General features: G+C 48.4%; 3 protein-coding genes across 4 annotated transcripts; 1 reads left to right on the top strand and 2 right to left on the bottom strand.

Annotated features, from left to right (window-relative positions):
• Positions 1-60853: 60853 nt before the first annotated feature.
• C11H11orf96 (chromosome 11 C11orf96 homolog) lies at positions 60854-62204 on the top strand. Its single transcript, XM_083163913.1, has one exon. The coding sequence runs from the start codon at positions 61288-61290 to the stop codon at positions 61663-61665; it is 378 nt and encodes a 125-aa protein (XP_083020039.1). The 5' UTR covers positions 60854-61287; the 3' UTR covers positions 61666-62204.
• A 24626-nt stretch (positions 62205-86830) lies between these two features.
• LOC146045112 (uncharacterized protein C11orf96 homolog) lies at positions 86831-87169 on the bottom strand. Its single transcript, XM_083163789.1, has one exon. The coding sequence runs from the start codon at positions 87167-87169 to the stop codon at positions 86831-86833; it is 339 nt and encodes a 112-aa protein (XP_083019915.1).
• Positions 87170-96370: 9201 nt separating this feature from the next.
• On the bottom strand, positions 96371-121984 carry ALKBH3 (alkB homolog 3, alpha-ketoglutarate dependent dioxygenase). Of its 2 annotated transcripts, none has more exons than XM_083163907.1 (10): positions 121879-121984; positions 117805-118023; positions 116507-116601; positions 116084-116118; positions 115672-115719; positions 114361-114464; positions 113995-114083; positions 112627-112836; positions 97749-97847; positions 96371-96628 (listed from the first exon to the last, which is right to left on the bottom strand). In XM_083163907.1, the coding sequence occupies exons 2-10, from the start codon at positions 117875-117877 to the stop codon at positions 96548-96550; spliced, it is 834 nt and encodes a 277-aa protein (XP_083020033.1). In that variant the 5' UTR covers positions 117878-118023; positions 121879-121984; the 3' UTR covers positions 96371-96547. The 2 variants fall into 2 exon arrangements, with proteins under 2 accessions (XP_083020033.1, XP_083020034.1); XM_083163908.1 differs by having other exon boundaries at positions 121885-121948.
• Between the last annotated feature and the right edge of the window lie 22195 nt (positions 121985-144179).

Below are 144179 nucleotides of genomic sequence, written 5' to 3'. Positions count from 1 at the left end.
AGTGTTTAGACCGCAGAGACGTCATTAACTGTGTCCGGAAGAGGCAACTGATAGTCTGGGTGTCTTTGATAGGGAACATCCTATCTTTGACACGCACTGTATCAGGAAATGCCAATCTCAATTAGGATGTCATCCAGTATTTGACCCGCATTAATCTGGGTACTCATTATACATATAACCCATATTGAGTACACAATATGACCCTCAATGGGGTACAAGCGTCTGACGGGGCTGGGTACCACGGCCGGGGTCATACACAATGCTGCTACAGGTGCTGCTGGGTACAGCCTAGGCTATACAGGGTGCCCCCGGGGCTGGCAGTGACAGACTGGTCATTGCTTTGTCTCCGGTGTCAGGGAGATGTAGCCGAACTGAGCGGGTGCGTGTCAATATGTGAGAGACCCAGCAGCTGCCTACTCCACCGTCTCTCTCCCCCAATCTCTCTCCATGCTCTGTATTAGTCCTGGCAATAGCTCCCGCAGGCCTCCAGCGCCTCCGCGGAGTCTGTGGAGCTATTGTTACGCCAATGTGCACAGGTGTAATCATAACTGTCATGTTTCTCAGACCACTTAGCTGTGCACAGATACAGTCATTAATAACAGTCACATTGCCCAGCCCTCCTAGCTGGTGCACAGGTGTAGTCATTACTAACTAGAGATGAGTGCCGGGGCCAAATATTTGGATTTGGAATAGTCGCCGGGATATGGATTTGGCTTTGTTAAATAGCGGTGAAAGGGGTACTTGTTTCCTAGCACGGCCACAATCTTGTCCATCGTGTACCTTAAAGTTAAGGTACACGATGGACGCGATGGACCCGATTTCCTTTGAAATCAGGTCCATTTTGCCGACAAAGGCAAAATCGGGACCATCACGTCGGTCGCGTGCATTAACATGGCCCGCGACGCGACCGACGCGATGGACGCGATTTTGCCATAGGCTTCAATGTTAAAATATTTTTAACATTGAAATCGGGAGCATCGCGTCAGTCTTGTGCCATTATAATGCCACAAGATGAGATGGACTTGATTAAGTCCATTTTACATAGCAAACAATGTGAAATGGGCCAATATGACCCATTTCACATTGTATATGGCCCCGTCATCGTTAAAAAGTTAAGCAACCCCATTGTGTGCGTCACCCCACGATTGACGCCAACCCGAAGCGTGGCGAGCGCAGCGAGCCCGCGAGGGGCGGCGGTGCGCATCCTCCGACCTTTTCATACCCCTACTATCCACGTCGGCGTGGAGTTGAGAATATAAAGTGTGGCGAGCGCAGCGAGCCCCGCAAGGGGATGCGTATACCTGTGAAGTTATACGCGTCCCCTCGCGGGGCACGCTGCGCTCGCCACGCTTCGGGCTCGGTGGCTCGCTGCGCTCGCCACACTTTATATTCTCAACTCCACGCCGACGTGGATAGTAGGGGAATGAAAAGGTCGGAGGACGCGTACCGCCACCCCTCGCGGGCTCGCTGCGCTCGCCACTCTTCGGGTTGGCGTCAATCGTGGGGTGCCGTTGAGGGGGTAAAATTTGGGGTCTGGGAACTACTGTACATTGAATCCAATGTAAAATAGGGTCCATGGGGCCCTATTCACATTTGATTTAATGTAAAAATCGGGTCGATCGCGTCGGTCGCATCGCATGCGATTTGGTCGCATGCGATGCAACCGACGCGATTTTTCTGACCCGATCACCCCGATACAAATCGGTGTGGCCGTGCTAGGAAACAAGTACAGTGAAAGGCTTTGGATTTGGATTTTTTCTAAAAATGGTCAAAAACGCCCTGTAACATTTCCCATACCACCTATCTGGAGCACAGGTGTAATCATTACTAACTGTAACATTTACCATACCACCTAGCTGGTGCACAGGTGTAATCATTACTAACTGTCAAATTTCCCAGACCACCTAGCCGGTGCACAGGTGTAATCATTACTAACTGTCACGTTTCTCAGTCCACCTAGCTGATGCACAGGTGCAGTCATTACTAACTGTGACATTTTGAAACAGGTTGCATGTATTTCTACTACAGATCCACAGTTGGTCTGGAAAACATGGACTGCTGGTCGATCTCGAGGACCGATTTGGCCACCCCTTGGTGTAAAGCATCCTGGACCCTCTGGGTGACTGTGCACACTGCAGGCTGCTTACTTGGAGTGGACATTTTCGATGAGGGCAGGCATAATTAGACCACTGACCAGGCAGTGGTTGCAATATCCCCAGAAATCTCCAGCACCAGGAAACCATCGCAAGATCTGCAACCTGGGAATCAGCCCCATTGTATTTGAAAGAGAATAACGCAGGGAAATTAAAGGTTTCAGGGTATATAAATTGTTCCATTTGTTATGTTTTCTGTAATCTGGCTGCATAAGAAAAACATTTAGAAGTTGGATGGAAATAAGAATATTAATTTCAATGAATCTCCTGATGTCTTGGAATAAGTCTTATTTCCAGTATCTCTGCGTCCTTGGACCCAGAGCTGGCATGGATTTTGCGGTCGAAACAGTTGACGTGATCTTCCAGTGTTTCACTCACAGACCTGCGGAATAGGAGAGTCTCAGTTCTTATCCCAGTTAATACTTTATTTGGCCTAACAATGAAACCAGGCATTGGGCCAGATGCACTAAGCTTCAAAAGTAATAAAATGGAGAGTGATAAACAGCCAACCAATCAGCTCCTAACTGCCATGTCACAGGCTGGGTTTGAAAAATGTCAGGCAGGAGCTGATTGGCTGGATATTTATCACTCTCCATTTTATCACTTTTGAAGCTTAGTGCATCTGGTCCATTGTCTTTATTAATAGGCTTTTTGTCATACGGGAGCCACAGGGGGGCATCTTACTGACAAGTGGCAATAGGCTTAGTAATGGGAGTAGCTGATCAATGTCTGGGTCCATTCAGCGCCATAGAAACATGGCAAACTATAGAATGTGACCGGAGAACAGAACTATTCGGACTATCTAGTCTGCCCCCTTTGTAACCATATTGTCACCCTTAAACCCTATTTAAACACTCCCATTACACTCAATGAGATACCACACTGATTTGCCTTGCCAGCACCTCCATAGGCAGTAGCGCACACTCAGGTTCATCCATGTTTTTTTAACAAACTCAACTAGCTAGGAGTGAGAGACGGCCTCTCAGAGACATATGGCAGCGTCAATACTTTTTAAATGCTCATCAGGATAATAGAACATACAGACACGGCTCTGCAGACACCCATTTAGGAGGATTGATACATCTCCCCCAGCAGGGCCAGATTTAGGAGTCAGGCCGTCCCTAGGCACAATATTTGTGTGCACCCCTTGAATCCGGAGGAAGGGAGGACCCAGAGGCTTAGGATAGCTACTGTCCCCGCCTCCAGACCGCAAATATGATTAATGTGCATAGCCGGGTGGGCAGTGGCGGACAGCAGTGAGTGGCAAGTGCCGCCGCCGTAGGCATGGATCATGTCAGAAGTGGCGCTGCGTGCCACTCGCAGCTCGGCCATCCGATGCTGCTGCCAGAGGTCAGTCACCACTCTGCCTGGCTGGCTGCCGCCCATAATATGTGCCACCCTTATGGGGCCCATACATCAGCAATCACAATTTATGGATTTCCAGATACAGGGATTTTTTGGCCAGATAAATGGATTTTACAATCTATCTGACTTTGCCCACATATTACAGATTTATTTCAGTGATCGGCAGATTTTTCCATCTAAAGATTGCATCTTCATATCTGGAAATTGCCCAATCGATTGCTGTTCATAATGTAAATAGATGAAGAAGACGAATTGGGAACGCCCACACATATAAAAAAGATCTGCAGATAATACCAGATTATTAAACATGTTTAAAAACCTGATTAAGCAATCGATTGGCGATTTTGATTGGGATTGCCAAAAGGGGGAGCCCACACATCTAAAATTAATTGTGGCAATCATCTCCATATCTGAAAATTGTCACAATTAATTGCTGATCGGGCCCTTAATTGTAATTATATTGGCTTTGGGCTACTAACTGGCCCTAATTCAGATCAGCATCAGACTGTCAGCTGATTGGGGGCAGCAATGGCCTCCATTTCTTAAAACAGAGGCATTTCCCGGCATTGCGGCGGAGACGTGGCGCTCCTCTCCTGCATTACCATAGTAGCGCTATCGCTGATGTTTCTATGTAAGCAGCAACAATAGCAACTCCAACCCCACCTGAACGCGCTGGGCCCTTAAAAGTTACGCATGCATGGCAGGAAACACTGTGTCCTAGGTTCAGTGAAGACGTAACTAACGACACATGTTCTCACCAGGAGAGATAATACAGGTGACGTGGGTCAGGGGGTTTGTATTATACCCCGGGCCCCGAAGCCTCCACTCTGAGTCACGGATTTGTTTATTCCCAGGCTCTCAGAGTGGGCTACGATTAGCACAGCAAACTCTCAGCCAGGAAAATAAGTTAGGAAACACAAAGTGATAAAAGATGTGCTTCCATGGCAACCTCCCTGCAAAACAGCAGGCGATACAAGTGCCTCTCTATCCAAATATTTCCAGGAGGGTTTCCATGTGATCTAACCAAGGGCGCAAGCCAGGCGGACGACAAGGCAGTGAGGAAATGCAGGATGCACCACAGAGCTGCCATCAGTGTAGCATGATACAATCCTTGGGTTCTCATTACTGCAAAAACATTTCAACGTTCAGTTGTACATATTAATATTGGCAGCTATGTGTTTCCCATACCAGAATTGCTTTCTCCAATAGGAATCCTCTACACTCCTCAGTCTCATATCCTGTTCTTATTCCTGCTCCTTATTGGCTGCACCAGGTCATGTGACCACAAGGTTCACCTTTTGCCAAAACTATGACCTTATACTTCCAGGAGTGCATCCTCACTGTTACTGCAGCATAACATTGCACTAGGGGCATCATTGGGGCAGGAGTCCCTTCATACCTCAGTGAATTCTTTCATTTCTGGTGACATTTTAGGCAGAACTCACTAGGACCATGGTTGTCTGGAACCGGATTACCGGTAGAGGCAGAGGATGACAGGGAGAGGCAGGGGGAGGCAGAGGATGACAGGGAGAGGCAGTAGGAGACAGAGGGTGACAGGGAGAGGCAGTGGGAGACAGAGGGTGACAGGGGGAGGCAGAGGGTGAAATGGAGAGGCTGGGGGAGGCAGAGGGTTGCAGTGAGAGGCAGAGTGTGACAGGGGGAGGCAGAGGGTTACAGTGAGAGGCAGAGGGTGACAGGGGGAGGCAGAGGGTTACAGTGAGAGGCATAGGGTGACAGGGGGAGGCAGAGGGTTACAGTGAGAGGCAGAGGGTGACAGGGGGAGGCAGAGGGTTACAGTGAGAGGCATAGGGTGACAGGGGGAGACAGAAGGTGACAGGGAGAGGCAGGGCATGGCAGGGGGATACGGATTGTGACATGGAACTCCAGTGGATAACAGGAAGAGGGTGACAGGGGCAAAAGTCGGCCCCCTAGTCCTCAAGTGCCTGGTGCAATGGGAGTTCGCCTCTGGCACATACTCCTTCAAGAGCACAGGAAAATCAGTGGCAGAAATTCCCCTCATTGAGAGTTCAGACGTCCGGATGTATCAGGCAGCTGAGTGGAAAATCATTTCCAGCGAGATAAAAGCACAGGACAGCTGGTTGCATAACGCCGGGATCTGGCAGCCACAAGGTCACCTAAAGAAGATGACTTCAAATTTCTGTAATCAGCCACTTTATGCTCTTAGCACTGATAAATAAACATTTCATCCCCGGAGGGATTTGGCACTGGGGACCCCTCAGCCTGAGGGGTCCCCAGTGCCACCACTTTGCCCACATCCCCCTGCAGAATCTACTGACCCTCTCTGCCCCAACGCTGCTCATACAAGACCTTATATGGCAATTGAGAATGACAGAGTGGCAATGCATTTGGCGAGCAATACCGGAACCTTACGGTCGGGTCTTGGGTATCTCTGTGGCAGCAAATGGCATAATAGCAGGAGAGGGTATAACAACAGTTTCAGACATTGTGGGTGACATTTAATAGGATACAAAAATTAGATTTTTTTACAATTTTTTTTGCCAAAAATGGCCAAAATCGCACTTTTTCCCGAATTAGCATATTTAATGAAATGTGAAAAACGGCAAAAACTGCGATTTTGCCGTGAAATCGCACTTTCTGAAAGTGCTATTTATAGTCGCGCCGGAACTCGCATCCGGATGTTTTCCTATTGAAAAGTATACAATTCACATATTTAATGAGATGCAAATTTTGGAAAATGTTACTTAAATCGCCAAACATTTGCGAATTGGCCAGAACCCTGCACAAATCATTGAGATCTGTGCATGGTCCTGTGTTAAAAAATGTGCTAAAGTGTTTATTTATTGTTTTAAAATGGCGTGGGGTCCTCCCTCCTGAGCATAACCAGCCCCGGACTCTTGGACCGGTCCTGGTCCCAAAAATACGGGGGACAAATGATGTGGGGGTCCCCCGTATTTTGAAACCAGCACCGGGCTCCAACAGCCCGCGGTGTCATGCCACAGCCGGGGGACACTTTTTATATAAGGTCCCCTGGCCGAACCATGAGCACGGTGGCTGGTCAGCCTTGGACGGGGTACCTGGAGGAGTGGGGACCCCCCCATTAAAGGGGACCCCCCAGGCTTCAACTGTCCAGGGCTGAAGCCTGGGGCTGTCACCGGTGTCCCGCCCCTCCCCCGTACAGCGTGAATTCCAGCATTTGTAGTTGCGGGGAAGGGGGTTGCCTGGGCTCTGAGAAAATTGCGGGAGACTTGCCCACCATCCCGGGGGGCCAGGAGGGGGACCCAATTTTCGTGACTCCCGGCCATTCCGGGAGGGTAGGCAAGCCTGGTATAACTTTATTTCACACGCATACACACACCTCACTTTTACACCAATATACTTACCAATCCAAGATCTAGCGCTGGTCTCCCTTCTGCAGAGCTGACTCACCCCGAACTGACAGCGGGGTGAGCCGGCTTTCTTCGGCGCAACTATCACCTTCTGTAGCGCTGTCCCAGCGCTATAGAGGCTGATAGCGTCTTGGACTTGTGCGTCTCCATGGAGACGCATAGCTCAGCCAATCAGGGTAAGACCTGGGCTACGCACAGACTGCACACACTGGGGAATCATTCCATGGTAAGCGGCTGTTATATGGGAGTGTCAGGTAATACGCAGGAATGGCCAGGTGTATGAGAGGAAGTCATGTGACATCAGCTCCGCCCCCGATCAACCTGATTCTATCACAACCGCTGAGTAAGTCCTGGTCTGCGCACAGACTGCACACACTGGGCGGTATTCAATGAGCCTGATTCGCCATGTTTTTATGGCGAATTTGTGCTGTTTGGCGAATTTTTGACAAAAACGGTGAATCACCCTATTCAATGACCACATGGCGAATACATTTGAAGGTTTTTTTCGCCATGATTCACCGAGTAGCAATCGCTATCTTTTTATGGAGAAGTGGAATGTGAACTTTTAAAATAAAGTGTTTTGTTTTTTACATTTGGTGTCAAAAAATCAGGAATTTTATTCTAAAGAGGGGCATGCTATTTTTATTCATGTGCTGTAAGCACATGAATATATATTTAATTTAAAAAAAATATATATATATATATATATATATTTTTTTTTTTTTACACAGCAGCCAGCAGGGGGCGCCGGAGCCGAGCCGCTCATTACATATTCATATATTCACTGCACCCGATCGTTACGATCGGGTATAGTGAATATACGGTCCCCTGCTGGCACCCCCGGGGGGCAGCCTGTGCTGCCTGGCACCCGGGGAGCCCACCTCCCCCCACAAACGTTCTGGGGCAGGCAGAGAGACTTCCATCTCTCTGCCTGCCACCGTCCTCAGGCTCCCTGCGGCATTCGCCGCAGGAGCTCATATTCACCAGTCAGGGGCAGCGAACCCCTGACACGTTGAATACCGGAGCCGGCGAGGCTCCGGAACGTGGCGAATGTGCAGCGAATACTAAAAAGGATTCGCTGCACCTCGCAGGTATTCTCATTGAATACCGCCCACTGTGGAATCCTTACATGGGGAGCGGGCGGCTGTTGTCTGGGAGTGTCAGATAATATGCAGGCGTGGTCAGGTGTATGAGGGGAAGTCATGTGACATCAGCTCCGCCCCCGATCAGACTGATTCTATCACAGCCGCTGAGTCCTGGTCTGCGCACAGACTGTGCGCACACTGGGGAATCATTGGTGAAGAAGACTGTGCACAGGCCTCCTCTCTGAATGTGTGGGGGCATTAGACTTGTTTCCTGGGCATACTGAAGTCAGTGGCTCCGTACTTGGCTTCTGCGTCACTGGTTTCAGCGACATGAATTTCCCAGTCACTCAGATGACCAATATTCCCGCAGATGATCCGATGCTGTATCCTCATAGACAGCAGCGGACCAGAGAGGCTGTCTTGTGTAGGTAGCATATCGCACACATACGCAGCGGCCATTATTAGCCCCATCTCCGAATCACGCCCAGACTCTCCTGTACTCTCACCAGAAGCTGAAAACAAACAAATCTAATAAATGTTTATTTATCCAGCTCAAAATATCAAAAACTAAAATTAGAATTTATTCCTCATGTTATGATACCGGGAGCATGAAATATGTAACATTTTTTATAGTATCTGTAATGACAGAAGCTCCCGGGAATATCTCTCTGTGACTTCTGGAGATCTGCTTTTGTTTTCCTTGTAAATATTCAGAGTTGAATTTGGTCCCGAGAAAAAGTCTAAGACAACAAATAAAGCAGCGGGTTGTAATTTTAGACCGGATCTGTGGGAAAGACAAATAATTAAGGGAATGTCTCTAAATATAATACTGATGCACGGTGCCAGCAGGACACGGCTGTCTGCGAACACGTAGCAGCATGACAGGGATTATATCCTGTCTTCCTGAATTTATGACAGCAAAGGATCCCCCGGAGGAGCGTTATAAGGGGGACCAGTTCTTGTAGAGTCCCCAAACTTGGAAAACAGAGATGGTATTGTGCTATTTTTCATGCTAATTTGGCCTCATGGGGACCTGATTTGAGTGTAAAGCGAATATTTTATTTGACCCAGAACAAGGACTCTACAGTAACAGCTTATATCCCAGTTATAAATGCACCTGAATGAGAGCAGCAGCCTCATGTGCAGTGTCTGCTTTTGATGGGCGCAGTTTCAAATGGGTTCTGTGTTCCGCTTTTTTTGTGGTTCTACATTGGAGGATGCGGGGCCCAACAAAGCCACATCTTGTGAGGAGGAGGGCCATGCAGTGGCCATGCACTGTGGCCACTTCATATTGTGCAATACAGTTTATTAATAGTCAGCCACCTACAGCCCGCAGGCCACCTACCAATCTACTTACCTTTTCCCCATTGCTCCCAGTCACAGATACTGGACGAAGGGTCCACCCTTTTAAAATATACAAGTGAAGGTTTTGCCAATAGTAACCAATCATATTCTACAAGGGTTCGGTTCAAGAGGCAATTGCCCACTGCCACCCACCCTTGAGTCTGCCATTGCTCCAGCCAGCCCCAGAGCCATGCTCTCTGGTGCGGTCTGTCAGACTCAAACCTGTAATGTCACAGGAGCTGGTACCACTTTCACACCCAGGGTCGGTCTATGGCTTCTCGGCACCCTAGTTAAAACTTCAACCTGCCACCCCCTCCCCCCAAACCCCACACTGCCCCCGAAACCCAAGCCCCTCAAGTGAAAGTGTGGAAGTGGCATCTTAGAAGTTTCACAGCTGCCACCTGCATTAAATACAACAAGGATGTCTTCCTCACAGATATCCTTCATTTTGTGATAGGTCCCCAGATCCCTAGTGACCTCATTACCTCCAGGGAGGCTCATGCCCTATCCCAAGATGGACACCAAGATGGGAGACAGAAGTATCCTGTCTAGCCCCTATGAGAAACCTAATTAATTACTGTTGTAGAGCTCTTCCAGCATCCCTGAACCAATACCCATTTGTAGCTTATCATTACCGCCTGGTGAACTATACGAAACCCAGCTCCTCTCCCACACCAGTGTACATGTAACAGTGAGTACGGGGAGAGCGATTTTGCCATCAGAAGCCGGCAGATTTACTACCGGCTATAGCAATGTTATTAATGGTGTTATCCCTTTGTTGTCTAGGGTGAAGTGAGCAAAAGGGAAGTAACAGCGCCCCCTGCAGGCATATAATCTAAGAGATTCTGAGATCTGTATGGCTGAACAGCATAACACAACCATACACACCGGTGGATTATATATATATATATATATATATATATATATATATATATATAAACACAGCGGGGTCCGGCACAGCCTCCTGTGGTGTGCGTGCTTGGGTGCCTCCAGCAAGGGGGTAGATACAACGAAATGGAAGTGGCACTCCAAAGGCTTCAAATCACGAGTTTAATAAGCAATCACAGCAACGTTTCAATGCCAGCTAGGGCATTATCTTCAAGGCTAACAGCTACAATACATAGACATACCTTATATACATGAAAAGGACTCCGCTTTGCCGCGAACGGGACCACGCACCCGAGCGGCGGCGCAGGAGAGGTGACGTCATTCCGCCGGCGCCTCGCCTAGCGTCAGCGGGGAGCGTCACTAAGCAACCCTGTAAACAAAAACAAAAAGAAAAAAACACATTTAAAATTACATAGAACGCAATCAAAACATAGCAAAAATCAACATAGCATGGGCACAAACGTACATATGTCTAGGTCCGCCCAAATAGGTAGCAATCTATGGTGAAAAAGTGATGCCAACGTGGCCACAGTTATACCAAAATAATAACCACGAACAAACAACGGGCATCTAAGCAAGAGGGCATAACTACCATACTTGCTGAGTAGCCAAATCTATATGGCTAAGACGGGGCAGAACAAAAGGGTGCAAAGAGAATAACACAAGAAAAATACGCATGAATGGGAAATATTAGGTGGACAGTATGCTTATTCCCGAATGTTCATTAAGACCATTTGGGGTCACGGTGCCCAACCTGAGTATCCACCTGGCCTCACATTAAAGTAGGCTCTGCGCCCTATTACCACCCCTCAATGACCCAGGCACATGATCGATCATGCGATATTTAAGTTGGGACATAGTGTGGGAAGTGGTGGACCAATGGCGGGCTACAGGTTGTTCACTTTTTTTAGTTAACAAGGCATTTTTGATAGCTGACCTGTGGGCTGTCATACGCTCCTTAAAGGTGCGCTCGGTTTTACCGACATATGACAGCCCACAGGGACAGACAATCTGATACACAACGAAACGGGTGTTGCATGTAAGGGTATGATTGATATACATGGTTTTCCCAGTCTGAGGGTGTGGAAAAGTGTTACCTGTAATTAAGAACCGACAGGTAATGCATGTGCAGCGGATGTTGCCTTTGTGAGCAATTTTTATGCTAGGGCCAATGAGGATATTAGTTTTCACCAATGTATCTTTAAGATTTCTAGGTCTTTTGTAACATGCCATGAGGTCAGTAGATTGTAGGCCCAAGTCAGGGTCAGATTTGACCATGTGCCATAGCTTTTTGGAGGTGGAATTAATCGTAGGGCTACTAGTGTTGAAAGTAGTTACCCAGGGCATACGGTTACCCAATTCTTTTGCTGTTATTTTGGGCATCAATAAATCTTTTCTGTCAAGGGCGTCAACTTTTTTACGGGCTGCTTCTAAGACCAAAGAGGGGTATCCCCTATCTTGAAATTTACCGATCATTTTATCCATCTGTTCATTAGCTATACTTGGGTTGGAATTAATGCGCTTAGTCCGCAGTAATTGGGAGTAAGGTAACCCCTGAACCGAGGCTTTAGGGTGACAACTTGAGTAATGAAGAAGGTTGTTTCTGTCGGTAATTTTAGAAAAGAGGCTGGTGGATATCTGGCCAGCATCGCATCTTATCTCAACATCTAAGAAAGTAACACATTCCCTGCTATGCATAAATGTGAATTTAACAGGGCTAAGTGTCGAGTTATGAAGTTCGATGTGCCTGATGAGGTCCTCTGGGGGGCCCCTCCAAAAAATCAGCAGATCATCTATATAGCGGGTATAGAATGTAATTCTCCCCGCTATATGATGATCACTAAAAAACACTTTTTCCTCTACATCAAACATGAATATGTTTGCATATGAGGGAGCTACCGCCGCCCCCATAGCACATCCGGTTAGTTGGAGGAAAAATGATCCATTGTAGATGAAAAAGTTTTTAGTCAAAATGAGCTCAAGGAGCTGTAAAACTAAATCCACACTAGGGCCACTATACATAGGGTGGTTAGTTATGTAGTCCCTAACCGCGGCCATCCCCACATCGTGGGGAATGACCGTGTAGAGACTACACACATCCACCGTAAAAAGACTGATATCACCATCTATGGACCCAAGAGATTGTAGTTTGCAAAGAAGGGACGTGGTATCTAACAAATACCTGGGGTGGGCACGTATACAGGGCTGCAACACACTATCCACAAGAATGGAAGAGGGCTGGAACAGGGATTCCCGGGCTGCGATAATGGGGCGGCCAGGGGGGTCCACTAGTGTCTTGTGTATTTTAGGGGTAGTGTACATAAGTGGTACCAATGGATAGGCAGGGATTAAAGCATCTTTCACCTGCTGGGTAATTATTTTCTTGTCAACTGCTAACTGAAGGACTGCAATTAACTCTGTTTTAAAGGTACTAGACGGGTCAGACGCCAATTTTTTATAGGTAAGTTCATCATTAAGGTGCTCCATGACCTGCGCGTGGTATTTGTCACGGTCTTGCAGGACAAGGGCACCCCCCTTGTCTGCTGGACGGAAGATCAATTTGTCATTTTTGGACAAGTCCTGCAATGCTGACCGTTCGGCTTTGGAGAGGTTGTCCCTGGTGGGTATCTTCTTGGGGATTTCAACTTTAATTTCATTGTTCAGCAACCGCATATATGTTCTGATGGTGGGGTTAAAGGACTGGGGATCGAAATTAGACTTAGGTAGAATCTTCTTCAGTTGGGGGGGTATAGTACCCCAACCACTATGTTCGACCTGTGCACATGATGTCACGTCCCTAGGCTTGGAGAAATAGTCCTTCAGTCTTAGTTGGCGTGCAAGGCGGTGCTGCTCAATATGCCAGGTGTCCTTATCAAAATGTGAGGTAGGGGCGAATGAGAGACCTCGACGATTCAGCTGGGGTAAGGGGGTAGGAGGACAGGTTTATAACTAGTTCCTGCCCCTCCCTGCTGGTGGTTTTCTTCCAGCGTTTTTTCCTTTCGGCCTGGCCCCCTCTGCGGGTATATGGGCGCCACCTCCTTGAGGGCTGCGCCGATTGCGAACCCCTAAAGGGTGAGGCAGGCTGACTGATGAAGGTTCCCCCCCTACACATTCTCCTTCACTGTTTGACGAATTAAATTCAGTAGAGGACCCCTGGTACCTCTCTTGTCCACGCTTGTACCTTCGGAAAAATGTTTTTTTAGGCCCACTTGCTTGTTGTGGGGCTGTCCACTGATAAACCAGATTTAGTTCATAGTCTGTGTCGACTTTGATTTTCTTTTCCCTCTTAAATTTAATCAGATTCCTTTTGTAAGCTTGCAATTGCTCATTCAGCTTTGCATACCAGTCGGTAGTGGTGTCTTCGCATGATCGATCATGTGCCTGGGTCATTGAGGGGTGGTAATAGGGCGCAGAGCCTACTTAAATGTGAGGCCAGGTGGATACTCAGGTTGGGCACCGTGACCCCAAATGGTCTTAATGAACATTCGGGAATAAGCATACTGTCCACCTAATATTTCCCATTCATGCGTATTTTTCTTGTGTTATTCTCTTTGCACCCTTTTGTTCTGCCCCGTCTTAGCCATATAGATTTGGCTACTCAGCAAGTATGGTAGTTATGCCCTCTTGCTTAGATGCCCGTTGTTTGTTCGTGGTTATTATTTTGGTATAACTGTGGCCACGTTGGCATCACTTTTTCACCATAGATTGCTACCTATTTGGGCGGACCTAGACATATGTACGTTTGTGCCCATGCTATGTTGATTTTTGCTATGTTTTGATTGCGTTCTATGTAATTTTAAATGTGTTTTTTTCTTTTTGTTTTTGTTTACAGGGTTGCTTAGTGACGCTCCCCGCTGACGCTAGGCGAGGCGCCGGCGGAATGACGTCACCTCTCCTGCGCCGCCGCTCGGGTGCGTGGTCCCGTTCGCGGCAAAGCGGAGTCCTTTTCATGTATATAAGGTATGTCTATGTATTGTAGCTGTTAGCCTTGAAGATAATGCCCTAGCTGGCATTGAAACGTTGCTGTGATTGCTTATTAAACTCGTGATTTGAAGCCTTTGGAGTGCCACTTCCATTTCGTTGTATCTACCCCCTTGCTGGAGGCACCCAAGCACGCACACCACAGGAGGCTGTGCCGGACCCCGCTGTGTTTGTATTATTGGAGGAAAACGGACTCGCATCTGTATCCCCCTGTCCAGGCACCCCCAGAACTAAGACTTTGTGTCACTGATAAGGACTGCGTTTGCCACCCGTGGATAACGGGTTGGCGTTGTGAGTGCTCCCCGCTCACTTTTAACCACTTGTGGACCGTTTGGGTCCTGGTCGACACAGACAGTGTCAACATAGCATGTCACAGGCGGCATCAGAACAGTCGGCGGTGGGCTATTGTCCTACTATATACCCAGTGGGGTCGGCTCATAGCTACACTCCTGAGGACGCTGAGGCCATCCGATATAGCAGCTTACTGGATGATTTATCAGAGGCTGCGTCTCTGGAAGAGCTTTACAGGGATCTGTTAAAGCTAAAGAAACGCAAGATAGACTACTATTATCACGGCCTGTCCCTCAGTGAGTACTATAGGGCCAAAAAAATCCCTAGGGGTCTTCGTATGAAAAATGGCCCTACAATTGGCAAGCATGACCCTACTTTCTGTAGGAAGTGGGTTTCCATTATGAACAAATGTTCATACGACTTGATGCTTCTAATTATTGAATATTCCACACAAGAAGTCAAGTTGGCCAAAAATAAAATCATTGATTTTGAAGCTAGCCATAAAACTAGCTTGAGTGAAGACACCACTACCGACTGGTATGCAAAGCTGAATGAGCAATTGCAAGCTTACAAAAGGAATCTGATTAAATTTAAGAGGGAAAAGAAAATCAAAGTCGACACAGACTATGAACTAAATCTGGTTTATCAGTGGACAGCCCCACAACAAGCAAGTGGGCCTAAAAAAACATTTTTCCGAAGGTACAAGCGTGGACAAGAGAGGTACCAGGGGTCCTCTACTGAATTTAATTCGTCAAACAGTGAAGGAGAATGTGTAGGGGGGGAACCTTCATCAGTCAGCCTGCCTCACCCTTTAGGGGTTCGCAATCGGCGCAGCCCTCAAGGAGGTGGCGCCCATATACCCGCAGAGGGGGCCAGGCCGAAAGGAAAAAACGCTGGAAGAAAACCACCAGCAGGGAGGGGCAGGAACTAGTTATAAACCTGTCCTCCTACCCCCTTACCCCAGCTGAATCGAGCCTCTTATCTAGAGGTCTCTCATTCGCCCCTACCTCACATTTTGATAAGGACACCTGGCATATTGAGCAGCACCGCCTTGCACGCCAACTAAGACTGAAGGACTATTTCTCCAAGCCTAGGGACGTGACATCATGTGCACAGGTCGAACATAGTGGTTGGGGTACTATACCCCCCCAACTGAAGAAGATTCTACCTAAGTCTAATTTCGATCCCCAGTCCTTTAACCCCACCATCAGAACATATATGTGGTTGCTGAACAATGAAATTAAAGTTGAAATCCCCAAGAAGATACCCACCAGGGACAACCTCTCCAAAGCCGAACGGTCAGCATTGCAGGACTTGTCCAAAAATGACAAATTGATCTTCCGTCCAGCAGACAAGGGGGGTGCCCTTGTCCTGCAAGACCGTGACAAATACCACGCGCAGGTCATGGAGCACCTTAATGATAAACTTACCTATAAAAAATTGGCGTCTGACCCGTCTAGTACCTTTAAAACAGAGTTAATTGCAGTCCTTCAGTTAGCAGTTGACAAGAAAATAATTACCCAGCAGGTGAAAGATGCTTTAATCCCTGCCTATCCATTGGTACCACTTATGTACACTACCCCTAAAATACACAAGACACTAGTGGACCCCCCCGGCCGCCCCATTATCGCAGCCCGGGAATCCCTGTTCCAGCCCTCTTCCATTCTTGTGGATAGTGTGTTGCAGCCCTGTATACGTGCCCACCCCAGGTATTTGTTAGATACCACGTCCCTTCTTTGCAAACTACAATCTCTTGGGTTCATAGATGGTGATATCAGTCTTTTTACGGTGGATGTGTGTAGTCTCTACACGGTCATTCCCCACGATGTGGGGATGGCCGCGGTTAGGGACTACATAACTAACCACCCTATGTATAGTGGCCCTAGTGTGGATTTAGTTTTACAGCTCCTTGAGCTCATTTTGACTAAAAACTTTTTCATCTACAATGGATCATTTTTCCTCCAACTAACCGGATGTGCTATGGGGGCGGCGGTAGCTCCCTCATATGCAAACATATTCATGTTTGATGTAGAGGAAAAAGTGTTTTTTAGTGATCATCATATAGCGGGGAGAATTACATTCTATACCCGCTATATAGATGATCTGCTGATTTTTTGGAGGGGCCCCCCAGAGGACTTCATCAGGCACATCGAACTTCATAACTCGACACTTAGCCCTGTTAAATTCACATTTATGCATAGCAGGGAATGTGTTACTTTCTTAGATGTTGAGATAAGATGCGATGCTGGCCAGATATCCACCAGCCTCTTTTCTAAAATTACCGACAGAAACAACCTTCTTCATTACTCAAGTTGTCACCCTAAAGCCTCGGTTCAGGGGTTACCTTACTCCCAATTACTGCGGACTAAGCGCATTAATTCCAACCCAAGTATAGCTAATGAACAGATGGATAAAATGATCGGTAAATTTCAAGATAGGGGATACCCCACTTTGGTCTTAGAAGCAGCCCGTAAAAAAGTTGACGCCCTTGACAGAAAAGATTTATTGATGCCCAAAATAACAGCAAAAGAATTGGGTAACCGTATGCCCTGGGTAACTACTTTCAACACTAGTAGCCCTACGATTAATTCCACCTCCAAAAAGCTATGGCACATGGTCAAATCTGACCCTGACTTGGGCCTACAATCTACTGACCTCATGGCATGTTACAAAAGACCTAGAAATCTTAAAGATACATTGGTGAAAACTAATATCCTCATTGGCCCTAGCATAAAAATTGCTCACAAAGGCAACATCCGCTGCACATGCATTACCTGTCGGTTCTTAATTACAGGTAACACTTTTCCACACCCTCAGACTGGGAAAACCATGTATATCAATCATACCCTTACATGCAACACCCGTTTCGTTGTGTATCAGATTGTCTGTCCCTGTGGGCTGTCATATGTCGGTAAAACCGAGCGCACCTTTAAGGAGCGTATGACAGCCCACAGGTCAGCTATCAAAAATGCCTTGTTAACTAAAAAAAGTGAACAACCTGTAGCCCGCCATTGGTCCACCACTTCCCACACTATGTCCCAACTTAAATATCGCATGATCGATCATGTGCCTGGGTCATTGAGGGGTGGTAATAGGGCGCAGAGCCTACTTAAATGTGAGGCCAGGTGGATACTCAGGTTGGGCACCGTGACCCCAAATGGTCTTAATGAACATTCGGGAATAAGCATACTGTCCACCTAATATTTCCCATTCATGCGTATTTTTCTTGTGTTATTCTCTTTGCACCCTTTTGTTCTGCCCCGTCTTAGCCATATAGATTTGGCTACTCAGCAAGTATGGTAGTTATGCCCTCTTGCTTAGATGCCCGTTGTTTGTTCGTGGTTATTATTTTGGTATAACTGTGGCCACGTTGGCATCACTTTTTCACCATAGATTGCTACCTATTTGGGCGGACCTAGACATATGTACGTTTGTGCCCATGCTATGTTGATTTTTGCTATGTTTTGATTGCGTTCTATGTAATTTTAAATGTGTTTTTTTCTTTTTGTTTTTGTTTACAGGGTTGCTTAGTGACGCTCCCCGCTGACGCTAGGCGAGGCGCCGGCGGAATGACGTCACCTCTCCTGCGCCGCCGCTCGGGTGCGTGGTCCCGTTCGCGGCAAAGCGGAGTCCTTTTCATGTATATAAGGTATGTCTATGTATTGTAGCTGTTAGCCTTGAAGATAATGCCCTAGCTGGCATTGAAACGTTGCTGTGATTGCTTATTAAACTCGTGATTTGAAACCTTTGGAGTGCCACTTCCATTTCGTTGTATATATATATATATATAGGAAGAAAGTCCTGACAAAATGCTCCAGAGCACGCAGAACAACCGGCACCAGTCAAAGGATAAGATTTTCAAAGTGATATCATTTAATGAATAATAAATCCAGGCTCAGTACAGTGAGTTAATCATGAACACCCATCAGGCAGATACAAAAGGCAATACTTTACACGTCTCCTCGACGGCCGTTTCGGCGCACACAGCGCCTTCATCAAGAGGGGTCATCAAGACACTGAGCCAGAGACCTAGAATTTAAAAGGTGTACAGAGCCATACTCACCTGCGCAGCGTCAGCTCAATCACAGGGATCCGGCGCTCACATTCTCACACCCACACGCGCGTCACCGCAGTCAGCACCTGCCGCACGTATGGACAGGAAGTCCAAACGGCGGTGTGGAACTAAAGTGCAGCGTCCGCCGCAGGGGGGAAGACAATGTGGTTCCTAGTCCCAGGAAATGAGCCGGGTCGCAGGTTGTTGCTATGGAGAACTGACGCCAGTATATCTATAGCATGTAGGCAGCGGCGTGCCACAGTAAACACAGGAAATATATGTACATAAAAAATAGTGGGCAAGAAAAATATGCAAAAAAGTGGCAGAACGATAAATCAATTATTAGATGACATAAAACACACTAAATAGAATATTTTGAGGACATCGGAAGTGGTAAACACTATTAATACAGAATATTATTATTTAATAAAGGGAGAAAAAGAAAACTCTTCATTTAAGCCAACCGGACTCATAGAGTTGAGCTCATAGATCCAGTAGCATTCTTTTTTCATAAGAATGCCATGTCTGTCACCACCTCGCCTCAACGGTGGCACGTGTTCGATGGGCATGAACGCGAAATCATTGATAGAGTGTCCCATTTCGACAAAATGCCTGGCTACCGGAGGGGTGCTTGCATCAATCTTCAGATAAGCTTTCTTAATTGAGGACCTGTGTACTCCAATTCTCTCCTTTAACATTCTCATTGTTTTGCCGACGTACAATTTGTTGCACGGGCACTGAATAAGGTACACAACGTACTTTGTGTCACAGTCCATAGCATGCCTTAGATTGTATCTGTTGCCTGATAATGGGTGTGTAAAAACATTGGTTTTAATTATGTGTCGGCAGTTGACACATCCAGTACACTTCTGCGAACCAACTGGCCTGGATAGCCAACTTCTTTGATCGACTTTGGGGCTAATGTCCGAATAGGTCAACTGTTGTTTCAGGTTTTGGCTTCTTTTGAAGCAGAACATAGGAGGGCTTTGACATACCTTCCCCATAATTGGGTCTGTGCGCAAAATGTGCCAATGCTGCAAAAAGGCTTCTTTTATGGCCTTAGACGCTGTAGAATAGGTGGTCACAAAATGCAGCCTCTGTTCTTTTTCTTCCTTAGCTTTAGGAACCAGCAGATCGGACCTGGATAAACTCAGACATCTGGATTTTGCCTCGTCCACTTCTCTGTGGTCGTATTGGCGATCAGTGAATTGCTTACACATATCAGTCAGGACATCGTCAAGTGCTGCTCTGTCAGACGTGATGCGTACTGCTCTCAATAACTGAGAAAACGGTAAACCGCGCTTAAGCGGCTGGGGATGGAAACTGGATGCAAGTAAAAGAGTATTTTTATCGGTTGGCTTTTTGAAGAGTGAAGTAGCGAAAGTCCCATTCTTAATAGAAATTAGAACATCAAGAAAATGTAACGATGTGGGACTAAAGCTGGAAGTAAACCGAATTTTCCCTGGGATAGAATTAAAAAAAAAATACAAAATCATTAAGGAGTTTCTCAGTGCCAGTCCAAACAAAAAACAAATCATCAATGTAGCGAACGTAACAGCTGATAAATTTGGAAAAAATGGGATGGGAATGCAAATACCGTTTTTCATATTGAAACATAAAAAGATTGGCATACGATGGGGCCATGTTTGACCCCATCGCTGTGCCGCGGCGTTGCAAAAAAAACCCATTATCAAACAAAAAATAATTTTTGTTAAGAACCAATTCGAGTAAAGTAAGTAAAAAATCAACTGGTGGACCTGTATAAAATGGACTGGCACTGATACACTCACGGACCGCTCCGATGCCCTCATCATGCTCAATATTTGTGTAAAGGCTGGTGACGTCAAGGGTCACCAGCAAACACCCTTCTGGAGGTTGACCAAACTGTCCAAGTTTATTTAGAAAGTCTGTGGTGTCACGTAAAAAAATGGGCTAGCCTGTACTACCGGCTGTAGAAAAAAATCTATGTATTGGGACACCGGCTGGCTGATTGACCCCATGGAGAAAATAATTGGCCTCCCAGGTGGGGAGACCAAAGATTTATGTACCTTTGGAAGGCAATAGAGCAAGGGAGTCACAGGAAATTTTTGACTGAGAAACTCACTAGTTGACTCATCGATCCAGTTGTTACTCAATCCCATTTGAATAAGAGCATCAAACTCCTTCTTGTATTTCTGAGTGGGATCATATGTGAGTTTTAAGTAACAACTGGCATCACTCAACTGACCTTTGATTTCATTAATGTAATAATCCCTGTCGAGAACAACTACGCCCCCGCCTTTGTCGGCGGGGCGAATGATGATATTAGAGTTGTCTCGCAGGGATTTAATGGCCAGTCTTTCACCTTAAGAGATGTTGGAGTAGTATCTACCTGGTTTTTTAACCACTGGTAGAGCATCCCGTTTAACAAGGCGCATAAAAGTATCGATGGATGCATTTGGAGAGGGGGGGTCAAAGTCACTTTTGACTCGAAAAGGAGATGGATTGGCGTTGGCAGCCTGTGGTTGCCTGAGGAAAAAATCTTTGAGCCGTAACTGTCTGTGGAAGCGAAAGAGTTCTGTCTCGCATTCAAAAGGTCTCTGCTTATGGGTTTGCACAAAAGTTAAACCCATATTCAATACAGACATTTCCATCTCAGACAAGACATGGGCTGAGAGGTTAAACACCATTATTTCTGATCCCCCCTCCTTCCCCTTCCTTTTTGAGTATTTGTGCCTGACGCCCCCTCTCCTGCATCTCGCGGGCCTCTTTTTTCTTTGTTGCGATTGCTCGCTCGATTGCCTAAAAAAACACCTTTACTAGAATGGTCCGAGTCGCTGTGTGACGTTTGCGACTCGAGATCAGTAAAGTTAACCTCTCTGCGTTTCCTACTGGCAGTGTATTGTTCACGCCACGGACGTCTGGCATTTTGTCCTGTTAACCAGGGATAAACACGTAGCTCTCTATAATCATCTTTTACTTTTTTATATTTGCCTTTTTTAAAGGCTAATAGCTCAGACTTAAATGCAGCTACTGTGTCTTCCAGTTTGGTCAACCAATCAGTGGAGGTGTCAGCTTTTAAAATTGCAGTGCCCTCCTTTTCACAAATCACAATCTCACGCTTCACAATATCTATGTCACAATTCACCTGCTGTACCACCAATACAATTAAATCAAAACTGCATTGGTTAAGGATGGCACACCAGTTTTTACAAAAATCCTTATTGGTGCGGCCTATGGTGGGCTGGTTCTTGATGCGGAACCCCCTAGGTATATAGCCTTCCCTGTGGTACTGTGACAGGGTTAACCCGTGGAGTTCTAGTTCCACCAACCTCTTACGGAGTCTGAGTAAGTCAGTATGTACTTCAAGGGGGCTATCCACATCAAAAGCCAGCTCTTTAGTATCTGAAAAGAGGATTTTATTCACATCCTTATCCAGGAACCTCTTTGTGCCAGTTAGATCGTTAGCATCAAAATCCATTGCAACAGAATGTGACACAGTCACCACAAAACATACAACACTAAACACAAAATATACAGACACTGGTATATGTCCGTGTGCGGTGGTGTACAACCACATAGATGATAACGGCGGTGCAAATGAAACGTTCAAGAGAACCATGTATAGTCCAAAGAGCAGTCGCACCCGCTGACTTGTGTAGACAGACCGTGCCAGGTCACAATTGGATAGGAAGAAAGTCCTGACAAAATGCTCCAGAGCACGCAGAACAACCGGCACCAGTCAAAGGATAAGATTTTCAAAGTGATATCATTTAATGAATAATAAATCCAGGCTCAGTACAGTGAGTTAATCATGAACACCCATCAGGCAGATACAAAAGGCAATACTTTACACGTCTCCTCGACGGCCGTTTCGGCGCACACAGCGCCTTCATCAAGAGGGGTCATCAAGACACTGAGCCAGAGACCTAGAATTTAAAAGGTGTACAGAGCCATACTCACCTGCGCAGCGTCAGCTCAATCACAGGGATCCGGCGCTCACATTCTCACACCCACACGCGCGTCACCGCAGTCAGCACCTGCCGCACGTATGGACAGGAAGTCCAAACGGCGGTGTGGAACTAAAGTGCAGCGTCCGCCGCAGGGGGGAAGACAATGTGGTTCCTAGTCCCAGGAAATGAGCCGGGTCGCAGGTTGTTGCTATGGAGAACTGACGCCAGTATATCTATAGCATGTAGGCAGCGGCGTGCCACAGTAAACACAGGAAATATATGTACATAAAAAATAGTGGGCAAGAAAAATATGCAAAAAAGTGGCAGAACGATAAATCAATTATTAGATGACATAAAACACACTAAATAGAATATTTTGAGGACATCGGAAGTGGTAAACACTATTAATACAGAATATTATTATTTAATAAAGGGAGAAAAAGAAAACTCTTCATTTAAGCCAACCGGACTCATAGAGTTGAGCTCATAGATCCATACAACACTAAACACAAAATATACAGACACTGGTATATGTCCGTGTGCGGTGGTGTACAACCACATAGATGATAACGGCGGTGCAAATGAAACGTTCAAGAGAACCATGTATAGTCCAAAGAGCAGTCGCACCCGCTGACTTGTGTAGACAGACCGTGCCAGGTCACAATTGGATAGGAAGAAAGTCCTGACAAAATGCTCCAGAGCACGCAGAACAACCGGCACCAGTCAAAGGATAAGATTTTCAAAGTGATATGCCCGTCGAACACGTGCCACCGTTGAGGCGAGGTGGTGACAGACATGGCATTCTTATGAAAAAAGAATGCTACTGGATCTATGAGCTCAACTCTATGAGTCCGGTTGGCTTAAATGAAGAGTTTTCTTTTTCTCCCTTTATTAAATAATAATATTCTGTATTAATAGTGTTTACCACTTCCGATGTCCTCAAAATATTCTATTTAGTGTGTTTTATGTCATCTAATAATTGATTTATCGTTCTGCCACTTTTTTGCATATTTTTCTTGCCCACTATTTTTTATGTACATATATTTCCTGTGTTTACTGTGGCACGCCGCTGCCTACATGCTATAGATATACTGGCGTCAGTTCTCCATAGCAACAACCTGCGACCCGGCTCATTTCCTGGGACTAGGAACCACATTGTCTTCCCCCCTGCGGCGGACGCTGCACTTTAGTTCCACACCGCCGTTTGGACTTCCTGTCCATACGTGCGGCAGGTGCTGACTGCGGTGACGCGCGTGTGGGTGTGAGAATGTGAGCGCCGGATCCCTGTGATTGAGCTGACGCTGCGCAGGTGAGTATGGCTCTGTACACCTTTTAAATTCTAGGTCTCTGGCTCAGTGTCTTGATGACCCCTCTTGATGAAGGCGCTGTGTGCGCCGAAACGGCCGTCGAGGAGACGTGTAAAGTATTGCCTTTTGTATCTGCCTGATGGGTGTTCATGATTAACTCACTGTACTGAGCCTGGATTTATTATTCATTAAATGATATCACTTTGAAAATCTTATCCTTTGACTGGTGCCGGTTGTTCTGCGTGCTCTGGAGCATTTTGTCAGGACTTTCTTCCTATCCAATTGTGACCTGGCACGGTCTGTCTACACAAGTCAGCGGGTGCGACTGCTCTTTGGACTATATATATATATATACCAAGAGAAGGACCTGTCACTCAGGACTGACGTGAGCTGCGTTTTCATGTGGCTTGCTCTGTTGCCATAAGTCGATGGTCTGTGTGGACACACAGACATCCATGTACAATATTCCAAACGGACAAAGGCACTCAGACGCTTGATGCATCAAGCCTCTGAGTGCCTTTGTCCGTTTGGAATATTATATATATATATATATATATATATATATATATATATAAATATAAAAGGATGGACTCAGCAGACTCAGCAGATGACCGTACAGCACTGCCAGGATGAGGGGGAACTACAGGCCTCCATATAATCCCCATGTCATGGCAGCCTCAGGAGTACTGTGCAGCCCATTCACGTGGGTACATGTGACATCAGCAATGTTACCGATGCTAATGGGGTTATTATATATTTGTCTTCTTCATGCAAATACCGGAACCATGCGCTGATATCCATGTAGGAGTATAACTTCCCATAACCAGGACATTATTTACCATTAGATTTAACTATAAATGACAGAACCGCGATGAGAGCTAAAAACATCCACAGCTGTCTATGTAATGCTTTCCCTATATTGGAGCGGATTCAGCTTGGCTTGCTAAGCAGCGGTCGTTCGCTGCTTGGCAAGCCCTGAACCGCAGCCCGGAGCACTGACAACATGTTTTCCTATGTACATGATCGCATCTGAAGTTATCATACGCAGCAAATACGGCCATGACGCACCAGCCCCACCTTAAATTCCCCAAACGTTCTCTTCCCCTCAATCACTCTGCTCAGTCAGTGAGGTCATGGTCGCCAATTTACCAGTGCGATCACGGGACATGCGTAGTCTGCTGATAAATCGCTCTGTTGCCAAAACGTCGGCACTGCGTGCAAAGTTTAATTCGGCCCGATGTGACAGCAGATGGAAAGTGTCCACCTGGTGGCGCTGTTCTGCTCATCCGCCTGTAGTTTCTGGTAGAGGTGGTTATACAATGAGATGCATGGAGTTTCCTCCTGGTGGCGCTGTTATACTCATCCACCTGTAGTTACTGGTAGAGGTGGTTATACAATGAGATGCACGGAGTGTCCTCCTGGTGGCGCTGTTCTGCTCATCCACCTGTAGTTACTGGTAGAGGTGGTAATACACTGACATGCACAGAGTTTCCTCCAGGTGGCGCTGTTCTGCTCATCCACCTGTAGTTACTGGTAGAGGTGGTAATACAATGAGATGCACAGAGTGTCCCCCAGGTGGCGCTGTTCTGCTCATTCACCTGTAGTTACTGATAGAGGTGGTTATACACTGAGATGCACTGAGTGTTCTCCTGGTGGTGCTGTTCTGCTCATCCACCTGTAGTTACTGGTTACTGGTAGAGGCAGTTATACACTGAGATGCACAGAGTGTGCTCCTGGTGGCACTGTAATGCTCATTCGCCTGTAGTTATTGGTAGAGGTGGTTATACAATGAGATGCACAGAGTTTCCTCCAGGTGGCGCTGTTCTACTCATCGACCTGTAGTTACTGGTAGAGGTGGTAATACAATGAGATGCACAGAGTGTCCTCCAGGTGGCGCTGTTCTGCTCATCCACCTGTAGTTACTGATAGAGGTGGTTATACACTGAGATGCACTGAGTGTCCTCCAGGTGGCGCTGTCCTGCTCATCCACCTGTAGTTACTGATAGAGGTGGTTATACACTGAGATGCACTGAGTGTTCTCCTGGTGGTGCTGTCCTGCTCATCCCCCTGTAGTTACTGATGAGCAGGACAGCACTGAGTGTTCTCCTGGTGGCGCTGTCCTGCTCATCCCCCTGTAGTTACTGATGGAGGTGATAATACACCGAGATGCACATTCCGCTGCCTTAGTTTCCCACAGAATATACTGTATACCTGGCTGATGTCAGAACCCCTCGTCTCTCCTATAATGTACGGCGCTGTCAACCACATGTGGCACCTTATAAATACAACGTAATAGTAATCTGCAGAATCAAAGCATCGTGTGTGTGCCTGGCAATGTTCTCCTGCCAGGGGTTAATATCCCAGCAGGCCTCCACAGCAGCTGCCCCCCCTCATCCATCATCCGAGTGGTGTCACTCAGAGCCTGGAACACAGAGAGCTCATTCACTGAGGACACATCTCCTCCTGGCTCAGCCCAATCACAGCACAGGCCGCGCACACAACGAGCACAGGGTGCACATGGCTCATTGGCATGTCACATGCAGCACGGCGTGTTTCTGGGAAGGCAGAGGGGGACCTGGATCCAGGCCTTCCAGATAAGGAGGAGTTTCTTATTTCTGGAATTTGCCTACATATCCCATTTGTACCAAGCGGCAGAAGAACGCGATGCATCGCACAGCTTGGCTGCAGCGGGTAATGCCATCTTTATGTGGATTTCAGCACCAGCAGTCCATCTGCGCATGTGTAGAGGTAGTTGGTTTTCATTCCCCACTTCCTGACAATCAGTGGTGTAACTATAGCACTGCAGCCCCCGCGGTCGCGGGGGGGGGGCTGTGCATATGGGGGGGGGGGGCTGCGGTGCTATAGTAATCCCCCGCCCCCCATCCCCCGCATGCTTACCTGTCCGAGCGTCCCGGCTCCCCTCCTGGCTTCAATCAATGCTATGGAGACGGACCACGATAAAATGGCCGCCCCATAAAGCAGACTGTTCTCTGAAACTGTCTGCGGTATGGGAGCGGCCATTTTATTGTGGTCCGTCTGCATAGAATTTATTGAACTTTCTGGGGGGAAAAAGGGGGTTTGGCTTGCACTGACTGATGTTATTGTATGATTTTAATGCCAGCTATTATTTAAATACAGGTATAAATACCTAATTCATTTCTATGCTGGTGGTGCTCCCCGGAGTTATGGGTGACCATAAATTTTGTGTGGAAGAAAAAAGATAACTCTTTTTTTGGGGGCACTGCTTTTAATGTTGATAAAAAAGATTAATTATGCGTATACTGATAAGATGGATGGGGGGGGTACTTCAAATGGCCGGACAGCAATTTTGGGTGAGGCCCTAGACTGATAGATCTGTGGGGGGACACTAGGTTGGACATAGGAGAGAGGAAACTAGATGTATATAGTGTGTAGTATTAAGAGATTAATTTGACCATGTGGTGGATTCGCGCATACCTGGGTTTATTGGCCCAAGTTTGCCTAATGACTCCTGGTATATATATGTCATAACACTCTGGCCATGTACTGCCACTATATGCACAGTAGTAAAAATAAGAATGAAAATCAAAATGAATATTTGTATCAGCTGTTAATTGGTCAATTTATCCATGTACTGTGTTTCATAGAACCACAGGGGCAGTTGACCGTTTGTGCTGAGTTTTTCTGATTTTTTTTATATATTTTAAATATGCTCAGTGATACATGTGCTATGTGCACCAAAGAAGGTTTGCGTGAAAATTGCAAAAAAAAGAGTACAAAAAAAGGTTACTAAAAAACTCTTAAAACAATGGCGATGATGTTAATATTTGGTGGTTTAGACCACTGACAGAGAACCCCATTAATCTTAGGTTAGATATTGCATGTACTGCGTAGTTAATTAGGTGCTATATAGCGAGGAAGAATAGTGAGGATAGTATGCTCCCTTAGGGTCCCACCTGTTCCTTGCTTGCCCGTGTGCCAACTGGCAGTGAACGGGTTAAGCGGTGTACAGGTTGAGGGGCCACTAATTGACGGGGCAATTGAAGAAAGATACCGGGATCTGCTTTTGGGGCCTAGCCCTTGGATCGCCCCTGTTGGAAAACCAGTGCAGGAGGTCACTCACTGGCAGGTCGCAATGAGAGTCCCTTAATGAGAGTAGGTAAGTTATAGTGATAGATTATAGTGACAGGTATCACAGAGTTGATGAGCCACACCTATTGCACTCTTGAGTATATATTTATGCAGCAATATCGGACTCACAGCTGCAGGTAGTGACAGGTATCACAGGGTTAATGAGCCACACCTATTGCACTCTTGAGTATATATTTTTATGCAGCAATATCGGGCTCACAACTGCACATAGACTCATTTACTGCAGATATTTAGCACTCAATCCGCTGTATTGCCGCAGTTAATTATTCGCTATGCATGCGTTAAGAGCCCTTTTGTGGCTCCTCAAAATAAGTGACTCTCTCTATTCCTGTCAAATTGTATAACTCTTCTCAAATATGTACGCATACACATTAAATTATCCTCAATTCTCTCTTAATAGATGCACTATAAGTAACAGATGTTTCCAAATGTCCATCACAGATACGGTTATATTCTTATGATCTCAATAGCAATAACAATGTATCTCATCTGTGTAATTCACATGCAGCAGTATATGCACATAGCTATACATACCTATAAATGGATATGGGTTAAGGGAATGGTGGGTAGTGCTTCCTTTGAATTAAATAGGAAGCTACTGACACAATTGTCTCTACATATAATCCCAACCTCCCAAGTACTTATCCGTCCTTTATATGAATATTCAGTGCTATATAGCACAGGGGTCTCCTCAGTGGCCGTCAGTCCACCTAGCTGGACGCGCGTTTCGCCTGTCTGTGGGCTTGTTCACCAGTGTGTACAGTGAGTGGCAGGTGCTGTTTAAATAACCGGCTTTTTTCGCCGGTAATTATCTGCAGCTGATGTTTGATACGTAATTGCGGGTGTCTGGTTGGTGGAGCATTGTGTTCTCTCATACCCATCCGCCTATGAAACAGTAGGGAGGTATCTAGCCAATCACTATGGAGGCGCGGTCGAGTCACGTGTCACGCTTGGCTACGTGTATGCGGCCGTGCTTTAAGTGGACGGGAGGTTTGTCCAATCTCTATATAGGCAAGGTCGAGTCACGTGTTCCGCTATTGAACACGTGTGTAGTGCTGTGCCTCTGATGGGTGCGCTGTCAATGCTTAGGAGTCTACAGTATATCATTGTTGCCTAGGTTACCTATGGCTGTTACTAAGCAGGCGTCATTACGCTTCTCTGGACTGCATTACCCATAGTGCTCCACTTCTATTGCTGTTCGTATTCAGCACATAGTGATAACTGATCCTGGACTACATTGTCCACAATGCTCCACTATCTTACGCCGTTTGTATTTTACATCTAGCGGTGACAGATTCTACTTATGTAGTGGATAAAAGGTATTATCCGGAGCTCCAATGCCTCCGGGACTTGATTTATGCCACATGGTCCTATATTATGATATAAGTTGTTATTTATATGTGCATAGGAATTTCTTCAAGGATATTGTAGCCTCATTTTATTTTGTGCCTATTTTGTTACATTTAAGATGCAGGGTTCTCTACTAAGGTTACTGTTTATACATTGTGCAAGGAGTAGGTGAGTGGGAAATTACTGTGAGGGCTACATAGACCCGAGTATATTTCTGCTGTAGATCTTAATGACACCTTAATTGGTGTCCTTGTCCCCTAGATTGTCCAATATATGGATGAGGGCGGATTAATACATTTATAATATCCTTTTCATAGTATTTTTTGTTGTTTTGGGTTGTGAACTATCCATGTGTGATGAATTTTTATAAAGGAAATTACATACTATGCACAAAAATTCATCACACATGGATAGTTCACAACCCAAAACAACAAAAAATACTATGAAAAGGATATTATAAATGTATTAATCCGCCCTCATCCATATATTGGACAATCTAGGGGACAAGGACACCAATTAAGGTGTCATTAAGATCTACAGCAGAAATATACTCGGGTCTATGTAGCCCTCACAGTAATTTCCCACTCACCTACTCCTTGCACAATGTATAAACAGTAACCTTAGTAGAGAACCCTGCATCTTAAATGTAACAAAATAGGCACAAAATAAAATGAGGCTACAATATCCTTGAAGAAATTCCTATGCACATATAAATAACAACTTATATCATAATATAGGACCATGTGGCATAAATCAAGTCCCGGAGGCATTGGAGCTCCGGATAATACCTTTTATCCACTACATAAGTAGAATCTGTCACCGCTAGATGTAAAATACAAACGGCGTAAGATAGTGGAGCATTGTGGACAATGTAGTCCAGGATCAGTTATCACTATGTGCTGAATACGAACAGCAATAGAAGTGGAGCACTATGGGTAATGCAGTCCAGAGAAGCGTAATGACGCCTGCTTAGTAACAGCCATAGGTAACCTAGGCAACAATGATATACTGTAGACTCCTAAGCATTGACAGCGCACCCATCAGAGGCACAGCACTACACACGTGTTCAATAGCGGAACACGTGATTCGACCTTGCCTATATAGAGATTGGACAAACCTCCCGTCCACTTAAAGCACGGCCGCATACACGTAGCCAAGCGTGACACGTGACTCGACCGCGCCTCCATAGTGATTGGCTAGATACCTCCCTACTGTTTCATAGGCGGATGGGTATGAGAGAACACAATGCTCCACCAACCAGACACCCGCAATTACGTATCAAACATCAGCTGCAGATAATTACCGGCGAAAAAAGCCGGTTATTTAAACAGCACCTGCCACTCACTGTACACACTGGTGAACAAGCCCACAGACAGGCGAAACGCGCGTCCAGCTAGGTGGACTGACGGCCACTGAGGAGACCCCTGTGCTATATAGCACTGAATATTCATATAAAGGACGGATAAGTACTTGGGAGGTTGGGATTATATGTAGAGACAATTGTGTCAGTAGCTTCCTATTTAATTCAAAGGAAGCACTACCCACCATTCCCTTAACCCATATCCATTTATAGGTATGTATAGCTATGTGCATATACTGCTGCATGTGAATTACACAGATGAGATACATTGTTATTGCTATTGAGATCATAAGAATATAACCGTATCTGTGATGGACATTTGGAAACATCTGTTACTTATAGTGCATCTATTAAGAGAGAATTGAGGATAATTTAATGTGTATGCGTACATATTTGAGAAGAGTTATACAATTTGACAGGAATAGAGAGAGTCACTTATTTTGAGGAGCCACAAAAGGGCTCTTAACGCATGCATAGCGAATAATTAACTGCGGCAATACAGCGGATTGAGTGCTAAATATCTGCAGTAAATGAGTCTATGTGCAGTTGTGAGCCCGATATTGCTGCATAAAAATATATACTCAAGAGTGCAATAGGTGTGGCTCATTAACCCTGTGATACCTGTCACTACCTGCAGCTGTGAGTCCGATATTGCTGCATAAATATATACTCAAGAGTGCAATAGGTGTGGCTCATCAACTCTGTGATACCTGTCACTATAATCTATCACTATAACTTACCTACTCTCATTAAGGGACTCTCATTGCGACCTGCCAGTGAGTGACCTCCTGCACTGGTTTTCCAACAGGGGCGATCCAAGGGCTAGGCCCCAAAAGCAGATCCCGGTATCTTTCTTCAATTGCCCTGTCAATTAGTGGCCCCTCAACCTGTACACCGCTTAACCCGTTCACTGCCAGTTGGCACACGGGCAAACAAGGAACAGGTGGGACCCTAAGGGAGCATACTATCCTCACTATTCTTCCTCGCTATATAGCACCTAATTAACTACGCAGTACATGCAATATCTAACCTAAGATTAATGGGGTTCTCTGTCAGTGGTCTAAACCACCAAATATTAACATCATCGCCATTGTTTTAAGAGTTTTTTAGTAACCTTTTTTTGTACTCTTTTTTTTGCAATTTTCACGCAAACCTTCTTTGGTGCACATAGCACATGTATCACTGAGTATATTTAAAATATATAAAAAAATCAGAAAAACTCAGCACAAACGGTCAACTGCCCCTGTGGTTCTATGAAACACAGTACATGGATAAATTGACCAATTAACAGCTGATACAAATATTCATTTTGATTTTCATTCTTATTTTTACTACTGTGCATATAGTGGCAGTACATGGCCAGAGTGTTATGACATATATATACCAGGAGTCATTAGGCAAACTTGGGCCAATAAACCCAGGTATGCGCGAATCCACCACATGGTCAAATTAATCTCTTAATACTACACACTATATACATCTAGTTTCCTCTCTCCTATGTCCAACCTAGTGTCCCCCCACAGATCTATCAGTCTAGGGCCTCACCCAAAATTGCTGTCCGGCCATTTGAAGTACCCCCCCCATCCATCTTATCAGTATACGCATAATTAATCTTTTTTATCAACATTAAAAGCAGTGCCCCCAAAAAAAGAGATATCTTTTTTCTTCCCACAAAATTTAGAATTTATTGAAGCCAGGAGGGGAGCCGGGACGCGCGGACAGGTAAGCATGCGGCAATGGGGGGAGGGGGCACGGGGGGCATGCCGGACAGGCGGGCGCCCCCCCCCCCACTAACGGCGGGGGGGGGGGGGGGGCGCCCCAAACAAAGCTACGCCACTGCTGTCAATCACCATGGAACGGTCAGCGAACAGAACTAGTTGCAGAAGTCCATTGCAGGACGGCCTTGCACATGCAAACTGTGAACCACACGCATGCGCAGTGTATCAATAATGACCCGCTGTCTGAATCCGCAGCCTTACGAACAGGTCTGAATGGGGTCCTATGGGCTTCACCTTTGCGTACCCCGCCGCCCCGCGCGCCCCCACCGATTCGCGATGCACCCTCCTCACCTGTGTCCAGGCAGCCTCCTGCTATGCTGCCCGGACCAGTGATCTCCTCCTGCCTGCACCACTTCCAAGTGCAGGGAGGAGGAAACTGAGCCCTTACAGCCGGGTAAGGGTTCATGGAGGGAGGGGGAACCCGCTGCACATCGCCGGCCATCGCCTTTGAGTTAACAATCGCATATGTTACTGCATATGCGATTACTAACAATGCGAATGCCGGCGATGTGCACCGGGGGTTATTAGAGAATCCCGACCATTGTGTGGTTGGGAGAGATCTTGGGAAAATTCATAATGAGACCAATATTTTGTGGAATTGTTTTGCAAACATTTTCCTAATATATATAATGTATATATTCCTGCAGCAAGCTTGCAAATCAGCAATGATAGTGATGATAATTGCCACCCAATATACCTTTACACCCATGGCCCCTGGCTTGGGCGTTCTGCCATTGTGAAGCGCCCGGCCGTAATGCCGCTCCGAGCTGCCAAATCTGTCATGTGTGATATTCACAGATTTCATAACCTTACATAAGATTTTATTAAGAGACAAACCAAGTGATTATGTTGTTGTCACTGTTTACTACACACCCCTTACCTGTATGTTAGATATTGTACCTGTTATTACATAGACTTGGGTGCAATATTACAAGTGATAAGGATGCCAAAGTATGGGTGCTGCCAGTGATTGGGGAGAAAAGGTTTGGGTGATGCTAGTGATCAGGGAGCCAAGATAAAGGTTTGGGTGCTGCTAGTGATTGGGGAGCCAGGGTTTGGGTGCTGCTAGTGATTGGGGAGCTAAGGTTTGGGTGCTGCTAGTGATTGGGGAGCTAAGGTTTGGGTGCTGCTAGTGATTGGGGAGCCAAGGTTTGGGTGCTGCTAGTGATTGGGGAGCCAAGGTTTGGGTGCTGCTAGTGATTGGGGAGCCAAGGTTTGGGTGCTGCTAGTGATCAGGGAGCCAAGATAAAGGTTTGGGTGCTGCTAGTGATTGGGGAGCCAAGGTTTGGGTGCTGCTAGTGATTGGGGAGCTAAGGTTTGGGTGCTGCTAGTGATTGGGGAGCTAAGGTTTGGTGCTGCTAGTGATTGGGGAGCCAAGGTTTGGGTGCTGCTAGTGATTGGGGAGCTAAGGTTTGGGTGCTGCTAGTGATTGGGGAGCTAAGGTTTGAGTGCTGCTAGTGATTGGGGAGCTAAGGTTTGGGTGCTGCTAGTGATTGGGGAGCCACGGTTTGGGTGCTGCTAGTGATTGGTGAGCCAAGGTTTGGGTGCTGCTAGTGATTGGGGAGCCAAGGTTTGGGTGCTGCTAGTGATTGGGGAGCCAAGGTTTGGGTGCTGCTAGTGATTGGGGAGCCAAGGTTTGGGTTCTACTACTGTAAATCCCCTAGACCAGTGATTTTCAAACTTTTTACCTTGCGGCACACTAAATAAGATTTTCAAATTGCCAAGGCACACCATGAGATCCCCACAGGGCAAAACACATTGGCCCCCACAGGAAAAATCCAAACCTATATGCCTCCATATAAAAAACAATCACACTGGTCCCCACAGGTAACAAAACTAAAATACATTGACCCTTTACATGAAAAAGAGACCAGTAAATAACAGTTGAACTGGTGGTGGCTATAAAATGGTTTGGGCATCTGTAGATCTGGGGGCACACTTGGGAGCAGCTCAAGGCGCACTAGTGTGCCACGGCACAGTGGTTGGAAATCACTGTCCTAGACCCTTGTACACATACTGTGAAAATGGCGCATGTGGGGAAAAGTGTCTGACTACTTAAGGTAGCAGTTATTGTTTGGGATCTGATGGGAAATGAGGTCAGATCATGGGTCTAACGAGAGAATACATCATATGTGGCATATACCCACAAGTCACACAGTACAAGCTGCCTTATAAGCTGGCTGCCATTCCCAGATATAGCTGTAAGTCTGTCTGGCACTTGTATAGAGGAATACATAGCCATCTGTCAGCCCCTTTGTGCGTTCAGAGTCAGATATTTCTGCACGATTAATCTCTTATATATTTAGCCAAATCTGTCACTCATCCCCTGTGTAGCTAACTATCCCGCCCAGCGGCATACACAAACCCGCCCCCCTAGGGAAAAGACCAGTGTTTTATGTGTATAACGTTTTCATGTGTATAACATTCTACCCCCTTGACATCACCTCCCCCCGCCCAGCCAGGGCTACAGTACACGCCCACCATCCACAATTACTCCACAGCCACCATCCACCATTACTCCTGCACCCCCCCTCTGCCAGCACACCCCCCCCCCGTACCCCCGCGACCCCCCTCCCGCGATTCGCGGGACCCCCGCGACCCCCCCTCCCGCGATTCGCGGGACACCCACGACCCCCCCCCTCCCGTGATTCGCGGGACCAATGCAACCTAACTGCCACCCAGTAGGAGGAGACACTGACTCAGGGGCACCGTCCTGTACTCCTGTGCTGCCACGCTGGACCCTCACCCACTGGCAGAAGCTGCAAAGTGTCCCCCACCCTCCTCTTTGGTCCCCCTTATGCCCACACACCCCTATCACTACTCAGCCTCCTGTTTTCCTGTGTCGTGACCTCTGCTAGTGGGGAGCCGCTGACTCAAAAACACCCCCCCCCCACACCCACAAATGTCACTGTACCCTCCACACTATCAATGTAGATCTAACTCTGTAACCGCTTTTTAATTAAACAAAACAATACACACCCCCTTCCACATCATATGCTCACTATTTAACACATTTCACCTATAACTCAAGTTGCAATACAGGCATCTGTCATACAATTCTAACCATATGTCTCACAATACAAACGTTCACAAATTAAGGGGGCGCAGCCCCTCACGTCGGTGCAAAGAGCGATGAATCACCTAGTACTACAATAAATGACATAAAGTTACTATTTATCAATGGCGGAGATACAGTCACAGCGCACATGTATGACCTATGGTCGCCAGTACTGACAGGACGTGTTCTGGTGAAGGTTCGATGCTAGGAAACCAGTTAGTGGGGCCAAATGGCTCTGTAGGGCTGTCAGTATGTAATAAATAATGTCCTGTATTTATTAATAATTACTAATATAGTGACAGCATATTCCATTGTGCATAGCAATTGGGAATGAAACAGCAGCAATAAAGCAGGCCTGGGAAATAACAGGTAGACAGAGAGATCAGAGGGCCCTGCTCGCAGGCTTACACTCCTTAGGTAAGTACCCACTGACCATGGTGTGCGTGATTGGTGCATGGTCATATGTAACGGGGGCTATGGCTGGGTGAAGCAGGACTGTACCATTGGGGTCTTTTGCAGCCCTATAATCCAGTCCCCAATACAGACATCTTGGGGATCCTTTATATTGTGGGTAGCCCCTAAATTTTTTATTTAAAATATGTCCCCTAAGTACAGAGCAGTGGTTTATCTCCATGGCATTATGAGACTTCTTCTCCCATCAGGAGACTTCTTACTCTTCTTCCGCCATTACCAAAATTATATACAAGTACCCCCAACGGGTCTGTAGGGTTGGGAACCACTGCACTAGGGCCTGGAGGACCATCATATGCAGTACATAGTTGCCTACCCTCCTGCATTCTGCAGGAGACTCCCTGAAATAACACCAATCTCCCTCTCTCCCTCATTAGTCTACCAATCTCCCTCATTTCACCTAGCCCACATTACATGGTTACATTTTTGGGGAAAAAGGGAATGAGATATAGATACATTTACATTGAATCATCAGTACCATTTCCCAGCACTTTACCAAGTATAGCAGCTTTTACTAACTGCTTTGGGGCTCATCTACATTTGGATATAAGTAATTTTGGTACTTATGTAATATCTGGGCTCCCGTTTTTCTTATGAGACCGCGTCCCCAAGCGGTGCTCGCTGCTCTCGCCACGCTTCGGGCACGGTGGCTCGCTGCGCTCGCCACACTATATAAAGTCAACTCTGTGCGTAGTTGGATAGTAGGGGTATGAAAAAATGGGGTGCATTTAACATGGGAGCCCATATAATACATAAATACCGTAATTTAAAAAGATTCCTCTCAGATGTAACAGTACACACCCACGCTTCTAGATGGTTCTTTGACAATCTCTTTTAACAATCTCTCCATATTTGGAACTAGACACACCGGTACCCCCTCAATGAGGCGCTGCACAAAATTCTCCTTCCAATTCTAATCTCCCTCAAACTAGTTTTCAAAAGTAGGCAAGTATGATGCAGTAGAACACTGACGCATCCTGTTGTGAGCAGCATCGATAAAGTTACAATTAATAACGATGATGAATAATAAAAAAAGAAAAATCGGAATAAACTTTATTAGGATCCTGTAAGAGTGACGTCAGTCGGTCTCCAGTCCTGCAGCTCATCTCCTCTCTACTGCAGATATGTGCCGGCTGGTCCCACTGGTGCGGGGACAGATCTGTATCTGGGTCTTGTCAGACGGAACAGACACTGAGAGATAAAATACATCAGTTTAGGCCCAGAGAGAATCGTTGTATACTTCTAGACCAAGAAAAACCCACAGAAATAACATTCCTGAGATTTATTTAACAGGGAACTTATTCAGACCAAACGGGAACATCCACGCAGGATATAATGCTACAGCTATTAAATACCATTCACCACAACCATAGTTATATAATGGGTGCAACAGGGCTTGGTCTACCATTAGGCAGCGGCCTAGGACCACCGGAATCTGGGGGCCCCTGAGTCTGACTATCACACAATAAAGGATGGCTCTGAGAGATGGATCCTTTTTGTACTTAATGCAAACAGAAGGTGATGAACATTAAGCTTGTGTCGACCTTCTGTCAATGTCATCCTACATGTCAACCATTTTCAGATGCCGACGTAGTTGCTGTCGACCATTAGTGGTCCAGTGTAGCAAGGCATGCAAGGGGACGCAGAGCACTGATACGGTGCCCATGTCGATCATGTTGAGATTTGGGACAAAAAAACGAAAAACCCACGTCAACCTTTTGACTGTCGACCTAGCCATTGTCAACCTTATGCTTGGGTTGACCTTCCGTCCATGTTGACCTATTTCAGGTGTCGCCTGTAGACCATACCCAAGTTGGCACTTTGCAGCGGGATGCGGTCATTAAATCATGAGTCACCAGGGGGCGGGTGTATGGCGTATCCTGTCTCAGCATGCCACCTACCGCCTGGCATCAGACCCTGCTAGGGAGGGAGGGAAGCCCCTTATAGTAGTATAAATAGAGACCTCAGAGGGTAGAATTAGATGAATGTGGGGTAATTACGGAATTATTTCCACCCGGCCACATACAGCACGATCTGTATAACACGTCTGTTACTAGGCAACGAGTGCTGGAATAATGATATCACACACTATCCTGATATGTGTGACTGACAGGGACACGGAGCATATTCTAGGCTAAGCTCAGCCCTAACGCCTGTCCTGCACCCCCCTCTAACACCTGTTCTGCACCCACCCCCAACACCTGTTCTGAATCCCCCTCTAACACCTGTCCTGCACCCACCACCAACACCTGTCCTGCACCCACCACCAACACCTGTCCTGCACCCACCACCAACACCTGTCCTGCACCCACCACCAACACCTGTCCTGCACCCACCACCAACTCCTGTTCTGCACCCACCACCAACACCTGTCCTGCACCCACCACCAACACCTGTTCTGAATCCCCCTCTAACACCTGTCCTGCACCCACCACCAACACCTGTCCTGCACCCACCACCAACACCTGTCCTGCACCCACCACCAACACCTGTCCTGCACCCACCACCAACACCTGTCCTGCACCCACCACCAACACCTGTCCTGCACCCACCACCAACTCCTGTTCTGCACCCACCACCAACACCTGTCCTGCACCCACCACCAACACCTGTCCTGCACCCACCACCAACACCTGTCCTGCACCCACCACCAACACCTGTCCTGCACCCACCACCAACTCCTGTTCTGCACCCACCACCAACACCTGTCCTGCACCCACCACCAACACCTGTCCTGCACCCACCACCAACACCTGTCCTGCACCCACCACCAACTCCTGTTCTGCACCCACCACCAACACCTGTCCTGCACCCACCACCAACACCTGTCCTGCACCCCCCAACACCTGTCCTGCACTCTCCCCCAACACCAGTCCTGCACTCTCCCCCAACACCTGTCCTGCACCCCCCTCTAACACCTGTCCTGCACCCACCACCAACATCTGTCCTGCACTCCCCAACACCTGTCCTGCACTCTCCCTCAACACCGGTCCTGAATCCCCCTCTAACACCTGTCCTGCACCCACCAACAACACCTGTCCTGCATCCCCCAACACCTATCCTGCACCCCCCAACACCTGTCTGCACTCTCCCCCAACATCTGTCCTGAACCCACCACCAACACCTGTCTTGCACCCCCCAACACCTGTCTTGCACCCGCCAACACCTGTCCTGCACCCCCCATTACCTGTCCTGCACCACCCCAACACCTGTCCTGCAATCTCCCCCACACCTGTCCTACACCCCCAAAGGCTATCCTGCACCCCCCCAACATCTGTCCCACACCCTCCAACACCTCTCCTGCACCCTCCCAACACCTGTCCTGCACCCTCCCCCAACACCTGTCTTGTACCCCCCCAACACCTGTCCCGCACCCTCCCATCACCTGTACCGCACCCTCAACATCTGTCCTGCACCCCCTAACACCTGACATGCACCCTCCCCTAACACCTGTCCTGTGCCCCCCAACACCTGTCATGCACCCCCCCCAACACCTGTCCTACACCCCCCATTACCTGTCCTGTACCCCCCATTACCTCTCCTGCACCCCCCAACACCTGTCCTACACCCTGTCCCTAACATCTCTCTTGCACCCCCAACACCTGTCCCGCACCCACCCGTCACCTGTCCTGCACCCTCCCCTAACACCTGTCTTGTACCACCCAACAACCGTCCCGCACCATCCCATCACCTGTCCCGCACCCCCCCAACATCTGTCCCACCCCCCAAAACCTGAAATGCACCCTCCCCTAACACCTGTCCTGCACCCTCCCCAACACCTGTCCCGCACCCTCCCGTCACCTGTCCTGCACTCTCCCCAAAACCCTGTCCTACACCCCCCAACACCTGTCCTGCACCCCCAACACCTGTCCTGCACCCCCATTACCTGTCCTGCACCACCCCAACATCTGTCCTGCATTCTCCCCCACACCTGTCCTGCACCCCCCAACACCTGTCCTACACCCCCCCAACACCTGTCCTACACCCCCCATTACCTGTCCTGCACCACCCCAACATCTGTCCTGCATTCTCCCCCACACCTGTCCTGCACCCCCCAACACCTATCCTGCACCCTCCCAACACCTGTCCTGCACACTTCCACCTGTCCTGCACCCTCCCCTAACACCTGTCCTGCATCCTCCCCCAACACCTGTCCCGTACCCCCCAACACCTGTCCCGCACCCTCCCTTCACCTGTCCTGCACCCCCAACATCTGTCCTGCACCCCCTAAAACCTGTCCTGCACCCTCCCCCCAACACCTGTCCCGTACCCCCCAACACCTGTCCCGCACCCTCCCTTCACCTGTCCTGCACCCCCAACATCTGTCTTGCACCCCCAACACCTGTCCTGCACCCTCCAACAACCTGTCCTGCACCCCCCATTACCTGTCCTACACTTGCCCCTAACACCTGTCCTGCAACCCCAACACCTGTCCCGCACCCACCCATCACCTGTCCCGCACCCACCCATCACCTGTCCCGCACCCTCCTGTCACCAGTCCCGCACCCTCCCGTCACCTGTCCCGCTCCCTCTCATCACCTGTCCCACTCCCTCACCTGTCCCGCTCCCTCCCCTTACCTGTAACGCTCCCTCCCTTCACCTGTCCCGCTCCCTCCTCTCACCTGTCCCGCTCCCTCCCCTCACCTGTCCCGCCTTCTCCTCTCACCTGTCCCACTCCCTCCTCTCACCTGTCCCGCTCCCTCCTCTCACCTGTCCCTCTCCCTCTCATCACCTGTCCCGCTCCCTCCCCTCACCTGTCCCTCTCCCTCTCATCACCTGTCCCGCTCCCTCCCCTCACCTGTCCCGCTCCCTCCCCTCACCTGTCCCGCTCCCTCCACTCACCTGTCCCGCTCCCTCCCCTCACCTGTCCCGCTCCCTCCCCTCACCTGTCCTGCTCCCTCCCCTCACCTGTCCTGCTCCCTCCTCTCACCTGTCCTGCACCCTCCCGTCACCTGTCCCGCACCCTCCCGTCACCTGGTGAATTAGTCAGTACTATGTTAGATATCACCATAACCCCAGTAATCCCCAGCAGCAGAAGGACACAATGGAGGCACCTGCAGAGAAGTGTTTTATGGTAAAAGAGGAGGATGAGCGAGGCCACTGGACTGTAGTACTGAAGGGGTTAATGTACATTTATGGCACAGCCGTAACAAGGTGACACCAGACACGAGACAACAGCCTATGGATGACAGCATTTATCACGACTCCCTTTGTCTGGCACCTAGAGAATTCAGCTTGTGCTGCTTGCCAATGGCCAGAGGGGATTCCGGAGCCAGAAGGAGCTGCTGGGTGCTTTCCCCTGGGCTCTGCGTCTGCTGACGTGGGAGCGGAGATGCCACACCGGGACACAATGCCCAGATTATTATTATTATACCCTGTGCTGGCAGCGGTAGTGGCACTCAGGGATTACAGCACCTCCACCTTTACCAAATACTCAGAGGAACACCAGAGACCCAGCGGAGGTCAGGTGATCAGGATACAGTATACACGCTTTCCAGTGTAACAGTCACACTTCCAAAGGGCAAGGCCTGAAAACCTGGCACTGTCTTTGGCAATGATGGAGCTGGTCTCTATATGTTTATAAGCCGCACACAGCACAAGCTGAAGGCCCTGTCCTTAGGTGCCAGCATACTATGGGTTTACAACTGCGGATTATTTAACAGGTCAATCTCATTAATTCATGGTTGCCTACCCTCCTGCATTCTGCAGGAGACTCCCTGAAACAGCAGCAATCTCCCTCTCTCCCTCATTAGTCTAGCAATCTCCCTCATGTCACCTAGCCCACATTACACCTACATAGGGTTACCACCTAGTCCCTTTAATTCCGGACACATGTTAATTACACAGGTTCTGTGGCAGTTTAAAATCAGGTGAAGTGGAGTCTTGAAGTCAGCCAGCCACAGAACCTGTGTAATTAATATGTGTCCGGAATTAAAGGGACTAGGTGGTAACCCTACACTTACATCATAGTTGCCTACCCTTCTGCATTCTGCAGGAGACTCCCTGAAACAGCAGCAATCTCCCTCTCTCCCTCATTAGTCTAGCAATCTTCCTCATGTCACCTAGCCCCCATTACACTTTTAAATTTTTTTTGTGGGGAGGGGGGTACCTGTTTCCTAGCACGGCTTACAATGTTAAATGCACCCCCACACCACCCCCACTATCAACACCAACCCGAAGTGTGGCAAGCGCTAGGGCTCGGTGGCTGCGCTCGCCACCCTATATAAAATCAACTCCATGCCGATGTGGATAGTGGGGGTATGAAAAGGTCGAAGGACGCGTACCGCCACCCGACGCGGGCTCGCTGCGCTCGCCATGCTTCGGGTTGGCATTGATAGTACGGGTGGTGTGGGGGTGCTTTTAAAATTGTAAGCACCCATTACGGTGCTTATACAATTATTTATCTTAAAGGGGCACATTTAACATTGAAAACACCCATTAGGGTGCTTATACAATTTTAAATTGTATACCATTGTATATGCCATACAATGGCATACAATGTGATGGTATACAATTTAAAATTGTATAACATCGCGAAACATTGCATCGCATACCATTGTATGCCTTATGGCAGTGGTTCCCAAACTTTTTGAATCACGTCTCCCTAATTTATCATAATATTTTTCTAGGCACCCCTAGGCCAAAAGTTTGTTACTGAGAGTTTCAGAAAAAATATTAAATTAAATAAGTTGTGATTAAATTGTATCCTTAGGTCCAGTTATATGGTGAGGAACATGATTCACTTCTGTTTACCCACATATTTTATAATTGGAAGCCATGAGCACTGATTTTGCCTATTTTATTGGCCATAAAAATTTGTAATTGGTTCTGGACCACCAATCTGAGGCACCCGTGCAAGTGCTCCGAGGCACCCCAAGGAGCCTAGGCGCACAGTTTGGGAACCTCTGCCTTACGATATGCGATACGATGGGCTCCGTGCTAGGAAACAAGTACCGAAAAAAGAATAAGAGATAGATACATTTACATTGAATCATCAGCACTATTTCCCAGCACAAGTATAGTCCCTCTTACTAACTGCTTTGGGGATCATCTACATTTGGATAGAAGTAATTTTAGAAGATTCCTCTCAGATGTAGCAGTGCACACCCACGCTTCTAGGTGTCACGTTCACAATCTCTTTTCACAATCTCCCCATATATGGCACTAGACACACCCTTTGGGTGGAACATGACACGCCACCTCAATGTGGCGCTGTGCAAAATTATACTACCAACTATAATCTCCCTGAAACTAGTTTTGAAAAGTAGGCAAGTATGCATTATCTCGCATACCTCCCAACATTAATTTTCAAGTACTCTCCTCCTCACTGCAACAACAGTTTGCTCCTATTTCTGCATTCACTACTCCTGAGATGGCGATATCACACCTAAACCTAACCCTCAAAACAGCCCTGGATGAAGTGGCTCCAGTTACCCACCACACTCCAAGTAGGCCTAGACGCCAACCGTGGCACTCTAAATTAACGAGACACCTACAAAATATCTCACGCAAAGCTGAGCGCAAATGGCGTAAATCTCACAGTCCAATGGATTTCTTTACATATAAGAATATCTACCAGTACTATACTTATGCCCTGGAAACTGCCAAACAAACATATTTCCAAACTCTCATTTCTGCTCAAGCTTCTAACCCAAAACGACTTTTTAATACATTTAAATCCCTTCTCAACCCTCCCTCACCCAAGCCACCAACCACTATCCATGCACAAGATCTTGCTTCCTACTTCAGGGATAAGATTGACAAGATCAGAGATGAATTGGTATGCTGCAACTCAGTTGGTGATATGCTCAATTCCATACCTGAGCCCTCTGAAGCATTTGCTTCATTTGATCCCACAAATGAAGATGAAGTATCTGCACTTTTCTCTGCCTCCCACTCTACTACCTCTCCTCTCGACCCTATACCCTCGCAAATAAGTAAATCTTTGTCTCCTGTGCTCATTCCAATCTTAACTAAAATCTGTAACCTCTCTTTCTCTACTGGTGTCTTTCCTTCATTGTTCAAACAAGCAGTTATTACTCCGATTCTGAAAAAACAGAATTCTGATCCAAGCTCTCTCTCAAACTACCGTCCCATTTCTCAACTTCCATGCACCTCCAAACTACTTGAAAGACTTGCTTATACTTGCCTCACACACTTTCTGAACTCGCACAACTTAATGGACCCGCATCAGTCAGGCTTTCGTGCCCAACATTCCACAGAGACAGCACTGACTAAAGTTGTGAATGATCTGGTCACTGCTAAGTCTAAAGGCCACTACTCACTACTAATTCTTCTAGATCTCTCTGCTGCTTTTGACACTGTTGACCACACACTTCTCATACAAACACTACAATCCATAGGTCTTAAAGACACAGCCCTCTCTTGGTTCTCATCCTACCTCTCTAACCGCTCCTTTAGTGTTCGTTTCTCTGATTCTACCTCCTCTTCGCAACCTCTTTCAGTTGGAGTACCTCAGGGTTCAGTTTTAGGTCCCCTGCTTTTCTCAATCTATACCTCATCTCTTGGCAAACTAATCAGCTCCTTTGGATTTCAGTATCATCTGTATGCGGATGATACTCAGCTCTACCTATCCTCCCCGGACCTGTCCCCATCTGTATTGAGCCGTGTCTCTGAATGCCTTTCTGCTGTTTCAACCTGGATGTCATCTCGCCACCTCAAACTTAATATCTCAAAAACAGAATTAATTATATTTCCGCCAATAAATAGTAGTTACCAACCTGATATCTCTATCGCTGTTGAGAAGATGACAATCACTCCTACCTCTCAAGCTCGCTGCCTAGGTGTTATCCTTGACTCAGAACTTTCCTTTGTACCCCACATTCAATCTGTCTCAAAATCATGCCACATGCACCTAAAAAACATATTTAAAATTCGCCCTTACCTTACACAAGACACTGCAAAAACTCTAATCCATGCTCTCATCATCTCACGCATTGATTATTGCAATAGTCTCCTTATTGGCCTTCCCCAATACAGACTCTCACCACTACAGTCCATTATGAATGCAGCTGCAAGGCTAATCTTCCTAGCCAGACGTTCATCGTCTGCAAAGCTACTCTGTCAGTCACTTCATTGGTTACCTGTATTCTACCGTATTCAATACAAAATTCTTTTACTTACACACAAAGCCATAAACCAAACTACACCAACATACATATCTTCTCTTATCTCAAAATATCATCCAACACGACCTCTACGCTCCTCCCAAGATCTGCATCTCTCATCCACACTCATTACCCGCTCCCATTCCCGACTGCAGGACTTTCTTCGGGCTGCACCCACTCTGTGGAATGCCCTCCCAAGCACAATAAGACTCTCCTCCAGTCTCCAAACCTATAAGCGTTCCCTGAAGACTCATCTCTTCAGGCAAGCTTATCAAATTCCAGAACCAGTCATAGAACCTTGCATTCTGGTGGAATCGATGCAATAAAGAATACAGTATCTATCCTTATGTATCAATGCCTATTTCCATATAGATTGTAAGCTTGCGAGCAGGGCCCTCCTACATTTTGACTGTCTGTAAATACCCTGTTTTGTTGTATCACTGTCTGCTATTGTAAAGCGCAACGGAATATGCTGCGCTATATAAGAAACTGTTAATAAATAAAATAATAAATAAACATGACCCTCTCCAGGAGGGACACATTGCTCTGCTCCTGCACTTCCCTCTTAATGTATGATTGCCATCACCTGTGGTGAAGCACCTTTCTTATCAATTAACCTGTTCAACACAGGTGATGCCAATCATACATTAAGAGGAATGTCCAGGAGCAGAGCGATGTGTCCCTCCTGGAAAGGGTCATGTTGGGAGGTATATAATTGCAAAGGGTGCAAGGTACCGTTGTCATGGCAACAGCACCCAATTTTGCACCCTACGCAGCACCTATGGGCCAGCGAGCACATTCGTGCAGACGCTACCATGATGATTCGCACTCAGGGCCCGTGCAAGGCACCGGAGCGCCCCAGGCGAGTCGGGGTGGGGGCGCCCCGGTGCTGGGGGGGGGTGTGTGGTGGTACCTGTGTAAAAAACCTTCGGCGCCGGCGTCCCTGCAGTGCTGGAGCGGGCAGGGGTGTCCATGCCGCGGGGGTACCTGCGGCGCTGTCATTGTGTATAAAGCTGGCTGCGGCCGGCGGGGTCCCTGCAGTGAATAGAAAATAACTAGCACTATGCGCGCGGCGGCGCGGGAAGCGCTAGTTATTTTCTATTCACTGCAGGGACCCCGCCGGCCGCCGCCAGCTTTATACACAATGACCAGGTGCCGGCGCCCTAGGCAAATGCCTAGAGCTGCCTAGTGGTGGCGCCGGCCCTGTTCGCACTCTCAAATTCAACGCAATTAATAGGATTGACCCCTACATCTCATACGCGTCCACCTGGTCCACCTGGGACAAAACAGATGGCAATCCCCATTTCCAATTGCAAAAGTAGGGGGCTTCTAAAAAGTCTAAGCATTCGGAGACATCTTCAGATGGTAACCTTCACATGCACAAGCACCATCCAATCACAGTACAAATAGTAGCACGGCTGGGGTCCAAAACCGGACATGTGCAACATGGAGATAACGCTAACATGTCCAGGCAGCTGGGGGGAGGTTCATCATTATTCGGAGATTGAGGGAGATATTAAGTTTGGGGGAGTATTAAGCTTTGGAAAGTGATACAGTGGAGAGAGTTACAGTGCCATCCAATCAGCTCCTAATGCCATGTTACACCAGCCAATCAGCTCCTAACGCCATGTTACACCAGCCAATCAGCTCCTAATGCCATGTTACAGGCTGTGTCGGCCATTGATTGGTTCATAGTTTATCTCTCTCCAAGGCTGGTAACTCTGCTGGTGGAATGGGACTAATTCAGACCTAGGGCCAGATTCTCTAAGCTTCAAAAGTGATAAAATGGAGAGTGATAAACAGCCAGCCAATCAGCTCCTGTCTGACATTTTTCAAACATAGTCTGTGACATGGCAGGTGGGAGCTGATTGGCTGGCTGTTTATCGCTCTCCATTTTATCACTTTTGAAGTTTAGAGAATCTGGCCCCTAATCACTGGTCTGCCCATAGTACACTTGCGCGAGGCCGCCCTGTGATGAAATCCTGCTACGTTTTTTTCATTGTTGGCCATTTCCAAGGTGATTGCTGGAAGTCTGTGTTTGTGAGTGGCAACCAGCCGTTTGCTGGAAGTGTCAGGGAAAGCCGCAGACATGCCCAGTCATGTGACATCAGCTCCGCCCCCGATCAGCCTGTTTTTATGGCAGCCGGAGAGTAAGTCCTGGACTGCACACACACACTGCACACACTGGGGAGTTATTCCATGGTGAGCAGCTGTTATCTGGGAGTGTCAGGGATAATGCAGGTGTGGCCAGGTGTGTGAGGGGAAGTCATGTGACATCAGCTCCGCCCCCGATCAGCCTGATTCTATCGCACCCACTGAGTAAGTCCTGGGCTACGCACACACTGCACACACTGGGGAATCATTACATGGTGAGCAGCTTGTGGATAGATTTATAGGCATATCCCCGATCCAGCTAGTGATTGCAAGCCATACTTAGCCATTTGCAGCCTTGCACGGGGCGGGATTACACTTTGGGCCTTATTCTGGTTGGAGCGGCCGGGCCGTACGCGTACGTCCCGGGGTTTTTCATGATCTGCGCATGTGCAGATACGCTAATGCGCCGGCGCGAACACTCCACAACGCTTACGGCCGGTGTCTCAACGTGCGAAAAAACCTGTACGCGAGTGTACGGGTAATGGGGCGGCATAGGGGCGTGTTGATGGGAGCGGCCGAAATAATGAGGGAAAATGGGCGTAAATATGGGCGTACACGGGGGTGTGCACAAAAAATGAGCGGTGCTACTACCGCACGATCGACTAAGGCACCGTTCATTTCGGACACCAAACAGGCGGTCGCCAACCGCCAGCTCAAACCACCCCTACAGATACCGCATGCCAGCGTGCGCCTGAGTTGGCTAATTAACGCTGATTACTACTCAAACACATACACCTGAATGTAATAAGCAATGCTGCAGTCTATTAAGTCCAAACCATGATTTCACTACCTGCAAGCCACACATACAGCACGCAAACACATTGGAAGCTTATGTTTCTATACTTCTCCACATTTAAAGGTTTGTTTAATTTAAGGTAAGAATCTTTTTATACGCTAAGGTAGGTATTTGCTAAACAGTTAGACACATTCACTACGTGCTTTCATAGACTTTACGCAGTAGCACACTCAATCTACACAAGTCGACATGTGTCAACGTGTTCACTCTAATACTAACATAGGTTTTGTATTTAGGATACAATAACATAAACCACATCTAACACCTACAAAGGATGTTTCAGCAATGTTTGAAGCCCATGACCACTATTTTCCACACAATCTTTGTATAGTACCCAAAATAATGACCTGTACCACTATCTCATCTGCTATGATTTGGATTTGACTACACTCTGGATGTAAGATGCCACCAATCACATTATTGCACTCTCATCTCTCTAACAAAGGATTCCTACATCTGCTTATGACACTGTAAAATCATATATATTTAAAAAGTTATGCATGTTTGTTCACAAGCTAATTTATCATGTTTGGCCCATTCACACATCTTTTTTTAGGGAGGACACATATGCATTCCTACACAAATGTACCTTTTCACCCTTGTTTGTCTGCCTCACCCACTCCATGAGGAAAGCATTGTTCTGGACCTGCTTTTACCTACTACTGTAGGAGCTACCTCACCTGCACACAAACTGCTTTCTCACCTATTAAGTTGCTCTGCACATGTGCTGACACAAACTAATTAGCAGGGAAAAGTTGGATAGGAACATGGGAATGGCCATGGAGAGGGTTACACATGGGAAACTTCGACCACACTTCAACAAATGTTCAAAAATACCCTGGTCAGTAAGTACACATAAATCTAGTATTTGTTTCACACAAGAAATGACACATACCACAATTTAGATTTAATTTGTAAAATAAATTTATTTGCTGTTCAGCATCACAGCTTGACACTTTAATGTGAGAAATCAAATAAACAAATAAAATAGACACACAAATAATAAAACAGCCAGAACAAGAGGTTGCATATCTCCAAACATGTGTTACCCTGCAAATGCAATGGTGAAAGAAATGGGGACACCAGAATACGTACTGCAACAACCAGGGTGAATACTAAGCAAGATACACACCACCAAAAAAAAATATCCTGCATTTGTAGAGGTCAAAATACGAACTTTCATGCCCATGGCACGCAAATGGATCGATGGCCAACTCAGGAAGCGGATGTCCAGTGCAATTTAAACCTTTGGCCTCCAACCACAGAAGAAGTGAACCAGGTCTCATTTGGGCCCTTTTTTGCCCCTTTTAGATGGGGCCTTGGGGACAGGGGCCTTTGGCTCAGCTGGCTTTTGGCGTCTTCCCCTAGTCGACACAGGAGGGTCAGCCGAGGTGGAAGGTTGGGGAGCAGCTTGGGGTGGGGCAGCAGATGGGGGATTGTCCCTTAGGGACCTGGCGGTGGACAGCTGCTCCGCAAGAAGTTCATTCTGGCGGCTGAGGTGTTGGCCAATGCTTACTATGCCAGCCGCCAGAGTTTCATTAATGCGGTTCAAGGCCTCAACCTGCAGCTGGTTTGTGGCCTTCCACTCCGCCAGAAAATCCGCCACCTGCTGCTGACGGATCGCAGCATCCACCCCTTGCTGCTTGATCCTGTCCAGCGTCACCAACAGGCTCTCATTCCATGTCTCCTGTGGCTGGGGCTGGGGGCGACGTCTTGGTGGAGGCTGGACCACTTGCTCCACCTGTGGCTCTGCAGAGGAAGATGCTGCCGGTACATCCTGGCTTTCTGCTTCTGCTAGGATAAGAATTGAAAACAATGTCACCATCACATACGCAATAAAAAATATCTTTCTAAATACAATGCATTACTGTGACTTACCATCAAAAGCAGCAGCAAAGACCTCCGCCGGGAGCTCACTGTCCATATTGGAGATCCCCCTGATCTCCCCCACATCAATCACGTCACAGGAGTCCAGCTCCAGGGGGGTATACTCCAAATGGTCAGGCATAGGACCTCTCCCGGTGGACATGCTGTGGTTGTACCGGTCAGTCATCTTCCTCTTCAGTGCACTTTTGAAGTCAGTCCACCTACAAGTTTAAAAATACAAATATCACCATGAGATATGTGCACCACTGTGCTACGTGTAGGGTTACCACCTAGTCCCTTTAATTCCGGACACATGTTACTTACACAGGTTCTGTGGCAGTTTAAAATTAGGTGAAGTGGAGTCTTGAAGTCAGCCAGCCACAGAATCTGTGTAATTAATATGTGTCCGGAATTAAAGGGACTATGTGGTACCCCTAGCTACGTGACATTTCCTAGTGTGGGTGATCTTATGTTTTTTTGCCATATGTGTCCCACACACACATTCATGTCTCAATTAGGAGGCATTTCAGTGTCTCATCTCATTCATTAGAGCACTAAATGCACATACATACATCACTATGCAGAAATGACATCATCCATGGCCAAATTAGGCACCTCCACCTGGTGTGAAACTACACATTCCACCATAGCTTGACAATGTGGTTATTATGGAGTAATTTAACTATGGAATGGCATACTGGGATGTGTAGTTTCTCACCAGCTACATGTGCACAGTTTGCTCATTCTTGTTTCAGTAGCATCATATGGAACATGTTACAACAACTCTTTCAAAAACACACTTTCTCTTGTCCCATCACATACTTCACATGAGCAGAACTGTGCCCATAACCTCACATCACACCAATGGTGCATGTTTCATATATCAATGTGGGTTATTAGACATGGTTGTGTTCACATGTGACATTGAAGTGTAGCACTATCTACAAACACACCTTTCTATTAGTCTCAAAACATACATGTAACATATGTACACACATATGACATTATCAGGGGGACAAAGACCAGGGCAATTTTTCAGCAGTCTCCAGCAGGAACTGAGGCCCTTATTCTAGTTCACTCTTTCTGCCCAAATATTTCTTTGATGGACAAAACCATGTGCACTGCAGGTGAGGCAGGTGTAAAACCCCACCCAAATCTGATTATCTCTGCACAAGTAACACCTGCCTCACCTGCAGTGCACATGGTTTTGTCCATCTAAGAAATATTTGGCCAGAAAGAGTGAACTAGAATAAGGGCCTCAGTTCCTGCTGGAGACTGCTGAAAAATTGCCCTGACAAACACACTAACCTTTTCTTCACCGCGTCCCAAGTTCTGACCACTGGTGCCACCTGGTTCACTTCCTCTGTGATCTTGTCCCAAAGGTTTCTCCTTGCACTGGCACCCGGCTTCCTGGTTGCCAATTCAATCCATTCGCGTGCCCTGGGCACTAGAATTCGCATTTCGGCCTCTACAAATGCAGGGTTTCTCTTTCTGGTGGTGGTATCCTGCTCAGTCATCACCCTAGATGTTGCAGCACGTTTTCTGGTGGCCCCAGTTCTCTCACCATGCACCTGCTGGGTCACACCTGTTTGGAGAGATGCAACCTCTTGTTCTGGCTGGTTGCTTGGCCCTTGTGGAGCTGGTGGAGGTTCACCAGGGCCTGTTACTGAGGGGCCCGCTTGATCTTGCAGGCTACTCCTCTCTTGGGCCCTCCTTCTCCGCTCCTGTTCCCTCTTGTTCAGTGCATCAAGCAGGGATTGTGCTGTAGCTCTCTGCAGAGCGTCCTCTGCTGCTGAATCGTCAGAGTCAGACATGTTTGCAGCAATTGTGGCCTGCATCTGACTGAATATTTATATGTTAATTTCCCGCCATGAACAAGGGGGCGTATATTTTTCCACGCAATATAGATGCAAATTTACGCCGATATTTCCCGCCGATAATTCCCGCTTAAATTACGCAGGTCTCAACGCACCTGATCAAACACCTGTATATGCACATACACAGGTTGTGGAGCATTGTGCTACATCGTGAAATGTGGGCACCTGTCATTCCAATGACGAGTGTTGTCAGCTGGTATCTGTTGGAGTTCGTGTATGCTTTGTGAGTCACATTTCAAAACATCACGTTATAATGCTTTCCTTACATATGTAATGTGTATGAAATTGTCATACAGCAACATGTTGCATTGTGGCCCTTTAGGCAGCGTAGTTATAAGTAGAGGGTTGCGTGTATTATTTTCCGCCTACTGTATATACAGTACTTCTCGCTTCATGGAAATCGGTGTATCGTGCCCCCTTTAAGCAGCGTAGTTAAAAGTAGAGGGTTGCGTGTATTATTTTCCGCCTACTGTATATACAGTACTCCTCTCCATGCATATCGGTGCATCGTGCCCCCTTTAAGCAGCGTAGTTATAAGTAGAGGGTTGCGTGTATTATTTTCCGCCTACTGTATATACAGTACTCCTCTCCATGCATATCGGTGCATCGTGCCCCCTTTAAGCAGCGTAGTTATAAGTAGAGGGTTGCGTGTATTATTTTCCGCACACTGTAAATACAGTACTTCTCTCTTCATTGAATGCATGCTGTTGGTTGTGGTGTGTGTATATCGGAACGGTCCGCGTAAGTTTCTATTCGCATCCAGTTTGTTACTGTAAGAGGGATTAATAAAGTTAATACCAAACAAACAATTTTTTCGACCAATCAGCAAGCACCAAAAGTGATATATGTACCTGCAATTAATAACTGCGCCATTGCCACTATGACGTCTAATCGTGCTAGGCCCTTTTCCACCCCTGAGCTGTTGGCCCTGGTCGACGTTATGGACCGTCACCTGGGGCCCAGGGGCCCATATGTTAGCAATGCCGACAAGCGGCGGGCGTATACTGCTGCCCGCCGCCTGATCTTCTCTACGACCGGCATCCGCAGAAGCCTGGGGCAGGTTGAGCGGCGCTGGTCAGACCTGCGCCGGCGGCAGCCGGTTTTTCTCAGCAGCCTTCGCCGCCATATTGCCCGATGTAAGTTTTGATTACTAGTATGTCAGCGTTTTTTAGCAATGTTTTGTGTACTTTTTATAAATATGTTCCTGAGTATGGGGGTGTATATGGGGGGTATATGGGGTGTATATGGGGGTATATGGGGGTGTATATGGGGGGTATATGGGGGGTATATGGGGTGTATATGGGGGTATATGGGGGTGTATATGGGTGTATATGGGTGTATGGGGGTGTATATGGGTGTATATGGGGGGTATATGGGTGTATATGGGTGTATATGGGTGTATATGGGTGTATGGGGGTGTATATGGGTGTATATGGGGGGTATATGGGTGTATAGGGGGTGTATAGGGGGTGTATAGGGGGGGTTTAAGTAGTTGATCAGTTTTTGGGTGTAGGATATCAAATAGTTTGCATGATAAATGTCTGAAATATCACAGCAATGATAATTTTGAAGGTTATGAGCATGACTAATGTGAATTTTTCTTTCCCCCTTTTTTATGAAACCCAATCTTCGATTTCTATGCCATCAACATGAACATTTCAGCACGGGCAAGGGCACGCATGGAAGCCCGGGAGCAGGCAGCCCGGGACCAGGCAGCCCGGGACCAGGCAGCCCTGGAGGAGGAAGAGGAGGAGGAGGAAGAAGAGGAGGAGGAAGAGGAGAAGGAGGAAGAAGAGGAGGAGGAAGAGGAGGAGGAGGAGGAGAAGAAAGAGGAGGAGGAAGAGGAGGAGGAGGAAGAAGAGGAGGAGGAAGAAGAGGAGGAGGAAGAAGAGGAGACACTGGGTGCAGCTTGGACCCACACAATTTCCCCATCCCCTTCCCCCTCCACAACCCCCACCCCCTCCACAACCCCCACCCCCTCCACAACCCCCTCCCCAACCCACACCCCCTCCCCCTCCCCAACACTGGAGACACTCGGTGCAGCTTGGACCCACACAATTTCCCCATCCCCTTCCCCCTCCACAACCCCCACCACCTCCACAACCCCCACCCCCTCCACAACCCCCCCCCCTCCACAACCCCCCCCCCCTCCCCACCCCATTTCCTACCCCCCTACACCTCTCCACCACCCACCCCCAAACCTCTCCACTCCCCACTCACACCCACTACCTCGGTCCAAACTCCAGGACCATCCCCCTTGCTCCTGACCCCCCCAACCACTGCACAGCCAACCAGCGGCGACCAGGATGGCTCAAGTAGCCGTAAGTAAATAATGTGTCTAATGTTGACCTACACATTTCTACACATAAACAATCACAACAACCACATATGTGTATCCAACATCAACATTAGTTGCAACATATCACTGCAGGCCGACCATGAGGTGTGTCCTGTCCTTCTCCAGGAACAAGGCTCCCCTTGGTGGTTTTTTTGAGTGTGGCCATGCCTCACCCCTTGAATAATTGACATAACAGTACATCCAATGAGATATCCGACATTAGTGGTGTGGTAGTTATGTGGCTCCAGGTGTTGGGTAACTCCAGTTCCCAGCATGATGTGCAACACAGGGCCGGATTATAATGGAGGCGCAAGGGGTCAGTGCCCCTGGGCCCCCCTCTAGCTAGGGGCCCCCTGTGGTTGTCATGTATCTTTTAAAAATAAAATGTTTAAGTTATGGGTTTTTTTTTTTAGCTAAATGTTTTGTGCATGGGTGGGGTAGTGCTGCAGCTTCACCTATCTGCCAATGTGACAATGATTTATGGTGCTGAGCATCGGGAGCCAAGGCACACTGATTGCACAAGTGTGCAGTGCATTTCTGGGAGTTGACTAAGTCCCATGACACTTTGCACCAGAGGACAGAGGCTGAGAAGTTTGTGCTGAGCTCTGATTGGTGGAGCTCATTACATGCTTCTCAGGTCCATGGAGAACAGCAGCAGCAGCTTAGTCATAGGAGGGTTTTTAATCAGAGGCAGCACTAGGACTGTGAGGTCTCCTCCAGAGTAAGGGGCAGAGGGACAAACACAGGCTTTTCATGTGGTGTGTGTATATATATATATATATATATATATATCCCCTGCAGGTAACCATTGACCAAGTTTATTCTGCCTTTACTCTGTGTTTTGACAGTATAATATTCGCCCATGCAGTGTGCGGCCAGTAATGACAAGTGCAAGGGGGCCCCCCGCTCTAAAGTACCCCGGGCCCCCCAAAGGCTTAATCTGCCACTGGTGCAACTTAAATGTAGAGATTGTTTTGGTAATAGTGTGTGAGGCCATGCGGATGCATGCTTTACAAACATAGCTGTAGGCCTATAATTTGTACAGCAATGTCCTAAATTTAAAATACTAAGGAGTGCTTAAGCCACAACAATGTCATAACCCTTAAATAGCACAGGCTAATTGTGAGGTTAGAGGACAGTCCCCCAAAACCAAAGTACCAATTGGGATACAGCATACATTCATTGATGAAGGAGTAATTGAATTAATGTTATTTACTATGTACAGTATGTGTGTGTTAACATATTTTTTTTTAGTACTGTGTTTACAGCAGACCCATCTTCAATGTAGTTTCTAAATGTATGTGGCCTTCACACATAACTCTGAACTTTTTATTATGTACAAATACAACAAACATTTGTGTATGTTATATATTAATTTTTTGTTTTATCCCTTCATTACAGACACTGAACAGCACCAGGAGGAGGTGGCAGTCCTCATGCGGGAGATCATGATCACCCTCGTGTACCTCCAGCTCCTTTTTGGCCTTCTGGAGGCCCGCCTTTAATTTTTTTTTATCCCCCCCCTTATTATTTTTGTAGAAAATAAAAGTTGCATTACAGTTCGAAATTGCCTGTGTTTTTACTAATAAATATGTTAGAGGGCTTGTAAGGGTAGGTACATACAGATGTGTACTGTAAGTTATACTTGTAATTTGAGGTGAGGGGTAATGATTGATGTGTAAATGTGTGTGTTTTTGAGTAAAATAACACATAGTGAAAATGCATGAATGTTTAATGTTGTTCGATTAAAACATCACACATAACATCAGGGTAGGTATACATGTTACACATTTTGGACAAAGTAATTACGGACATAATTTAGTACATATACAGAAACACCAACATAACTTGATTTAAAAGTAACAGCAATATGGGGACACATAGATAGTGATTAAAATGCCACATTAGAACATAACAAATATACATGTAATGTGGGTTCAAATGTAGTTTTATTAGGTCTTTATTAAGGTAGACAATTGAGTTAATAGAAAACAATAATTGAATAACAAATAGATTAATTAATCAATTGTCAGATTAGTAGTTGAGAGGCAAGATTTGCAGGTCCATATATGTGAAGGGTATGCCAGCGTGCACGGACGTACGCTCACTCTCACGAGCGGTGACATAAGCTGAGTTTTCCATTGAAAACAATAGGGACCCGTCCGTGCAAGCTGGCGTACGCTCAGATATCCGCAAGAAGTCGTTGGGAAGACGGACGAAAGACGTCCGTAAACGGCGCCGTACGCTCAGTTGTACGCCTGTTGTCGGAGTGCAAGGGCTGGGCCGTCCGCGTACGTTGCCGTACGCTCATTTGTACGCCACTCCCCTTCTACGGTATTTCTGCCCGTACGTAAGCGGCTGATTTGTGGGTGGACTTAACCCTAACGGCCGCGTACGGCTAGCGTGCGGTAATGGCGAACGAACGCACGTTTGGCCGCTCCGATCAGAATAACCTCCTTTGTCTGGGCAACGTACACCAGATCGCTGATCTCTGAAAATTATCAGCCTTGCATGCAGTTCTGAATAACCCCCCATGTATCTAAGAGCATGTAGGTAACATCTGCTAATTGTGCTGTAGTGAGAAGTTACTAAGATGTGCTTGATACCACTGTGATGTATGTATGCGGAGATTGCTGGGCGCCCTTGTATTCAGGGCCCCTGGCCAGACCTCCCCCACCCTTGACATAGGTGTAGCTTAACCCTTTTGAGTGCCAACATCTCTGTGAGAGATGTGCAAAATATCCAAGCGTCACTCACATTTGTTAAATAAATTCAAATAAAAAAATGTATAAAATAGATTATATTTCCCATATAAGGTGACAATGCAGGTCATTATAATTAATAAAAATGTTCGTTTGGCAATTTCACAACAATTGTGACAAATTGGCACTCAAAGGGTTAAGAGGAAATGTTTGTCACTGGCACCCAGTTCACACGAAGCACCAGAGGAATCACAGCCGCAGCTGCACGCGGCACACAGCTGAAGGGGCCCACTGTCCCCACCACAAAGTGCTGTTATGAGGCCCACAACTGTCTACTGAAGCCCTTGGGTGACCGAGCAGGCCGGTATCATGTGACATAAGTCAATCAGACCCCCTTGTCATAAGAGTGTAAGCCCTGCTGCTGGTGACAAAATGCACAATCCCTGCGGAGAGTGGTCACCGAATAGGACAGCAGCTGGGAATGCCGTGACAAGTCACTCGCTCGTGTGTCGCTCCCAGGACAGCTGCACCCAACCAACGATGGGGCTGGGGCGGACAGGAGGCACTTCAGCACACATGCACCTCAAACATGCCTCAATAGTGAGTCACCTTCTAAATGTGGGGACATGATTTTGACTGTGAGCAGAAGGGCTGCCTTTATTCATGTGTGGTGAGCTCTGCGACAAACACACACACACATGCGCGCGCGTCTACGTCAGCACATTGCAATGCTACTCAGCGATGTAACCCCTCATGTGATGACCTGCCATTGACACACTATGCCGCTGAGCTATAGAGGTATACTCTGCTATTCCTGACACACACCCACAACACACTACTACTGTCTGCTGACTACACATGTGATGTGATGGGTTATGGTATATTAGGCTCCTCCCATTATTCTGTGCCTCCACAATGCTGCCATGTATGTGCTGTCTGCTGACTACACATGTGATGTGATGGGTTATGGTATATTAGACTCCTCCCATCATGTTGTGCCTCCACAATGCTGCCATGTATGTGCTGTCTGCTGACTACACATGTGATGTGATGGGTTAGGGTATATTAGGCTCCTCCCATCATGTTGTGCCTCCACAATGCTGCCATTGATGTGCTGTCTGCTGACTACACGTGTGATGTGATGGGTTATGGTATATTAGGCTCCTCCCATCATGTTGTGCCTCCACAATGCTGCCATTGATGTGCTGTCTGCTGACTACACGTGTGAATTGGTGGGTTATGGTATATAACGCTCCTCCCATCACTCTGTGCCTCCACAATGCTGCCATATATGTGCTGTCTGCTGACTACACATGTGATGTGATGGGTTATGGTATATTAGACTCCTCCCATTATTCTGTGCCTCCACAATGCTGCCATGTATGTGCTGTCTGCTGACTACACATGTGATGTGATGGGTTATGGTATATTAGACTCCTCCCATCATGTTGTGCCTCCACAATGCTGCCAGGTATGTGCTGTCTGCTGACTACACATGTGATGGGTTATGGTATATTAGACTCCTCCCATCACTCTGTGCCTCCACAATGCTGCCATGTATGTGCTGTCTGCTGACTACACATGTGATGGGTTATGGTATATTAGACTCCCCCCATCACTCTGTGCCTCCACAATGCTGCCATGTATGTGCTGTCTGCTGACTACACGTGTGATGTGATGGGTTATAGTGTATTAGACTCCTCCCATCACTCTGTGCCTCCACAATGCTGCCATGTATGTGCTGTCTGCTGACTACACGTGTGATGTGATGGGTTATGGTATATTAGACTCCTCCCATCACTCTGTGCCTCCACAATGCTGCCATGTATGTGCCGTCTGCTGACTACACATGTGATGTGATGGGTTATGGTATATTAGACTCCTCCCATCACTCTGTGCCTCCACAATGCTGCCATGTATGTGCTGTCTGCTGACTACACATGTGATGTGATGACCTTCTGCAGTAACTCGCTGGGGTCCTGTAATTACTTTTATTGTCAGATGGGGTCCCAGAGCGAAATAGTTTAAGGACCCCTGCACTAGACCAAGCAAAGCAATCAGCTTTCTGCATCTTATATCTGCCAGTTTGCCCCACAAATCCATCCTCCTACAACCGACCGGGTCATACCCATCACGCCCCCAGAGATGTGGGTCACGTATGTCAGAAAATCATCAACAACACAATTATATAGAAATTTTTGGTCTGGAAAAACATGAAATATAATTCTGTGCTGGTAGAATATGGAACCATTCATTGATTATATGTGATTGGATCAGCTATTGGATTATAGTTTATTGGATCTGGCTTATACTGGATCAAAGGGTTTCTCCTGTCCCCCTGTCTGTGCAGTAAGAAGAGGGAGAACCCAGGCAGGAATCCGTAGTCCGGAGACGATGTAACCGCTGCTGCCAGTGCGGTTGGTGGGCAGCGATGAGACCTGGAACCACAAAGTTTCCGCATCTGATTCTCTGATTGTTCTGTTGTTTTTTCTTTCTGTTTCCCTCTTGGCTCCTGGATCTCTTCCCCGTTCCGCCCAAGAAAATAAGATCCTTTATCATCTGGATCATTGAAGACGCCAAAGACGTCACTCACCTGACGTTAGCGGAACTTGGCACCCGTGTGTGGCAATATGCCCCTCAGCTCCCTACGGACACACACTTGCAGGCTCTGATGAAGTGCTACACTCAGTCTGAGGGCTAAAGTGCCTTCTCCTGGCTACACCGTGATCCGAGACGCACTGTTATTGTCATACATTTGTAAGGGCGCAAAGTGCTGAGCGACACCGGACAGTGGAGAAAGGAAGGCACGCAGGAAGGAAGGCACGGGAACAAGGAGTAAGGAGGGCACAGGGGCATTTTATCAGAGGTTGGCCAAATGTGACTCAGATACTGGCCGATGCCTTCCGTTATAGACAACTGGTCTGGGAGGTCCAGCTTACCATGTAATCACAAATCTCAGATAGCAGTTCCAACAGCAGCCGCAGCCATGCTTGGTATTGATGGTGTCTGCTTTGCAGCTGGACGATGTCGCGCATGAGCAGTCTCTCGATAATCAGCCACTGTGCGACTTTGCACAGCAGCCTTAGGTCTGAATTAGGCCCATTGTTTCTGCCGCTCTGTCTTACTTCAGTGCTTTTCAGCCATGTGCCTACAATCCCGGGACAGATGGTTTATTTTCATGATTCTGGGCTAGGGCACAGTTCAGCCTCGCTCGCAGTCCTGGATTTTGGTTACAACTGTAAGCAGGGATCAGCTCTTATCCAGGACTGATGATATAAAGACGCATCTGAAAAGCACAGACGGCGCCTTGGAAACTAAGGCCACGTCCTTGTGCCGCCTAATGGCACATGTATCACACGCGGCAGGCGCCAGCTGGTCACTTTTTTGACTTGTTCCTGTAATTCTTACTTTTTCATGTTGCTGTACCCCGGCCTGAGGGCCTTAAAGCAAGCAGGTCATTTGCAAATGGTGGATCTGGATGTTCTGTGGCCCGAACCAGTATTCAGTCTGTCTCTCACCGAGGAACTATTGCCACAACCCACAGGCACAATGTCACCCTCTGTTTGCCATTAGAAATGATGGGAATATCTTACGCAACTGACAGAGAGGGTTTCACAATTTGTTTTATTTGGATCTATATTTTGGCACCTCAGAGGCCCCACACCTGGTCCCCTAAGGAAGCTCCTGTGATGCATATATACTATACAGAGATATTCCATTATTTCACTGAACATCAGCATAACAGCAGCAGAGATGAGACCCCAGTGTTCACAAGAACAGCGCCCTCTAGTGGTCACATTGCGGAACTCACCGCCAATGTTTTTACATGAGCAGAATTCTGTAACAAAGTAGCATCAGATAATAAACCCTTTAGCAGAAACAGATGTAGCACTATACACAATCAGGGAGTCAGGAGTCCTGCCAGCTGCTGAGCTCAGATCCGTATGCAGACAGAATGCACTGATTATGGGAATGCAAAACAAATGGCAACAGCTGTGATTCACTCATAAAGCAACTTGTGTGCCTCATCAGCTGGGACTTGTAGTTCCACCACAGCAGAGGGGGAGGCACAAAGCCCTGACATAAAGGACTCGGAGTCCCCCAGCTATAGGGGGAAGGGGGAGAACTTGGGGAGAGAGAGAGAGAAATGGGCTGGAAACATCATTATCTGCAGGCTGCAAAGTCAGAGGCTTTAAAAGGAGCGTGCTGTCATCATCAGGGAGGGAGGGGGCGAGGGTATAAAGCTGGGAGACCAGCCTCCCAAACAGGAGCATTCCCTCTCTGAGCAGCAGGACCAGGCAGCAGCGTGGTCCCCCAGCAGATGGACTATACTGGACCCTCTCATTGCATTGCCAATCAGTCTGGAGAGGCCGCTGTGGGTACAGGGTGGCAGAATATCCACTGCAGATCCCACGCAGGACAGTGACCCCCCCCCCCCCCCCCTCTCATGCCAAACAGCTGCTGACCCCCCTACCTTCTCCAGTGTTCCCATCACTTGCAAGGACTCAGCATGTCTTCAGCTGTCCTCTCTGCTAAGCAGGCAGAGCCACTGGGCATGTACCATTCAGTAATGCCCCACTACAGCGGTGCCACGGAGGAATACCCCCAGCCCATTCAGCCCAGGCCCCTGAGGGGCAAGGGGAAGCTCAGAAGGCCCAGGCAGAGCAGGTTCAAGACCCAGCCTGTTACCTTTGATGAGATCCAGGAGGTGGAGGAGGAGGGGGTGTCCCCCACTGAGGAGGAGAAAGCCAGAAAGTCCTTCTTGCAGTCCCTCGAGAACCTCAGGAGAAGCTCCCATACCATGCACCTCCAGAAGGACAAGCTTCTCAGCGGCAGCAGCAAGCTCAGACACAGCCTAGACTCCAGTGACTCAGACTCCACTCAGTGAGCAGGAACTCCACTCATCCAGCGCACCAAGGGTTACCTTCCTCCTGCAGCGCACACTATGGCTCAGATGTGCTGCCGCTGGTGACCACCAGAGGGCGCAACGAGAACGTCCCACTGGGGTGAGCGCCTAATAACCTGGGACAAGGGTGCAGACTCCGTGAGATCTGCAAAGTGACATGAGGACTTCTGTTCCAAAGAAGCTGCACTGCACGGAGTTAACATGGCCCTGAACTGCCCTCCTGAGACCCCGTCTGGGTGTTAAGGGTAAATTGTCCAATGTGGATCAGCTGCTAACTTAACCAAAATTGGGTGAACTTGTCCTTCCAGCTGTGTGAGCCTATAGCTGCCAATTACCCCCCCCCCCCCCCCCCCCCCCTCTCTATCTTCTGGGCAGATTCCCCAGGGAAGGGGGTTACGCTTATTTTTGTAAAGAAAATACATAAATGAGGAAATTAATGTATAAATATCTATTTTTGCACCTGCACTGTTCTGGCATTGTTACATGAATACTTACATATAAATAAACACATTGCAAAGTTATTCTGGGAACCTGTGTGCTTCGTAATGCAGGTAGGGGGGGGGGGGATACTACACCTGGGCAGGCTGCATTGGGGGGTTGTTATATACCTGTGTACACCTGGGCAGGCTGCATTGGGGGGTTGTTATATACCTGTGTACACCTGGGCAGGCTGCATTGGGGGTTATACTACACCTGGGCAGGCTGCATTGGGGGTTGTTATATACCTGTGTACACCTGGGCAGGCTGCATTGGGGGGTTGTTATATACCTGTGTACACCTGGGCAGGCTGCATTGGGGGTTATACTACACCTGTGTACACCTGGGCAGGCTGCATTGGGGGTTATACTACACCTGTGTACACCTGGGCAGGCTGCATTGGGGGTTATACTACACCTGTGTACACCTGGGCAGGCTGCATTGGGGGTTATTCTATACCTGTGTACACCTGGGCAGGCTGCATTGATGGTTATACTATACCTGTGTACACCTGGGCAGGCTGCATTGAGGGTTATACTACACCTGTGTACACCTGGGCAGGCTGCATTGGGGGGTTGTTATATACCTGTGTACACCTGGGCAGGCTGCATTGGGTTTTTTTTATATACCTGTGTACACCTGGGCAGGCTGCATTGAGGGTTATTATATACCTGTGTACACCTGGGCAGGCTGCATTGGGGGTTATTGTACACCTGGGCAGGCTGCATTGAGGGTTATTATATACCTGGGTACACCTGGGCAGGCTGCATTGGGGGGGGGGGGGTATTATACACCTGAGCAGGCTGCATTGGGGTGGTTATACAGTATATACCAGGGTTGCCTACCTGACCCTCTCCTTCAGGGAGAAAATGCTCTGTTCCTCGATTTCCCGGGTAATGTAGGATTACCATCACCTTTCTTATCAATTACCTAGCTCACAGGTGATGGCAATCCTACATTACCCGGGAAGTTCAGGAACAGAGCATTTTCTCCCTGAAGGAGAGGGTCAGGTAGGCAACCATGGTATATACCATTGCTCGCTTTAGCTGGCTGCATTGAGGGGGTTATTATATATCTGAGCAGAATGCATTGGGGGTTATACTATACCTGTGCATACCTGAGCAGGCTGCATTGGGGGTTATTATATACCTGAGCAGGCTGCATTGGGGGTTATTGTACATCGGAGAAGGTTAGCTTTTGGGGGCAGTGGCGTAACTATAGCACCACAGCCCCCGCGACCGCGGGGGGGTGCTGTGCATGTGCGGGCGCCGGGGGCTGCAGTGCTATAGTGCCGCCCCACCACAATCCCCCCGCAGTCTTTACCTGTGTTCAGTACGCGCTGGTCCCGGCTTCCTTCTTCTACTATGAGGACCACCACAAAATTTCCACCCCCATTTAGCAGACAGTTCTCTGAAACTGTCTGCTGTATGGGGGCGGACATTTTGTGGTGGTCCTCATAGCAGAAGAAGGGAGCCGGGACCAGCGCATACTGAACGTAGGTAAGATTGGGGGGGTTTGCATGGGCGGCGGGGCGGGGGTTGGTGCGGCGGGATTGGCGTGCGGCTGGATGGGCGCCCTCCCTTTAACGGCGGGGGGCGCCCAAAACCTAGTTACGCCACTGTTTGGGGTCTTATTCACCTGAGCTTATCTGAGCAGGCTGTTTTGGTGGGCAGGGCTGGATTAAGGGGGGTGCTCAGTCGGTCAGTACCCCTGGCACCCCTCTATCTAGGGCCCCCTATGGTCAGCATATATTTTATTTTTATTTAGCTAAAGGTTTTGTGCATGGCAGTGGGGTAGTGCTGCAGCTTCCCCTATCTGCCAATGTGACAATGATTAATGGTGCTGTGTACCGGGAGCTGAGGCACATTGATTGCACAAGTGTGCAGTGCATTACTGGGAGTTGAAGTCCCATGAGACTTTGTGTAGGAGGTCAGAGGCTTGTGCTGAGCTCTGATTGGTGGAGCTAATCACATGCTTCTCAGGCCTATGGAGGACAGCATCAGCTGCGGCCTCGTCATGGGAGGATTTTTAATCAGAGGCATTGCTGAGTCTTTGAGGAGTAAGGTACAGATGGAGCCGCTCTCATTCTGCTGTTGATACAATCGCCAGCCACTGCTATCCGATGGAAGGGGGTGCACACTTGGGTACAAATTAGCCCACAAGGGGTTGCACATTTATGTGAATTGTTGCCGGTGATGAAACACAATGGTGACTGCACCCTTCTCCAATAATACCCCGTTCTCACTGCAGCCAAATTCCCGGGTCTAGCATGTAGACCCGGGAATTTTCCTTTCAACACAGGATTTTTGGCAGTGTGAACGGGTCGCATACCCGGATCTCAGACACGGGTAAAACCCTTCTTTTTACCCGTGTCTGAGATCCGGGTATGCAGACACGGTTCGACCCGTTCACACTGCCGAAAAACCTGTGTTAAAAGGCAAATTCCCGGGTAGAACTTATTCACCCGGGAATTTGCCTTGCAGTGAGAACGGGGGTCCAGCGCGACAGTCCCCGGCATTTCAATGCTGGCGAAAAGCTGTGTATTTCTCACTCGCAGTGAGAACACGGTATAATTGAATGGACTCTTAAATCTTCATGAATGCAGCAGATTACTTTCACCCAGGCATGTCCAAACTATGGACCTCCAGCTGTTGTGAAACTACAAGTACCATAATGCCTTGCCACTATGGCAAGTCATGCTGGGATGTGTAGTCTCACAACAGCTGGAGAGCCACAGTTTGGACATGCCTGGGTGAAGGGTTCGGTGTTCCCCTCTGTTTGCTCTGCCACAGAAAATACAACGTGGCACTTGGACAAAATGCTGAAATTGGTTATTGCATGCAGAGTAAATAATGACTGCATTTGTCTGTATCCCACACATACTGGCCATATTTATTTTAACACTACAGTATTCAGCTAGGACACACCCCTCCCAATTCTAAGAGGGGTATTTATTAAAGCTTAGAGAGAGATACAATTGTAAGAGCTAAAGTACCAGCCACTCAGCTTCTGCCATACATTTTTACCAGCGGTGTTTGAGAAATGACAGGAGTGCGTCGGTTTATCTCTCCGGGCATTGATAAATACACCCCTATATCAGGCCGAATACAGCTGACCTGAACGACCACGAGCATAATGTTACTGGAACTCCCACACTGCACAATTTAGTTTGCAGCTGCAGTCCGGCAGTATTGGGGTAATATAGCCAATCACAAGGATGCAGGGGACCTATTGCTGTACTAGCTGGGCAAGTACTCTGCCACTTTGTAACAGCCCTCTATTGTTTAAAAGTTATCAGATGGTAACAACGTTTGCTACTGTGGCGTTTGGATCTCTGTATTTATGTAACCAACAAATAACAACTTCCTAGAACACAGATGAGGTACCTAGAGCCCCCCAATTACACCGCTGCTCTGTGTTATGTTATGTTGGTGAATGGCCCTGTTGTGATGGAGCCTTATTTAGTCAATGATATGCGCCCCATTTGTCCCATAGAGGTGCTTCAGAGGTGTTATGTGCAATATATGACTTCATGCTCCATCAAATGTTACATCCAGAGCTGGAAGTAGACTTTTCTGTGCCTTGCGCCAGTAAGAGAATATGCTACCCCCCCCCCCCCCCCCCCCCTGCATTCTGTGATGCTCCATTCCCACTATAATAAATAAATATATAACTACACACATGTTCTAGAACACTGCATGGGAAAAAAAAAACATAAATCCTCTTTTAAATCTTTTATACATATATTGAATAACACACTTCATACCCCTGATTCAAACTCATAACCTGTTGCATTTCAGTTAAACACCCTACTCCTGGGGTAACCAACTCCAGTTCTCGAGCACTACCAACTGGTCTCCCCGTAGCAATACATTAATTACAATCAAATAATTAGCTGTGCCTGTTGATCTTTTTAAAACATGTCAGTGAGTTGGCTAGGTGATCTGGGAAACATGAACTGTTGGTAGCTCTAGAGTATGATGGGACTTGTAGTTTCACAACAGCTGGAGGGCCATAGTTTGGACATGCATGCTCTAGAGCATGGGTCTTCAAACTGTGGCCCCCCAGATGTTGTGAAACTACAAATCCCAGCATGCCTTGCCACACTTTTGCTATAAGGGAGTGTTAAAACTGTGGCAAGGCATGCTGGAATTTGTAGTTTCACAACATCTGGAGGGCCACAGTTTGAAGACCCATGCTCTAGAGCAGGGGTGGCCAAACCGGTCCTGGAGATCTACCAACGGTCCACATTTTCCAGGTTACCTAGCTGGTGCACAGCTGTAGTCATTACTAACTGTCACATTTTAAAACATGCTGCATTCATTCCTACTATAGATCCACAGGTTGCCTGGAAAACATGCACCATTGGTAGATCTTGAGTACAGGTTTGGCCACCTCCAGTCCTTGAGAGCTACCAACAGTTAACGTTTTCCATATCTCCTCACAGAATCACAAGTAAAGTATTTACCTGTGGATCTTTTAAAATGTCAGTCAGTAATGTGTACCTGAGAGGTAAGCTGGAAAATGTGAACTAATCGTAGCTCTCGAGGACTGGAGTTGGCTACCCTTGCTCTACATGCATGTCCAAACTATGGCCCTCCAGCTGTTGTGAAACTACAAGTCCCATCATGCCTTGCCCCAGTTTTGCTATTAGGGAATGTTAAAACTATGGCAAGGTATGCTGGGATGTGTAGTTTCACAATAGCTGTAGGGCCATAGTTTGGACATACCTGTTCTAGTCCCTGGACTACTCTTTGGGTGATTTGACAGCGAATGTAGTCCCACTGCACAAAAGTGGAAGCAAGGAAGAGGTAAGCAACTATCGACCAGTGAGCCTTACATCAGTAGTAGGGAAATTGATGGAAACACTCTTAAAACAAAGAGTTGTAGAGTATCTCAAAACCAGCAACTTACATGGGGTGTGGTATAACACACCGACAGTCATTAGCCCGACGTCGGAATCCCGACTGCACAGCGGGGGGAGCGCAACAAAGCCCCTTCCTTGCGGGCTAATTGCGCTCGCCACCTATTTTATTGTCCCTCTATGGGGGTCGTGGACCCCCACGAGTGAGCAGTCGGGATTCCAACATCGGGGTAATGACTGTCATATCCCGACTGTCGGTGAGTCATCCGGCACACCTTACAGTATCCGAAACAGCATGGGTTTACTGGGGGAAGATCTTGTCAAACAAATCTTATTGACGTTTTTGACTGTGTGACTAAAGCTGGGGTAGCCAACCCTAGTCCTCGAGAGCTACCAACAGTGCATGTTTTGCAGGTCTCCTCACAGAATCACAAGTGAGCTAATTAGCTCCATCTGTGTATCTTTTAAAATGTGTCAGTGATTAATGAGTGCACCTTTGCAGCAGCTAGGTTGTCTGGAAAGTGTGAACTGTTGGTAGCTCTCGAGGGCTAGGGTTGGCTACCACTGGACTAAAGTAATAGATCAAGGTGGGGCTGTTGATGTAGCTTACAGTATCTAGACTTTAGTAAGGCTTTCAACACTTTCCCACATCGCAGATGGGTGTGGCCTGCAAGGGTGGGTGTAGAGGGGTGAGTTCCACCACCTCCCTTGGAGCACTTTAAGCACTGTTGGCCAGGTATACTTGCGTATACTAGGAATTTGATTTGGATTGCTGTGCAACAGCCATTTAGGTAACCGTTAAAACAGTGACAGTACAGATATACATAACACGTACAGGTATATGCTCGATGTGCCCTGGGGATTGTAGACGCAGGGAACATATATTCACTGAGCTGCACAGCGCCTAGGCAGCCATCAGTGGTGCCACTGGTCATTGCAACAGCCAGGTAGGTATCAATGGGGCAGATGTATTAAGCCCCAACAAGAGACAAATGCAAGGGTGACAAAGAGAGACAATGCTGGGATGTGTAGTTCAACAACAGCTGGAGTGTCAAGGTTAGCCATCACTGGTATAGGTCATTGGTATGACCTCATCTAGGGCCTTATTCTGGTTCACTCTAAGAGGCAAATTCCTTCTCAAATGGACAAAACCATGTGCACTGCAGGTGGGGCAGATATAACATGTGCAGAGAGAATTAGATTTGGGTGGGGTTTTTCTTCAAAGTGAGATCTATATTGCAGTGTAGAAATAAAGCAGCCAGTATTTACCCTGCACAGAAACCAAATAACTCACCGAAATTGAATTCTCTATGCACGTTATATCTGCGCCCCCCCCCCTCCCTGCAGTGCATATGGTTTTGTCCATTTGAGAAGGAATTTGCCTCTGAGAGTGAACCAGAATAAGGCCCCTAGAGTACTGTGTTCAGTTCTGGAGGCCATATCTACAGAAGGATATAAATACATTAGAGACTGCACAAAGAATCGCAACTAAAATGGTGCATGGCCTACATCACAAAACTTACCAGGAAAGACTAAAAGATCTTAATATGTAAAGTTTAGAGCAGAGACAGAAAAGGGGGGACATGATAGAAACTGTCACATATATCAAGGGCTTTAACAAGGTACAGGTGGGAGACATTCTTCACAGGAAGAGGAGCAACAGAACACGAGGACATGCACTGACACTAGAGGGAGGAAGATTCAGGGGAAATCTGAGGAAGAATTACTTCACAGAAAGAGTAGTGGATAAGGGGAATAGCCTCCCATCAGAGGTGGTAGAGGCAAATACAGTAGAACAATTTAAACATGCTTGGGATATTGATGTCCTTACAAAGAAATAAGGATCAAATATGGTTTGAGGTAACATGTTTAAAAAAGGGCAGACTAGATGGACCAAGTGGTTCTTATCTGCCGTCAAATTTCTATGAAAACTGAGATCTGTAAGTATACTGTATGAAGCTATTCTGTAAAAAAAATTCTGTAAAAAATTATCAGCATTGCAACTGAGCAGATCTATGTAGTGTGCTGCCACACATCCAATCACATGCAGCCACGCACTACATAGATCTGCTCAGCTGCAATGCTGATGTTCACAATGTACAAGGAGGGCTTCAAATAGTTGTAATTCTTTAGCTTTTAATACAGGGTCTGATAGCTCAATGAATAGAGTGTCTGACCGCAGTGCCACAGGTGGTGTATTTGAATCCTGGGTATGTCATAATTTTGATATGTAACAAAGGACAGTGTGACTGAATAACAAAGTGCTCTCAAATTAAGTATTAAGCTGATGAATGTTGTACAGGTATTCATGATGAGAGGGGTGGGGGGTTAAAACGGGGGGTCAGTAGATGTCCAGCTTTAAGGAGGTGGCAAGCTATAAGTGAAAGTTAGTAAAAACAGATACTTGACGAGTGCTGCCAACAACACCCCTTACAATGCACCACCATAGTTATGACCTTAGTTACATCTCCCGTTTGTGAATCTGCCAATATTGGGCATCACTGGAGCGGCATCCTGTCTTAGCTCAGCCCTAAAATGTGCTGCGATTGTAATGAGCATATGTCGAGTGCAAAAACACGGCGCCTGCGTCACTACTGCCATACCTAGTCAGTGCAGCCAAGGTTCTACCCCTAACATCGATGTTTGTAGATGGGGGGTGATGGTGGGGTCTTCCTTAAACTTTTATTACATACATTGTTCAATTTCTTTTTCCTGTACATTTCAGCAAGGTCTGTATATCATCAGGCAGAGTCGCCTACAGATCGGACACCGTTCTGCATTGGGTACAATTGTATCTAGGGCACCAGCTCAGCTTAGTAAAAGCTGTAGGAGGGCGTAAAGCATGGGTCTTCAACCTGTGGCCCTCCAGATGTTGTGAAACTACATGTTCCAACATGCATTGCCCCATTTTTTTCCTATGAGAGCATGCCAAAACTGTCAGGGCATGCTGGGACATGCAGTTCTACAACATCTGGAGGGCCACAGGTTGAAGACATGTGGCGTACAGTATGCACAGCCATAAACTAAACCAATTTATAAGGATATGACCACTAAGGGGCTAAATGTCATCAATTAACGTGACGCGTACCCCCGCTTTGCTCGCCATGGCCGGGCCAGGTATCCCTGCGCTTGGTGCACTTTTACGTTCCCATTCGAAGTTCACGTGGATGTTAAAGTCTGATAAAGCAAAAATGTTTAAAAAATCATGAAAAACTCATGTCTTTTGCTTGTGTCAACCTGTTGTCAATGTTGACTTTTTATCATTGTCGAATGTTTGATGTTGACCTATTGACTATTGGTGGGTGGGGGGATGGTCTGATCATGGAGATGTGGCCATGCCTCCTATAACAATCATGATAGCACAGTATGTTGAGGATCCAGAAAGTGGCTTAATGGCCTACAGGGACAGGGTGCATCCCCCAACCCCAGGGGTGAATCCAGGGGGAGGGTGGCACAGGGCCGGTGCAAGGCACCGGAGCGCCCCAGGCGAGTCGGGGTGGGGGCGCCCCGGTGCCGGGGGAGGGGGGGGGTACCTGTCCTGCGGCGCTGTGTATTTAAACACTGGCCGCACGGCGCACGCTGATTGGCTGAATCTCAGCCAATCAGCATGCGGACAGTGTTTTCACAACAGAAGCGCTTCCGCATAGCCCGGCGGATAGCGCTCGTTATTTCTTATTGACTGCAGGGACCCCTCGCTGCCTCCGCCGTCAGCTTTAAATACACAGCGCCGCAGGACAGGTACCCCGCGGCACGGGGGGCAAAATGCCACCCTCCAGTGGCCGGCGCCCTAGGCAAATGCCTAGATTTGCCTAGTGGTGGCGCCGGCCCTGGGGGGGCACAGTCAGGGATATCGCTGTCCCCCAGCAGGCAGAGGAAATGGGCTCTGCACAGTGACAGCAGCCTCCCTAATCCCGCCCCCTCTCAGCACGCAGCTGCCTGTGCCGGGTCGAGGAGAGAATGCGTCTCTGCGTCCAATATGTACACATACAGCATACCTCCCAACTCTTGGTCCTTCTCGAGCGGGACACAAGCGCAAAAAGGGGAGTGGCCTTGCTGGATGAAGCGTCCTAAGGCCGCGCCCCCGGTTTCTGCCACGCTGGGTTGCTGCATAGACCCAAGCAGGACGCGGGAATGTCCCCAAAAACCGGGACTTTCCCGCGGTAAAGGAGGTATGATACAGTAACAGCGGCAGTGCTTTTACAGTATGCGTTGATGTCAGGATCTCCCAGCGCAGAGGTCTGATCTGTATCACAGCTGGGGACAGTTCTCACCCCTCCTGTGGCCCAAAATCTTGTGTGTGCCACGAGTTGTACAATATGTGAGAAGAATAATGGGCCTAATTCAGACCTGATCGCAGGACAAATTCGTTCTCAAAATGGGTAAAGCCATGCTGCACCGCAGGGGGCAGATGCAACGTGCAGATCTAGGGTGCCAGGATAGTCACCAGTATATGTATATCGATGACTTTCCTGGCACCCTAAAACTGATGTACCTGCTGTGACCAACTACTCACCTCTATTTATGTACTAAATCAGTCAGGAATTATTCTACTTCATCTCATTTTTGTCTGCACTGCTTACAGTGTGATGTGTTCTGCTGCCTGGTTACACTGCTCCCGCACTGCATGCAGTGTGATGTGTTCTGCTGCCTGGTTTCACTGGTCCCGCACTGCATGCAGTGTGATGTGTTCTGCTGACTGGTTTCACTGGTCCCGCACTGCATGCAGTGTGATGTGTGGTGCTGCCTGGTTACACTGCTCCCACACTGCATGCAATGTGATGTGCGATGCTGCCTTGATACACTGCTCTTGCGTTGCATGCAGTTTGATGTGTTGTGCTGCCTTGGTAAACTGCTCCCGCACTGCATGCAGTGTGATGTGCAGTGCTGCCTGGTTACACTGCTCCCACACTGCATGTAGTGTGATGTGCGGTGCTGCCTGGTTACAATGCTCCTGCACTACATACAGTGTCATGTGTTGTGCTGCCTTGGTACACTGTCCCCGCACTGCATGCAGGGTGATGTGCGGTTTTGTCTGGTTACACTGCTCCCATGCTGCATGCAGTGTGATGTGTTGTGCTGCCTTAGTACACAGGTCCTGCACTTCCCACAATAATTGCTAATCCTGGTGATTTTTGTTCCCTCTACAGAATTTCTGCCTCTATATAAGGTTACATTGTCACAATTCTGTTATAAAGAATTAAACTGTATCTGTTACAGCTTTCATGTATTGCATCCGCCACCTTCTGTGTGAAATACTGCGCTTACCACTGAAAATAAGGTTTATTTTGTTGCCTAATATGGGTAATGCATGCTTACAGCTCCCCCTGCAGGCCACACTGCAAAATGCAAGAAGAATCTCAACACCTGGATTATCAGCCAAAAATCCATCCTATTTATTGCAAAGGGTGAGAGCGGGGGTTAAAGTGAGGGGGAATGGGGTTGTTACCATGGGCCTTCTGTTTGGTAGAGTGGGACCGTATACGGGCGGATCAGGTTTTTTTTCCATCTGCGCATGCGTAGCTTTCGCTATGCGCATGTGCGGCGACCTCACACCGCTCACGGATGGGTCTCTCCGTATGAGAGCGGACGCCTGGGTCTGCTAATTAACGCTGATTACTACACCTGAATGTAATAACCATCTACACCCATTCAGTGAGTGTTTTTGTATACTTTAAAAAGCAGGACACTCAATTCACAGAAGTCGACATGTGTCAACTTTTTCACTGTAACGCCAACATAACTTTATTTAAAAGTAACAGCAATGTGGGGACACATAGATAGTGATTAAAATGCAACATTAGAACATAATAAATATACATGTAATGAGGGTTAAAATGTTGTTTTATTAGGGTGTTTATTAAGGTAGACAATTAAGTTAATAGAAAACAATTATTGAATAACAGAATAATTAATTAATTGTCTTAATCATAGTTATAAGGGAAGATTTTCAGTGCCATATATGTGAAGGGTATGCCACCGTGCACGGACGTACGCTCACTCTCACGATCGGTGACACACACTGAGTTTTCCATTGAAAAAAAGGCGAGACCCGTCCATGCACTGTGGCATACGCTCAGATATACGGAAGATGTCGGTGTGAAAACGGACAAGACCCGTCCGTATACGGTAGTTAACGGTGTCTAAGAGGAGACCTGTCCATATACGGTGGCATACGCTCAAGTGTACGCCACTCCCCATTGTCGATGTTTGTGACCGTCCGTATGCGGCTGTTCTGTGGGCGGACTTACGCTCACCGTCCGCGTACGGGAAACGTACGGTGAAACAGACCGTACGTCCGTTTCACCGACCTAACCAGAATAAGGCCCCATATGTGTAGTCCTACTCACTGTTGACCAACACATTGTCGATCTGTCATCCGGGTACCCAGTCTGCCCATCTGGATCTCTGCCCAGCGCCTTCAATCTCTCCATGCAGAGCACTGCACAGTGGGCCTGGTTACATGTGGTTGGAGTTGCTACAGAGAACATTGGAGCAGCAGCGATAGCACTAATATGCTAATGAGCAGGAGGTGTCATGCCCCCTCCATGGAGCAGGCTTCCCCAGCAGCACAGAGTATATCAGGAGATGAGTGATGTGTCTGCTCCAAACTATACATGTTAAGATATTTTAGTCTTTCCTGGTACATTTTGTGATGTAGGCCATGCACCATTTTAGTTGCCCTTCTTTGTACAGTCTCTAATGTATTTATATCCTTCTGAAGATATGGCCTCCAGAACTGGACACAGTATTCCAGATGAGGCCGTACCAATGACCTATAAAGTGACATTATTACATCTTTTTTTTCCTGCTACTGATTCCTCTCCCTATGCAACCAAGCATCTGACTAGCCTTCCTCATTGCTTTGCTACATTGCCTACCTGCCTTTAAGCCCCCTGAAATAGTGACTCCTAGATACCTTTCCTCCTAGTTTCCATTATAGTACCCTTGATACTATATTGAGCTTTTGGGCTTTTGAGTCCCAAGTGCATAATTTTGCATTTTTTAGCATTAAACTGTAGTTGCCATGCTCCTGACCAATTCTCAAGTTTACTTAGATCATCAGTCATTTGATTTACCCCTCCTTGTGTGTCTTCTCTGTTGCATATCTTTGTGTCATCTGCAAAAAGGCATACTTTCCCTTCAATATCATCTGCAATGTCACTAACAAAGATATTAAAGAGCACTGGTCCAAGTACAGATCCCAGGGGGTAGTCCACTGGTAACATGTCCCTCCATAGAATGCACTCTGTCCCTCCATAGAATGCACTCCATTTACTACAACTGTCCGTTTCCTATCCTGCAACCAGGTTCTTATCCATTTAATTGTTTTATAATCCAATCCCACACTTTCAAGTTTATTTAGCAGCCTGCGATGTGGGACAGTGTCAAATGCCTTACTAAAGTTTAGATATGCCACATCTATGGCCCCCCCTTCATCTATTATTCTGGTCACGGAGTCAAAAAAGTCAATGAGACTTGTTTGGCATGATCTCCGTGCAGTAAAACCATGCTGTTTTGGATCCTGTAAATTGTTTAATTTAAGATATTCCACTATTCTTTATTTTACTAGTGTTTCCATTAATTTCCCTACTACTGATGTAAGGCTCACTGGTCTGTAGTTACTTGCTTCTTCTTTGCTTTCACTTATATAAAAAGTTTTGCTTCCTTTATCTACTGACTGAGCCATTTTCTCCTCAGCTTGTGCCTTGGCACGCCTGATCACTTTCTTAGCCTCCTTGCGTCTGGCAAGATACACTTCTGATGAAACCGCTGCCTACCTATAGCGGAGAAACGCGTCAAGAACTAGCACCTGAGGCACCTACCCTCCGACTATCACCCACCTGGACCACCAGCCGCCTCTCCACCAACAGCTGACACCTCCTTCCAGCAGCTGACACCTCTTTCCAGCAGCCACATACAGTATTACCGGCACCAACCATCCACCTGCTATTCTCCCTGAGCCGGCGTACTGTACCTGCAATCCACCACAGGTCTGTGTGGCTCGCTCCCTGCAGAATCACCTACAGCGGCCTGCCGGCTTTGCCGACCGCTGAGCGGGTGTAGCTTGAGCCACACTCGTCATACCATCCTCTGGCTGCAGCAGGAACTTGGGTAAATCCCCAAATAGAGTTATTACAGCGACCTTTACTAAAAGGTTGAAGACTGCACATGTAATGAGCTAAGGTGGGCTAATTTATTGATCGTCTGATTTCTCCCCTAAAATCTCTTCAAAGTGTGGGCTTTATAAGAACTGCCCATTTATTAATACCACACTATATACCCTAAAACCGGAATAACTTAATACAAATATCTATATCATGCACTTTAGAGACTTACTTTATTAATCAAGTAAATTTTCCTTAGAAATACGTCACACCATTCCGGAGCTGGTGTAAGCAGTTTAACACCATCTGCCAATTTATTCAGGAGTTGATTTATTGTATTGTTGATTTTTATACATTATTGAGTCTTTATGTATTTTGACTTATATGCTTATTTATTTTATGGGGGGGGGAATCTTAGAATGCACACCCAATATACATGAGGTGCTATCATGCTGGGACTTGTAGTTCTGCAAAGAAAAACATGTGGTGCAGATGCACACTCCATATTATTAATCAATAAATCAATCAATAACAGAGGTTCTTGGTATATCAATTGGCCAAGAAATTGGCCATTTCTTGGCCAATTGATATACCAAGAACCTCTGTTATTGATTGATTTATTGATTAATAATATGGAGTGTGCATCTGCACCACATGTTTTTCTATGCTTATTTATTGTTATTGATTAACTTTGATTAATAAATTTATCAATTTTATTTTTAATTCTCCAGATGTGTGGCGCTCTCTTACATTTATAGAGATACACGTGTTTATGATTAATTGGTCTAATTATTTAATTGTATGTTTTCCAATCATAACAAACATATATTTAACTAGGTGATTCATCGCGCCCTACGGGCGCTCTTCACACCGTCGTAAGGGGCTGCGCCCCCTTAATTTGTCAACATTTGTATATGAGAAAGATGGTTAGAATTGTATGTAAGATGGCCTGTATTGCAACTTGAGTTATAGGTGAAATGTGTTAAATAGAGAGCATATGATGTGGAAGGGGGTGTGTATTGTTTTGTTTAATTAAAAAGCGGTTACAGAGTAAGATGTACATTGATAGTGTGGATGGTACAGTGACATTTGTGGGTGTGGGGGGGGGCTGTGTGTGCATGTTGTTTAGGTGTGTGTGTGCAATAGTATAGTAGGGTGTTTCTGAGTCAGCGGCTCCCCACTGGCGGAGGTCACGACACAGGAAAACAGGAGGCTGGGTAGTGATAGGGGTGTGTGGGCATAAGGGGGACTAAAGAGGAGGGTGGGAGATACTGTGCAGCTTCTGCCAGTGGGTGAGGGTCCAGCGTGGCAGTACAGGAGTACAGGATGGTGGCCCTTAGTCAGTGTCTCCTCCTACTGGGTGGGAGTTCGGGTGCATGAGAGCAGGAGGCTGGGCTATGAGGCATGATAGGGGCATGTGGGCAGAACAGCGTCAGCGACTCCCCAGTGGTGGAAGTTACGGTTGAGGAGAGCAGGAAGCTGGGTAGTGATAAGGGTGTGTGAGTATACGGGGGACTAAAGAGGGGCTATGGGGTGCCGTGAATTGCGGGAGGGGCGCGGGGGGTGCCGTGAATCAAGGGAGGGAGGGGGCGCAGGTGTCGGTGAATCGCGGGAGAGGGCGGGGGTCCTTAAAGCGTGGGAGGGGGCGTGAATTGCGCGAGGGTGGGTTGCGAATCGCGGGATGGGCGGTGCGCGGGGGGTCCGTGAATTGCGGGGGGGGGGGGGGCACGGGGCGCGATGAATCACCTAGTTGGTTATATATTCTTGTAGAAGGATAGTAGGATGTTGCTGTCATTCAGAATGCATTTACATAAACAGTAATAGTAGCAGTAAAAGGTCTGACTTAAAACACCTACAGTAAAACAGAACAGGTGTTATATATTATACAAAGAATTGGTTGATGATGTGTAGGTTGACGTGCACATGGTTCATAGTTGTCACTGGAAAAAAATTGCTACAAGAAAAAATCAACACAGAAAGTTCAACACATGTAAATGTTGACATAAGTGTGGCACTTCATCGGTGTCCATGTCGACACATGAGAATGAATATGAAAACATTCAAAAAAAGAAAAATAAATCTTCAAAAACTCATGTCAACCTTTTTCATTGTCGACCATAGCCGTGCCAGTGTTTTGCATGTGCCATTTAATCCTGGGGTTGCCGTGAATCACGCGCGGGGGTGGGGGGGGGAGGGAGGAGGTGAGGGGTGTCCGCGAATCACGGGAGGAGGGGTCGTGGGTGGATGCCGTGAATTGCAGGAGGGGGGGTCACGGGGGGGGGGTGTGTGGGTGCCGCGAATCGTGGGATAGGGGGGGCGTGGGGGCTTGCAGTGAATCGCGGGAGGGTGGGTCGCGGGGGCGGGGGTTGCCGCAATGACAGGAGGGGGGGTCAGGGGTGGGGAATCGCGGTAGGGGGGGTCGTGGGGGGCACCGTGAACCGCGGGAGGGGGGGCCCGGGGGGTTGGCGCGAATCGTGGGAGGGGGGGTCGCGGGGTGCCGCGAATTGCAGGAGGGGGGGTGTCACGGGGTGGGGCCGCGAATCGCGGGAGTCACCGGGGGTGCCGCGAATTGCGGGGGGTGTGCTGCAAATCACGGGAGTGGGGTCGCGGGGTGTGCCGCGAATCGCCACAAGAAAAAATCAACACAGAAAGGTCAACACATGTAAATGTTGACATAAGTGTGGCACTTCATTGGTGTCCATGTCGACACATGAGAATGAATATGAAAACATTGAAAAAGTGAAAAATAAATCTTGTCAACCTTTTTCATTGTCGACCATAGCCATGTCAGTGTTTTGCATGTGCCATTTAATCGTGGGGATGCCGTGAATGGGGGGGGGGGGGGGGGAGGGAGGGAGGAGCATACCTCCCAACATGACCCTCTCCAGGAGGGACACATTGCTCTGTTTCTTTTCTTCTTAATTTATGGATTACCATCACCTGTGCTTAAACACCTTTCTTATCAATTACCCTGTTTAAAATGACAGGTGATGACAATCAAAAATTAAGATCGAAGTCCACAAACAGAGCATTCTGTCCCTCCTGGAGAGGGTCATGTTGGGAGGTATGGAGGTGTGGGGCGCTCACCTGGTGTGTCTGGTGAGTAGCTGTGTCTTTGCTGTGTAACATGGAGAGGCAGAGGGTGTCTGGCACTGTCTGTGGGCTCACTGGGCTGGTTCTCTGTCATGTGAGTCAGTCATGTGAGTCAGAGGCTCCGCCCAGCGTTATAGCTCCAGACACACTTTGAGTGACAGATGTAGCCAAATATATAAGAGATGGAACAATCAGCATAATTGATTCCCTGTATGAGTGTGTGAAATTCATCATAGCTCCCCCTCCAAAACAATATGACATTGTCAATGTCACGGACCTCTCTATTCAGGAAAAATGTTACATCAATATCCATACCTCCCAACTTTCCGGCTGCAGAAATAGGGACCTTCGCTGCGGGAGTGCCCAAAAGAGGGAGTGGCTTATGCAAATGAGGGGCGTGGCTTATGCAAATGAGCCACGTCCCCGTTTTCGGTCGCGAATAGACGCTGCATGCGCACAGCTTCTATTCTGTCAAATTGGGGGGGCTCCGAACTGCCCCCCCGCAGCGGGACACCTCCGGCCGCGGGTGGGACAGCGGGACAGGACTCGGTAATCGGGACTGTCCCGCTGAAATCGGGATTGTTGGGAGGTATGATATGGGCCATGTATCAGTTCGCATATGTCGGGGATACATTAGATCCCATAGAAACTCCCGTTCTCTGCAGGTAATACTTCCCATTAAAGAGGAAATAATTCCTCATTAAGACAAAATCGAAAAGTCTCATGAAAAAATCTATGTTGGGACCCCCATACAGTGGATTATCACTGATTAATTATTTGATTGCTTGGAGTCCATCAGAATGGGGTATATTAGTGTAGAGCAGTGATTTTCAACCTTTTTACCTTTGGGGCACACTTAATAAAGGTGCCCATAGACGGTCCGTTCCCGGACCGTCCGTTCTGTACTATGAGATGCGCGCTCCCGCGCATCTCATAGTACGGTACAAAAAGTATGTGCTGCACATACTTTTTGTACTAGCTACACATCGCATCGGATCGCATTGCATGCACACTGCATGCAAAAGGCATGCAATGCGATGCGATGTGTGCTAATTAAGTGCCGAACGGATCCGTTAAACGGACCGTCTGTGGGCACCTTAAGACTTTAAAATTGCCAAGGCACACCATGAGATCCCCACAGGGCAAAAACACATTGGCCACCACAGGAAAAAACAATCACACTGGTCCCCACAGGTAACAAAAATAAAATACATTGGCCCTTTACATGAAAAGAAGAGACCAGTAAATAACATTTGAACTGATGGTGACTGTAAACTGGTTTGGGCATCTCTAGATGTGGGGGCACACTTGAGAACAGCTCAAGGCACACTAGTGTGCCATGGCACACTGGTTGAAAAACACTGGTGTAGAGGCTGGTGATATCCAGTGTCACCATCCAGGTGTTCTCTGGAATATCACCCAGATCCTCAATAATTCTGTGGTGTCCTTCAGATATGTTGCACCCGCCTACACACATGGTTGAAGATAGAAATCTAAGTATTTAGAGATGTTGCTAAACAAAGAATCCAGTGGTGACACTAAAGGTCTCCCAGGCGGGTGCAACAGATCCTTATGGATCTTGGGGAGGGTTTATAATAATGGCACTCTAGGTGCCTCAATTTTTAGAAAATTACATGTATCCAAGTCAATTATATTATCTCTTAATGCAGGCATGTCCAAAGTCAGGCCCGGGGGCCAATTGCGGCCCGTGCAGTCATTTCAAGCGGCCCGCAGCCTCCAGCTGGAAGCGGGCAGAGCATCAGATGTGGGAAGCACAGGACACTAAAGGTGGGGCCCCAGCAAGTGCGCCTTACCTTGCTGTCTGCTGCAGTGAGGAGGTGCCAGCCGCCACAGTCAGATGTGTTTGGCATCCTACCCCTGCTGCTGCAATCGTATATCACCCTACTCCACAATCACAGTGACAGCAATATTTGGGAAGGGGGGCAGCAAGGGGGAAGCTTGCTCCCGTAACATGCAGAGCAGAGGAGGGCAGCAGCGGGAGCCCAAGCATCTCCTGTCCTTGCAGTGCCTGCTTTGCCTCTCCTTCCTCTGGCTCACACAAGGGGCTGGGAAACATACAGAGAAGGGAGGGGGCAGAGTGGGGGACATACAGTGAAGGAGGGTCAGGCTGGGGGACATACAGTGAATGGAGGCAGTGATGGCCATTCAGAGAAGGGAGAGCAGGCTGGGGGACATACAGTGAATGGGGCAGAGTGGGGTACATAGTGAATGGGGGTCATACAGTGAATGGGAGTTATACAGTGAAGGAGGGTCAGGCTTGGGGACATACAGTGAATGGGGCAGAGTGGGGTACATAGTGAATGGGGGTCATATAGTGAATGGGAGTCATACAGTGAAGGAGGGTCAGGCTTGGGGACATACAATGAATGGAGGCAGGCTGGGGGAAATACAGTGAAGGGGCAGGCTGGGGACTTAAGGCCCCATACACTATACGATTTGGGCACGATTTTCACCCGATTCGGATGAATCGGGCCATGAAATCGGCCCAAATCGCATGGTTTGACAGCCCCCCCGATCCGATGCGCGGTCCCGTGCGCATCGGATCGGAGTCGGGCAGTCGGACCGGCTGCACATAAGATTTCCTAAATCTTATGTGCAGCCTCCGGGCGGGGGACGCCAGAGCCAGGCAGGGGGAGAGCGGGCAGCGTCAGCGGTGACAGACGCTGGGGAGGGCGATGCTGGAGAGCCGGGCTGGGGACACAGGCAGCAGCGGGCGGGGGTGGACGCCGGTGAACGGAGCTGGCCGGGCGCAGCATGACCGGGGACGGGGAGAACGCTGCAAGAAAAAAAAAAAAAAAACCATTACAAATGAATTGGAAGCCAGTGATTGGCTGAGAGAGCTCGCATGGCGATTTATCATATGCACAACTTGGCACATCAAGTGCCTTATCATGATGGAAACCTCCCGGGGAGCTGCCGGGGAAATCGGGTCCGACTTGTCCCTAGGACAAGTCGGGCTAATGTATGGGGGGCCATAGAGTGGGGGACCATTCTGATGTGATTAATGATTGGCTGAACGGTCGGCCCCCACACATTTACACTTCACCAAATCTGGCCCCCGTCGCAAAAAGTTTGGACACCCCTGTCTTAATGCATTGGTTAGTATCAGATCAATCTCTTTTTAAAAATCTTCCGTAGGATTAGATCTTAGAGATCTTGGTACTTGTGTATTATTAGGGCCAGTTGATCAACCCATACCCAGACATTTGATTGTATTGAAGCTAAACATAGCTTAGCCTATTTCAAAGATATGATTATTGATCACGTTCCCGATGATGGTAGGGTAGGGGACAGACATTGTACTGTAAGTTGTTACAATGGCCCTTATTCTGATCGGTGCGGATATATCCGTGTGCGTTCGGCCCGCCGATGTTTTGTGTCTGCGCATGTGCAGAGGCGTCTCTGCGCATGTGCGAGCGGGGCGTACGGCCAAATCCCGCATGATATGTGAACACTCCGAACAGGGGGTGGAGAGGGGCGTGAAGGGCTATTTGGGCTCATTACCATATGCATACGCCCCGCGTTTCATGGGCGTTCCCATGAAAGCGCTGGGCGTACGTATGGTAATGCGGCCGTGACGCACGTGTAGGGGGCGGATATATAACATCGCCGGATGTCAGCTGCCCGCCCAGATCCCTGCTTTTGCACGGAAAAATGTCCGTGTGGTCTGAGGTTGCGGGTGCTGGTGGAGCACTCGGTCCTGCATTCGATGGTCTGCGACCATCAAATGATGGGGGAGGTTCCCTTAGATGGAGGAGGCGTATTCCGTGAAAAATACACGTGCGGTCCGTTCGGACAGCTTCTTACCGCATACGGACGGAGTTGGCGATCCGTATGGAAGGCGGGGTTTCGCACGCACGGTCCTGGCCGCATAATCGGCTCCGGCCGCACCGATCAGAATAAGGGCCAATGTGAATCCAAGTGGATACATATATTGGGAACACTCAAGTCACGGGTCTTGAATGACCATCTCAATTTTAATATGTTTCTATAAGATGATAACTGAATATTAAAGAGTGGTTTGCCCTAATATAATGAGAAATAAAAGTTTACTATATAAATATTAGAAGTTCCACCAATTGTTGCGGCAACGTGTCTCGTTGACAGGATCCAGCAATCTCCTATATATTTGGCTACATCTGTCACTCAAAGTGGGTGTCTGTGTCTATAACGCTCTGTTCCTGGACTTTCCTCTTAATGTGTGATTGCCTTCATCTGTGCTTGAACACCTTTCTGAGAAATTAACCTGTTTAAAACAGGTGATGGCAATCATACATTAAGGGGAAGTCTAGAAACAGAGCATTGTGTCCCTCCTGGAGAGGGTCATGTTGGGAGGTATGTGACAGAGAACCAGCCCAGTGAGCCCACAGACAGTGGCAGACACCCACTGCCTTCCCATGTTGCCCAGCACTGCTACTCCACAACCACCAGGTGAGCGCCCCCCTCCCGCGATTTGCGGCAAAACCTCCCCTCCCGCGATTCGCGGCAAAAACACCCGCTCCCCCGCGACCCCCCCTACCGCGATTCGCAGCAAAAACACCCCCGCGACCCCCCCCTCCCGCGATTCGCTGCAAAAAGAAACCCCCCACGACCCCGCCCGCAATTCGCGGCATAACCACCACCCCGCGACCCCCCCCTCCCGCGAATCGCGGCAAACCCTCCCCCGTGACCCCCCCCCCGATTCGCGGAAAAAACACCCCCCCCCCGCGACCTCCCTCCCGCGATTCGCGGCAAAAAGAACCCCCCCGCGACCCCCCCTTGCACGATTGGCGGCACCCCCCCTGCGACCCCCCTCCCGCGATTCGCGGCACCCCCCCCCCCCCCCGCAATTCGCAGCAGCCCCAGGATTAAATGGCACATGCAAAACACTGACATGGCTATGGTCGACAATGAAAAAGGTTGACATGAGTTTTTGAAGATTTATTTTTCATTTTTTTAATTTTTTCATATTCATTGTCATGTGTCGACATGGACACCAATGAAGTGGCACACTTATGTCAACATTTACATGTGTTGACCTTTCTGTGTTGATTTTTTCTTGTGGCGATTCGCGTCACACCCCCCCGCAACCCCCCCTCCCGCGATTCGCGGCACCCCCCGTGACCCCCCACCTCCCGCAATTCGCGGCAACCCCCCACCGGAACCCCTGTGAACCCCGCCCTCCCGCGATTCGCGGCACCCACCCCCGCGACCCCCCCCCCTCCCGCAATTCGCGGCACCCCCCCGTGATTCGCGGCAGCTCCAGAATTAAATTGCACATGGAAAACACTGACATGGCTATGGTCGACAATGAAAAAGGTTGACAGAGTTTTTGAAGTTTTTTTGTCATTTTTTGAATATTTTCATATTCATTCTCATGTGTCGACATGGACACCAATGAAGTGCCACACTTATGTCAACATTTACATGTGTTGACCTTTCTGTGTTGATTTTTTCTTGTGGCGATTCGCGTCCCACCCACCCCCACTCCCGCGATTCACGGCACACACACACCCCCCCGCGATTCTCGGCACCCCACCCCGTGACCCCCCCTCCCGTGATTCACGGCACACCCCCGCGACCCCCCCCTACCATGATTCGCTGCAACCCCCGCCCCCGTAACCCCCCTCCCGCGATTTGCGCAACCCACCCCGCGACCCCCCTCCCGCGATTCTCTGCAATCCCTCCCGCGATTTGAAGCATCCACCCCCCCACAACCCCCCCTCCTGCAATTCGCGGCACCGCCCGCGACCCCCCCTCCTGCAATTCGCGGCACCCTCCGCGACCCCCCCTCCCGCGATTCGCGGACACCTAAGTTGCAATACAGGGCATCTTTCATACAATTCTAACCATATTTCTCATATACAAACGTTCACAAATTAAGGGGGCGCAGCCCCTTACGACGGTGTGAAGAGCGCCCGTAGGGCGCAATGAATCACCTAGTATATAAATATTGAGTACAGATTTTTTAATGTGATAATAAGATTCTATCACACATAACTTTTATGTTTAGATAAGTTGTTTCGTTAATGTATTGTGATTTTCTTTAGTTTTAGTGTTGGTTTATTGTGACACGGTCCCTGGCCGGTGGCGGACCCCTCTGACGTCACTACACACAACAGACTGAGGAGGGTGATGTGTTCACCGGAAACGTGATTACAGATGTGGTGGAGGGAGGATTCCGTTTGGCCGACCAGGTACCGTGAAGGTATTTTAAGGTAACTTGTACATATATACACTGTTTGTGAAAATAAATTCCAAAACATTGCTTAAGACCCACATAGAAAAGACCGGTGCGTGCAGTTCTATCGGTCCTGTATGTTCTCTGACGAAGGAATTAAAATTTCCGAAACTGTTAGCAACTTAGCTGTACACGGCTCCGGCTTCTTCTTTTTTATCGCTGTCAAGACCCCTTCTGAGTGCCGCCAGTAGCTGTGACTGCCTCTATAAAAATAAATATACCTACTGTAGTGGGTGTCTATTCATTTCTTAAATAAGTTGTCTGAGAGGAGTGCCTGTTATTGCTGCTGTCTATATAATATATATATATATATATATATATATATATATATATATATATACACACACACACACATATAAATTGGACCATATTGTTTCAACCTATTGTCACAGATTGATAGATTGTTTGGAACTCACCTGGGTGCTGAACCATCTTCTGTGCTTGGCAGGCATTGGTGATAGCTGGGTTAGCTAGTTTACAACTTGATGGTCATACACACATAGAGATGTGTGCTAAGCAATTTTGCTAAGCTATTTAGGGTAGGCGATTTCCTGGTGTCCAGATCTCCCATGGGGAGCACATACACATGCAAAGGCCGGGTAGTGGTTCAGAATGAGAGATTGCGATCAGTATCTCTCATTCTGTACACACAGAGAGATTTACAGTCAATTGCTAAGCAATTTGACTAGATTTTGACTGCATGCACTAACTTAAGGGGCATACACACGTAGAGATCTGTGCTAAGCAATTTTGCTAAGCAATTTTGCTAAGCAATTTTGCTGGTGTCAAGAGCTCCCATGCAGAGCACATACACACGCAGAGATTTGTGCTAAACAATTTTGCTAAGCAATTTTTCTTAGCAATTTTGCTTAAGCAAAAAAAGTCTGGGTAGTTGTTCAGAATGAGAGATTGCGATCAGTATCTCTCATTCTGTACACACAGAGAGATTTACAGTCATTTGCTAAGCAATCTAACTAGATTGGGACTGCATGCACTGATTTAGTTAGCAAGAGGTATTTAATCTCTCGGAGCATACACACGGAGAGATCTGTGCTTACTTTCTAAGCAATCTAGTCAGATTGCTTAGAAAATAGCACAAATTTGCTCCGTGTGTACACCCCTTAACTTTGCAGGAGATATTTAATCTCTCAGGGCATACACACAGAGAGATCTGTGCTTACTTTCTAAGCAAGCTAGTCAGAATGCTGGGACTTGTGGTTCACAACAAGCAGCTGAGCCTGTTCTTATGATCCCTATTGAGACAGTCTGTTATTGTTATGGGAGCCATGAGATGATTGATGTCCTGTCCTTTCTGTGTTCTGCCCCTCCACAGGTGCTGCTGTTACCCCCCAGACACTACTCCTAGCCCATCTACATGTCCATCTGCTGGTCTGTAGGCAAGTAATGGAGGTAGGAGGCACCAAACATTTTCTAGAGCAAACTGAAAAACGTAACCCCCCCCCCCCACCTTTTTTTAACCCTTTAAGTGCCAACATCTCTGTGCTAGATGTGCAAAATATCCGTTAAAAATGCCAACATCTCTCACATTTGTTATATGAATTAAAAAAACCAAAACACATTGTGTAAAAAAACATAACAGGTAACATAACCGGTCATTATGATGAATAAAAATGTTTGCTTGGCAATTTTCACACCTTTTTTGACCAATTCACTTGGAACTCAAAGGGTTAATACCATGCTGGACTTCTCCATAGTCTATATATAACCCTACTTACCCTCTTCCTATGGTATTATCTATTACCAGAATTATTTTACAGTAAGTCATGTAACTTTTTTGCAGAACACAAGATTCGCATATACAGTAATAAGTATGTACCATACAAACCAGATACCACCTGCTGTATTATCTACAGGACTCCTCGGGGATTTACACCTCAGCAGTTACGAAAGTAGGACCTGCAGTAATATTTACTATAGGAAAGACATTGTGCCTTATATACAGTACTGGATACCGAGGTTACACAGAGCCACAATCACAATACACAGCAGATAGAATGAAATAAATTGTATTTATTGACCGAGAAAGATCACAGGAAAAATATAAATATTACTGTAACAAAAGTATCAATTCACAAAGCAGATTTACATCATTATTACAGAGGTTACTGGAGAGGGATCTAGAACACTCACTTTGCTGGAGAGGGATCTTTCACATGTGCATAGAAAAATAGATATTCTGTTCTAGAAATCCCCCCAGCCCATCAGGGAACTGCTTCCACAGCCCCAGGATCTACATCCAAAACACCATCCATGATGAGGGGTGAGGGGTGAGGGGCAAAGGCCAAGTACTCAGCCCCCTGAGTCTCAGCAGGTACTGCAGGAGTAGTGGATACAGTGCAGGACAGATCACAAGGCAGAGTCAGAGTCACTGGAATCTAGGCTGAGTCTGTGGCTGCAATACCTATCCCTCTGGGGGTGAGAGTGGCTGGAGCTTCTTCTCAGGCTCTCCAGGGATTGCAGGAAAGTCTTTCTGGCTTTCTCCTCATCGGTGGGAGAAGATCCTTCCTCCTCTACCTCCCTGATCTCCTCAAAGGACAAGAGCTGAGCCCTGAGCCTACTCTCCCTGCGCTTCCTGAGGGCTGCTCTGGCTGGGGAGGACTGGGGGAATTCCTCCTGCAGGTAGGTGCTGTTCTGCATGGCTTCCTGGTAGGAGCAGAGCTGGTCCTCAGCCTGGAAGGTAGACATCCTGGAGGGAGAGAGGGAGGACACTAGATGCTCAGGATGCTGTGCAGTGCTGCAGATGAGGAGGCTGAGGATGCTGTGCAGTGCTGCAGGTGGGGAGGTTGAGGGTGCTGTGCAGTCCCTGCAGATGAGGAGGCTGAGGGTGCTGTGCAGTGCTGCAGGTGGGGAGGCTGAGGGTGCTGTGCTGTGAGGTTCTGGAGTCAGTGCAGGCTGCTGCGGATGAGGAATCTGCAATGTAATGAGCAGTAGGTAGGGATCCTGTGAAGCTATCCCTGCTTATGTCAGACTCCTGTGTCCTCTCCTCCTTTATATCCCTGCCACCTCCTACACTCTCTGCCCAGATGCCACCCACCTCCTTGTAGAGGCTGCCATCCGGTGACGTGGAGCTGGATTCTCTAGTGACACAAACATGAGGCTGGTGCAATGGAGGATCCTGATATATTGGGGGAGGCTTCCGGCATAGAGCAGGTGGTAGGGGGGAGGCCTTGGCATCCTGTCTGTATTACAGAGCAGCAGTCCTGGCTGGGATTTATGTGATTATCTCCCTGATACTGGTGATGTGATGTGTCATCTATAGCTGAGAAAGTGACGGAGACCCCCACATTCATACACAGAGTATCCAGTCAGAATCCTGACATGTTCTTTATGTCGACATGTGTACAGTCAAAATACCGACACAGCATTTTAACGCCACATTTAGGGTGAAATTCTGACTGCCGACATGCAAAATGATGACATTATGACCATGTTGACCTGTTAAATGTCGACATAACAGTTTAAAATCAGACCATTGTGAATGTTGTGATATCACACCCTATACACAGACAGGGGCCACACCTCATACACATACAGGGGCCACAGTATAACAACTATGTAAATGCCTCATACACTTCGGTGATTTACTTGTGATTTAGGGCCAGATGCACTAAGCTTTAACAAGTGATAAAATGGAGAGTGATAAACAGCCAGCCAATCAGCTTCTGCCTGATATGTTTCAAACACAGTCTGTAACATGGCAGGTAGGAGCTTATTGGCTGACTGTTTATCGCTCTCCGATTTATCACTTTTTGAAGCGTAGTGCATCTGGCCCTAAGTCACTTCTATGCTACTGCGGCGATATATCGCATAAAAAGCGCCCAAACCGCATGTTGTTGACATGAGTTCCGATGCGATGCGTGGTCCCGCATGCATCACGTCGGAGCCTGAAGATTGCACCTGCTGCACATTAGATATATTGCGTCTCAGCGGACTGGGCAGGGACTGCATACGATACACGGCAAATGACTGCATACGATGTATTGAGCGGCTTCTCCCATCGGAGAGCATCAGCATGATGTCACAGAGGTCACATGAATGATGTCATTATTGTCTATCACAGCCTGGACAGCACTGAGGCGCGGATGTATATTATATAATAACAGCATATAATACTCCTACTACCCACATCCAAATAATGGGGTAGATTTATTAAAGTTTGGTGACAGCTAAAGTACTAACCATACAGCTTCTGTCATTCTGGCAGTGATTGAGAAATGACAGTTAGGGGCTGTTTGATCTTTAATATACATCACCCAATGTGACTCCTGCTGAATAGATGGCGGTACTGTAATAGATATTTGTTGGTATGAAGTTCGGCTATAATATTTTAGATCTTTAACAGGGATGGGGAACCTTCAGCCCTCCAGCTGCTGTTGAACTACACAGCCCAGCATGCCTTGATACAGATTTGCTATTTGGCCATGCTAAAACTGTAGCAGGGCATGCTGGGATGTGTAGTCCAACAACAGCTGGATGGCCAAAGGTTCCCCATCCCTGATTCTCTCTGCACATGTTACATCTGCCTCCCCCTGCAGTGCACATGGTTTTGTCCATCTAAGAAGGATTTTGTCAGAAAGAATGAACCAAAATAAGGCCCAGTGTGCTGAAGGGTGCTGTGCAGACTGCAGAGGGGTGCTGTGCAGACTGCAGAGGGGTGCTGTGCAGACTGCAGAGGTGTGCTGTGCAGACTGCAGAGTCAGACAGAGGGGTGTTATGTGCAGTGCATGCAGAGTCAGACTGCAGAGGGGTTTGGCACTGGGGTGTTTAACTTGAACTTGTACTGGTCATCGATCACTCAGTCATCATCATTAATGTGCAGAGGGGTGTTGTGCAGACTGCAGAGGGGTGCTGTGCAGTGCAGACAGAGGGGTGAACTTGTGCAGTGGAGACCACTATACACCATATACTACTGTCAGAAGAAGCAGAACAAGTTCAGTGTGTGATTGTTTTGCCTCCACGGTCCACGCAGTGTTTTCCAAGGGCCGTCCATAAAAAAGAAATACAATATAAAAAAATAAATGTTGCTGTTCTTTATTTTTTTGCTGTATACTACACCCCAATAGTACTAACAGGGTAATGTGACGTTAAGTATTCACCACAAGTTGCGTTTGTAATTGTTTGCCCTTCACGCAGCTGTTAGCTCACTGAGCATTTAAACCAAATTTAATGAATTAAAGTAAAAAAATACAAATCAATTTTTATCTTCTTTATTCAGTCTTTGTGTGTGTAGTTGCACCCATAGTATACTGAGTCTGTCAGAAGGTGCATGTGTGCAGCGGCATAACTATAGCACCGCAGCCCCCGCCACCGCGGGGGGGGCGCTGTGCATGTGGGGGCGCCGGGGGCTGCGGTGCTATAGTTAAAATCCCCCCCCCCCAATCCCCTGCAGACTTACCTATCTCGCTGGTCCCGGCGGCTCCGTTCTTCTGCCGAGGACCACCACAAAATGGCCGCCCCCATATAGCACACAGTTCTCTGAAACGGGGCGGCAGCGAGGGGGGGCGCCCAAAACGTAGCTACGCCACTGCGTGTGTGATTGTTCTGCGTCCACGCAGCGTTATACAAGCTGCGCATTTAAAACAAATTTAAAAACTCGTAATCAATTTTTCTCATCTTTCTTCATTCTTTTTGTGTAAAGCACCCATAGTATATACTGTCAGAAGGTGGGTGTGTGATTGTTCTGCATCCAAGCAGCGTTATACAATCTGCGCATTAAAAACAAATTAAATTGAAAAAATCCTAATCCATTTTTCTCGTCTTTTTTTCTTTCTTTGTGTGTACTGCACCCATAGTATATACTGTCAGACAACCTAAGGGTGGGTGGGCGGTATCCAGGGACAATTCCATCTTGCACCTCTTTTTTTGCCATTATGTGCTTTTTGAGGCCTACTTTTACAAACTGCCAATCACAGAGCTGAGCAATGAGAGTATTATATGGATCGCTTTTCATTATGAAATTAAATTATTATATGAATGATGCACTATTTTTTATGGATCATTGCTTATTTTATTGTGGGTGGGCCCAGTGGCAATTCCATCTTGCACCTATTTTGCTATTATGTGCTTTTTGGGGCCTAGTTATCCAGGGCCTAGTTATCCAGCTACCGTGGTGCAACCTTTTGCCCTAAAAACAATAATGTGAGGTGTAAAGTGGTCAAAATTGTCTGGAAAGGGCTGGAAATTAATGTTATTGCGGTTAATATTACTCTAGGGACAAAAAAAATGCAAAAATTACGTGATTTGGGCTTTTTTTGACCACTTTTCACCGCCGCTCAACAAATCCAAATCTCTGTGACAAATCCACATCTTTGGCCCCGGCGCTCATCCCTAGTCGACATAAGTCGTTATGGACACCGTCTAAGTCAGGCATTCCCAACCTCGGTCCTCAAGGCACTGCACTGTTGGTGTGCCTTGATGACCGTGGTTGGGAATGTCTGGTCTAAGTTTACCGTGTCCCCTCTCATGGCTCGCCATGCTTCAGGCACTATTATATTCTCACTTCGTGCCGTAGTGGATGGTAGGGCATGAAATACCACCTGTCGGCAATTATTTTTTTTTTAAAAACCCTCATGTCAACCTTTTGGCAATATACCTTTTGACTGTCAACTAATAGTGTTCGCCCATTATGACTGTCGACCTAGAGTCAATCTATCATGAGTCTCCTGTAACTTGTAATAGCAGGGGTAACAATGAGGTGAAGACAGAGAAGGTGCCAGGGCAGGGAGGAGTGCGGACAAGGTGGCAGGGTAGAAAAGAAGTTCCCACGATGGAGAGACCAGAAGAAACAAGGTTACAGGGCAGAGAGGAGAGGTCCCCGGAGGCAGAGAAGGTACCAGGGCAAAGAAAACGTCCCACAAGACAGAGAGGGTGCCAGGGCAGAGAGGAGAGGTCCCAGGAGACAGATGGTGTCATGGCAGAGAGTAGAGGTCCCAGGAGACAGAGAAGATGCCAGGGCACAGAGAAGGTCCCACGAGGCAGAGAGTGTGCCAGGGCAGAGAAGAGAGGTCCAAGGAGACAGAGAAGGTGTCAGGGCAGAGAAGAGAGGTCCCAGGAGACAGAAGGTGCCAGGGCAAAGAAGAGAGGTCCCAGGAGACAGAAGGTGCGAGACACAGAGAAAGTCCAAGGAGACAGAGAGAGTGCCAGGGCAGAGAAGATAGGTCCAAGGAGACAGAGAGAGTACCAGGTCAGAGAAGAGAGGTCCCAGGAGACAGAGAGAGTACCAGGGCAGAGAAGAGAGGTCCCAGGAGACAGAGAGAGTACCAGGGCAGAGAAGAGAGGTCCCAGGAGACAGAGAGAGTACCAGGGCAGAGAAGAGAGGTCCCAGGAGACAGAGATAGTTCCAGGGTAGAGAGGAGAGGTCCCAGGAGACAGAGAAAGTGCCAGGGTGGAGAAGAGAGGTCCCAGGAGACAGAGAAGGTGCCAGGGCGGAGAAGAGAGGTCCCAGGAGACAGAGAAGGTGCCAGGGCGGAGAAGAGAGGTCCCAGGAGACAGAGAAGGTGCCAAGGCAGAGAATAGAGGTTCAAGGAGACAGAGAGAGTGCCAGGGCAGAGAAGAGAGGTCCAAGGAGACAGAGAGAGTGCCAGGGCAGAAAGAGAGGTCCTAGGAGACAGAGAGAGTGCCAGGGCATAGAGGAGAGGTCCCAGGAGACAGAGAATGTGTCAGGGTAGAGAGGAAAGATCACAGGAGACAGAGTAGTTGTCAGGGCACAGAGGAGAGGTCCCAGGAGACAGAGAAGGTGCCAGGGCAGACATGAGTGGTCCCAGGAGACAGAGAGAGTGCCAGGGAAGAGAGGAAAGGTCCTAAGAGACAGAGAAGAGGTTCCAGGAGACAAAGAAGGTGCCAGGGCAGAGAAGATAGGTTCTAGGAGACAGAGGTGCCATGGCAGACATGAGAGGTCCCAGAAGACAGAAAAGCTGCCAGATCAGAGAAGAGGTCCCAGTAGACAGAGAAGGTGCAAGGGCAGAGAAGAGAGGTCCTAGGAGACAGAGATAGTGCCAGGGCAGAGAAGAGAGGTCCCAGGAGACAGAGAGAGTGCCAGGGCAGAGAAGAGAGGTCCCAGGAGACAGAGAGAGTGCCAGGGCAGAGAAGAGAGGTCCCAGGAGACAGAGAAGGTGTCAGGGCAGAGAGGAGAGGTCCCAGGAAACAGAGAAGGTGTCAGGGAATCAGCTCTTAATAGTGCCCGAAGCATAGTGAGCCATGCAAGGGAATGTGGTACACTTATACGGTGTCCACTATGTTGACATAGACAGCCAAAATACATGAAAACTCATGTCGACCATTCTCAATGTTGACCTTTTGACAATGTCAACCTTTTTCATGTGTAGATCAAAAGTGGTCGACCTATTGATTGTTGACCTAGACATTTTCGAAGTAATGACCCATACTCCTCAGGACAAAGTAGTAGGGTAAAGGAATGGTTCCAGGAGAGAGTAAGAGGAGAAGGGACAAGGTGGCAGGGCATAAGGGGAGGGCAAGAGAGGGGCATTGTGCAGGGTAGAGAGGAGGGGTTCCAGGAGAGAGCGAGAGGTGAAGGGTCAAGGTGGTAGGACACAGGGGAGGGCAAGAGAGGGGCATTGTGCAGGGTAGAGAGGAGGGGTTCCAGGAGAGAGCGAGAGGTGAAGGGTCAAGGTGGTAGGACACAGGGGAGGGCAAGAGAGAGAGAGGGGGCATTGTGCAGGGAAGAGAGGAGGGGTTCCAGGAGAGAGCGAGAGGTGAAGGGACAAGGTGGCAGGACACAGGGGAGGGCGAGAGAGAGGGGCATTGCACAGGACAGAGAGGAGGAGTTCCAGGAGAGAGCGAAGGGTGAAGGGACAAGGTGGCAGGGCACAGGGGAGGGCAAGAGAGAGAGGGGACATTGTGCAGGACAGAGAGGTGTTCCAGGAGAGAGCAAGAGGAGAAGGGACAAGGTGGCAGGGCACAGGGGAGGGCGAGAGAGGGGCATTGTGCAGGGCAGAGAAAAGAGTTCCCTGGAGAGAGTAAGGTGAAGGTACAAGGTGGCAGGACACAAGGAGGGCAAGAGAGGCATTGTGCAGGGCAGAGAGGAGGGGTTCCAGGAAAGAGCAAGAGGAGAAGGGACAAGGTGGCAGGACATAGGGGAGGGCGAGAGATGGGGAATTGTGCAGGGCAGAGAGAAGAGGTCCCGGGAGGGAGTAAGAGGTGAAGGTACAAAGTGGCAGGACAGAGGGGAGGGCAAGGGAGAGAGGGGGCATTGTGCAGGGCAGAGAGGAGGGGTTCCAGGAGAAAGTGAGAGGTGAAGGGACAAGGTGGCAGGACACAAGGAGGGCGAGAGAGATGGGAATTTTGCAAGGCAGAGAGAAGAGGACCCTGGAGAGAGTAAGAGGTAAAGGTACAAGGTGGCAGGGCAGCTGTAACATGCAGAGAGAGTTGAATCGGGATCAAATAGAAAAGGTATTGCACTGTGTGTATGGGGCTTTAGAGTGATAAAGTGGGTAGGGATAAAATACCAACCAATTTGTAACTACCATGTTACAGGCTGTATTTGCAAAGTGACAGTTAGGAGCAGATAAGTCGGTACTTTATCACTCTCCAAGGCTTTGATAAATATCCCCCCCTATGTAGCATTGCAGTGAGAAGGGAGCCCTTGCCCCAAGGGCACTCAGCCCGGAGCACACCACGTTTCCCTGCTCACGGTATCGCATGTGGGCGGCTTGGAGAGGGACGGTCATTACAGAGGAGCAGAGCATCTCATTAGAGAGTCACGACTCTCCCCTGTGGCAGCCTGTTACCGCCAGTAGATGAGGGGAATGTTCTGTTCTCAGCATGGACCATGAACGCCGGAGCCGCTCTCCTGTAGACACATTCCCATTATAATCTCAGATCTATCACCACTGCTGAGTGCCCGGCTTGTTGCTATGGAAACATTAATCACCCGCACCCTCCTGCTGCTGCCATGTGCCCACATAGCGACAGTCACGTAACAAAGGGAGAACAGGGAGATGATACACATGCTGCAGTGGGTTAGTCATGTTCTGTACATCGGGAGATTAGGGTCTATGTACTAAGCATTGGTAAAGTGGAGAGAGACCACAAGTTCTGACAATCAGCTCCTAACTGCCAGGTCACAGGCTGTTTGGAAAATGACAGTTAAGAGCAGTTTGGGTGTTATTTCATCTCTCCACAGTTTAGCAGATGTATGGTGCAGAGCGGCTCTGCAGACATATTGGGTGACATTTAACAGGATGAGAGTTTTAGTAACTTCTCAATCGTCGCACTTTTTAAAATTGCACTTTTTGCCGTGAATTTTCATATTTAATGAGCTGCGTATTCCCGGAAAAAAAGTGTGATTAAGTGCGCTTTTTAGTCATGAAAATGTGCGAATTTGTGGAAATGTGCGAATTTGTTTAAAAAAAAAAAAAAAAGGGGGTGTGAGATCCCCCTTCCTAAGCATAACCAGCCCCGGGCTCATTAAGCCAGACCTGTTTCCAAAAATACGGGGGACAAAAAGGGTAGGGGTCCCCAGTATTTCTGAAACCAGCCCCGGGCTTCAACAGCCCGCGGTGTCATGCCACAGCCGGGAGACACTTTTTACATAAGGTCCCCCGGCCGAACCATGAGCACTGTCACCGTGGCTGGTCAGCCTTGGACGGTCCCCCCCTCCCTGGGCTCCACCCATCCAGGGCTGAAGCCCGGGGCTGTCACCGGCATCCCAGGGCTTTGGACGCCAACCTGATAGGGTTAAAACACTCATTCATAACATTGCTTTATACAGGTGAACTACAAGTGCCAGCAGGACTCCCCCACATGCTGGGACTTGGTGAACCAAAACTCCCAGCATGCGGGGCATTAATGGGCCGCTGGGACTTGTAGTCCACCTGTAAAAAGAATGTTAAAATAAAAGACACACAGAAAATTATAACTATCACACACACACACACACCTCACTTTTACACCAATATACTTACCAACCCAGGGTCCAGCGCTGCCCTCCCTCCTCCAGAGCCAGCTCACCCCACACTGACAGCGGGGTGAGCCGGCTTTCTCCGGCACTAACAGCTTCTATAGCGCTGTCCCATGGAGACGCATTGACTAACCACGCTAGCAGCCTCTGTAGCGCTGGGACAGCGATATAGAAGCTGTTAGCAGAGCCAGAGAAAGCCGGCTCACCATGCGGTCAGTGCGGGGTGACCTGGCTCTGGAGGAGGGAGGGCAGCGCTGGACCCTGGGTTTGTAAGTATATTGGTGTAAAAGTGAGGTATGTAATAAAGTTATACTTTTCTGTGTGTGTGTGTGTGTGTGTGTGTGTCTTTTATTTTAACATTCTTTTTACAGGTGGACTACAAGTCCCAGCGGGCCCATTAATGCCCTACATGCTGGCACTTGTAGTTCACCTGTATAAAGCATTGTTATGAATGAGTGTTTTAACCCTATCAGGCCAGCATCCAAAGCCCTGGGACACCGGTTTCAGCCCTGGATGGGTGAAGCCTGGGAGGCCTTTATTGGGGGGTAAAATGGTATTACACCATATACCATTTCTTTGTTTATTTTTGGTACCGGTTTGAGTTATCTCTGGACAATCCAGTCCTATCACAGCTGATTCAAGGGCTCCCATTTCTTCCTCTCGCTGTCCATTGTTTGGAGAAGAGGAGACGTTTTCCCAGTAGGTGGAACGTACAGTATTTGCACAGTGGTGTGATAACCCATGTGACTTGGAGAAAAGGACCGTCCCTGTACCCGGGTTGTGGTGCAGTAGTTGCTTTTGGTTTACCACAACCTTCCTTAACTCAGCGACTGGGTGGCTGTTTTGGCAGCGCACAATTTATTGCCACTGGGGGATCTATGGCCGCCAAGGAGGGTGTTAGACACAAGTGCAGCTGGGCATATAGTTGTATTTCTATAACGTTACGTAAAAACACGGTTTGCACTAAATAAGTGGATAAGACATTTGCTTTATGTATTAACAGAACCGGACAGAATTTTGCTTCTGAAAAAGAACAAAATAACATAATCTGCAGTCTTAGTTTATTGCAGAAAATAACGAGGAGAAAAACATGTTCCGTTCCTAGGGGAGTCCCAAGATCACTGTCCAGCAGTCAGGGTCCAGCGTTACCTCAGATCCTGGAACATGGTGCGGAAGGTCAGGTTAATGCGGGGCTGGCGGTCGTGATATTCCTTTGGCACGCGGTGCTAGTAGGAAGAACATAAAACATGGAGGTTACAAGGAGTTACAGGACAGGCACAAACTTGTAAACCGGGGGGGGGGGTAAAATGCGATACTAGCGCTGGGGTGCATCATCCCCCACTCACAAGGACAGGACTCCTAAAGGAGCCCATCCTTGCGATGTGCTGAGCCGGAAGCTGGGGGGCCTGCGCATGTGCGGTTAGCACTGACCCCCCCCACGCAGCAGTGCGTTGTGTAGCCCATATGCTATCTCAGAATGGCAATAACCCAGGGATGCAATGTGCTGCTGCCCAATGTTGATACATTGGGCAGCTTTGCATCCTCCATAGAAACCTATAGGGGCCGTGGCTGGCAGCGGTGCACAGGGGATCGCAGCAGGGATGGGAGATTCCTGTTGTGGCCCCCCTTTGGTACATTAGGGTGATACTTAATATTTGCGGCTAACCCCCGAAAGGGTGTTTTCGGGGATTTAGCCGCAAATATTGTTTGATAAATGCGGCCCTAAGTCACTTAATATAAAACACCTGGTTCTGCTACAATGACCAATGATTTAAAAGATCCGGAAAAGAGGGGCACATGCAGCAAGACAGTAACTGTGTACTGCGGTCATTGGTTACAAGCTTAACAGATTTAACCCTTTGAGGGCCAATATGTCAGAGAGATGTTCAAAATATCCGCTAATAATTCCAGCGTCGCTCACATTTGTTATATAGATTCAAATAAAATAATGTTGTGTAAAAAAGGTTATATTTCCTATATAAGGTAACATTACAGGTCGTTATGAGGAATACAAATGTTTGCTTGCCAATTTTCACCCCTATTTTGACAAATTCACTTGGCACTTAAAGGGTTAAAGAGGGTCTGAGACACATAAGAAGTATTATCACATCAGCTGCACTATGGGCGCCTGAGGGAGGACTCCCAGCCTGTAGGCCAGCACTGCACAGCGTATAACACCTGAAGGTCCCTAACGAGGCCTAACCAGTTGCTATCCCAACATGCCTTGCCCCAGTGTTGCATTCCCTATTGGCAAAACTGTAGCAAAGCATGCTGGGACGTGTAGTTTCACAACAGCTGAAGAGCCCTAGGTGGGCCAGGCTGAATAGAAGGATTCTCCTCACCCACCTGCCAGTCTTCTTGTGTCGCTCCCTCCATAAGCAGAAGGGTCCCACGATCCAGCGGTATATGGACACGTTCCACGTATGTGTAATCTCCACGGTCTTCCTGCAGGGGAATCACATTAAGTGGAAACTAGAAGTTGCGCAGTTATAAATGGTCAATACGGATCGGGAACATGACCCGCAAAACAAAGCGTCTGCTGAGCACAGAGAAACACACAAACACACACACACACACACACACACACGTGTCCATCTTCCCTCTGTGCAAACCAAGGATGTTATTTCTCCATCATCCATCCTGGTGACACAGCTTAATAATGGGATGTAGTAGGGTCTGGAGGAGCCAAGGCACCTATGCTATGACTTTAAGAGGCAGGCTCCTCCCCTGCTGCATCCCAGAAAGCCCACAGGTGCCCACAGGAGTGGGTGCATATGCTATGGGGCTGCGTGCAGCAGCCAAGTTACAGTTAGTTAGGATTCTTTATTTTATTAATTTCTCTTAGCTATTTGCAGGTGCAGTGTGAAGCTTCCTGGGGAGAGGGAGGGGGGACCTGAACAAGCTCCCGCTAGAGGGAGAACATGGGTGATGGACCCCCCGCTATTGCGCTGCCATTTTTCTGGGCTTACAGGCAAGCTCCATGTTGGAGATCAAGCTCGTCAGCAGGGCACTGCCGAGTGATCCATTTTCAAGGGGAGACACTGAGACAGAGGAAACAGCAGATGGGAGCGGCTGAAGGAGGAGGGCGCTAAAAGGCATACCCTCCATGCTGAAGCAGAGACTTGGTCTCTTCCCCACTGTAGTCTGGCGCCCTTTTTCCCCACACTGTGCGGAGCTGAAAAGGGAGATTAAGTTGCTGCAGGTTACGGTGAAGTTTCCTCTGGGCCGTGCCTTTCCTGGTCACCGCTGAGGGTCAACAACAGCAGCTGGCAGATAAGTACACAGGTTGCATTATTCTGTATAGCGCCTGACATTTGCACTGTGATTATTGTAATAAGGACAGAAAGGTGTAATTCTGCTGTTGTGGAAGAGGGGGCTTCTGCCATGTTAATATTCTACAGGTTTTGCGGCGTTAAATTAACTTGTGAACAGATGGACCAGGGGGATTTGTGCCCTGCATGGGACTCTGTTCCCAGTGGGGCTCAAGCACAGAGGGCAGAGCAGCCTGCACCTGCGTAGGCGACAGCCCTGGGTAGATCAATGGCTGACTTGGTGCATGCTCTTTATAGGCAGAGGGATGATCTCAGGATCTCCCTTAGACTTTATCCATCATCACAACCCTCTGAGCTCCCCTCCATCATCACAAGGGAACCCTGTGGGGGGAGGGGGGACAGAGGGCAACCCGGTGGCAAGGGAAGATCCTCCAGATTCCGCTTTAGTGCCTTTGCTAAGAAACACAGTCTTCCAAAGCGGAGGATAAATCCTTGGCATGACTGGGAGACGGCTCCCCGTTCTGGGATCAGAGTCGGGGGGTCGACTCCTGCAGTTTCGGGACACCTGGACCCAGTCCACTCAGAATCCTTGGGTACAGACTGTGATCTCACAGGATCAACCTGAAGGGGGACCCGCCAAGTCGTTTTATCCCAACACCCTTACCTCGGGCAGCTTCTCTCACTCAGAAGGGGGTAGTCATACCAGTACCGCCAGGGGAATGGAAGAAGGGATTCTATTCCATTCTGTTCTTGTGTTGCTGAGCATGGAGCCAGGGGAACATTTGGCGTCCATAGATATTCAGGATGCATATCTATATATGCCTATTTGTAGTGAACACCTGTAGTTCCAGGCCCTTCGATTTGGTCTGGCAACTGCACCAAGGGTCTTCACGAAAGTGATGGCGGTCATGGCATTGACACTCAGGTTACAGGGAATAGTTATTATTCCATACCTGGACGACCTGCTTTGCAAGGCAGAGTCGGAAGAGGCGTCTGGAAATAGCAACGCTGTTTCTCCAGGAGCACGGGTGGATACTGAACTTCAAGAAGTCTCAGTTGGTTCCGACCCAAAGGTTGCAATTCTTTGGAATGGTTCTGGACCCTCACTTACATTGGGTGTTTCTACCAGAGACTAAGGCCAGGGACATACGACTCGTTCTTATCACTTCTCCAATCTCTCAATCCATCAGTATGGATGTGTCTGAAACTGTTGGGCAAAATGGTGGCCACGTTCAAGACATTGCAATATGCAAGGTTTCACTCAAGGACATTTCAAATGGAACATTCTCAACAAGTGGTCAGGGGATCCGCAGGCCATGAAACGAGAAAGGCTTGTACTGACTCAGGAGACGAGGGAATCCTTAGGCTGGTGGACGGATTTGGAAACTCTCCAGTTAGGTCGTTCTCTGCGGACCTGGGAATGGTTTGTGGTCACGACCGATGCAAGTCTAAGGGGATGGGGAGCAGTTGCTCTACATCTCAGGCTTCAGGGACTATGGCCACACACGGAGTTGACTCTTCCGATAAACATCTTGGAGCTCTGAGCGGTGTGGAGAGCTCTACAGCAAGCAGAGGAGTTCTTGACCGGATTACGGATAAAGATTCAGTCTCAACTATCAAGGGGCCACCCGCAGCAAGATGGCGGTGCGGGAGGTGTCACAGTTTTTAGTGGGTGGAGTTACACGTTCCAGCCCTGTCGGCAGTCTTTATTCCTGGAGTCCGGAATATAGAGGCAGATTTCCTCAGCAGATCGGAGTTGCTGGAAGGGGAATGGGCTTTGCACCCAGAGGTTTCAAGACTTTGTGGCTCGCTGGGGGCTCCCAGAGGTGGACTTGATGACATCAAGACACAACTGTCAGGTGGCCCGGTTTTGTTCATGGACCAGACGGTGTAGGATGTGGATGCCATGATGGTCCCTTGGAACTACAAGCTGGCACATGTTTTTCCTCTTTTTCCCAGGATTGCTCGGGTCCTCAAGAGATTGAGAGTACAGAAGTCATGGATCATTCTCGTAGTGCCGGATTGGCCCAGAAGGTCCTGAGGTCCTGGTATTCAGACATACTGAGATTGTTTTTTTTTTTTTTTTAAAGAAATTTTTATTGGGTTTTTTCAAGTCAAAAATACAAAGCAGTCAAAACCAATAATAAATTTAACATGGTGTAAACAGATTGAGTGCGTTTTGGTTTTTGAAGAGAAGTCCATATATCAACTCAAGAGAGCTATAGAGAAGCTATAGCGAAGGACAAATGGACTATGAGGGTGTATGTATAGTGGAGGGAGAGGAGTAGGGGGAAGGAAAGGGGGGTAAGGGGGGGGGGGGCGGGGTCGGGATGGCAGGCAGTTTTAGATGCGGGGTTGGGGTGATATACAAGCAGTAGTCAGATATGCGTCAAAGGGGCCTCGGATTGAAAGAAGGAGGTCCACGGGGACCAAGCTTTTATGAAGGAGGGAGTGGAGTCGTTTAAAAATGCTGTGATTTTCTCAATTTTGTATGTGGACCAGATAGCATTGACCAAGATAGGTTTGGAGGGTGGGAGGGGGCTTTTCCAGTTTTTGGCTATTAGACATTTAGCTGTATTTAGGATATGGTTAATTAGCTTTTGAGAAGCAGGTTGGATGTGTGGGATTGGTCTCATCAACAGGGAGAAAGAAGGTGAGGAGGGCATCTGGATGTTGAGAATCTCTTTGATTAGTTCATGAGTTTCTAGCCAAAAGGGCTGGATAATTGGGCAGCTCCACCATATGTGGAGATGATTGCCTTCTTGAGCACATGATCTCCAACATTGAGAGGAGGTAGAGGGGTAAATGGAGTGGAGCTTGGTCGGTACCAAGTACCAACGGTAGTAAATTTTGTATGCGTTTTCTTTTATACGTGTTGAAATAGAGCTTTTTGCAATGGCTAATCTGATATCAGACCAGTTTTTTGCGCTGAGTTCCTCTCCCATATCTGATTCCCATGCAACTTCATGTTTCTCTTTCTGCGGCTGATTGAAAGTGTTAAGGATCTGGTAGATGGTTGATATCAATTTTTTCGTGATTTGGGGTTGTCTGCATAAAGATTCAAGGGGGGATCTTTTGAGGGATGGGGAGGCCTGAGGAATAGATTTGTAAAAGTGGCAGATTTGCAAATATTGGTAGAAGCTAGAGTTTGGAATCGAGTATTTGGATCTAAGGGATTCGAATTCAGGGAATAGTGGCGTGGGGGCGATGTCAATGGGAAAAATAATGTTATGACTCGTCCAGGCTTTAAACTCGTCTTTGTTGGTCCCCGGAGGGAAAGCAGGGTTATTCCATAGTGGAGTGAGTGAAGGGTGGTGTGATCGCAGTTTGTATAGTTTAGTGGAAAGGTCCCATATCTTAAGTGAATGGCGGGTAGTTGGGAGAAGGGATGACATCTTGGGACGGGCCGATGACGGGATCCATAGAAGAGAGTAAAGAGAGTAATGTGCGATGGAGGATGCTTCAATGAGGGTCCAAATTCTTTGTGAAGGGGGGGCGTGCCAGAGTATTACAGGGGCAATATGTACGGCTCTATAATATTTGGTGAGGTCGGGGAGACCGAGACCTCCTGTAGTGTGATGTTTTTGTAAGAGGCGAAGTTTGACTCTGGGTTTTTTGCCCGCCCAGACGAAGGTGCTAATGTCTCTTTGGAGGTGTTTCAGAATTGTAGTAGGGATATGAATGGGGAGAGTTTGCCAGAGGTATAGCAGGCGTGGTAAGATCATCATCTTGATCGCCGCCATCCGGCCCACCCAGGAAATAAATTGTGGGCTCCAGGTGGCAAGGTCAGATCTGATGGTTGCCAACATTCTAGGAACGTTCGCCGCGTAAAGGTCTGTGTATGATTTGGTTAGATAGGTTCCCAGGTATTTGATTTTGTGCGTTTGCCATCGGAGCGGAAATTTAGATTGGAGGGAGGCAAGGTCGGGTGGAGCAATGTTGATATCAAGGGCCTCTGATTTCGATGTATTAATTTTATAGTTGGAGAATGAGCTGTATGATTGGATTTCGGAGAAGAGAGATGTCAGTGAAGGAAGTGGATTAGTAAGGGTGAGTATGACGTCGTCGGCGTAGAGGGCTATTTTGTGTTTTGCGGAGCCTATGTCGATGCCATAAATATTTGGAATGATGCGTATGCGGGAGGCCAGGGGTTCCATGATTAGTGCAAAAAGGAGGGGGGAAAGTGGACAGCCCTGGCGTGTGCCGTTTTTAATTTCGAACTGGGGTGATTTAAGGCCGTTAACTAGTACCGAGGCTGATGGGTTGTTGTAAAGAGCTAAGATACCGTTTAGAAAAGGACCAGTGAATCCCATGTGTGTCAGGGTGCTATGAATAAAAGGCCACGCCACCCTGTCGAAAGCCTTTTCGGCGTCGAGGGCCACAACCAGGGCTGGTTCTGCCCGCTTATTGGCCACGTGTATAAGATCGATAAGGCGTCTAGTATTGTCAGGTGCTTGGCGGTTGGGTATGAAACCCACTTGATCTGGGTGGGCTAGTGTAGGGAGGTGGGGAGCAAGGCGGTTAGCAAGAACTTTGGCATATAACTTTAGATCGGAGTTGAGCAGGGAAATGGGACGATAGTTTCCCATCTCTGTGGGGTCTCTGTCGGGTTTGGGGATAACTATTATGTTAGCCCTGGTTGTGGCTGAGTCTATGGAATGGCCTTGAAGAAGCGAGTTGAATAGGAGAGTGAGCATTGGGGCGAGGGGTTGGGCCATTTTTTTATAGTAGAGGTTTGAAAACCCGTCGGGCCCAGGAGCTGCTGAACGTCGCAGGGTTTTAATGGTAGCGAGGATTTCGTCGGAGGTGATCGGGGTATTTAAAGCTTCTATTTGGGACGGGGTCAGTTTAGGGAGTTGACATGATGAGAGGTAATTGTCTAGGGCTTCTGAGTTGGTTGCAATAGTGGGTTCAGAGGATGCAAGGTTGTAGAGGTTTTCATAGAAGGTGCGGAATTGAGCGGCCATGGTATTGGAGTTATACGTGACAGTGCCATCTATACATTTTAGGGATATAATCCTGTTTTTGGTACGTTTGGCCCTAAGTTGGTTAGCTAATAGTGCATCTGCTTTGTTGGATTTTTCATAGAATTTCTGCTTTGCCCATAGTAGTGCTTGAGTGGCTTTGGATGAGAGGAGTTGGTTTAATTGGCCTTTTGTCGTTAGGAGTTCCATATATTTGTGATGAGTTGGGTGGAGTTGGTGGTCTTGTGTGAGGGAAGTAAGGGTGTTTTCTAGCTCTTGAATGCGTTCGCGTGTAGCTTTATTGTGTGCACTTGTCAGGCTTATTAGTTTGCCCCTCATTGTGGCCTTGTGAGCTTCCCAAAGAATGGAGGGAGGGATGTCTGGGGTATTATTTAAAGAATAAAAATCTGCGATAAATAGGTTTAATTCTTGGAGGATATCTGGCTTGAGAAGCAGGGAGTCGTTAATACGCCATTGCTTTAGAGGAGGGTGGAGAGTAGATCGGACATTTAGCTCTATAGCCAGGTGGTCTGACCAGGATACTGGAATCGTATTGGCATCTATCAAGTTTTGTGATGAGAGGGGATCTGCAAAAATATAATCGATTCGAGTGTGGAGGTTGTGGGGAGGGGAAAAGTGGGTATACCCCGGTGCTGTGGGATATAAAACTCTCCAAGAGTCGTAAAGGTTGTGTCTAGCTAGGTGTGTGAGGAGGCGTTTAGAAAGCCTGGCGTGATTGGGTAGAGATGAATTTGACTGAGATCTATCTAGATGAGGTTGGATGGTAGCATTAAAGTCGCCCCCAATGAAGGTGGGACAGGGGGGGGAATTGTGCTAGCCGCGCGAAGAACGTGGCATACAGGGAGCTTTGCTGTGTATTGGGGGCGTAGACAGAAGCGAGAATAATAGGAGATTGGTTGAATGTACCTGAGAGTATGATGAATCTACCCTTGGCGTCTGAGAAAGTATTCTCAATGCTTAATGGGAGGTCGCGGTGAATTAGAATGGCAGTGCCTCTGCGTTTGGCGGACATTGAGGAGTAAAAGACATGTGGGAATTTTCTGGAGGATATTGACGGATGAGGTGGTTTGAGGTGGGTTTCCTGGAGCATAATAATATCAGGATTGCGTCTATTCATGAATTGGATGGCCATGGCTCTTTTTGTGGGTGAGTTGAGGCCGTTTACATTCAGGGATAAAATTTTAAGCGTCATGGGGGATCAAATTGGAGGAAAGCGAGTAAATTGGGAGGATATGTGCCTGCGCTCCCAGCCCCGCCCGGGACAGGAGATGGGGAGGGAGGGATGGGTTGGAGTGAGAGGGTAAGTATAAGAGGGGATAGGCGAGGTCTCCCAAAAGGCGGGAGGGACTCAATGTTTGAGGGGACAGTGTCAACGTGACAGTGTCCCTGAGGGGGGGCGATACGCCAGCCGGGTAGTAGCTGGGGGTATAGGAGAAGCATGTGCATGTGGGGCATGGGGAGGGTGGGGAGAAGCATCAATACAGGAGCTGAGGTTTGAGGAGATGCTCATACGGTGGAGGTGCGAGAGAGGGGCTGTATGAGGTTGGACACCCAAGGGTTGAAGGGGGAGGGGGAAGGAAGGGGGGCGAAAGTGGATAGAAGGTGAGAGAGGTCATAACATCAGCTGATATAATGTTTGAAAGCATTACGTTAGCTAAAAGCAGTTTTTGCCTAACAGTACCTGGTGAACTAGAGGCACATCTATTGTGAAAACAGAGTAGAAGAGAGTTTAGAAACCTAAAGAGGTGCTTTACCAGTTATCCAAGGTGTTGCCCCCATTGGGAGATGGAAACAAGACCCGGGACATTAAAGAGATTGCATAAAACCATGAACGATTAGTCAATATTCTGCACATAAAGTTTAGGAGTAGAGATAGAGGTAACACAATTCACCGCCTGAGCGAAACCAAGTATTAGGCTTGGCTATGGTGACTGACAAGAGATATTTGATATATTTATCTCAGTATAAGATAGTGGTGTGACCGGTTATTAGAAATAGAGGGAAATAGAGTTTAAGAATAGTAGAAGAGAAGGAAATAATTTCTACCTAACAAATAGAACTTATTCAGATCAAGTTAGTATAGGAACAATGCACAAGAGCAATCACATGAAATATATTTAAAAATTGAGGCAACTAGAAACAGTTATCTCTAATTTAAGTAATAATACGGCCTACGTTATCAGAAGTATTATGAAACAGTAATCCAAACACTTTGAACTGTGTAACTAAAGAGATTGCAGATACTTAGCGTAGTATAGCGAATGAACAAGGTAGATAGTGGTAGCAGGGTAGTAAATCACGTTGTTTAGACAGTCAGGTTTTTGTCCATTCTGGAGAGGGAGCTGAGGGGTTAGAGCGATTCTGTGAGGTTTGTGGTTGGAGAGAGTTTGGAATAGTATCAATGATACCAAACTTTTGGAGCAGGTCGAAGCCTTGTTGAGGTGTCTTTATGACATAGGTGTTACCGTCCTTCACAACTAGCAGCTGAAACGGGAAGCCCCATCTGTATCTGATGGAGTGGTTCCTGAGGGCTTTGGTAATGTTGATTAGGTCTCTTCTTTTCTTTAGGGTGACCGGAGAGAGATCCTGAAAGATTTGAATCTGGGATTCTGCATAGGTGATCGAGGGAGATCCTCGGGTTGCTGTCATAATGCGCTCTTTGGTGGTGTAATAGTGAAACCTCAAGATGATGTCTCTGGGGGGCTGTGAGGGTTGAGGTTTGGGTCTCAAGGCGCGGTGGGCTCGATCTAGTAGCAGCTCCGGTTTAGGAACACTAGGAATTAGTTGTGCGAAGAGATTTTCTAGATAAGAGTGCAGGTCTTCATTTGAAACCGTTTCAGGAACATTGCGGATCCTGATGTTGTTTCTCCTGTTCCTGTTTTCGATGTCCTCCAGTTGTTCTTTGAAGGAGTCAAATTCGGATTTGATATCTGAGATCTCTTGTTCTACGACGGTTTGATAGGTACATACCTCATCCATTTTTTGTTCTAAGGCGTCGGTGCGGGAGCCTAGGTCGGCTAGCTCCGATTTGAATTCGGCCAGGACCGTTCTCATTTCTTCTTGAATTGTTTTTGTGACAATTTGGACTATGTCCTTTGCAGAGAGCGCCATGTCCGCACCTGGAGTATCTTCGGAGTCGGATGTCTGTTCAGATATTGGAGAATGTTTGGCAAGGGAACCAGATTTTTCCCAGACTCGCAGAATGTTTGATTTCGAATTGTTAGAGGATTTACGGCCTTTTTGAGACATAGTGTAGCCGTAGGGGGAGAGAAAGGCCCTTTCAGGGTCTGAGTGACAAGATCGTGTGGCGGGGGGACAGGTAGGGTGTCTTGTCTGGAGGATTTCGAGTTTAGTGAGAGGTTAGTGCTATGCGTTGAGCATCTCCGAGTGGGGAGTCTCCCCTCCCAAGCGCCTCTGGATTATGGGAGTTGCATGGTTCGCTTGGTGTCTGGGTCGTAAGTGTGGTTATCCAGTGCTTGATAGGGAGGTTCAAGATTTGATTGGTTGATCTTCTAGGCACAGAGGGTTCAGTTAAGAGCGAGAGGAGTCGGAGAATGGGGGCAACATGTGGGAGGAAGGTCAGCGGACCTAGACCTCTAGGTGGCCAGGAGTCAGCTCCGCACTAGGGGAAAAAGTCAGTGGTTGGTGTTGATTCCCCTTTTTATATAGCTATCCCTGTGGTTGTTAAATTCTCCTGGTGGCACTTAATTCCTCTCTGGGATGCAACTCAGCGAGATGGCAGCTACCAGATTGAGTGGCTTGGGGTGAGGTGGGGCTGTAGAGTGATTGGCTTGGTAGGGACAGGGATAGGCGGATCAGCTGACTTAGGGCCCGGGGGGGATCGCTGGGTGAGAGAGGAGCTCTCCGATAGAAGGGCTCTGCAGCCCTATGTCTGTGCGAGGGAGTTTTCTGGGATCCACAGAGCTTTAGAGTGGTGGATAGTGTCTGCCCAGGAGCCTCTTTGTTAGAATTAGGCCCCTCCGGTGCCCCCCGGCTGAACTCAGATCTCTCACCTGGGTGTTGTGTGGATCGGAGGCCTCACTCCCGAAGCCGCGGTGTGCGGCGATCCGGTCGCGGCTGGTCAGCTCCTTTCTGAGGGTGCTGGCTGTCCCAGGAGTCACCAGGCATCCAAGTCCCTGTGCGGAGATCTTTCTTGTAGGCGCTGGGGGACCCAGTAACCTCCGGGCGTCCAAGCACCTGTGCGGAGAACCGGCGGGGTATATCGGGTGCGTCGGCGGGTGAGCCGCCGCGTCGTTCTCCGGCTGCAGGCTCCAAGATGGCGGGCGCGGCTGGCGGGAGCTCCGATCCCCGAGAGTCGCAACCCGCAGGAAGGGCACCAGTCCCCTCCCCGGCTCCGCAACTGCACTCGGGGGCTCTCAGGGGGTCTCCGGTATGTGAGGGGGAGCAGCAATCAGCCGGGGGAACGGCGAGGAGTGTGTCTCCGGTGATCGGTGAGACGGAGCCTCGGGGAGATGCGTGCTGCTCCTCAGCGCGCCTTCTGTACTCAGACATACTGAGATTGTTAGTGACATCACCTTGGTGCATTTCTCTTCATCCAGATCTGCTCAGGCAAGGTCCATTTCCTCATCAGGACCTTGCTTGGCTAAATTTGAAGGCATGGCTTTTGAAACCTCGTTATTGAAGAAGAAAGGTTTCTCGGAGGCAATTATTCAGACAATGTTGAAGGCTCGAAAACAAGTGTCTGCAGCAAATTACCATATGGTCTGGAAGATTTATAACAGGTGGTGTGAGAAGCAGAAGGTGCACACCTCTAGGTTTAAGTTGGTTAGACTTTTGGATTTTCTCCAGGATGTGTTTTCGGCAGGGTTGAGTCTGCAGTCTTTAAAAAGTGCAACTTGCCTCGCTATCCATTTTCTTTCAAAACAGGGTGGTTCTCTTACCGGAGGTTCAGACCTTCCTTCAAGGGGTTATACCCATTAAACCCCCTTATCGACAGCCAGTGGCGCCATGGGACTTATTGTTGGTGCTGGCAGTGTTACAGAAGCCACCCCCTCGAACCTCTAAGGTTGGCTGATCTAAAGTTTCTCTTGTGGAAACTTACTTTTCCTCTGGCAATTGCTTTCGCCAGAAGAGTTTCTGAGTCTTTGTCTTGCAAGTCGCCTTTGCTAGTATTTCATGAGGACAGGACTGTCCTTCGTACGGTACCTACGTTTTTGCCAAAGGTCGTGTCAGACTTCCATTTGAAGTCTGCGCGTTTATGTGGACAGAGTTAAGAAGTTTCGGAAGACTGACTGTACGATGTACATAAAAGAGGGTGGTCAGCTTCTAAACAGACTATTGCTAGATGTCCGAGGTCGGTAATTGCCTTTGCTTACACCAAAGTTGGCAGGCCTGTTCCGCATAGGTGGGGGACTGGCGGCGGGGACCCGTGGGGAGCTCGCACGCGTCCCCTGCTGTTGAAACTACCACCAGCCCCTGCAAGGAAGAGGGACACTCCATCTCTACATTATGTTAGTCCAATACAAAAGGAGGGATGTTATAGAGTTATTCACAACTAGGTAAAAGCCTGTCACAATTACGGCTTCTGCAATGTACTTTCACTTTGAGCTGTGACAGTTTTAGCCCACAAACTCTCCACCCCACCACCAGTCCCTATCTGCTCCTACCTCCAATCCCTGTCTTCACAGCTCCTTCTCTCCATATCCAGCTAGCATGAAAAAGATATGTGTCCCTGCAAATATTGCTTTCACTTTCAGTGATGACATCTATTCATGCACAAAGGAGTAATTTAGTCCATCAAGTGGCCTCTAGTGGTCACCGGTGGCACTTCACCTCATAGAGGCGAGAAGTAGATCTAGCTATATCCTGGCTGCAGAAAATGGCAGAGATACCCTCCAATCTTCCTGTGGCAAAGTGATTGCCAGGACCCCCCTCCCCCTAGCTGCAGTGAATGGAAGACCCCCCACCCCTGGCTGCAGTGAATGGCAGACCCCCCTCCCCCGGCTGCAGTGAATGGCAGACCCCCCTCCCCCGGCTGCAGTGAATGGCAGACCCCCCTCCCCCGGCTGCAGTGAATGGCAGACCCCCCTCCCCCGGCTGCAGTGAATGGCAGACCCCCCTCCCCCGGCTGCAGTGAATGGCAGACCCCCCTCCCCCGGCTGCAGTGAATGGCAGACCCCCCTCCCCCGGCTGCAGTGAATGTCAGACCCCCCCTCCCCCGGCTGCAGTGAATGTCAGACCCCCCTCCCCCGGCTGCAGTGAATGGCAGACTCCCTGTCTCCCCCTAGCTGCAGTGAATGGCAGAACCCTCCCCTGGTTGCAGTGATTTGCAGACCCCCCTCCCTCCACCTAGCTGCAGTGAATGGCAGACCCCCCCAGCTGCAGTAAATGGCAGACCCCCCCAGCTGCAGTAAATGGAAGACACCCCCCCTCCCCTGGCTGCAGTGATTTGCAGACCCCCCTCCCCTCCCCTGGCTGCAGTGATTTGCAGACCCCCCCCCCCCCCCCCTGGCTGCAGTGATTTGCAGAACCCCCCCCCCCCTCCCCTGGCTGCAGTGATTTGCAGAACCCCCCCCCCCCTCCCCTGGCTGCAGTGATTTGCAGACACCCCCCCCCTCCCCGCAGTGATTTGCAGACACCCCCCCCCCTCCCCTGGCTGCAGTGATTTGCAAACCCCCCCCCCCCCATGGCTGCAGTGATTTGCAGACCCCCCCCCTCCCCTGGCTGCAGTGATTTGCAGACCCCCCCCCTCCCCTGGCTGCAGTGATTTGTAGACCCCCCCCCCCCTCCCCTGGCTGCAGTGATTTGCAGACCCCCCCCCCTCCCCTGGCTGCAGTGATTTGCAGACCCCCCCCCCTCCCCCGGCTGCAGTGAATGGCAGACCCCCCTCTCCCCCGGCTGCAGTGAATGGCAGACCCCCCCTCCCCCGGCTGCAGTGAATGGCAGACACCCCTCCCCCGGCTGCAGTGAATGGCAGACCCCCCTCCCCCGGCTGCAGTGAATGGCAGACCCCCCTCCCCCGGCTGCAGTGAATGCCAGAAAACAACCCCCCCCCCCCCTTGCTGCAGTGAGAGGCAGACCGCACTCCCCTGGCTGCAGTGAATGGCAGATCCCCACCCTCCACCTCCCCCTAGCTGCAGTGAATGGCAGACCCCCCCCCCAGCTGCAGTGAATGGCAGACCCCCCCCCTAGCTGCAGTGAATGGCAGACTCCCTGTCTCCCCCTAGCTGCAGTGAATGGCAGACTCCCTGTCTCCCCCTAGCTGCAGTGAATGGCAGACTCCCTGTCTCCCCCTAGCTGCAGTGAATGGCAGAACCCTCCCCTGGTTGCAGTGATTTGCAGACCCCCCTCCCTCCACCTAGCTGCAGTGAATGGCAGACCCCCCCAGCTGCAGTAAATGGAAGACCCCCCCCCCCCCCTCCCCTGGCTGCAGTGATTTGCAGACCCCCCCCCCTCCCCTGGCTGCAGTGATTTGCAGACCCCTCCCCTGGCTGCAGTGATTTGCAGACCCCCCCCCCCCTCCCTCCCCTGGCTGCAGTGATTTGCAGACCCCCCCCCCCTCCCCTGGCTGCAGTGATTTGCAGACCCCCCCCCTCCCCTGGCTGCAGTGATTTGCAGATCCCCCCCCCCCCTCCCCTGGCTGCAGTGATTTGCAGACCCCCCCCCCCTCCCCTGGCTGCAGTGATTTGCAGCCCCCCCCCCCCCCCCCTCTCCTGGCTGCAGTGATTTGCAGACCCCCCCCCTCCCCTGGCTGCAGTGATTTGCAGACCCCCCCCCCTGGCTGCAGTGATTTGCAGACCCCCCCCCCCCCTCCCATGGCTGCAGTGATTTGCAGACCCCCCCTCCCCTTGCTGCAGTGATTTGCAGACCCGCCCCCCCTCCCCTGGCTGCAGTGATTTGCAGACCCCCCCCCTCCCCTGGCTGCAGCGAGAGGCAGACCCCCCTCCACTGGCTGCAGTGAAAGGCAGACCCCCCCCCCCTCCCCTGGCTGCAGCGAGAGGCAGACCCCCCTCCACTGGCTGCAGTGAAAGGCAAACCCCCCACCTCCCCCTGGCTGCAGTGGATTTGCAGACCCCACCGCCTCCCCCTAGCTGCAGTGAATGGCAGACCCCCCTTCCGGTAGCTGCAGTGAATGGCAGAGCCCTCCTCTTCTGGCTGCAGTGAATGGCAGCGTCCCCCCGCTGCTTGTTAGCAGGTGCGTGGGAAGCAGTTAGGACTTCTGTACAGACTGTAAGTAGGAGACGGCATCATGTTTAGATCCCATTATACCACCCACGGTACCCAAATTACACTGACATTAACAATGGTTCCATAAGAGGTGCCGCTGTCTACGGGGGAGACATCTGTTATGTCATTTATCTCATACGCTGCCTCCAGCTCCCATTATACAGGTTTATATAACGCAGACAGTGGGGGAACCTGGGCGGTCAGCGAGTCACAATAACATGGGAGATGTATCACAGCGCTGAGGATTCAGAGACACCACCATTATTTATTTATTTATTAGCAGTTTCTTATATAGCGCACTCATATTCCGCAGCACTGTCCAGAGAATATATTGATCATTCACATCAGTCCCTGCCCCAGTGGAGCTTACAAGCTATATTCCCTACCACATGTACACGCACACAGACATTCTAGGGTTAATTTTGTTGGGAGCCAATTAGCCTACCAGTATATTTTTGGATTGTGGGAGGAAACCGGAGTACCCGGAGGAAACCCACGCAAGCACGGGGAGAACATACAAACTCCGCACAGTTAGAGCCATGGTGGGCATTGAACCCATGACCTCAGCGCTGTGATGCAGTAATGCTAACCATTACACCATCGGTACTGCCACCATCCAGAACTACGGGGCTGTCCTTGTCATTTAGGTCAGTGCCAATGGCCATCCTCAGGCTATACCGGGGCAACCATAGCAACCAAAAGTTTATTTCCCCAGGTCAGATTGCACTATACATATAATGTATCAGAGACTGGTGGCTATAGGTTGGTGCAATTACTTACAGGTGGAGGCTTTCTCCTCATCTGGAACACTCGGGTGTCTCCCAGGCTTACTGAGGCAATGATGGGATGTTTGCCCAGGTCGGGCTCGTCGTCGCTGTGCCAGTCTATGCTGTCCTTGTCGTTTCTGTACAGGTTGCAGAGCAGAGAATTGAAGCTGTATCCGGTCACTTCCTCAATGCGGTCTTTCAGCATGGTGAGCAGGGGATGCCACTGGGGACACAGAAACGTGACACGTAGTGAGCAGGGGATGCCACTGGGGACACAGACACGTGACACGCCGTGAGCAGGGGATGCCACCGGGGACACAGACACGTGACACGTAGTGAGCAGGGGATGCCACTGGGGACACAGACACGCCGTGAGCAGGGGATGCCACTGGGGACACAGACACGTGACACGCCGTGAGCAGGGGATGCCACTGGGGACACAGACACGTAGTGAGCAGGTGATGCCACAGGGGACACAGGCACGTGACACGCGGTGAGCAGGGGATGTCACTGGGGACACAGACATGTGACACGCGATGAGCAGGGGATGCCACCGGGGACACAGACACGTGACACTTAGTGAGCAGGGGATGCCACTGGGGACAGAGACACGTGACACGCCGTGAGCAGGGGATGCCACTTGGGACAGAGACACGTGACACGCGATGAGCAGGGGATGCCACCGGGGACACAGACATGTGACACGCGGTGAGCAGGGGATGCCACCGGGGACACAGGCACGTGACACGTAGTGAGCAGGGGATGCCACTGGGGACAGAGACACGTGACACGCGATGAGCAGGGGATGCCACTGGGGATACAGACATGTGACACTCTGTGAGCAAGGGATGCCACTAGTGACACAGACACGTGACACGCCGTGAGCAGGGGATGCCACCGGGGACACAGGCACGTGACACGACGTGAGCAGGGGATGCCACCGGGGACACAGGCATGTGACACGCCGTGAGCAGGGGATGCCACCGGGGACACAGGCATGTGACACGCCGTGAGCAGGGGATGCCACCGGAGACACGTGACATACCGTGAGCAGGAGATGCCACTGGGGACACGTGACATGCGGTGAGCAGGGAATGACACTGGGGACACAAAGATGTGGTAAGCAGGGCATGCACCCAGACAGGTACCCAGTGATAGCACATGGGGGTCAGGGGATGACACTGGGGACACATAGTAAGCTACTTTTTGAAGCATGGGGCTACTGATGGAACAGAGAAACAGCCGTGACTTCTACAGGACGGACATCCCCCATCACTGAGCAGAACCAGCTCCACCTCGCGGCTCGTCTTGTGTCACGACCCCATCAGACACAGAGCTGGCCATTTTATATAGAATAGCAAATAGAAATCTGTGAACTCACGTGGGGGTTGGGCTGCATAGTAGAGCGAGAGTAAGTATAGGGGACCTCTCCGTACCAACAGGTGAGCCGCGGTTCGTTGTAAGGTCCATCTGTTACAAGACAAGATGCTGTAGGTCACCGGTGTCTCCCCAGCATGCTGACACTTGTGGTTCCCCCAAGTGCTGGAGTGATAATGGATGGTCACTGTGTAGTTTGTATCAGAATCGGAAATCAATACACCGATAATTTGGGCGAAGGAACCTGGGCAGCCGATGTGATAACACCGGGGTTAATGCGTACCGCTACTCAGCGAATACAGTAACATATCACAGGTGTATAGCTCCCTCTGCTGGGGAAATGTGGGAACACCAACAGTATGAAAATCACCTGGACCAACATTGGTTTTCTGCCTCCAGGGGAGCTCGTTCTGCAACTGTTCAAACATCCAAACTGCTTCATTGGGGTCAATGAACATGGGGAACAGTCTGAGCCTGTGATGAGGAAACAATTTATTAGGGAGAACCAAAATTCATCGGTTCCATTTGTATCAGTGTCCTGATGGAGGAGGGGCTTTGGTGGAAGGAGTCCCCCTAACCCAAGCCTTAAGGCTTTTACCCTTTAAAGAGGTTTGGATGCCCTGAACTGAGGCTGCCAAAGTACGGACCCAGGCAGGCTCCTCGGGAGAGACACACGCCTGAGACTCGCATGGTCCCGGCTGCAGGGGCGGTGCAGAAGAGAGCTTGTCTATTAACTGAGACATGACCTGGGTAAGCTGGGCCCAGGCAGGTTCCTCAGAGGAAGCTGCCACAGGGGGCTGCGCATGCATCTTTATACATTTTCGGCATAACCCTACACAAGCTGGGGGATGCCCGCCTTGCAACGTGTGCAGGACACCAATATAAAGGCCCATGTGTCATCACCGCTGTCCTCTGACATTGTACAAGAGGCAGCCAGCTGTAACAATTAACACAGAATACTTCTGACAGGCAGTGATAATGTTAAAACAGTAGGAGTAGGATCCATGACCCTGTCTCCGGGGGAGGGGCTGTGTGAGGAGAGGCTCCCTCCCCCTACTAGCAAATGGCCGCCCGGGATATGACTCCCGCGGCGCCGATAAAATGGCAGGGAACCAGCGCTTGCCGAGCGGCCCTGCTGCCCATACTCAACATGTCCCTAGTGGTCCAGCGGGACAGAAAGCGGACCTGTCCACCCGCTCTGCTAGTGCAGCACAGCGATCCCCCTCTTGGATCGTGACCTCACTCTCTATCCACTGTTATCCTTGTGGCCCCACAGAAGAAAATGATCTAGCTACAGGACACATTTATACATATTCCCTACCCCTGCCCGCCCCCCACAGTCTGACTCTAGGACCCTAAACCCTATGTGGAAAACCACATTATCTAGATCAGTGGTAGCCAACTCCAGTCCTTCGAGAGCTACCAACACTTCACATTTTCCAGACAACCTAGCTGCTGCACAGGTGCACTCATTACTCACCGACACATTTTAAAAGATCCACAGGTGGAGCTAATTACTTCACTTGTAATTCCGTGAGGAGACCTGGAAAACATTAACTGTTGGTAGCTCTCGAGGACTGGAGTTGGCTACACCAGATCTAGATCCTCATTCACTTCTACTGCCCCTTCCTCCATCAATGCCCTCCAGGATCACCAGACAAAGAACCATCAATGAGCGTACCTCGAGACCCCTGAGGGCGATGTACTGATTTCATACGTGCCGGCCTTCCTGGAAAAACACAATAAGGTCACTGATTATTGGTTCAATGAATTATCCATTATTGCTTTCTTTCTTTGTAGCTTACTACTGTAAATCACTTAAAAGTTTCAGGTTTTAGGCCCCCCCCTGTCTGTAAGCCTGAACGCTCCCCCTGAAATGCTCGGAGTTCAGAAGAATCAACTTTAGCATTACAGTCATCACATGTGCACCACCGCGCAGCTTGGCCGGTGTACGTATTCGCCAAGCCATCTCTCCTACAACGGTCAGGGTTAGAATGCATATGGGGTTTTGGAACACTGGAGAATTTCTTCTACATGTAATAAAGTAAAGATTCGATTTCACAGTATATGCTTCTGTTAGAGAGGGCACTCACTCAATGAGGCGGGGGTCCGGAACTCTGCGGCTCACCTGGAAGAAAACAATAATCGATCAGTTATGGAAATGTCCCAATAAAGCAAGGACACCATCACTGCAGCTATATGGTCGGATAGGATTTAGAGGAACATTTATAAGACAATATTTTTACTTGCTAAAAGTTATGTTGTCGACGTTAACCAACCAACCCACACATACACGCACACACACACACACACACGCACAACTGCAAGTCTGCCATCAGTAACAAGTTGCCAAGCAAGAGACACAAACTCAAAGTCGTGGAAAGAAAGAGAAAGAAAGCAAAAAATAAATATAATAAAGTGTGGAGAGATGATAGGACACTTGCAGTATAATAGTAACAGTCATAGTGATGTAAGAGGAGTTCTTGGCACATATCCTACTATATATAATCACTTACCTCTGACGGCTCTTTATATACAAATGGTTTCTCTGGTGCAATCTGCTCATTTCCCCCCAGGTGGGGTATAATGGTGGCAGGGGCAGGCCGGGATACTGGAACATACATGATACATGATTAGGAAAGGTAGACTCATGTGTACTGTATGATAGTTCTCCATACACAAGAGCTGTAATTACACAATGATTACTAGGGACAATATCAAACACACAACATGACACACCGACATCAGGGCTACCACTTAGATTTCTTAGCAAAAGCTTAAATGACCAGTAAAGCCTTCAAAATAAATATATATTGTGATCATTTGGGCTCAACAAGAATCGATATTAAAAAGGACAAGAACTACTGTACCTGGTAACACCATGCTGCACTGCAGGGGGGGCAGATGTAACCAGTGTACCACCATGCTGCGCTGCAGGATGAAGGCAGATGTAACCGGTACACCTCGGTAACACCATGCTGCTCTGCAGGGGGGCATATGTAACCGGTGTACCTGGGTAACACCATGCTGCGCTGCCCGTGGGGCCTATGTAACCAGGGCATTTGGGTAACACCATGCTGTGCTACAGGTGGGGCAGATGTAACCGATGTACCTGGGTAACTCAATGCTGCACTGCCGGTTGGGGGCAGATGTAACCAGTAACCTTAGGTAACACCAGGCTGCATTGCTGGTTGGGGCAGACATAACCGATGCACCTGGGTAACACGATGCTGCGCTACCGGCGGGGCAGATGTAACATATGTAGAGGAATAGATTTGGGAGAGACGTGTCCTAGCACTGATCTAAAACTGATTGGTTGGTACTTTATCTCGCCCCACTTCATACTTGCCAACTTTGTTGCTGCTCCCTCCAGGGGGTTGGGCTATGATCACGCAAGTTAGCGCATATTGCCCTTCCCACTTTGTTAGTAGCATGGACAGGGGGGGGGGGGGGGGGTGTCTGCAGGCCGCGGGAGACTCACCTACCTTTCCAGGAGGCAGGGAGCGCACTCCAATTATTGAGAGGCTCCCGGCCGTTCAGGAAGAGTAGACAAGTGTGCTCTGTGCTTTGATAAATCACTGTTGCAGTGTTTATAGGAGCCAGGAGACCTGGGGTTGAGATAACCACTTCCAGGCAGAATAGGGCCGTAGTCCGATCAGCCCATACGATCAGTGCCGGATCACCACACAGGTAATTGTATATTATAATAATACAACCAAGATGGAGGGATCTTTACATGTAACGGTAAAACCCCTTGAATCTCCGCTTGGTGAGGTAAATAAGGGGAATTGAACAGAACCAGCGATGACTTTACCAGGACGAGAAGCATTTTTCGGAGGTCCTGCCCACGCTCCTTGCACACGCGCCCTCCGTCTCTTGTCGTCCATCCTTCTAAATTCCACAGTCACTATTCATTGCCATGTAATAGCAGGAGAGACCAGCTGCGATCAGGATTTAGGACATGTGTCACAGGAGCACAGGTGCACAAATCCAGTACATGGAACCAGTTATTATATAGTGCCCATTCACTGCTCTGAGAAGACCGAAAAAAAGAAAAAGAAATCAGTGTTAGGCCAATGGGCATGTTTGTAAGTCTCCTGTCATAAGTGATGTGATGCATGCTGTGTGCCAGCGCTGTGATGCATGCTGTGTGCCAGCGCTGTGCCAAGCAGGAAGACGCAGGAATGACCCATAAGGCTAGTGATGTGTTCAGGTTGCTACACAATGGTGTACACCCACACTGCAGTCATTGTATGTACACACACATAAACATACTGCACAGCCACTGTATTTAAGGTGGTCATACACTAGGGCAATTTATCTGACGCTTGAAATTGAATGACACTTCCCGGAAGACTTGCACGACAGATTTCGTACTTGAGGGCTTATTTCGCATCAGATATATTGCATGCAATTTATCTTACTGCATACACTGGTACCATAAAATTTATCTGATGGGCTGTACTACAGGGTGTTAGGGGGGCTGTACTACAGGGTGCTAGGGGGGCAAGCCTAAATAGTGCTATTTAAAGCTATGTAGAAGAGGCTAGTAGCTACCCTGCGCCATGCTACTGAATTTGGCTGGAAAATACCCATAATTCAGGCGTATTTGGCTGAATCCTGACCGGATCAGATAGATCCGTGCAGGCTTCTCTGTGTAATAAAATAGAAAAATAAATAAATAATAAAAACTGGCGAGGGGACCCCTGCCCGGCCATAACCAGCACCAGGCTCATTGAGCCGGTCCTGGTTACAGAATACTACTGCTGAATTCTCTCAGCCAATCGGCATCCAGACAGTATTTAGAATAGGTTTTCAAATTCAGCAGCGCTTCCCGCCCTGCCGCCTGGCAAATAGTGCTACAAGCTCCCAGCCGCCACTGCCCAGATCCCGATGCTGCAGCAGCTTCCTAAGGCAGTGCACCCAACAATCCTTGGGCCCCTGGGCAACTGCCCATTAAGCCCAATGGGAAAGATGGCACTGGTACGCCAGAGATTTATTAAATCTGCCACCCCTGGGCTGTGGGTGGCAGGCTGTTATAACAACAACAAAAAAACAATGGTGGACAGGGGAAGCAGCGGCCCCAAATTTTCTCCTGTCCAAGGCTGCTGCGCCGCTGGGTAGGAGGAGGGAGCAGTGCAGAAGGAGGGGAGCTGCTGCTGCCGGATGGGAGGAGGGAGAGGTGGCGAGCCCTGCGATGTCTCGCAGCAGTGTTCACTCCTCCCGATGACTGATTTCTCTGGCAGCAGGTACGACCTAGGAGATGCGATGCAATGCGCACCGGAACACAAATTGCTTTGCACCTCCTGTCATGTACAATCTGGGCACTGAACATGCGATTTATTGCTGAAATCGCATGTAAATCGCCTTAGTGTATGTGCACCTTAACAAACACATGCACACTGCACAACCAATGTATGTATGTATGTACACACACACACACACACACAGCAGCTATAGGTTGCAGGGTGATGCCGAGTTGGGCAAGACATAGACGCCACAACTGTGCACATATATACAGTACATGATGTGTGCAGGTAGATATGCTGGGAACATGCACCATACACCTACTCTACCCCACGTTTTTTTTTTTACATTTGGAAAATACTCATTCACTATTAACCATCAATAAAGCGTAGAACTTGGAGACATCACCAGTCTGCACCAGCCGCATTTACAGACAGCCAATCACAGGCCAATACCACACATCTGCATTGGCACAAGTCTGTTGCTCTTGGCATGCATGGAAGAGGCGTTCTGCTAACCATGGTAGTGTGCAGTGCGGATATCCTTAAGACCAACGTTCCCTCTAATTTTAGGAAGGCTGTGTTTGGCAAAAGATTTTGGCTGTGCAACTTTGGAAGGAAATTTGGTACTTGTGCAGTATCACGGCTCCCATCGCATGCCATATGTAGTGGCATGCGATGGGATGCGATTTTTGCAGTTTTTAAGCATTTTTAAAAAAAAAATCGCATACGATTTTTAACAGAAATGCATCCAAATGCATTGAAATTAGTGTCAAACATGTTCAATGGCCCCCAAATGTCATTTTTCAGGCTGTACCACCCCCAAAATCAATGCGAACTCGAAGCGTGGCGAGCGTAGCGTGCCCGCGAGGGGTGGCGGTACGCGTCCTACGACCTTTTCATACCCCCACTATCCACGTCGGCGTGGAGTTGAGAATAGAAAGTGTGGCAAGCGCAGCTAGCCACCGAGCCCGAAGCGTGGCGAGCGCAGCGAGCCCCGCGAGGGGACGCGTATACCTGTGAAGGTATCCGTGTGCGCTCGCCACGCTTCGGGCTCAGTGGCTCGCCACACTTTCTATTCTCAACTTCACGCCGACGTGGATAGTGGGGGTATGAAAAGGACGTAGGACGCGAACCGCTGCACTCGCCACGCTTCGGGTTCACGTTGATAGTGGGGGTGGTACAGCCTCAAAAATGACATTTGGGGGCCATTGAAAAGGTTTGATACTAATTTCAATGCATTCGGATGCATTTCTGTTAAAAATCGCATGCAATCGCATGCGATTTTTTGCTATGCGATGGACATCGTGAGAGCCGTGATTCTACACAAGTACCGGAAATTTTAATTTTTGTGCGTCACATATATAACTGGAAAATGACGTTAAGCATTTGTGTTAACTTTACTTCAAAATTATATTAAACATTTAAAACACAGCACACAATGTAGTTAATGGGTGAAACACACATTAATTGAGTCCACAACTGCAAAAAGGGACCACTGCTGCTTTGTGCGCTCTGTTGTAATGTCTGTGCGCACATTCGTCGAGTAGTGTGCGCGCGCACAGCTTAGAGGGAACACTGCTTAAGACCTGGACTGCTGGTGCACCTTGGGGACCAAAAAATAAATAAAATTATATATATATATATATATATATATATATATATATATATATATATATATATATATATATATATATATATATATATATATATATATATATATAAAGGTATCCCCAATATTCCAACTCGCGCTAGAGCCTATTTCACAAATAAATGTTTTACAGAATGATATACTTTTTATAATTTGTACAAGTAAGGCAGCCTCACCACTAAGTTCCCTGAGGGATAGGGAACGAACAAAGCCCAATGTTTTTACCCAATAGTGGTATGGCGCCTAAAACAGAGTTCAAATACAAGTTTGCAAAAATCCGTATCCAATAAAGTAATAAAGGAGATCTTTTCCAATAGTTTGTTTGTTTATTTTCTTCACAGGATAATCGGGTAAAAACGCTTGTAGACAATCCCCTTTTTTGGATTGTGGGATTGTCTACAAGCGTTTTTACCCGATTATCCTGTGAAGAAAATAAACAAACAAACTATTGGAAAAGATCTCCTTTATTACTTCATTGGATACGGATTTTTGCAAACTTGTATTTGAACTCTGTTTTAGGCGCCATACCCCTATTGGGTAAAAATATATATAGAAAGGCAGGTTATGGCACTCTCACGGACTCAACAAATAATCGACACGACACGATGCTGTGGGTCAAATCGTGTCGATTATTTGTTGAGTCCGTGAGAGTGCCATAACCTGCCTTTCTACATACCTGCTACTCTGGCACCCCGGCAGTCGTCTGAGGATTTGACTGAGTGCCTGCATACTCCTGATAGATAGATATATATATATATATATATATATATATATATATATATATATATATATACACACATACATACATACACACACACCACTGAAACAAGGAGCTTGCACTCCCATTGCTGTATGGGTATTATACACACATGCACCATAGAATATAATGTAGGACACTGCCTGGGTCTCAGTAACAATAGTAACACACAGGAATAACCCAACCACCAATGTGGACTGTGCAGCACTGCCCCAGACATTCTGCAGCCCCCACCTGCACCTCTTCCAGCTACTTCCTTCTCCTGTGTTACACTCAAATATGTCCCCAGCTGCTGAGCCAAGAACTAAAAGTTCCTCCTGTGTTTATACCCCGCCTCCTGCCAGGACTACGACCAGTCAGCTGTATCATGTATCACATTTCACCTGTATCACAAAAATCATGTATCTCTTATATATTTAGCCAGATCTGTCACTCAACCCCTGTGGAGAACGTTCCTGTGTAGAACAGTTTCACTTTCATGTGTCTGACGTTCTACCCCCTTGACATCACCTCCCCCCGCCCAGCCAGGGCTACAGTACACGCCCACCATCCACCATTACTCCACAGCCACCATCCACCATTACTCCTGCACATCCCTACCCTCTGCCAGGACCCCCGCGACCCCCCTCCCGCGATTCGCGGGACCCCCCGCGACCCCCCCCTCCCGCGATTTGCGGGACCCCCCCTCCCGCGATTCGCGGGACCCCCCGCGACCCCCCCTCCCGCGAATCGCGGGACCCCCGCGACCCCCCTCCAGCGATTCGCGGGACCCCCGCGACCCCCCTCCAGCGATTCGTGGGACCCCCGCGACCCCCCCTCCCGCGATTTGCGGGACCCCCGTGACCCCCCCTCCCGCCATTCGCGGGACCCCGCACCCCCCCTCCCGCGATTCACGGGACCCCCGCTTTCCACCCTCCCACGAGTTGCGGGACCCTCGCGACCCCCCCTCCCGTGATTCGCGGGACCCCCGCGAACCCCCCCTCCCGCGATTTGCGGGACCCCCGCGACCCCCCTCCCGCGATTCGCGGGACCCCCGCGACCACCCCGGTATCCGGACTATTGTTAGACAGCACTTACATCGACAGCCATTACATCGACACCATTAGTTCGACAGCTCAATAGGTCGACACGGTTTTAGGTCAACATACCATTAGGTCGACATGTCATTATGTCGACAGCTCATTAGGTCGACATGTTTTTAGGTCGACACTGCCATTAGGTCGACAGTGTCTATGTCGACAGTCAAAAGGTCGACATGGGTTTTTTCACTGTTTATTGAGCCGACATGTGCCGACAGGCGGTATTTCATGCCCTACTATCCACTAGGGCGTGGTGGGAGAATAAAATAGTGTGCCGAGCGCAGCGAGGCACCGTGCCCGAAGCATAGCGAGCGGCTGCGGTACACTTCAAACTGTGTCCATGTCGACTGTGTCGACATTTCGGGCAAAAAAAAACAGTGAAAAAACCCATGTCGACCTTTTGACTGTCGACATAGACTCTGTCGACCTAATGGCAGTGTCGACCTAAAAACATGTCGACCTAATGAACTGTCGACCTAATGAGCTGTCGACCTAATGAGCTGTCGACATAATAACATGTCGACCTAATGGTATGTCGACCTTAAACCATGTCGACCTATTGAGCTGTCGAACTAATGGTGTCGATGTAATGGCTGTCGATGTAAGTGCTGTCTAATATCCGTCCCAGACCCGACCACCCCCTCCCGCGATTCGCTGGACCCCCGCGACCCTCCCGCAAATCGCGGGACCCCAGCGACCCCTCCCGCGATTCACGGCACCCCCCCCTACTTTGATTTGCGACCCCCCTCCCGCAATTCGCGCCGCCCCCTCCCGCGATTCACGGAACCCCCCGTAGCGCCCCCCTCCCGCGATTTGCATGCCCTCTCGGCACTTCTCGAGATTTGCTACCGCCCCCTAATTCACACATTCGGGGACCCCACCTACCGCGATTCATGCCCCCCTCAGGCAATTCACGGCACCCCCCACACCCCCCTTCCTGCGATTCGCAACCCCCCACGACCCCCCCTCCCGCGATTCACGAAACCCCCCGTAGCGCCCCCCTCCCGCGATTTGCGGGCTCCCTCGGCACCTCTCGCGATTTGCCACCGCCCCGTAATTCACACATTCGGGGACCCCCCCTCCCGCGATTCATGCCCCCCCTCACGCAATTCACGGCACACCCCATACCCCCCTTCCTGCGATTCGGAACCCCCCACGACCCCCCCTCCCGCGATTCATGCCCCCTCCCGCGATTCACGGACCCCCGCACCACCCCCCTGCGCCCACCCTCCCTTGATTCACGCCCCCCTCATGCAATTCACGGCAACCCCCCACACCCCCCCTCCTGCGATTCACAGCCCCCCCACGACCCCCCCTCCTGCGATTCATGACCCCTCCCGTGATTTACGGACCCCCGCACCACCCCCCCTTGACTCACGGCACCCCACGCGCCCCTCCCGCAATTCACGGACCTCCGCAACCCCCCCTCCCGCAATTCACTAACCCCGACAACCCCCCTCCCGCAATTTGCGGACCCCCCTCCCCACGATTCAAGCCCCCCCCGCGCCCCTGCCCACGATTTGCGGACCCCCGCCCCCTCCCGCTAACCGCGGATCCCCACACACCACCCCCCCTCCCGCAATTTGCAGACCCCCCAGACCCCCTTCTGGAAATTCCACCCCCCAGCGGACCACCGCGGCCCCCGCTCCCGCATTTCACGTACCCCCGTGACAATGGGGGATCCTGTACCACCACAAGCAGGTACCGCCCCTAGGTGGGAAATCCGGCCCTGGCTGCCGCACTGCAGGTTTCCCCACTGCCCTCTGCACCAGCGCCACAACTTTTATCAATGTCTTGCCCACATACCACTATTATACAGCCTCCTGCTCTCATGCACGCTCACTCCCTCCCAGTGGGAGGAGACGCTCACCCACTGCCGGGAGCTGCATACTGTCCCCCACCCTCCTCCAGTTCTAGGGATGCCCATCGACCATCAATGATTTTCAAATAATCGATGGTGATGTTGAATACTTTTGCCATCAATGTGGGAGGACACTGCCCTGCCTCCTGTTCTCCTGCCCCGTAACTTCCGCCAGTGGAGACCCGCTCACCCTGTGTTGCCCACATTCCCCTATCATGCTTTACCGCCCAGCCTCCTGCTCTCATGCACCCTAACTCCCACCCAGTCGGAGGAGACACTGACTCCTGTATTTCTGTGCTGCCACGCTGGACCCTCACCCACTGGCAGAAGCTGCACAGTGTCCACCACCCTCTTTAGTCCCCCGTATGCCCACACACCCCTATCACTACCCAGCTTCCTGCTCTCCTGAACCGTAACTTCCACCACTGGGTAATCGCTGACGCTGTGTTGCCCACATACCCCTATCATGCCTCATATCCCAGCCTCCTTCTCTCATGCACCCTAACTCCCACCCAGTAGGAGGAGACACTGACTCAGGGCCACCGTCCGGTACTCCTGTGCTGCCACGCTGGACCCTCACCCACTGCCAGAAGCTGCAATACAGGGCATCTTTCATACAATTCTAACCATATTTCTTACAATACAAATGTTCACAAATAAAGGGGCGTAGCCCCTTACGCCGGTGTGAAGAGCGCCCGTAGGGCGCGATGAATCACCTAGTCAACTAATATTAACTGTTTACTGACCAGGCTGCATGTGTATGAGGATTACCCCCAGCTCTGTGATGTATGTAGGGCTGATGCCGACTGCCCCCATAATAGTCACCAGGGGGACGATTCAGTTGTGTCACTGGCGGAGCTAATTATTGGTCTCCAAATGGCGCAATTAAATTGCTGCTCTGTTCGGACGCGAGTGCCACAGATGTCAACATTTGTGCTCGGAGTGTCCTGAGGCAGCCCAGCAATATACAAGGTGTCTGTGTGGGTGCTGAAAGGGCGTTTCCGCATCGCCACCAGTACGTTAGTCTGGTTTAAAGCCATGTACACACTGGCAGATTTATTAAGCTCAGTGAAGTGATAGTGTTTGGTTTTTATTACCATCCAATCAGCTCCTAACTGTGAAGTTACAGGCTTGGTTTGAGAAATGACAGGTAGGAGTTGATTGCCCGGTGAAAAAAAACAGACACTTTATCACTTCACCGAGCTTAATAAACCTACCTTCAGTCCCGGCAATTTCAGCTGAGCCCTGTGTGTATCAAAATGTAGTTATGCCAGGGTTGCCTACCTGACCTCCTGATCAGGGAGAAAATGCTCTGTTCCTGGACTTCCCTGGTAATGTAGGATTACCATCACCTGTAGGGAGCTAGGTCATTGATAAGAAAGGTGTTTCACCACAGGTGATGGCAATCCTACATTACCAGGGAAAGCCAGGAACAGAGCCTTTTCTCCCGAATGGAGAGGGTCAGGTAGGCAACCTTGAGTCAAGCCACTTAGCGATTTTCCCTGGGGGACGACTGTCCATAGTAGGATGCTATGGAAAACCGTCCACCCCATCCTCATCTGCCGGTCAGCGGTGTAGCTAGGTGCCATATTTCGTGCCCCCCCCCCCGTAATGAATTGGGGGCGTGGCTAACATGTGTTGGCATGTTACATTTGAAAAGAAAAAAGTAAAAAATAAGACACTATATAAGACACTGTGACGGAATCTGCTGCACTATATAAGACGCTGTAAAGGAATCTGCTGTACTATATAAGACGCTGTAAAGGAATCTGCTGAGCTATATAAGACACTGTAACAGAATCTGCTGCGCTATATAAGACACTGTAACGGAATCTGCTGCGCTATATAAGACACTGTAACGGAATCTGCTGCACTAAATAAGACGCTGTGACAGAATCTGCTGCGCTATATTGAGAGTGAAGCTTGCATACTGAAGTGAAGCTTGATTACTTAAGTGAGTTGGAAACTGAAGCAGGTGAGTTAGAATACTGAAAAAGGTGAGTTTGAACACAGTCTAAATTTTCATATTCTGTTTTATTGTAATATATTCGTCTTCTTTCTATCCTATTGTAACCTGTTGCTCAATTTTGACATTTAATTCATTGTATCTATATTTTTCCAACATTGTATTTCATTTTACTCATTCACTATTATTTTCTCTTATCTTTGCCACACATTTATTGCACTCTGTTTCCCTCTTCACGCCTGCTCACATTTGCCTCACTTCTGACCTTCTCTGTTCCCTTCATCGTCTCACTTGTTGTTGTTTCATACTTAATTGGATTACTCAATCAACCTGATTTTACCCACTGGTCTCCTCTCTGACAGTAGTTCCTTGCCTGTTACCTTCTCTCTCACTCTGTTTTCTACCAAATCTACTACAGACGCTGTCTGTCCTCCCAATTCCCTCTGTCTGCTTTCACTAACCTACCCTCTCACCTTCGGTTCCTCATGGCTGTTAATCTCTCAACTTCACCTTCTCCAACTGCTCCTCCCCCCTCCCATCCCATACCTATCCTGACCACTCGCCCCCGCACCCTTACCCTCCCAATGACCCCCCCTCGCTTCTGCAATCCCAAAAACCTTATCCACATAAATACACAACCCACCCCCCCTCTTTCCTGTGCACTATGGAACGCCAGATCCATCTGCAACAAACTTCCTGCCATCCATGACCTATTCATCTCTAGAGCATTCCACCTCCTTGCTATCACCGAGACCTGGCTCTCCACCTCTGATTCTGTCTCTCCAGCTGCTCTCTCCCACGGTGGCCTCTCTTTCTCTCACACTCCCAGGCCTGACAGTCGCCAAGGTGGCGGTGTGGGTTTTCTCCTCTCAGCCTCATGCACCCACAGTGTCATTCACCCTGAACCCTCTCTCCTTTTCTCCTCCTTTGAGTCTCACTCTATCCATCTATACTACCCCTACCACCTCCGTGTCGCTGCAATCTACCGCCCCCCTGGCCCTATCTCCCAATTTCTTGACAACTTTGCCGCCTGGCTACCACACTTCCTCTCCTCCGACCTGCCATCTGTCATCCTTGGTGACTTTAACATCCCCTTGGATAACCCCGCTGATCCTGGCACCTCCAAACTCCTCTCTCTCTGCTCCTCTCTTGGCCTATCTCAGTGGACTACCTCTCCCACCCACATCCAAGGACACTCCCTTGATCTCGTCTTCTCTCGCTCTTGTTCCCTTACTGACTACACTATCTCAGCTTTTCCTCTTTCTGACCATCACCTCATCTCCTTCTCCCTCGCTGCTTCCCCCTCTCCCACCCCCCCTCCCAAGCGCATTGTCTCACGGCATAACGTCAACACACTTGATCTTGCTGCCTTCTCAAACACGCTGTGTCCTCTTATCGCCCCAATCGCCCTCATGTCCTGCCCGAACCTCGCTGCCTCCCTCTATAATGACACCCTATCTTCGGCATTGGACTCTGCCTGCCCTCCCTCCTCTATCCCCCTTCGATGCTCCAACCCCCAACCGTGGCACTCACCTATCACCCGATTCCTTAAAAAGTGCTCTCGCACTGCTGAGCGCTTCTGGAAGAAATCACGCTCCCTTGCGGATTATCTCCATTTCAAATTCATTCTTTCCTCCTTCAGCTCTGCCCTTGCTCTGGCCAAGGAATCCTACTTTAAGTCCCTCATCCTTTCCCAATCATCCAATCCCCGCAGGCTCTTCGCCACCTTCAACTCCTTGCTCTCCCCCCCTCCTCCAGCTCTTCCGTCCTCCATCGTAGCCGCTGATTTTGCTACCTACTTTTCAACCAAAATCTCCTCTCTCAGGACTACCGTGACCTCACCCTCTCCCTCCTCCCCTCCTACATCTCCACTTCCCTCCTTCCAACCCCTGTCCTCATTTTACCCCACCACTGCAGCTGAAGTCCACTCTATCCTTCAATCCGCTTCTCCCTCCACCTGCCCGCTTGATCCTATCCCCTCCAATATTATCCTTCGTCTCAGTCCATCAGTCTGCTCTCACCTGGCTCATCTGGGATCTTCCCTTCCTCCTTCAAACACGCTCTTGTCTCCCCAATTCTCAAAAAAACAAATCTGGACCCCAACTCTCCATCCAACTACAGGCCCATCTCCCTCCTCCCTTTTGCCTCCAAACTCCTAGAACGTCTGACCTATAATCGTCTCCTAAGCCACCTTACTGCTAACTTCATTCTAGACCCCCTCCAATCCGGGTTCCGCCCTTTACATTCCACTGAAACTGCCCTGACCAAAGTCACTAACGATCTACTATCGGCTAAATCCAAAGGCCTCTTCTCTATCCTCATCCAGCTTGATCTGTCGGCTGCCTTTGACACTGTTGACCACCCTCTCCTGCTCAACACCCTCCGCTCCTTTGGCATCACTGGCACGGTCTTCTCCTGGTTCACCTCATACCTCTCCGATCGCTCCTTCTCCGTCTCCACTCCGAGCTCCTTCTCTCCTACTACCCCCCAGCCAGTCGGCGTTCCCCAAGGGTCAGTCCTTGGCCCTCTCCTCTTCTCCCTCTACACCACCTCTCTGGGCACCCTCATCAGCTCCTATGGTTTTCATTACCACCTTTATGCTGTTGATACCCTAATCTATCTCTCCTCCCCCGATTTATCCCCATCACTCCTGTCCAAGGTCTCCGAATGCCTCACGGCCATCTCAGCCTGGATGACCCAACGCTTCCTGAAACTAAACATGGCTAAAACTGAACTTCTAATTTTCCATCCCCCGAACATCCCCTCTTCTCCCACTATCTCCATCAGCATTGGTGAAACCGAGATCACGTCCACCGACCAAACGCGCTGCCTCGGTGTCATCATTGACTCCTCCCTCTCTTTCACCCCCCACATTCGTGCTCTCTCACAGTCTTGCCGCTTTCACCTACGCAACATCTCACGCATCAGACCATTCCTCTCCACTGACGCGACCAAAATTCTCATTCACTCTCTTGTCATCTCCCGCCTTGACTACTGCAACATCCTTCTCTCTTGGCTACCTCTCACCCGCCTCGCACCTCTCCAATCCATTATTAACGCTGCTGCTAGGCTCATCTTCCTCTCCCGCCGCTCTACCTCCGCCTCCCCCCTCTGTTTATCTCTTCACTGGCTCCCCATTCCTTTCCGAGTTCTCTTTAAACTCCTCACCACCACCTACAAGGCTCTCTCCTCCTCCACAGCTCCTTACCTCTCTTCACTGATCTCTATCCACACTCCCTCCCGTCCTCTTCGCTCCATCGCTGACCGCCGACTGACCTCTCACCTAATCACCTCCTCCCACTCCCGTGTCCAAGATTTCTCTCGCGCTGCCCCCCTGCACTGGAACAACCTCCAGCCACCCATCAGGCTATCTGATTCCCTTACCTCCTTCAAGCGCTCCCTCAAAACCCACTTTTTTCGACTAGCCTATCCCTCCTCCTAACCTCTTTTGATCATCCTATCCTGCCTCCGTTTCCCTCCGTTCCTACTTATCCTATTGTATTTCGTTCGTCCACCCACCTATTTTTAGTATGTTAACTCTTATGAGCAGGGCCCTCCTTCCTCACGTACTCACCCTACCTCATTACCTCACCTGTGCTCCTGTCCTGTTCTTCCCTTCCTCTACTTCATCTTCAGTCTCCTTGACAATTTTGACACCTACTTCTAAACTGATGCTGATTTTAGTTCTACCAGCTATACCCCTATTTATACTGTATCTTTCAACACACCCTGTACGTTACCTTGTAATTTGTTTTTTTTGTTGTTTGCTATGTACGGCGCTGCGGACACTTTGCGGCGCCTTATAAATAAACGTACTACTACTACTACTACTATATAAGACACTGTAACGGAATCTGCTGCACTATATAAGACACTGTCACGGAATCTGCTGCACTATATAAGACGCTGTAAAGGATTCTGCTGAGCTATATAAGACACTGTGACGTAATCTGCAGCGCTATATAAGACACTGTAACGGAATCTGCTGCGCTATATAAGACGCTGTAACGGAATCTACTGCTCTATATAAGACGCTGTAACGGAATCTGTTGCGCTATATAAGACACTGTAACGGAATCTGCTGCACTATAAAAGACACTGTAACGGAATCTGCTGCACTATATAAGACGCTGTAAAGGAATCTGCTGAGCTATATAAGACACTGTGACGTAATCTGCAGTGCTATATAAGACACTGTAACTGAATCTGCTGCGCTATATAAGACGCTGTAATGGAATCTGCTGCGCTATATAAGACACTGTAACGGAATCTGCTGCTCTATATAAGACGCTGTAACGGAATCTACTGCTCTATATAAGACGCTGTAACGGAATCTGTTGCGCTATATAAGACACTGTAACGGAATCTGCTGCGCTATATAAGACACTGTAACGGAATCTGCTGCACTATAAAAGACACTGTAACGGAATCTGCTGCGCTATACAACAACCTGTAACAGAATCTGCTGTGCTATATAAGACGCTATAACGGAATCTGCTGCGCTATAAAAGACACTGTAACGGAATCTGGTGCGCTATATAAGACACTGTAACGGAATTTGGTGCACTATATAACATGCTGACAGCTGTAAATAAATAAATATATATATATATATATAGAGGTAGGATGCGGCGGCACTCGAAATGTGATAAATGACACAAACGCAAATGCTTTAGTCAAACGTTTTCGATGTATTCACATCGTCATCAGGACAACCAAATAACAGTGCAAACATACCTTATATCTACCCTCCACCAAATGAGCAGACACCCACAGACCGCCGCGCTGAAGCTGATGCGCCCATCAGTGACGTCATCACGCCCCGCCGGTTACCATGGTAGCCTGTAATCCAAAACAGAAACAAATTAACACACTTGTTGCAGAATATTGCATTAGCGAAAAAGAACATATATCAATAAGAACATAATAATACAGATACACAAAGCAGAATGACACGACAACAGGTGAGTGTCATGCAGTAACGCTAGCTACATCGTAAGCAAACATGCAAGCGAAAATACGCAGTATACCCTGGGTGCGAACACTCACAGGAAAACCCAAAAGGTAACTACAGGAAACAATGCAATCCTGCCGATTCATTAAGGCCTTTGGGCGAAAGTGTCCCTAACCTATGGATCCACCTTGCCTCTCTTTGGAGAAGGCGCAAGGCCCTGTCACCTCTCCTCGGTGTCTGGGGCTCATGATCGATAATCATGTACTTGAGTTGGGTAATGCTATGTTTAAAAAGCAGGTAATGCCTAGCAACAGGTTGGTCGCTGTGATTGCTAGAATACGCTGCTCGTATCGAGGTCTTGTGTGCTGCCATCCGTTCCCTCAGTGTGCGCTCAGTCTTTCCCACATAGCAGAAGCCGCAGGGACAAGTTATCAGGTAGACTATGTACCTAGTGGTACATGTCACCCTGTGTCGAATCTCGTACCTGCGACCCGTATGTGGATGTGGAAAGTCCTTGCCAACCGTGAGGGCTCCACAGACAGCGCAGTTAAGACAGCGAAAGCAGCCCTTTCGGAGTTGTAGAAAGGACGTGGTTTGCTCAGAACTGGCAGCTCTCATGCCAGTAATATCAGTGTGCATTACGTAATCCCTGACTCGTGGAGGTTGAGATCCGGGTCAGTGCCCAGAATAGGCCATAACTCACGGGTAATGGAACCAATCTCCCCACTATTGTAGTTATAGTGATTGACCCAAGGAATAATCTTTTTAAGTTGCTTTTTGGGTTTAGATGTAAGGGCATCAAGACGGGAGATGCGGAGCGCCTTAGTTTTAGCTCTGGCCAGTAAGTCAGGGGGATACCCCCTGTCGGCAAAATTGATCGACATTCTGTCGATATGTACAATGGCAGTGGATTGGTCGGAGCAGATTCTAATGGCCCGCAGGAACTGTGAATAAGGTAACGAGAATTTAAGTTTAGGGGGATGAAAGCTCCCCGCATGCAACAAAGTGTTGCGGTCGGTTGCTTTGCAAAACAATTCTGTGACGATCATGCCGTCAATCAGTTTCACACAGACATCTAGGTAGTTGACACAAGAATCATTAATCATGTATGTAAGTTGTACGGGATGTCCCGTGGAGTTGTGGCTTAAGATGTATCTCTCAAGTGAGTCGGCACAGCCGTGCCACATGATAAACACGTCATCAATATATCTCTGATAACACACGATATTGGACGAAAAGGCCACATCATTTAACCAGAGATCATCCTCTATGGCATACATATACGCATTGGCGTACGATGGGGCCACGGAGGACCCCATCGCACAGCCAGACGTCTGGAGATAAAACCTGCCGTCAAAGATGAAGTAATTGCAAGTTAAAACCATTTCAAGCATATCAATAATGAAGTCAGCCTCGGGCCCCTTGTAATGGGGATTATTCATAATCAACCTGTGTACAGCCGCCAACCCTTCAGGATTGGGTATAATGGTATATAAGCTGGAAATATCCATACTGCAAAGCAGTGTGTCGACAGGTATTATGTCAATGTCGCGCAGCCTATTAAGGAACATGGTGGTGTCCAGCAGATGTCGGGGATGGTTGACTATGCATGGTTGTAGCGCAGAATCAAGATAGGTGGATACCTTGTGAAAGATCCCGCCGCGCGCCGAAATTATCGGTCTACCGGGCGGTTTGTCCAAAGTTTTGTGAATCTTAGGCAGAGAATACAATAAAGGTACCGTTGGGCATTCAGTGTATAGAGCTGTTGCAAGGTTTTTGCTGATCACTCCATTATTGGCGGCCATAGTCAGTTTCTCCAGAAGTAGCTTGTTAAACGCTGGTGTAGGGTCTGTGTTGAGAACTCTGTAGACAGTAGTGTCGGCAAGTTGACGTTGCAGTTCAGAAGTGTAGTCAGCTAGGTCTTGAATGACTATAGCTCCGCCCTTATCTGCAGGGCGGATAACTATATCATTGTACCCGGATAGTGCTTTGAGGGCAATCGACTCCTCCTTACTGAGGTTATGTCGAGTAGACGTGTCGACTTCGCCGACTCTGTGACTCAGAAGTCGATTAAACGTCTTGATAGAAGCATTATTAGACACTGGGTCAAATTTAGACCTCTTCTGTAGCTTTTGTAGATTGGGGGGTAAAGTAGGCTCAGACGCAATGGTTTGAGCGGCTTTTGTACCATTGAAAAACTCATGAAGTTTTAACTGACGATTCAGCTTATATTTCTCGATGGACCATTGCATATCATTCAGTGGTACAGTGGGGACAAATGACAAGCCACGTCCAAGCACCTGTTCCTCCATCGGTGTGAGAGGATGATGAGACAAATTGAAAATCAGGTCCTGGGATGCAGTGGAGGGCGACCCACTCTGCCGCGACCTTTTCCACCTTTGTTCCCTCTGCCTCTGTCCCCCTCGTCTGGTCCTTTGCCGATGGCGCTTCGACCCCGGCGCGGTTCCCCGCCTAAAGGGATCTGCCTACGCCTGGTGGACCCTCTTATGGACTGTTCTGAGTCACTGTTCGATCCTTGGTCCTGTGATGAATCTGATTGCCACAATTGTTTGTAATTGCGAGGTCGGAATCTGGTGTTCCGTTGTGGTCCCTCGTTGTTAGCCCACTGATAGACACGATTATTCTCGTAATCACCGTTAACCTTATTCAACTTCTCCTTCTTAAATTGTATCAGGTCACGTTTATAGTTGGCTATTTGGTTCTTGAGTTTGCCTTCCCAATCCTCAGACTTATCGTCCTTAAAGGCTTTAAGGTGTTGGTTTTCAAATGTCTCAATTCTCTCTTTGGCTATGGACAATTCTCTTGACGACTCCTCTATCACCAGTAATAGCAAGTCGTAACTGCACTTGTTAAGCACCGCGATCCAGCGCTTGCAAAACGAGGAATTATTGCGTCCGATTGTTGGTGAATTCCGGACTCGGAACCCACGGGGAATACGTTTTGCCTTATAGTAATCACTTAATGTAATACCGTGATAGAGGTAGTCAATCTCTTTCTGTCTCAATTTTACCCAGTCCCTGTACAGGTAATTCAGGGGTAGTGTTTCCAGCTCATCCTGAAACTGTTGGTCAAAGAGGATTGAGTCGGCCTCAGACGCTGAGAAGGTAAGGGAAACCCCCTGGGTTAGGAGTGACAAATTCTCCGATGTAGAGCCAGCAGCTTGCAGACCCTCCACCAAGTGAGCAGACACCCACAGACCGCCGCGCTGAAGCTGATGCGCCCATCAGTGACGTCATCACGCCCCGCCGGTTACCATGGTAGCCTGTAATCCAAAACAGAAACAAATTAACACACTTGTTGCAGAATATGGCATTAGCGAAAAAGAACATATATCAATAAGAACAACGAGGGTCTGCAAGCTGCTGGCTCTACATCGGAGAATTTGTCACTCCTAACCCAGGGGGTTTCCCTTACCTTCTCAGCGTCTGAGGCCGACTCAATCCTCTTTGACCAACAGTTTCAGGATGAGCTGGAAACACTACCCCTGAATTACCTGTACAGGGACTGGGTAAAATTGAGACAGAAAGAGATTGACTACCTCTATCACGGTATTACATTAAGTGATTACTATAAGGCAAAACGTATTCCCCGTGGGTTCCGAGTCCGGAATTCACCAACAATCGGACGCAATAATTCCTCGTTTTGCAAGCGCTGGATCGCGGTGCTTAACAAGTGCAGTTACGACTTGCTATTACTGGTGATAGAGGAGTCGTCAAGAGAATTGTCCATAGCCAAAGAGAGAATTGAGACATTTGAAAACCAACACCTTAAAGCCTTTAAGGACGATAAGTCTGAGGATTGGGAAGGCAAACTCAAGAACCAAATAGCCAACTATAAACGTGACCTGATACAATTTAAGAAGGAGAAGTTGAATAAGGTTAACGGTGATTACGAGAATAATCGTGTCTATCAGTGGGCTAACAACGAGGGACCACAACGGAACACCAGATTCCGACCTCGCAATTACAAACAATTGTGGCAATCAGATTCATCACAGGACCAAGGATCGAACAGTGACTCAGAACAGTCCATAAGAGGGTCCACCAGGCGTAGGCAGATCCCTTTAGGCGGGGAACCGCGCCGGGGTCGAAGCGCCATCGGCAAAGGACCAGACGAGGGGGACAGAGGCAGAGGGAACAAAGGTGGAAAAGGTCGCGGCAGAGTGGGTCGCCCTCCACTGCATCCCAGGACCTGATTTTCAATTTGTCTCATCATCCTCTCACACCGATGGAGGAACAGGTGCTTGGACGTGGCTTGTCATTTGTCCCCACTGTACCACTGAATGATATGCAATGGTCCATCGAGAAATATAAGCTGAATCGTCAGTTAAAACTTCATGAGTTTTTCAATGGTACAAAAGCCGCTCAAACCATTGCGTCTGAGCCTACTTTACCCCCCAATCTACAAAAGCTACAGAAGAGGTCTAAATTTGACCCAGTGTCTAATAATGCTTCTATCAAGACGTTTAATCGACTTCTGAGTCACAGAGTCGGCGAAGTCGACACGTCTACTCGACATAACCTCAGTAAGGAGGAGTCGATTGCCCTCAAAGCACTATCCGGGTACAATGATATAGTTATCCGCCCTGCAGATAAGGGCGGAGCTATAGTCATTCAAGACCTAGCTGACTACACTTCTGAACTGCAACGTCAACTTGCCGACACTACTGTCTACAGAGTTCTCAACACAGACCCTACACCAGCGTTTAACAAGCTACTTCTGGAGAAACTGACTATGGCCGCCAATAATGGAGTGATCAGCAAAAACCTTGCAACAGCTCTATACACTGAATGCCCAACGGTACCTTTATTGTATTCCCTGCCTAAGATTCACAAAACTTTGGACAAACCGCCCGGTAGACCGATAATTTCGGCGCGCGGCGGGATCTTTCACAAGGTATCCACCTATATTGATTCTGTGCTACAACCATGCATAGTCAACCATCCCCGACATCTGCTGGACACCACCATGTTCCTTAATAGGCTGCGCGACATTGACATAATACCTGTCGACACACTGCTTTGCAGTATGGATATTTCCAGCTTATATACCATTATACCCAATCCTGAAGGGTTGGCGGCTGTACGCAGGTTGATTATGAATAATCCCCATTACAAGGGGCCCGAGGCTGACTTCATTATTGATATGCTTGAAATGGTTTTAACTTGCAATTACTTCATCTTTGACGGCAGGTTTTATCTCCAGACGTCTGGCTGTGCGATGGGGTCCTCCGTGGCCCCATCGTACGCCAATGCGTATATGTATGCCATAGAGGATGATCTCTGGTTAAATGATGTGGCCTTTTCGTCCAATATCGTGTGTTATCAGAGATATATTGATGACGTGTTTATCATGTGGCACGGCTGTGCCGACTCACTTGAGAGATACATCTTAAGCCACAACTCCACGGGACATCCCGTACAACTTACATACATGATTAATGATTCTTGTGTCAACTACCTAGATGTCTGTGTGAAACTGATTGACGGCATGATCGTCACAGAATTGTTTTGCAAAGCAACCGACCGCAACACTTTGTTGCATGCGGGGAGCTTTCATCCCCCTAAACTTAAATTCTCGTTACCTTATTCACAGTTCCTGCGGGCCATTAGAATCTGCTCCGACCAATCCACTGCCATTGTACATATCGACAGAATGTCGATCAATTTTGCCGACAGGGGGTATCCCCCTGACTTACTGGCCAGAGCTAAAACTAAGGCGCTCCGCATCTCCCGTCTTGATGCCCTTACATCTAAACCCAAAAAGCAACTTAAAAAGATTATTCCTTGGGTCAATCACTATAACTACAATAGTGGGGAGATTGGTTCCATTACCCGTGAGTTATGGCCTATTCTGGGCACTGACCCGGATCTCAACCTCCACGAGTCAGGGATTACGTAATGCACACTGATATTACTGGCATGAGAGCTGCCAGTTCTGAGCAAACCACGTCCTTTCTACAACTCCGAAAGGGCTGCTTTCGCTGTCTTAACTGCGCTGTCTGTGGAGCCCTCACGGTTGGCAAGGACTTTCCACATCCACATACGGGTCGCAGGTACGAGATTCGACACAGGGTGACATGTACCACTAGGTACATAATCTACCTGATAACTTGTCCCTGCGGCTTCTGCTATGTGGGAAAGACTGAGCGCACACTGAGGGAACGGATGGCAGCACACAAGACCTCGATACGAGCAGCGTATTCTAGCAATCACAGCGACCAACCTGTCGCTAGGCATTACCTGCTTTTTAAACATAGCATTACCCAACTCAAGTACATGATTATCGATCATGAGCCCCAGACACCGAGGAGAGGTGACAGGGCCTTGCGCCTTCTCCAAAGAGAGGCAAGGTGGATCCATAGGTTAGGGACACTTTCGCCCAAAGGCCTTAATGAATCGGCAGGATTGCATTGTTTCCTGTAGTTACCTTTTGGGTTTTCCTGTGAGTGTTCGCACCCAGGGTATACTGCGTATTTTCGCTTGCATGTTTGCTTACGATGTAGCTAGCGTTACTGCATGACACTCACCTGTTGTCGTGTCATTCTGCTTTGTGTATCTGTATTATTATGTTCTTATTGATATATGTTCTTTTTCGCTAATGCCATATTCTGCAACAAGTGTGTTAATTTGTTTCTGTTTTGGATTACAGGCTACCATGGTAACCGGCGGGGCGTGATGACGTCACTGATGGGCGCATCAGCTTCAGCGCGGCGGTCTGTGGGTGTCTGCTCACTTGGTGGAGGGTAGATATAAGGTATGTTTGCACTGTTATTTGGTTGTCCTGATGACGATGTGAATACATCGAAAACGTTTGACGCAAGCAATGTGTCATTTATCACATTTCGAGTGCCGCCGCATCCTACCTCTGCATTCGCAACTCCTGTACGGGGTTGTTCTCTGGAAGGCACCGGAGACAGTATTGGTCTGAGAGGAGTGCTGCCTTCCCCTGTATCCTATATATATATATATATATATACACATATAAAGATATATCCAATTTGAAAAAACGGCACTCACCAGGGCTTTTAAATATTCACAGGTAAATAGCTGGATTTTTATTCCATATCAGGAAACAGCAATTCAAACAAGGGTCAGGACCTGACCCTTGTTTGAATTGCTTGTTTGAATTGCTGTTTCCTGATATGGAATAAAAATCCAGCTATTTACCTGTGAATATTCAAAAGCCCTGGTGAGTGCCGTTTTTCAAATTGGATATATATGTGTGGCCCCAACGAAGTACCACTGATGTGCGACCCCAGGCGTATGCCAGAATATTTAAGTGTGTGCTGACCCAATCCAGTATAAGTACATATAAAGATATATACAGCACAGCAGGCCAGGGCAGCAGCAGAAAACATTCTTTAGCTGTAAAAAAAAAAAAAAATCAATCCACCTTGAATAATGGGATAAGTTACAGGGTGGCACGGGCGGCAGCAAAACACCTTCTCCTCCAGGCTACAGCCAGCGCTTGGGAAGGCTGATGACGCTGCTGTAGCCAGGGAGGAGGGAGGGAGTCAGAGACAGGTGACTCTGGCTGAGAGGAGTCTGTACAGTGTCACTGCTGCTACGCTGCGCTGCCCGGAAGCCGGACCGGGCAGCAGCAGCACTTCAGAGAGAGGAGGAGGACATAGGTCGGAGTGACTGTCAGCCCGCCGCCCGGCCTCACTGCCCGTGACGCTTGGCGGCAGGGACCGGGAGAGCAGGGCAGGCGCCGGGCAGGGAAGCCGCCGGCGCTGAGCACGCTGGTGTGATGCTTGTTTCAGACACCAGTGTTGCCAACTCTGAAACGTAAAACAAGCAACTGATGACCAAAAAACAAGCCCAAAACAAGCCCAATCTAATCCTAAAAAGCCCAAAAACAAGCCCAACTTACATTGGACTATAGATAGGTAGATATTTTAAGTATTATTTATACAATCTACATGTAATGTCTTTACAATGATATTTTATCAGCAAAAAACTGGCTTTTAAATTGATGAGGCAAAGCAAAGCAGGAAGGGACATCGACAAGATGTATTAACATCTTGTCTGCCGAAGCGGGCGAACACAAACTTGCGCGCTGACTCCTTCCCCATGGCCAGCTGTACTGGGCATGCGTGAGATCTCGCTACTCACGTGAGATCCCCAGCGCAGCCCGAAGCCAGCAGCAGGGACAGTGATGTCGCTGTTTTGGGTATAGGGCTTTGTCGCCCTGCAGCTGTTGAAGCGTATAGCGGCAGGGGGCGGAACAGTCAGCGCTGTGGACCGTTCATACATTTACCTTACATAGCGGCCTGTGCACACCGGCTCCTTCTTACATGGGGGAGAAGCGGGATCAGTGCACATAACATGCACTGATTCCCCCTTCTTCCCCATAGCGCGCCTTCATACATCTGCCCCAATATGAGATATTTTACTTGCATTTTTTTCTCTAAAGAAAAATCTCAAGTGAACATTGTCCTTTGTACGCACTGAGAAATATTTACCATACACGGTGCGACAGGCGATGTACGTTTTGTACTAGATCGCATGCGTTTTAAATGCGCTGCAATGCAATCTAGTGAGAACATACTTTTTGTGCTGTGCAATGTGAGCGGGATAAATTGTACCATGCGTGGACATCTTAAGAAAAGATAGAACAATCTTACTACAAGCATCATTGCTAAAATCAGATTAGCCCTACTGAATACACACAAGCCGCAACATAGATAATGGGAGTCATTACCATTTCTATAAGCCTAGTTCTCACCTGTGTTTGTCCCTTATCTCTGTTCTGAATAACTGAATTACAGAGAAGCCCAAAATAAAACAAGCCCAAAACAAGCTACTAAAAAAAATTATAAGCCCAAAAACAAGCAACAAGCAACCATCAAAAAAAATAAGCAACTCACGAAAAAAACAAGCCCAAATCCGCTTGTTTCAAGCTGACTTGGCAACTATGTCAGACACTTGCAGTGTCATTTGCGGAGGGGGGGGGGGCGGGCCGGCTGCGCCATTCGACCAATCGCCGCCCGGAGCATAAGCTCCGGTGGCTCCGCCCTCCCTACGCCTCTGCTGCCGGTAATATTAGCAGATGAGTGGCGGCAGCTGGCGATGATGTGGAAGTGCGCATCAATGCTCACTGCTGGCCCGTACACACTGGGTGGAGTTTGAGCTGAAAGCAGCTCAAAATCGCCCAGTGTGTATGGGCCTTCAGCTGCTTTACACGTCTGTAGCTGTCTATTTGGGTGCACCTAGCGTGATAATTAATGGGTTTTTACCGCATTTTCAAATGCACTAAAGCCTGCATGCTGGATTACCGCCATTGGGCTTCTGTCTGCAGCGCTTTGTCAGGGATCCGTCACAGATCTCTCCCAGCATGCTCCATGGCCGGTGCTGTCACTCTGTACATGAGCAGAGGGAATCCCGGGTCTCAGACCCAGGAGTCCAGCACCGGAGCTGTATCGCAAAGGACAGCATTTATCATTAGAGCTGTCCTTCGCTTTAATAATTGCTTATATGTTATTATTAAGAATGCGGTAGCTGGCGAATGATGGCAATGTGGGGCTGTGGATTTTACGGCCCCCTTCATCTTTTTGTTCCACCCACCAAGTCCTATTTTTTCCTAAATTTGTTATTTATAGGAACAATTGTAGGGACTTGCTCTGGAACTTATGCTGCGATGAGATGCAATGTAGTTCAAAAAGTACAGGCAGCAAATAGTTTAAAGAAAAAAAACAATAAAACAATAAAACTGCGCTAAATAAAGCCCAATAATTATAATTCAACATATAAATGTAAAAATATGTATGTACTGGCTAGTGATACAACCAATAAATCACAAATAAATAAAAATCTCTGTTCAGTACTACTGTTTATTAACAAAATACATCACCACGTATATTAGCCTGATGACAAAGCCGCCAAGGCTTTGAAACGTTGCATAAATAAAATTACGGTTTTACCTGCCTAACTGAAACATCTTTCAAGTGCCGTCCATACGCTGTGTATGTATATATATATATATATTTCTCTTTTCTTTTTTTTTTCTCTTATCTGGGATCATATATACCCCCCACAAATATATATGTTATATATGATATATGCATATTATATGATATATTGTATTGTTTTATTGTATCATTTTATATTATGTATATATTTTTTATTATTATGTGTTTATAACGGCATGTTTCACCACCTATATAGATTGGTTCATCGCCCCTGATGAAGTTCCAAGGGACGAAACGCGTTGGTCAGCGGCTCTGAACTATATGTGGCACATAAAAAACCTGTGAAATGAAAACTGAATGCTGGACTTAACCTTTCAATAAATATTCATATATTTCATCTTCAATAACTTTATTGCACTTAAACCTTGACAAAGGGGTGAATCATACCCCGAAACGTTGGTTTGCTTTAATACATGCTGTTGAAAACCCTTGGAGTGCCGCTGACTGTTCCTTCCTACGAGACTACCTGTTTGTTCCAGAAGGCACCCAGGTACTGAATCCCAGCTGAGGGAGTGCCAGGCCGTCTCTCTCTCTCTCTCTCTCTCTCTCTCTCTCTCTCTCTCTCTCTCTCTATATATATATATATATATATATATATATATATATATATATATAATCAGGGTTGCCAACTTTTAAAAACTCCTCTCCAGGAGAAGCCCGGAGAGGAGACTTTCAGCAGGAGTTTGGGGGTGGGGCTTAAATGTGACATCATTAAGCCCCGCCCACATGAAGGAAAGTTACTCAATTTGCCTATCTCCGTGGAGGGGGCGGGGCTAAATGACGCTATTATGACACTTTAGCCCTGCCCCCACCCCGGAGGTCTGCAGATAAGGTAATTTAAACGCCGCGGTCAGGGGGGGCGCAATAAAGGGGGAGGTAGCGGGGGTCCCCCCGAATCCGGGAGGGTTGCCCACCTTTCCGGGGGCTGGGAGGGTGACCCGATTTTCGGGACCCTTCCGGCCATTCCGGGAGGTTTGGCAACCCTGATGTATATATATACACATACACTGCTCAAAAAAATAAAGGTAACAACACAATGTAACTCCAACTCAATCACACTTCTGTGAAATCAATCTGTCCACTTAGGAAGCAACACTGATTGACAATCAATTTTGCATGCTGTTGTGCAAATGGAATAGACAACAGGTTGAAATTATAGGCAATTAGCAAGAGACCCCCAATAAAGGAGTTGTTCTGCAGGTGGTGACCACAGACCACTTCTCAGCTCCTATGCTTTCTGGCTGATGTTTTGGTCACTTTTGAAAGCTGGTGGTGCTTTCACTCTAGTGGTAGCATGAGACGGAGTCTACAACCCACACAAGTGGCTCAGGTAGTGCAGCTCATCCAGAATGGCACATCAATGCGAGCTGTGGCAAGAAGGTTTGCTGTGTCTGTCAGCGTAGTGTTCAGAGCATTGAGGCACTACCAGGAGACAGGCCAGTACATCAGGAGACGTGGAGGAGGCCATAGGAGGGCAACAACCCAGCAGCAGGACCGTAACCTCCACCTTTGTGCAAGGAGGAACAGGAGGAGCACTGCCAGAGCCCTGCAAAATGACCTCCAGCAGGCCACAAATGTGCATGTGTCTGCTCAAACGGTCAGAAACAGGCTCCATGAGGGTGGTATGAGGACCTGATATCCACAGGTGGGGGTTGTGCTTACAGCCCAACACCGTGTAGGACGTTTGACATTTGTCAGAGAACGCCAAGATTGGCAAATTCGCCACTGGTGCCCTGTGCTCTTCACAGATGAAAGCAGGTTCACACTGAGCACTTGACAGAGTCTGGAGAATGTTCTGCTGTCTGCAACATCCTAAAGCATGACCGGGTTGGCAGTGGGTCAGAAATGGTGTGGGGTGGCATTTCTTTGGGGGGCCGAACAGCCCTCCATGTGCTCGCCAGAGGTAGCCTGACTGCCATTAGGTACCGAGATGAGATCCTCAGACCCCTTGTGAGACCATATGCTGGTGCGGTTGGCCCTGGGTTCCTCCTAATGCAAGACAATGCTAGACCTCATGTGCCTGGGGTGTGCCAGCAGTTCCTGCAATATGAAGGCATTGATGCTATGGACTGGCCCGACGGTTCCCCAGACCTGAATCCAATTGAGCACATCTGGGACATCATGTCATTTTGAGTGTGACTGAAAATCCAGACCTCCATTGGTTAATAAATATGATTTCCATTGATAATTTTTGTGTGATTTTGTTGTCAGCACATTCAACTATGTAAAGAACAAAGTATTTAATAATGGTGCGTACACACGGGTGCAATTTCAGCACATATCGCTGGGAATATGGTCTCTGAGCGACCATATTGCCAGTGATTTGTGTGTGCTGTCGGCGATGAATCGCCAGGTGCGCGCTCCCGTGTGCAGCCCCTGATGGTCGCTGGAGCTTGCTCCTGCGATCAGCGATTTCCCTGCCTCTTCCCCCGGCAGAGTCTCCTGATTATCAGCGACCATCTCTGGTCGCTGATGAACAGGAGAGACACTCAGCAATATATTGCTCAGCAATATATCTCCCCCGTGTGTACGGGGCATAAGAATATTTCATTCATTCAGATCTAGGATGTGTTATGTTACTGTCCCCTTTATTTTTTTTGAGCTGTACGTACGTATGTATGTATGTACGTACGTACGTACATATATATATATATGTGTATGTATGTATGTATATATACATA

Source organism: Crinia signifera, chromosome 11 (genome assembly GCF_055691185.1).
Source record: "Crinia signifera chromosome 11, ASM5569118v1, whole genome shotgun sequence".
NCBI classification, from domain to species: domain Eukaryota; kingdom Metazoa; phylum Chordata; class Amphibia; order Anura; family Myobatrachidae; genus Crinia; species Crinia signifera.
The sequence above is the reverse complement of the archived record's forward strand: the minus strand, read 5'-3'. Positions and strand labels throughout refer to the sequence as shown.

Bases quoted from the DNA above. Each gene is read 5' to 3' on its own strand.
- C11H11orf96 (XM_083163913.1), top strand. From the start codon at position 61,288: ATGTCTTCAGCTGTCCTCTCTGCTAAGCAGGCAGAGCCACTGGGCATG.
- LOC146045112 (XM_083163789.1), bottom strand. From the start codon at position 87,169: ATGTCTACCTTCCAGGCTGAGGACCAGCTCTGCTCCTACCAGGAAGCC.
- ALKBH3 (XM_083163907.1), bottom strand. From the start codon at position 117,877: ATGGACGACAAGAGACGGAGGGCGCGTGTGCAAGGAGCGTGGGCAGGA. The intron at 116,119-116,506 runs GTAAGTGATTAT...GTTTTCTTCCAG, and splicing joins TATATAAAGAGCCGTCAGAG to GTGAGCCGCAGAGTTCCGGA. The intron at 114,084-114,360 runs GTGATTTTCATA...GTCTTGTAACAG, and splicing joins GAAAACCAATGTTGGTCCAG to ATGGACCTTACAACGAACCG.